Source organism: Cetorhinus maximus, chromosome 17, assembly GCF_964194155.1.
Source record: "Cetorhinus maximus chromosome 17, sCetMax3.hap1.1, whole genome shotgun sequence".
Taxonomy (NCBI): domain Eukaryota; kingdom Metazoa; phylum Chordata; class Chondrichthyes; order Lamniformes; family Cetorhinidae; genus Cetorhinus; species Cetorhinus maximus.
This window is the reverse complement of record NC_135895.1, coordinates 105504049-105648227: the sequence shown is the minus strand read 5'-3', so window position 1 is coordinate 105648227 and position 144179 is coordinate 105504049. Positions and strand designations below refer to the sequence as shown.

The 144179-nt window shown below is 43.3% G+C and overlaps 2 protein-coding genes across 2 annotated transcripts; one reads left to right on the top strand and one right to left on the bottom strand.

Annotated features, from left to right (window-relative positions):
* Window positions 1–51412: 51412 nt before the first annotated feature.
* LOC144692673 (regulator of G-protein signaling 5-like) lies at window positions 51413–104217 on the top strand. The gene is made up of 5 exons (XM_078561768.1): window positions 51413–51891; window positions 68762–68872; window positions 94450–94511; window positions 99129–99295; window positions 100379–104217. Exons 1-5 carry the CDS (start codon window positions 51848–51850, stop codon window positions 100538–100540), a joined length of 546 nt encoding a protein of 181 aa, XP_078417894.1. The 5' UTR covers window positions 51413–51847; the 3' UTR covers window positions 100541–104217.
* Window positions 104218–130553: 26336 nt separating this feature from the next.
* LOC144692672 (regulator of G-protein signaling 4-like) lies at window positions 130554–140984 on the bottom strand. The gene is made up of 5 exons (XM_078561767.1): window positions 140862–140984; window positions 139795–139902; window positions 137873–137934; window positions 133695–133861; window positions 130554–132294 (listed from the first exon to the last, which is right to left on the bottom strand). Exons 1-5 carry the CDS (start codon window positions 140903–140905, stop codon window positions 132115–132117), a joined length of 561 nt encoding a protein of 186 aa, XP_078417893.1. The 5' UTR covers window positions 140906–140984; the 3' UTR covers window positions 130554–132114.
* Window positions 140985–144179: the final 3195 nt, after the last annotated feature.

Sequence of the window (144179 nt, the reverse complement as noted above, 5' to 3'; positions counted from 1 at the left end):
TGTTTCACATTTTGTCATCACTAGATTGCGCCAAGCATCTAAGGGATGGAATTATGGAAATGATTTGGATAATCAGCTCAGGGATCAAGTTGTACAAAGTTGCCAGTCAAACAACTTGAGGCATAAGCTGCTTGAAAAAGAAGAAACATTGGCAGAAACATTGTTTGAAAACTTTTTTTGAAGCTGTGGAAGTTCAATTCCAGTCAATGAAATTGGATGTAGACAGTTCAGCTTCAGGGTATGCGAGATCAAACTCAAGCCAAGTGATCAAGCTTAGATCCTCCAGGGGGCAAGGTAAGAGTCGTCCAAGTAAGACTGAGAAAGAGTGCTTCAAATCTGGGGTATTTTGGGAAGAATTCTTGCTGTCCTGCTAAAGGAAAGACCTGAAGAAAATGTGTGGGAAAGGATCACATTACTAGGAAGTGCAGAAGCAAAACTGAGAAGAAAGGAAAGTCTAGCGAGAAAAACAGTGGACAGAGGAATGAACAGCAAGGAATGTATGCCGAGTAGAAGATGATGCAGAAGATGGTGAATACGATAAGGGATACATGTTTGCAGTAAACGATGAGTAACATGGAAACGTTCTAGCGCTGATTGGTGGAATATCATTGTGCATTCTGGAAGAGATAGCAATGTGACTGATTGAGCATTTGGGAAGAATTTCAGAAGAGAGTCAAGTGCACGTCAAAGAAATGTGTGAAGAAGCTGTTCCCTTACACATTCAAAGTACCACTTAAAACTGGAATGTTTCAAAGCCATAGTGCAAGTAGATGACAAAAAGGTAAATGAAGAGTTTATGGTCAGTGAAGATAAAAGGGAAACACTCAGGATTAGAGGGACAGCACAAGCCTTTGGGGTGGATTGTTGGATTGAAGGTGAACTCGGTGAAGTCATATGTTGAACAGAAGGAAGAGTTCAGAAAGCTTTGTGATCTTCAGGTGAAGCTGACCATTGATGACAACAGTAAGCCAGAAACTTAGCCTGGATGAAGGACACCCTTTGGATTGAGGAGCAAGGTTAAAGCCAAGATCCAGGAGCTCAACAATCAAGAAATCGTTGAACTAGTAGAATGACCTACACTTTGGTTGAGTTCAGTAGTGGTAATGTCCAAGCCAAATGTGTTCATAAGACTGTGCAAATGAGAAAGGTGAATGAAGCAGTAGCTAGAAAACACCATTCTATATCAGGTACTCCAGGAGCTGTCAACAAGCAAGCTGCTTTCCAAAACAAAAACAAAAATACCTGGAAAAACTCAGCAGGTCTGACAACATCTGCGGAGAGGAACACAGTTAATGTTAACTGTGTTCCTCTCTGCAGATGCTGTCAGACCTGCTGAGTTTTTCCAGGTATTTTTGTTTTTGTTTTGGTTTTCCAGCATCCGCAGTTTTTTGCTTTTATCAAGCTGTTTTCTAAGGTGGACTTTAGTGGGGGTACCATTGACTAGAGTTGCACTCAGGCTTTAGGAAGGTGACAACTTTTATCACACACTGTGGATTGTACTAATACAAGACGACGGGTGGAATAGTCCCCAGATTTGCACTAAGTGCGGTAGCGGACAGGAAAAACGACAGCAGGTTTTTGCACCATATCATCCCAATCCCACCTCATTAATCATGCATTCCCAGGAAACATGCTGTTTCGCTGGCGGGTGACCTCCAATTCACCCACCACACTGACACCTCGCCACTTCCTCACACTGGGCGCCGTATTTAAAGTGCAGCCACACGCACACCTCTCATTTCTTCCAGCACAGGACTGCTGCACAGAAGAAATGGTCTCGAAAGGCAAGAAGATTGCAGCCCCCTGATTCAGTGACGCATCCCTGGAACGCCTTCTGAACACCGTTGGAGCCTGCTGCGATCTCCTCCACCCCAACTCTGGCCACAGAAGGCCCAGGAGTGTCACCACTCCGGCTTGGGAGGTGGTGCCAGTGATGGTCAGAAGAGGCTCACCATCCAGTGCAGAAAGAGGATGAATGATCTCATCTGTGCTGCCAGGGTAAGGCAACCATCTCATCACTCTAAACTCACACACAAGCCCGTCACACATTCACTGGCATCTCACTCACTGCCAGCTCAAGGGACATCACCACCCATTCTCACACACACCCTCACACCTGGCCTTATCTCCTCTGGAGACTGCCTCCTCAGCCCTCATCATCTTGAGGGCACTTTCGCAGATCAACGTGTGCCCCCACACAACCCTGAGGTACCTTTCCCAATAATGCCCTAGCTCTGCAGCATCTTTCCTTGCTTGAAGCTACTCTCCCCCTTCCCAAGCAAGCCATATCCTTGAAAAGCCACCCTCGCCTTTCGGCTGGTCTTGTAAGTACAGACCTGCCGTGAGCCCCCCTAAAAGTGATGTGGTGCTGTTTGTGAAGCCTGGCGCTGATGACTGGGAGTGCTGACTGAAGCAAGGTAGGCAAACAAACCTCAAAGTCCTAAGCAAAGTGCAGCACGGGATTTTGTGGCTTGTTGCCTACCTTGCTTTTGCAGCACTCGCAGTCATCAGTGCCAGACTTCACAGGCAGCACCACATCACTTTTAGGGGGGCCTAGTTTCCTAAGCCCAACCATCTTCAGCTGCTTCATCAGTGACCTTCCTTCCAATATAAGGTCAGAAGTGGGGATGTTCGGTGATGATTGCACAATGTTCAGCCCCATTCACAACTCCTCAGATACTGAAGCAGCCCATGTCCAAATGCAGCAAGACTTGGACAATATCCAGGTTTGGGCTCACAAGTGCCAAGTAACATTTGCGCCACACAAATGTCAGGCAATGACCATCTTCAACAAGAGAGGATCCAACCATCGCCCCTTGATGTTCAATGGCATTACTATCACTGGATCCCCCACTATCAACATCCTGGGGGTTACCATTGACCAGAAACTGATCTGGACTAGGCATATAAATACTGTGGCTACAAGAGCAGGTCAGAGGCTAGGAATCCTGTGATGAGTAGTTCACCTTACTCCTGAAAGCCTGTCCACCATCTACAAAGTACAAGTCAGGAGTGTGATGGAATATTCCCCACTTGCCTGGATGAGTGCAGCTCCCACAACACTCAAGAAGCTGGACACTGTCCAGGACAAAGCAGTCCACTTGGTTGTAACCACATCCACAAACATTCACTCCCTCCACCACCGACGCACAGTAGCAGCAGTGTGTACCATCTACAAGATGCGCTGCAGGAATTCAAATTCACCAAGGCTCATTAGACAGCACCTTCCAAGCCCATGACCACTACCACCTAGAAGGACAAGGGCAGCAGATAGATGGGAACACCACCACCTGGAAGTTCCCCTCCAAGTCACTCACCATTCTGACTTGGAAATATATCGCCGTTCCTTCACTGTCACTGGGTCAAAATCCTGGAACTCCCTCCCTAACAGCACTGTGGGTGTCCTACACCACATGGACTGCAGTGGTTCAAGAAGGCAGCTCAACACCACCTTCTCAAGGGCAACTAGGGATGGGCAATAAATGCTGGCCCAAGCAGTGAAGCCTGCATCTCGTGAATGAATAAAATAAAAAGCTCACCAGGTGAACATCGCTTATATTCAGTTGCGAAACACATCGGCGTGATCCCGGATGATCCAGCGTGGGGGTTTTCAGATGACATTATCTTTCATGGTGCCTTTCATGAGAACCATGATGAGAGTGTGAAACTGGTCCTGGCATGGTTGCAAGTAGCAGATCTAACCGTGAATGCAGTCAAATGCCTATTCGGAGTTCAGAGCTGGTATTTATGAGTCACAATTGACAAGCCAAGGCAATAATCCAACCAGACAAACTTTAGGCAGTGGCAGAGGCAATAGAACAACAAGATGTCAGTGAGCTGAGGAGTTTTCTGGGGTTTAGTAAACTATTGTGTGCAAAGTTCATATCAAACGTTGCTGCAATGGCTGATCCATTGAGGAGGCTGACGAGCAAGAATGAACCATTTGTGTTTGATCAAAAGCAGAAGAATACACTCAGAGCACCGAAGGAAAGCTTGATGAGTGCTCAAACTCTTGAATACTATGATCCACAACCACCAACGCAGGTCAGTGCAGATTCCAGTCCTGTGGGACTAGGAGCAGCCCTCGTGCAGACACATGCTGGAGGGTCAAGAGTCATTGCTTATGCAAGTTGGTCTTTGGTGCATGTGGAGAGTCAATATTCTTAGACAGGGCCTTGGGAGTGAAATATTTCATACATACCTGTTTGGCATTGAATTTGAGTTGCTGACAGACCATAAACCACTGGAGATGATAAATTCTCTGAGGTCAAAACCATGTATTGGGATGGAGAGATGGGTACTTAGATTTCAGCATTATAAGTGTGAGGGACTAAGACTCCATACTGTATATTTTTATAAAATATATACAGATATGCTCATTGGTATTTCTGAAATTTTAAAGCTGAACAAAGCCCTTTAAAATGGCTGAGCCTATGTCTGTCTGTTACCTCCAAACAAAAGAAGCCATCCGGCAGTTTTGGAAAGAGTGCAAGAGGAGGACCCTGGGACAGGCAGTCAGCAGCATCTAGAGGAGAGTGTGAGAGGAGGACCCTGGGACAGGCAGTCAGCAGCACCTAGAGGAGAGTGCGAGAGGAGGACCCTGGGACAGGCAGTCTAGATAAAGGGGGAAAAAACGTGCCCAACATCGCCCTCATACTGATGGCCACCTTTGTGTGTGGCTGCATCAAGCGGTGCGTAGACCCTCAGTACGCAAACACCAAGTGTCACTACGTGCTGAGGTTCTACCTGTCCCCGGTGTTGCGAAGGATGGGTCTGCCACGCTGCCGCGGAACGCTCCAAGTAGTTGGACCGTGCCGTACCACCTGTCCCTGGTGGAAAAATTTATGCAGAAAAACACCTTTGACCACAAGTCCATCAGGCAGTGGTCAGCACGTAACGTCCTAGAGGCCCTGAGGGAAAAGGAGAGGGTGGACCCTGTGGGATGGTTCCCCGAGCAGACTGTCAAAGTCATTTGGCAGAATGCCTCATCGCCAGAACTTTCCAACAAGCACCAAGACGTAGCTTGGCTGGTGGTGAGAAAGGCCCTCCCCGTCAGATCCTTCCTACACGCCAGGAGGCTCACTCCCTCTGCACGTTGCCCTCGAGGTGGCTGTGGTGGGGAAGAGACCGTTGTTCACCTCCTTGTGGATTGTGCCTTTGCAAAGAAAGTCTGGAGAGAGATGCAGTGGTTGCTGTCGAGGTTCATCCCGAGCAGTTCTGTGACACAGGACTCTGTGCTCTACGGGCTGTTCCCAGGGACACACACCGAGACAAACATCGACTGCAGCTGGAGGATCATCAACTCGGTGAAAGACGCGCTTTGGTCTGCCCGAAACTTGTTGGTCTTCCAGCACAAAGAGTTGTCCCCGACCGATTGTTGCGGACTGGCACAATCCAAAGTCCAGGACTACGTGCTGAGGGACGCACTAAAGCTTGGGGCAGCTGCCGCAAAGGCGCAATGGGGAAGGGTCGCTGTCTAAGACCTTTCTACCACAGCGCACCGAGAGACTGGGAACTGTTTAGAGCCCCTCGGGCTGTACAGATCAAAATGAAAGGCTGTAAATGATTGTAATATTGTTTGTACTGATGCACCTGGTGATACATTTTGTAAAAGTTTAACCTGGATTGTACCCTTGTAATGTTGTTTTTGAAATGGTTTGGAATGTGATTGAAGATATTTTATGAATAAAGTATATTTTTACAAAAAAAAAGTCAGCAGCACCTAGAGGAGAGTGCGAGAGGAGGACCCTGGGACAGGCAGTCAGCAACACCAAGTGGAGAGTGCGGGAGGAGGACCCTGGGACAGGCAGTCAGCAGCACCTAGAGGAGAGTGCGAGAGGAGGACCCTGGGACAGGGACAGGCAGTCAGCAACACCTAGAGGAGAGAGAGAGAGGAGGACCCTGGGACAGACAGTCAGCAGCATCTAGAGGAGAGTGCGAGAGGAGGACCCTGGGACAGGCAGTCAGCAACACCTAGAGGAGAGAGTGAGAGGAGGACCCTGGGACAGGCAGTCAGCAACACCTAGAGGAGAGAGTGAGAGGAGGACCCTGGGACAGGCAGTCAGCAGCATCTAGAGGAGAGTGCGAGAGGAGGACCCTGGGACAGACAGTCAGCAAAACCTAGAGGACAGTGCGAGAGGAGGACCCTGGGACAGGCAGTCAGCAGCATCTAGAGGAGAGTGTGAGAGGAGGACCCTGGGACAGGCAGTCAGCAACACCTAGAGGAGAGTGCGAGTGGAAGACCCTGGGACAGGCAGTCAGCAGCACCTAGAGGAGAGTGTGAGAGGAGGACCCTGGGACTGACAGTCAGCAGCACCTAGAGGAGAGTGTGAGAGGAGGACCCTGGGACTGACAGTCAGCAGCACCTAGAGGAGAGTGTGAGAGGAGGACCCTGGGACAGACAGTCAGCAACACCTAGAGGAGAGTGCGAGAGGAGGACCCTGGGACAGACAGTCAGCAACACCTAGAGGAGAGAGCGAGAGGAGGACCCTGGGACAGGCAGTCAGCAGCATCTAGAGGAGAGTGCGAGAGGAGGACCCTGGGACAGACAGTCAGCAAAACCTAGAGGACAGTGTGAGAGGAGGACCCTGGGACAGGCAGTCAGCAGCATCTAGAGGAGAGTGTGAGAGGAGGACCCTGGGACAGACAGTCAGCAAAACCTAGAGGAGAGTGTGAGAGGAGGACCCTGGGACAGGCAGTCAGCAAAACCTAGAGGACAGTGCGAGAGGAGGACCCTGGGACAGGCAGTCAGCAGCATCTAGAGGAGAGTGTGAGAGGAGGATCCTGAGACAGGCAGTCAGCAGCACCTAGAGGAGAGTGCGAGAGGAGGACCCTGGGACAGACAGTCAGCAACACCTAGAGGAGAGTGCGAGAGGAGGACCCTGGGACAGGCAGTCAGCAACACCTAGAGGAGAGTGCAAGAGGACGACGCTGGGATAGGCTGTCAGCAGCACCTAGAGGGTCCGGTCTATCTAGAGGATCTAGCATCTAGCCTATACTTGAGTAGGAATAAGGGTAAAATGAAAGATAGGGCCCAGATTCTATTTAATTAAGATATATCTGGGGAGCTCAGTCCCGTGATTTGCACATCCTGCACTATGTGGGAAATCCTAGACACTCCTGGTGATCTGGATGGCCACATGTGCAGGAGGTGCCTCCAACTCGAACAACCTGAGCTCCGGGTTTTGGTGGGGGGAGGCGATGTCATAGTGATATTGCCGCTGGACTAGTAATCCCAGGATAATGCTCTGGGGACCTATGTTCGAGTCCCGCCACAGCAGATGGTGGAATTTGAATTCAATAAAAATTTGGGATTAAAAGTCTAAAGATGACCATGAAAAACCATTGTTGATTGTGATAAAAACCCATCTGGTTCACTAATGTCATTTAGGGAAGGAAATCTACCATGGCATACATGTGACTCCAGACCCCAGACCTGCAGCAATGTTGTTGACTCTTAAATGCCCTCTGAACAAGGGCAATTAGGGATGGGCAATAAATGCTGGCCTAGTCAGCGATGCCCACATCCAATGAATAAAAGAAAACTTCACAAGGCTGAGAGGTTTGTGGATAGCACATTTCAGGATGTGGCCCACTCGCAGCTTAAGTACAAGCAGAGAGAGAATGGGTGACCGCCAGATGGGGCCCAGGCAGGTAGTGAGGGAATCCCCCGAGTGCATCTTCCTCGCTAACCATTTTTTGGCCTTGGAAAACAGTGAGAGTGACGGTTCCTCTGTGGAGGCCAACCAGAGCCAAGGCCATGGCACTGTGGATGGTACAGCTGCTCAGGGTGGGAGGAAGAAGTCTGGAAGGGCAATAGTGATAGGGAATTGTTTGTGAGGGGACTAGACAGGCGCTTCTGCAGCCATAGATGTGACTCCAGGATGGTGTGTTGTCTTCTGGGTGCCAGTGTCAAGCATGTCAAGGAACAGCTGCAGGACATTCTGAAGAGGGAGGGTGAACAGCCAGAGGTCGTTGTCCATGTTGGGACCAATGACATAGGAAGAGAGAGAAATGAGGTCCTGCAAGCAGACTTTAGGGAGTTAGGTAGGAAATTGAAAAGCAGGATTTCAAAGGTAGTAATCTCCGAATTACTCCCAGTGCCACACAGTAGTGAGTAGAGGAACAGAAGGATAGAGCAGATGAATGTGTCTGGAGAGATGGTTCAGGAGGGAGGGCTTTAGATTCCTGGAGCATTGGGACTGTTTCTGGGGGAGGTGGGATGGGTTACATCTGAACAGGAATGGGAACATCCTTGTGGGGAGGTTTGCCAATGCTGTTGGGGTGGATGTAAACTAAATTGGCAGAGGGATGGGATCCTGAAAAGTAGTTCAGAGGGGAGAGAAGCTGAGAGGGAATTAGAAGTTAAAACGCTAGTAAGTGATTCTGGAAGGCAAAGGAAACATAGGCTAGATAAGAAAGAAGTGAGTTTAGCCAGGCTAAATGGAATATATTTTAATGCAAAGGAGCCTGAGGAATAAGACAGACGAGCTGAGGGCACAGATAGGCATGTGGGAGTATGATGTCATAGCGATCACCGAGACTTGGCTAAAAGAAGGGCAGGATTGGCAGCTCAGCATTCCTGGTTATAGGGTATTCAGACGAGATAGAGAGGGGGATAGAAGAGGGTGGGGGGGGTTCAGAATATTGATCAAGGGATCAATTACAGCAGTGAGGAGGGGTGATATCTTGGAAGGATTATCAAATAAGGCCATATGGGCAGAAGTGAAAAACACAAAGGGGGCAAACACGGGTGTGTACTATCAGCCCCCAAACAGTCAGGGAGTGATAGAGGATCAAATATCAAATCAAATTTCAGAGAAGTGTAAGAATAATAAGGCAGTAATAACAGTGGATTTTAACTACCCAAATATTTTTGGGGAGATGGTGGCGTAGTAGTAATGTCACGGGACTAGTAATTCAGAGGCCCAGGCATAAAGCTCTGTGGACACAGTGTTCAAATCCCAACATAGTAGCTGATGGAATTTGAATTCAATTAATAATATCTGGATTTGAAAGCTAATCTCAGTAATGGTGACCATGAAACTATCATCGATTGTTGTAAAAACCCATCTGATTCACTAATGTCCTTTATGGAAGGAAGTCTGCTGTCCTTACCTGGTCTGGCCTACATGTGACACCAGGCCCACAACAATGTGACTCTAAACTGCCCTCTGAAATGGCCTAGCAAGCCACTCAGTTTGAGGGCAATTAGGGATGGGCAACAAATGCTGGACTTGCCAGCAACACCCACATCCCATAAAAGAGTAGAATAAAAAGGCAAGAAACAAGTGATCAGAAGTTGAAAATCACCCTGATCGAATTTTACAGCACAGGAGAAAAGCATTGAACTTATCATGCCTATCCTGGCTGCCTGAGAGCTGGATACTTAATTCCATTCCCCTGCCCTTTTCCTTTACCATAGAATATGCTTAATTCTGCTCATTTTCTGTACATCGCTCTAGGGCATTTCTCGATACTCCTTGTTACAGTTCTCTCTAGCATTCCCATTCCTCCTGATCTTCCCTTTTCCTTTGCCTGCTCTCAATGCTTCAAAAACTCCACTTTTATCAGGCTTGAAAACTAAAAGGACTGTAATTTCTCAATCAGTTCTTAATGTGAGCATTATTTTGCCAAATTAGGGAATGAAGAGCAACATTTTAGCGGAAATGTTGCTGTGTCAGCATATCACCAAGTAATTAACAAATCTGAACATTGCATGTAACATTAAAAATATTGGTTGTAAAGTTCTGAAAGGACAACAACATAGCTGTGAAGAGTATAGGAAGAGGGACAGGTTAATCAAGAAGTGGTATGTGACACCAAGAAAAAAATGTGAGTTTTAACATCCTGAAGCTTTTGGTTGTAACTACCAGTGATAATGGCAATAATTGGGTTGTACTATACATTTTACCTATAATGTTAATGTTTATTGTCCTACAGCATTCACTCTAAATTAGACATGTAAATATTGTAAATGAGTACAGGGTGAGCAATATGGACCAATTTTAACTCATTTCTATGTACTTTTCAATTTCCACCATTAATAATATGCACGTTATTTACATAGAAGTATCCTTTTCAGAAAATGTCACTATAGCCAGGATGATACAGGATTAGGCCTGATGTCAGGCCCAAAACAAGCATCAGACTCAGAAATGTATGTCAGAAGTTGGAGGCCTGAGGCTCATTTGAAATTGGGCCTCGGGCTTCATCAGTATATTTCTGGCAAGTTGTAGATGGGGCTGATCTTGGTGATGGCAGCGGTGTGGGTGGCAGTGGTGTGGGTGGCAGTGAGTGTGGGCCAGCAGCAGCCTACAGTACCTAGTGCTATAGGGTCAGGACAAGCACATCAAGGGATATTAAAAAGTTAAATCAGTCTGTGGGCAGCCTCCAGCAGTACCTTTAATGACCCAACTGAAATCGCCAAAAACCTGAGCAGAACTAAGTACAACAAGGCCCTATTTCTCCCCTGTTTAAGTTCACTGATGATTTAAAGATATGTAGGTCAAAATTCATAGAGCAATAGAACTAAGTGACTGGGCAGATCAATACAGCTGGGAAAGGAAAGTAATACATGTAAGTCCTGTCACAAGGCCATACCCCTTAATTTTTTTAAATATGACTTTTTAAAATTCAACTGACTTGAAATTTTGTAATTTGAAATGAGACAAAACAAACTACTTAAAAATGCAAGGCCACATTCTAAGGTGAAGATGAAAAAGAAACAACCCACCCTCTGGGGAGTGTGAAGAGAGAGACATTTTCTATCATTCAAAAACCCATCGAAACTCATCACTGTCTAAGGAAGAGACATTAAAGTGCAAAGTACTGGATAGTGAAAAAATGGCTGCCACAGACAGATCCACCCAAAACCCCTTGGAAATACACAAGGGGTGAAGTATAACATGCCAGGCTACTGCCATTGCAGCGAGATTGCACAGGATACAGGCTGAAAGCTGGGCTCTCTCCCTTTCTCTATCTTGGAATAAGTGTATTACCCGGTTCAGAAGCCAACGTTACTAGAAATCTACCAGCAAACTGAGATCCACGAAACCAGCTAATCCAAATCAGTTGCAACACTTAAAAATCTACACTTCAGGTACAATCAAAGGACATTTAACTGTATATTTTTAGTGCAGTAATTTTGGTTTTATTAGTTGGTAATGTACCTTTAAGAATAATACTTGTTAAGAAAGATCACACAATCTGTATGAACCAATAGGAGAGTAGCATAGGCACCTCAGCAGTCAGTGTAGAGATAGGATTGGAGTTGAAAACACACGTGTAGTTGCTGCTGAGTATATTGTAAATAATCTTAAAGTTGCCATCCAGGAAGTGTCTGCAGATCAACTCTATCACTAATAGTACAACTCGGCCACCCTACAACAGTGATGTTGATTGAGGAATAGATATTGGCCAGGACGTCAGGGAGAACTCCCTGTTCTTCCTTGATACAGTGTCCGATCTTCTACGTGCACCTGAGAGAGCAGACAGGCCTTCAGTTTAACATCTGATGTGAAAAATGGCTCTTCTGACAGTGCAGCACTCGGTGTGTCAGCTTTGATTAGGCACTCAAGCCTCTGGAGTGGAACTTGAACCCATGAACTTTTGCAAGAGCGCTGCCCACTGTTCCATGACTGATTAACTTTAAGAACTGAGTATTTTACTCGATGGGCTGAGTGTAACTGATCTTATATGTTCTGGTTACCACTTTACAGGGACAATGTGATCACACCAGAGGAGGTACAAAGTAGATCTATGAGGATGTTGCTGGTTTGTGGTTTGAACAATACTTGAATGTCTCTCCGGGTAACTTGTGGCCTAATTTGTATTGGGAAGGTTTGTCTCTTATGAGTGTCTTAGGTCTAATTCCATCACTATCTCATTACCATAACTATTAACCCATTATTCTACAGTTGCCAGGAATTAAGAATTTTAACTATAAAGAAAAATTGGATATGCTGGGGCTGTTTTCTTTGGAACAGAGGAGGCTGAAGGGAGATTTAAATGAGTTGTATAAAATTATGAGGGGCCTTGATAAGGCAGAGAGGTCAATAACTAAGGGGTACAGATAAGTAATTCGTAGAAATAAGTTGAGGAGAATTTTTGTCACCCAGAGGATGGTGAGGTTCAGGAGTTCACTACTTCAAAGGGTGGTATAGGCAGACACCTTCATCACATTTAAAAAAATACTTAGGTATGCACTTGAATTGTCATAACTTACAGGCTATGGACCAAAAACTGAAAAGTGGGACTAGGCTGGATGGCTCATTTTCAGCCAGCACAGACATGTTGGGCCTTTGGGCTGTAAATTTTCCCTGCTTCTGTTTCTCCGTAACATTTGTCAAATAAGTTGGAATTTTCAGAGCTGCAACTTGCAGGTTGGAGAACCAGCAAAATGGTTCTTTCAGCTGGTGTGACCAGGGATTCAGATATCACAGATATCTGCTTACAAATGTAGCTTGGTAGACCACTATTAGCAATTTTTTCAGTTATTTAAGAGTGTATTGAGCAGCCTGTGCAGTTTGGATAGCTGTAGAGGAGCCATCAACACACATCTGAGTTTCAGCTGAACTGCCTGATTCCACTGAATACCCCATGGAGAATGAAACCACTCAGAGTCCTCAACAGTTGACATCTCCTTCACCAAAATCCTAAGCTCAGACATAGCTTCCAAAACAAATGCTCTGATTGAATCTGCGATAGTCTATCTTTTCTGGATTCACCATGTTTGGGAATAATACTGAGACAGCCAAAATACAAGGCTTCAGTAAGCTAATCGCTGCCAGAAGCCTGCTCCAACATAATTGTATCAGATTCATCAATCATTTTTCAACTTGCCATTTTCTGGAACAAATTACCAAAGCATGTGGTAAGTATCAACTCTATGCAGCCCTTCAAAAGAGAGGTAAACAATATTGTGAGAGAGGATGACATCTCAAACTTTACAAAGTATGTGCAGGGTGGTGATTTGTAATGCTAATCCTGGAGTTTGCTTTTTGGGGGATTGGAGAAGAGCTTCCTAGATATTTCCCTAATTTGGCCTCAGATTTATTCTCTTTTTTTTTTGAATGATTCCTAGACGATTACATGATTGGGGGGATGGATTGATGATGCATGTATGTTTGTATAGATCTCTGGTTATTTTGAGGGACCAACAGCAAAAAATTGGCAAAAGCTGCTGTGGATAATGGAAATGTTTCTCAGGGTGTAGCTGCATTACATCTATATCATGCAGCTATATCATTGGAAAGAATCCACAGTGGTTCAGTGGAGTCAGCTAGTGCAGAAGAAGAGCAGGCCAAGGTAGCCACAAAGCACCTACAGCTCTAAGCTTATCTATTAGAAGAAAAAGATTTCCATTTATATTGCTCTTTTCATAACTCTGGATGACTAGATGGTAGAGGAGTCATCAACCCAGATTTGTGAATTTCAGCAGAACTACCCGATTCTACTGAAGACCCCATGACAAGTGAAGCCGCTCCTTAACAGCTGAGCGAGCCCTCCTTGATTGAAGCCCCAAGCCCAGACATAGCTTCCAGAACAAATAGTCTAACTGAAGCTTCAATCCATAATAGTCTATCTTTTCTGGATTCACCACGTTTGGGAATATTACTGAGACAGCCAAAATACAAGGCTTCAGTAAGCTAATCGCTGCCAGAAGTTCACGGTTTCATACGCCTCAATTAAATCCAAAGCACTTTACAGCCAATTAATTACTTTTTAGTGTTGTTACTATTGTAAAGTAGGAAACACAACAGCCAATTGTCACACAGAATCTCCCACAAGCAGCAATGTGATAATGACCAGATAATCTGTTTTAATAATGTTGATTGAAGGGTAAGTGTAGTAGGATTCAATGGTTCAATTGTTCTGTTTTCGATTATAAGCCTGGTAACCCATCAATGTTCATTGCTTGATTGGTTAAGCCTGGGTGTGAACTAAGTGCTCGAGTAATCAGTGAAGCTGCTAGAAGTTAGAGCTAGGATAAGTATGAGTACAGACATTTAGTGATTGCAAAGCTACATTAAAGCACTGAAAATAAGTCTGTTGCATGCTTAGAAATTAATGTCATCTGTGCATTGTTCCGAGGCAAATCAAGTATATAACAAACTGGCAAAGATGCAACAGTAAGCACTGGCTAGGTCACTGGGGATAACTGCCCTGTTCAAAATAGGTCACAAGGTCTTTTACATGTGCCTGAGAGAGCAGACAGGGCTTCAGTTTAACAACTCATCTGAAAGGAGGGAACACGTGATTAGGAATGTGACATGAATACTGTCAAAGAAGAAGCACTAGTGAAAATCTTGAATATATCTGAACCGCACACTGAAATATTTACAAAAATTGGCCTTGCTGATACTCTGTTCTGACAGCTAATTTGAGTTGAGTCACAATATGCCATTGAATTGTTGGGTCCACATTCAACTGGATTATCCTTGAAGAAAGGATATCTGAATAAGCCTACCATGCAGCAATCTGTTATACATATGCTGAGTGTTTGAATTGTTGTGAATACATTATGGGGCTGTCAAGTCATTGCAGTTTTACAGAGTTGTTGCGCAAATCTCTACCAGATTATGTCATGCTGGGCGCATGGGACCTTGGCACCCAACGATACAGGTTACCAGCATCTGATAGATGGAATTGACCTTGAATTCACTTCCAGGACCGAGACAGCTGTAACAGTGAAACTAACACAGGCAAACCAGAAAGCACACAAAATGGGGCCACCCAATTAACCTGCACTCATTCCCCACTCCTTCTGTTGCAGGCAGCACACAAATTAAATGATCCCCGCTGATTAAAATGATAGTAGCATACAGTCCAGTTATAAACTTGCTGTTTACTGGCTGGATGCCTTAGTCCAAGTTTGTGTGACACTTGCACCATTTAAAGCTAGACAGCACTACCTAAAGCCACCCTGCACCACATAAAGAGGAGATGCTGGAAGTGGCTGGCAAGAGCAAGAAGAACACTGCTTAATAGTGTAATAGGGCAGAGTGTGTGCTACAAGCTTCTCTGATGCAGCACTGGCAGATTGAAACCAGGAGGTGGACAGGGGAAAAGCTGTTCTTTATTCACAGGGGGCCAGGAAGTCCTCTATATAGAAGGTAATGAGAGCAACTTGATGTCATGATCAATCCCAACAATGTAGCCCTGAGGACTTGGATGCAGTGCAGCAAGAAATTCAATGACCTCGCACAAGTGATCAAGGTAATTGAATTAATTTCAAAATGCCACATCCTTCCAACTGAACCATGATCATCAGACACTGCTCCATTTACCATCAGCCTTTTCACTCACCTACCGACAATCTCTATCAGTCAAAACTCAGACTTCCCACTCATAGCTTCATCTCACCCTCACACACATAGCACTGCTGCAAGCCTCACAACTAGTACATACTGCCGGCTATTCAAGCACGAAAGCCTAATGACAATGACAGACAAATTTATGAGAGTTTTTTGAGAATGTAACTAGCAGGGTAAATGAAAGAAAACCAGTGAATGCAGTATATTTGGAATTTCAAAAGGCACTCAATAAGGTGCCATATGGCAGGTTGTTTATATAAGTTATGGGCTTATGGTGTTGTGGATCATATATTAGAATGGATAGAAGATTGGTTAAAGGACAGAAAGCAAAGTATAGTAATAAGTGGGTCACTTTCAGGTTGGCTGGCTGTTCCTAGGGAGTGTTGCAAGGATCCGTGCTGGGGCCTCGGCTATTTACAATCGACATTAATGAGAAGGACCTTTCACCCCTGCTGATGTCAGCAGGCCTGCAGCCATTTAACCCTCATTTGCGGGGTTGGGGAGGGGGGGTGGTGGGTTTGGAAGCACTCCTGGTCCACAAGTAGTGCTATAAAGGCACTTACCTGTTCCCTGAATCTGACCACGTTTCCCTTGAGTTGTCAGATTTCCTGAGGCCTGGGAAATCCAGCAAGCCAGGATTAAACCTGCAAAGGTAAACTTGCCTACATCATGATAATATTTAAATAACCAACCCACCTATTTATATTAATTCTTTCATGAGATGTGAGTATCATTGGCAAGGCCAACATTTGTTTCCTATCCCTAACTGACCTTGAACAGAGGGCAATTGAATAGAGTCAACCACACTGTTGTGGGTCTGGAATCACAGGTAGGCCAGACCAGGTAAGGGTGGCAGATTTCCTTCCCTAAAGGACGTTAGTGAACCAGATTGGTTTTTATGACAATTGACAATAGTTTCATGATCACTATTACTGAGACTAGCTTTGAACTCCAGGTTTTATTAATTGAACTTAAATTCCACCAGCTGCTATGGAGGAATCTGAACCCGTGTCCTCATATCTTTAGCCTGGGCCTTTGGTTTATTGGTCCAGTGACTTTACCATTATGTTACCATCTCCCCAGCCTGGGAGTGGGCTGGCTGACTGCTCCTTTTACCCAGAAGTGAATGGCTGGGAGTTAGTTTTGAGATTTGTAAAGTTATAACACCCACCTTAGCAATAACCCACCCATTTGTCTATCTTGTGTTCTTGTTTAATAATTCATTGGATATTCCCAAGACCTCGGCTTTGTTCCACTGTTGATCTTATTTGTTGTTGTTTAGCCCAAGGTAAAGTGGAATGTCTGGATTTATCCTGTTGCGAGGTCCATTTTGTTTATATCTCTTGTAATTATGTGTACTGTTCAGTATTTGACTATTTGGAACTACATCCTCCCAAAGTTTTTGTGCATTTTTTCTCTTAAATTTTCTAAATATTTATTTTCATCATTGTTAATGTTTGAATTCACATTTCCCCTTCTCTCTATTTCAATTATTCAGGTATTTCTTTGGAGATGAGTGAAGGCAGTCTGCCAATATGTAAAAAATCCTCTGTGCTCTGTTCAGACCCCAATCATAAAGTCATTTATAAAAAACAAGGAGGACCTAGAGAAATAATACGCCACAGTCACAGTGAAGGTTATTGTAACTTTGGATATGGCCAGTTTGGTGCAATGGCAGGGGGAACCTCTTTGGACAGGGAGCTGTATGAAAGATGGGCACTGATTTGGAAAGCAACACCATGTTCAAGAATTTTGGATAAGAAAGGGAGGTGGGCAACGAGGCTCTAATTTGCAAGGCCAGAGGAGCCGAGAGTGGGTATTTGAGGGAGGGGGTTTATGATAGTGGTTTTCAAAGGGAGGTGGGGGGCAGTAGCTGAGAAGGGAGAATTATTATGATTGGCAATTTCTGTAATTTATTCCTCAAATTTTCTGTAACATTGTCAGTTTAATTTTCTTTAATTCTTTCTCTCTCAGTTCATAACTATTCAGTAATTTATTGGGTGCTCTGAAATTTTCAGCATAACCGAATATGTATGAGCATTGAGCACAGCTCACACAAAGAAAACCATTAGCTATTGTATGTGTTTAACAGATTTCATCTCACTGTGCAAGTGAGGTAATGCTATTCAATGTGCCTCTCTTTATCTGGATGGGTACAACATTATACATATACATCAGAGTTTTATCTTCCATGACCACCACTCCTTAGAGTAAAATTTCACAAATATTGACTTTGAACACTTTTACTCAGAACGGTTGATTTTGGATCTCCAGACATTTGGAATCCTGGAGGCTATGGGAAGACTCAGCTATATCATGTGGGACTAGCACGATATACTTTTAATGACAGCTGTTAACTCTCAAAATGTCTGGGCCCCTACCGGAAACACAAAGGGATTGAGTTACATGCTGAGTACAGGATTAGAGATGAGAACAAATGTATTTCCCACAAAATAGTCAAACAGGCTCCCTGTTAATCCAGGGAGAATTGACCCTTAAAAAAGTGAGTTGAACAATGTTGGAGAGGGAGATTGAGGGTTAAAGAGATATTTTCAGCATTGCCTGATTTGTTTTTGCTTGGAGAGGTAGAGAAAGAGCTTAGTGTTCACTGAAAGAGATAACATGGGAAAGAAGCTCATGGTGGAATATATTATACATGGGTTAGAGAGAGAGCAAGCCTGATGGTTGAGTGACATTCTTTCACCCTAATTTTCTTGTCTATGTTTTTATTTATGTTGGGTTACATTATTGTCAATCCCCAAGAACCTGGTTAGAATCAGCACATAACAACGTATAAAATGTTCCCTAACTAGATTGCTAGTTAAGTCAAAAGCACTGACACATTTAACTTTTATGTGAATAACGAGAAAGGATTCACAGTCTGGGTCTCTTTTCTCTTGTAAAAAGAGAGCTGTGAGGGGGTGACCTAATATTGGTCTTTAAAATTATTAAAGATTTTGATAGAGTGGATAGAGAGAGAATCTTTCTTCTTGTGGGGAAGAATATAATCAGAGGTTATCAATATAAGATGGTCACCAAGAAATCCAATAGGGAATTCAGAAGAAACACCTTCATCCAAAAAGTGTTAAGAATGTGGAACTCACTACCACAGGGAGTGGTTGAAACAAATAGCATCGATGCATTTAAGGAGAAATGAGACGAGCATTTCAGGGAGAAGGGAATAGATGGTTACTATGATAGATTTAGATAAAAAAAAGATGAGAAGAGCCTTGAGTGGAGCATAAACACCAGCGAGAAATGGTTCGGCTGAATGACCTGTTTTTGTGCCACATATCTAATGGAATCCTATGTATACGCAACACGTCCACTTGTCCAATTGCTGTATTAGAGTCAGCTCATTAAAACACAAACTCTCACAAAGGCATTTCCTTTTCACTAGACAAAATCCTTTGCTTTAAGACAGATGTTTCTTTATGTACCTTGTTGTATTTTCTGTCTCTTCCATAATTTGGAAAAATGATAGAACATATTACAACAACTTCTAAAAAAACTGTTGGCAGCAGGTCCAAGGAAATAGCAGAATGATAAGAGCATCCAGGAATTTTTTACATAAATTTATCAGCTCTTAGGTGCTGAAACAAAAACTAATGTTACAGCAATGATGTTATTTGAACATTCATTCATGGGATGTGGGAGTTGCTGCCAAGTCCAGCATTTATTGCCCATCCCTAATTGCTTTGAGAAGGTGGTGGTGAGTTATCTACTTGAACTGCTGCAGTCTATGTGGTGTAGATATACCCACAGGATTGTTAGGATGGGAGTTCCAGCATTTTGATCCAGAAAACGGCAATACTGGGCTGTGTGTCCTGTATACAAAATGCAGGACAAATCCAACCCGGCCAGTTAATGCCCCATCAGCATACTCTCGATCATCAGTAAAGGAATGTTCATAAACAATGCTATCAAGTGGCACTTGCTTAGCATTAACCTGCTCACTGATGCCCAGTTTGGGTTCCACCAGGGCCACGCAGCTCCTGACCTCATTACAACCTTGGTGCAAACATGGACAAAAGAGCTGAACTCCCGAGGTGAGGTGAGAGTGACTGCCCTTGACATCAAGGCTGCGTTTGACCAAATATAGCATAAAGGAGCCCTAGAAAAACTGGAGTCAATGGGAGTCAGGGGGAAAACTCTCCACTGGTTGGATTCATACCTAGCACAAAGGAAGATGGTGTGGTTGTTGGAGGTCAGTCATCTCAGCTCAAGGACATCATTGCAGGAGTACATCAGGGTAGTGTCCTCGGCCCAACCATCTTCAGCTGCTTCATCAATGACTTCCCTTCCATCATAAGGTCAGAAGTGGGGATATTCACTGATGATTGCATAATGTTCAGCATCATTCACGACTCCTCAGATACTGAAGCAGTCCATGTCCAAATGCAGCAAGACCTGGATAATATCCAGGCTTGGGCTTACAAGTGGCAAGTAACATTCATGCCACACAAGTGCCAGGCAATGACCATCTCCAACAAGAGAGAATATAACCATCACCCCTTGACGTTCAATGGCATTACCATCACTGAATCCCCCACTACCAACATCCTGGGGGTTACCATTGACCAGAAACTGAACTGGACGAGCCATATAAATACTGTGGCTGCAAGAGAAGGTCAGAGGCTAGGAATCGTGTGATGAGTAACTCACCTCCTGACTCCCAAAGCCTGTCCACCATCTATAAGGCACAAGTCAGGAGTGTGATGGAATACTCCCCAGTTGCCTGGATGAGTGCAGCTCCCACAACACTCAAGAAGCTTGACTTAGCAATAACCTGCTCAATGGTAACAAAGGATATCCAGGACAAAGCAACCCGCTTGATTGGCACCACATCAACAAACATTCACTCCCTCCATCACCGACATATAGTAGCAGCAGTGTGTACCATCTACAAGATGCACTGCAGGAATTCACCAACACTCCTTAGACAGCACCTTCCAAACCCACAACCACTACCATCTAGAAGGACAAGGGCAGCAGATAGATCGGAACACCACCACCTGGAAGTTCTGCTCCAAGTCACTCACCATCCTGACTTGGAAATATATCACCATTCCTTCACTGTCACTGGGTCAAAATCCTGGAACTCCTTCCCTAACAGCACTGTGGGTGTACCTACACCACATGGACTGCAGCGGTTCAAGAAGGCAGCTCACCACCACCTCCTCGAGGGCAGTTAGGGACGGGCAATAAATGCTGACCCAGGCAGCGAAACACACATCCTGTGAATGAATAAAAAAAAGTGCTTTTTTCATATCTGGTGTCCAGGTCAATGTCAGCTTGCCCATCCATTTTTATTCTCATTAGACTTTGTTGTAGTGGTTTTGCTACAACTGAGTGACTTGTGTAGTATAAAGTGTTCATGTTAAGTAAGTAAATATATGGCCTACATCATCAGTGATGTAAGATCACATGACAACAGAGCATGTAGAGAGAGAGTTCTATGTAGAGCCTTGTACTAACTCTGCATTGTATATACTTAGCCTAATTTTCAATAAAAGATAAAGTTTACCAACAGCCTTGTCTCCAGCATTAACTCTAAGTCCAGATCATGAACAATCCCCTAAAGACTCCTAACAATGATAACCATTTCAGAAGGCAGTTAAAAATCAAGCAAATTCCTGTGGGCTGGAATAATAGGCTAGACCAGGTAATTTTGGCAGGCTACCTGGTCTTAAGAACATGAGTGGATTTTTATGACAATGCAGTCGTTTAATGAGCACTTTTCTGACACCAGCTTAGTAATTGCACATATTTTTAATTAACTGAATTTAAATGCCCCAGGTGTGTTTTGAACTAAAGGGTAGAATTTTAGGCCGGCAGGATTTTACGGTCCCACTGAAGTCAATGGATTTTGAATGGCTCGCTGTATGTTATGGCCCTGCCCCCACCACCCACTGCGATGGGGCTGTAAAATTCTGCCCATTGTGTCTGGATCAGAAATCCAGCCCAGTGTGATACCTGCTATGCTGCTGTACAGGACTATATCACTATAGTAAATGCTAACCTATAAAAATAAACACCGTGTACACAATTTCAACAAAGAAACATTTTCAACCGTTCACTTTTGCACATTTTGTTTCCCTTTCCCATTGACGTTTTCTTGTATTTATCAATTTAATTTTAATTTTACTTTTTTTCATCTGCTGACCCTAACATAATTTATCCATTGTATTTTTGTTTTTGCAAATGAAATTTTTCTTGTTTTCTTCTTCATTCTGTCTCCCACTTTCTATTTCGGAGGCAGAAACACCTTCCAAAATATTTTGGTCTTTCAAAAAATGCTGTTAAGGCAATGTTTTCCTCAATTGAAAGCCCTGTTGTAGTGCATATATAAGCAGGTCAGTCTTTGGCATGTAAAAATGCATGATTCCCAGAAGGGGCTCTTGCCCACAGTACAAAAAAGGCTGATGGCATGCTCAGTATTCTGATAAAAGGCATACTTGTAAGCAGCAAATTGCATCAGACCAAAGATTAAGGAATTGTAGACTTTATGCAGACCATCACAATTGGCATTTCAGCTAGAACTTCAAGTCATTTTCATTTGTTCAAAACAAGATCCTATTGTGGTGCTCAATCCTTGTGGTCTATTGAATATTTATGTTTGATTAATTGGCAGCTTTTAATTCAGAGGTCACATGGTTTGAGATATATACTGCAGACTTTCCTTAAATCTTTACTTCCATTTTTGGAAATGGCATTTAGAAACCATGCAGTTGGTAGGGATATCCTTCATCGACATACAGCCATCATACTGAGAAGTCAAGGAAAGGCTCCTCTCTTGGCTATTATTACAAGGGGATTGGAGTACAGGAATAAAGAAGTCTTGCTACAATTGTACGGGGCTTTCGTGAGACTACACCTAGGGTACTATGTGTAGTTTTGCTCTCCATATTTAAGGAAGGATATACTTACATTGGAGGCAATATAGCAAAGGTTTACTGGGCTGATCCCTGGGATGAGAAAGGCACAGTAAATTGGGCCTATACTATCTGGAGTTTAGAAAAATGAACAATGATCTCATTCAAACAAAAGATTCTGAAGAGGCTTGACCGGGTAGACACTGAGAGGTTGTTTCTGCTGGTCAGGGACTCTAGAACATAGGGGCATAGTCTCACAAGAGGTCAATCATTTCAGACTGGGATGAAGAGAAATTTTTTCACTCAAAAGATTAGGAATCTTTGGAATTCTTGACCCCAGAATTTGTGGATTGTCCATCATTGACTATATTTAAGGCTGGGAAAGACAGATTTTTGGTCTCTCAGGGAATCAAAGGACTTGGGGGAATGGACAAGAAAGTGGAGTTGAAGCTCAAGATCAGCAATCATTGTGTTGAATGGCAGAGCAGCCTCAATGGACCATATAGTCTCCTCCTGCTCCTATCTCTTGTGTTCTCCAATAATGTCACAGATTACTGCACTGTACAATAAATATATTTTGAAGAGAATATTTTAATCCTCTGTGGACTGGTTTTATCTTTAATGTTTATTAAACAAGAGAAATATGAGTATATTGTTGTGCTAGTCTACTTCCATATAATTATCTTATAAATAAACCTGACTAAGAGTTTTGGCTCGAGCCTAACTTTGAATATTATAGTATTTATTAACTTCCCCAGTAGCTAGAAAATATGGTGGGCATTCCATGTAGGCTGTTGCAAACTGTAGATAAGGGGGCTATTGTGACTCCTGTGGCACACTATCCTATTCAAAGCACAAAAAGGATGCTGTTCTTAGCCTGCTTTTATTACTCCCTTTCTGTTTTTAGCATGAAGTGAAGTGTTGGGGGAAATGTTAAGAACATAAGAAATAAGAGCAAGAGTAGACCATTTGACCCTTTGAGTCTGATTGTCCATTCAATATGATTTTATGATCTCAGTAAAGACAGGTAACTTTTTTGATAGAAAAAATATGAAAAAACAGCAAACACTAAATACTATCTATTCTATACTCTGCCATCCAGAATTAATATGAGTTAAACATGAATTAACAGGCAAATTATGGTTGAATATAAACTATAAATTGCACGTCAAATGAAGATACAGCAAATACAGACCTTGTGAATTGGCTCAGCAGTCCAATTCCGATTTTAGCGATCACACTCACTCACAAGATCCTTCAAACTCTTGTCTTCCTCACGAGGAAGTTCAGCTCCTCTCCTTCTGGGACTAGTCTGACCCTCAGTTGACAGCAGCACACAACCAAATACTACGGGTACAGACTTCACCACAAATGGCACCAGTCTGCAGAACTTGCTCAACTTGGCCTGGATGGGGTAGAACCACCAAAGCTATCTTCCAGTAACAGAAGCAGCAATATATCTTTGTTAATTCTCAGCATCTGGATCTAGTATTCATCTTCTTCAGTTTTCTTCAACTTGTTTGTACAGCACCAGTGGACTGGACTCATCAACTACTACTGTTCAACTTGGACTGATCTGTGTCCTATATCTTTCAATCAGGGTTAGTTTCCCCAGAAGGTTTTGTTTCCCAACCTCATTTGTTTTTTTTTTGTTTCCTTAGGAGCTGGGAGGGACAGTTTCCTTTCTTTGCCTGTTCTATTTCCCTTTTCAGTTCAGTTTCTGTTTTAGTTAGGGTCTGTCCAAAAAATATAAATTAAATTTAAAGACCTAGATTCCCTCAAATGATCATGGTTGATCTGCCTCAATTCCACTTTCCCTCCAGCTCCCCATGTCCTTTGATTCTCTGACAGGTCAAATATCTGTCTAGCTCAGCCTTCAATATATTCAATGATGGAACATTCATAATCCTCTGGGGTAAAAACTTCCAAAGAATCATAACCTGCTGGGTGAATAGATTTAGCCTCATCTCAGTTCTAAATTATCAACTCTTTATCCTGAGGCTGTGCCCTAATGTTCTAGATTCTCTAGCCAGCGGAAACAATCTCTCACTGTCTATCCTGTCAAGTCCCCTCAGAATCTTCAATGAGGTCAGCCCTCATTCTCCTAAACTCCAGAGAGTATAGGTCCAATTTACTCACCTCTAATCCCAGGAACTAATCTAGTGAACCTTCACTGTACCACCTCCATGGCAGTATATTCTTCCTTAGATATATGGACCAAAACTACACACAATACTCCAGGCAATCTCACCAACGCCCTATACAACTGCAACAAGACTTCCTTGCTCTTGTACTCCAGTCTCCTTAAAGTCAACATGCCATTTGCCTTCCTAATTCCTTGTTGTACCTGCATAACTTTTTATGTTTTGTGTATGAGTACATCTAAGTCTCTTTAAACATCAACTTTTACAAGTTTCACACCTTTTAAAAAAAAATCTGCTGTTCTATCCTTACTACCAAAGTGAATAACCTCACACTTCCACACACCATACTCCATCTGCTATTTTATTGCTTACTCACTTAACCTATCTATATCTCTTTGCAACCTCTTTGTCTCCTCCTCACAGCTTACATTCCCACCTAGCTTGTACAGTCAGCAAACTTGCAAACATTACTCTCAGTCTTTTTGTTGAAGTCATTAATATATTGCAAATAACTGAGGCCCCAACACCGATCCTTGCGGCATTCCATTTGTTATGGCCTACTAGCATGAAAATGCTCCATTTAGCCCTATTCCGCTTCCTGTCTGTTAACCAACCTTCCAACCATACTAATAGATAACCCCTAACTGCATGAACCCTTAACTTGCATATTAATCTTTTATGTGGCACCTTATTGAATGCCTTTTGTAAACCCAGATGTTTTAGAAACCCAGGTATACTACATCTACTGGTTCCCCTTTATCAGCCCTATTAGTTATATCCTCAAAAATTATGATAAATTTGTCAAATTTGATTTCCCTCTCATAAAGCCATATTACACTGTCTGATTAAACTATGATTTTCGAAGTGCATCGCTGAGATTTCCTCAATAAGAGACTCAAGCATTTTTCTGACAACTGATGTTAGGCTAACTGGCCTGTAGTTCCCTGTTTTCACTCTGCCTCCTTTCTTGAATACCAGTGTTACATTTGCTACCTTTGCTAAAACCATGATCTTGCACATGATAGCTAGTGATAATTATAGAAATGGAACAAATTAAACTAATGATTTAAGGAAAGTTTGCAGTGACAAGGCATCAGAATGAATAGCTACTAATCAATCACTTAACTGACCACTTAATAAATTCTCTGGTTGTACTTGATCAGAATGAATCTGTTTCCAATCTACAGGCGTACTTAAATTCTGTATAAGCAAGGATATTACCAACATGTTGTGGGATTGTTCTTTATGTCATCCCCTGTTCCAAAGGTATATATGTATTACTATAGTTCCTGGCTTTGTTTTAAGCTCTATTAAAATGTTTTTATGTTTTAGTTCTGGGAATAAACATTAGTGTATCAAATTTGTCTTCTGGAATGAGTACCATGCTCCATAATGATTGCATTGTAAATAACACGCTGGGTTATCTTCATCTGCGATTTACATAACTTTAAATACATGTTTACAGAAGAACCTTTTTGTATAGCTTCAGTTTCTTGTCTGGCTGACAATTTTCATGCGTTCCACATTATTAGAAGCTAGAAAAGATGGGAACTATATGGCACAATTTGCACAGCAAATAGCCCGGATTTTGCAGTAGCAATGTCAGTGCAACTGTCAGATTTTTGACATCACTGCTCTTCTAAAATTTGCAGTAATTTCTGGAGTCCATGCAATGTACAACTATTGCAGAAATCCAGAAGTTACTGCCAGTGATTCTATGCTTTTCCGTGGGGAGTACTGTTGAAGTACTCCCAGACTGCAGTCAAGTAGAAATCACTGAACTGATGAAAATGTTCCATTTACTTTATTAGCCTCACTGAAAAAACCCTTAAAAAGGTTACACCTTGTTGAATGAGGTATAACCGGGTTTTAACAATGTACTAAGTTTATAATTATTGCTGAACAGCCTCAGTGTCCCTTAAAAACTCATTTAATTTTTGTGAAATGTCAAATTTATCCATTATGATAATACATTGCACATTTTTAAAATGATATTTTGAAAAGAAAGATGATATTTCAGCTCCTACCTTAATTTCATGTGTATGTCCCAAACAATTATTTCACTCTCTGTATAATTTTAATTCAATGGGAAATGTTCAGTGCATTTTACTTCCTGGTTTGCTGTCTGTGAGAATACTTCAATGCAATTGGCTGCTACCCTGCTCGATGACATTTTTGTTGTTGCGGGTTTGGAGATCCCCATGGCTTGTCGCCTGATTCAAACTAATGTTGGAAAATCCAAGCAAGAGAGATCCCTAGATTTTATTGGGCAGCCTTTTTTTCCAAGGTCAGCGGCAAGCACTATAATGTTTACTGCTATGCAATCATGCAAGACAAATTGTCATTTCATACTACCTGCAAATGTGCCTGATATGAGGTTCCCTTTTGTTTTGACTCAGACCAAAACAGAGGAATGTCTAACTAGATACTGTAACTCCTGCCTTGGTCAATGGAAAGGCTGTCTGAATTAATTATTGCTTCATAAAAGCAGCATAGAAGTAGCCCAAATGCCTTTGCAAAACACATGCATAATGCACAATGCCAAGATAAGGAAAAATTCCATGGTCATAATTAGGTCATAAACTATTCTGAAACAGGAAACATTAAGGAACAGGGTAACGCACACCAATCAGTCAGCCTAAGTTTCTAACTTATACTGATGGAAATAAACTGATGTTTTAATTTAAACGCTTATTATTTTACTTTTTTTATAATTTGTTTCGTTGCTGCCCATTGTTTTATACAATGAGCTAGAACTTATTCTGTAAGATAAATGGGAGCAGGAAACTTCCAGGGAAGGATGGAAAAATGACAGGAGCATGTTAAACTCCTTGGCTTGGATTTGCAATCAACTTCTAACTTACTGCCTGATTTTATCTCATACGTAGTAACCTAGAAAATCAGCAACAACTGGCCTGCTACAGAAAAGCTGATGGCACAAAGTATGCTAGTGATTCAAAAACAGCCCTGAATGAGAAAACAAGAAAGTACACTGAAAGTGCAGCGGGAAATGGGCTTAGAACTAAAGCTGGAAATGGGAGCTGCCAGAAGTATCCTGTGTGACTATAAGAAAAATGCATGCCATGCAAGTCCGAGGGAAGCAAGGGATAACCGGCAGAGCTTAATGTCACTCAGACGCAGCAACAGGACTCATGTGCTTCCTAGACAAAGGCACATGGAAAACCATTGAATACCTGGATATCTCATGCTTCAGGATGAGCCCTGAAACTTGCATCACCAGCTTCGTGATGCCTCACTGCGACAACATGAGGTGCCAAATATCTGTGCAGATGCTACTGCAGCCTGCCTCCCAAACAACACAAAGGCATTGGCTACCACCGGAAACAAATGCAGAATGAAGTAGTTGATTAAGCTTTCTCTGCAAAATGCACCTCCACAGACCGCCTTTTTGACTGTCTTGACCGCTGAAGAGCTGGACAAGTCACTGACACCCACCAACTCTGCCAAGGCCACAAAAGCGATGGCATCTACTAGAATTTCTCAAGGACAAGAGCCTAAATGGATGGAGGTGGCTTGGCAAACTTGGCTCCAACTGGAAGTCTGGCACCATTCCAAAATTATTGCCATCCTAGAGCCAGGAAAACCAGCCCACAATCCCAAAAGCTATCATCCCATTACCCTTCCATCCATTGTCTACAGGGTGGTCAAATGGCTCAAGTGCCAGGCAATACTATCTACAACAAAAGTGAAGCTAAATCTTCCCTTGACATTTAACAAAATTACCATCGCTGAAATCCCCCACCATCAATGTCCTGAAGGTTACCATGAACCAGAAACTTCACTGGACCAGCCATATAAATACTGTGACCACAAGAGCTGGTCAGAAGCTGGGAATTCTGTGGCGAGTAACTTACCTCCTGACTCCCCAAAACCTGCCCACCATGTACAAGGCACAAGTTATGAGTGTGGTGGAATACCCTCCATTTGCCTGGATGAGTGCAGCTCCAGCAAAGCTCAAAAAACTCAACACCATCCATGACAAAGCAGCTTGCTTGATTGGTACCCCATCCACCACCTTAAACATTTGTTTGAACTACCACTGGTGCACAGTGGCAGCATTGTGTACTATCTACAAGATGAGCTGCAGCAACTCAACAAGAATCCTTTAACAGCATCTTTCAAACCCACCACCTCGACCATTTAGAAGGGTAAGGGCTGGAGATGCAAGCGAACACCACCAACTGCGACTTCTCCATGTAGGCACACGGCATCCTGACTTGGAATTATATGGCATTTCCTCACTGTTGTTAAGTCAAAGTCCTGGAAGTACCTTCCTAACAGCATTATGAGCACCCAGCATAGATGAGCTGCAGCTATTCAAGAAGCTCATAATCACCTTCTCAAAGGCATTTAGTGCATTTAGGCAACAAATGCTGATCTAGCCAGAAATGCTCACATCCCAAGAATGAATGAAAAAAAACCTCGCCAACAATCTGAGACCTACTGGAATGCTACTTCCAGACCTAATGCCTCTGCTCTTCCACCAGTCTCAAGTGTTATAGGCATCAGGTATGCCATGTTTATCTTGTTCTAGGTTGCCCCTGGTGCATTGTGAGCAATACGTTCTATGGGAATCGAGTCAGTGGATTGTAAGTAGGCCAGCATAAGCAACGCAAACTGGAATGTGCCAGTTTTGGGGCAGAAATAACTCCCACTCCATATTAGAAGCTTGGCAATTCCACTGCCAAGATAATGCCAAGCACGGCAAGTAAATTCAGGGCCTGAATGCTTACATTCATTAGTGTTGGAGGAGTATCTGAAGCTAACAGTACAAAAGGGTTGGAATCCCATGAGGAGCTAAAAAATGAAGCAAGTTTTATTTCAGTTTTCTCACACCAGGGTGCCTGCCCATCAGGATTGTCCTGGAGTCTCAAGGAGTTAAAGATTAATGCCCTCAACATTATAAAGGCATTTAAAAAGTCCTGTGCTTTTCATTGTTTTTTTACATTTAATTTTTTAGGGTGGAATCATCCTAGATTTGCAGTGGGTGGGGAATAAACATTTTAGCTGCCAGCCATAATGGCAGCTTTTCACGCCGTATGGTCCAAATCCCACCTCATTAATTGTGCATTCCCATGAAACACGCCATTTCACTGGTGGGCAGCCTCTGATTCACCCGCCATGCCATCACCTCACTGCTTCCTCATGCCAGGCGCCATATGTAAAGTGAAGTTGCGCACACCCCTCTCAGAGCTTCCAACCCAGGACTGCTGCACAGAAGACATGGCCCCGAAAGGCAAGGAGATTGCAGCCCCCTGAATCAGTGATGCATCCCTGGAACGCCTTCTGGACACCGTTGGAGCCCGCTGTGATGTCCTCTACCTCCTCTCTGGCCACAGGAGGCCCATCAATGTCACCACTCCGGCTTGGGAGGCGGTGGCAGGAGTTGTCGGTGGCAATGCTACACAGAACAGGTTGGCCATCCTGTGCAGAAAACAAATGAATGGATCTCATCCGTGCCTCCAGAGTAAGACAACCACTTCAACACTCTAAACTCACACACTCACAAGGCCATCACACATTCACTGGCATCTCACTCACTGCCAGCTCAAGGGACATCACCACTCTTTCTCACTCACACCCTCACATCGGGCCTCATCTCCTCTGGAGTCTGCTTCCTCAGTCCTCACCCTCTTGAGGCCACTTGCACAGATCAACAAGTGCCCCCCACACACACCCTGGGATAGCCCCCTTCCCCAGTACAGCCCTCGCCTTGCAGCTTCTTCCCTTGCCTGAGGCCACTTCTCCCCCTTCCCCAACTAGCCATAGCCCTGCAGCCATTAAAAAGCCACCTCCGCCTTGTGACTGGTCTGGTAGGTAGAGACCTGCACGTGAGCCCCCATAAAAGTAGTGTGCTTCTGCCTGTGAAGCCTGGCGCTGATGATTGCGAGTGATGCCTGAAGCAAGGGAGGCAAACAAACCTCAAAGTCCCGAGTGAAGTGCAGGTCGTTTATGTTCAGTTGTGAAATAGGTCGGGCAGTGAGCTGGGCTTTTAATGATACGCAGACGTATTACAATGAAGTTCCCGATGTGCAGCGGAGGGAAACACAGCCCGCCATTGACAGGCAGAGCAGACGATTGCAGTCTGGTATCACAATTGTGTGAAACCAATTTTTGGCCTTCCTGCCTATTGTCTGCGCACGCCCGCCATGACACCTAACGTCAGCAGGGGGGAAAATTCCACCTTTAGTCACAAAATTAGTTGCAGATGGAAAAAAAGGCTGTTTGACTGGGCGATGCAGTTGGAGGTGGAAGTCTGGGAAGTCATGTGATGAAACCTCCAGGAATATATCCACCCAGAGTACAGAGCTCTGTAACTCCTTCAAGCCAATTGCTCCTATGTGGGGAAGAATTCCTCTTCGTCCATGTGTAGAGTTGTAAACATGCTCAGCATTTATGGTTTTGTCATGGGGCAGAATTTTAGGTTCTAAGATCAGACGAGTGGCCGACCAGAATGAATGCAAAATCGCGGGAGATTACACCGGGCGTGTGTCATGGCATCTTGAGGACACAATCCGATATTACGGTCGGTAGGTGCACGTAGAAGTTGGAAGCACAGCTGCTGACAATTAATCTGGCAATTAAGCCACTTCAATACCTAATTGTTCGCAATTTTACATTGCCTGTGTGATTTAGCGGTTGATGCGGGGCAACACAGATAGGCAACCAACCCATTTTTATTGGTTTCTCTATCCAGGGCGTGAGAAAAGTCACCCAGAGCCTTAGCAATATGAATAGTTAGGAGTTTAGGTGAGAGTTTGCTGTTGGTTGATCCCTGATAGTTCATAGCATTTTCAGTGTTTTTTGGAGGACTCTTTGCCTTTCTAGCTTTTTTTCAAGAGTGTTTGTCTTACAAACTTTCTTGGAGGCTTTCTGTCAAGTGCACCCTTCAGTGCACGAGACAATGCCATCTGCACTTTTGTGAATTGGGATTGTATACTCCACTGGTGGGACCTCCTCTGAAGATGAGAGGGCCAGAAGTGAGAGGAGGCCAAGTGTCCACTGGTAGTATCCCAGGGAATGATCTGTGGGAAGAGATACACAGCCACAGTGGGTGCAGGGCCAACAAGAAGTGCAAGGTGCAAGGGTCCATAGAAGACAACATTATCCTGCATCTACAGTCTTCAGGCAGCACTCCAGCCACCTCAACATGTCTGAGGTACAGTGCCAAAGGAGGCTCCAATTCCCGAGGGAAACTCTAAGCTCCATATGCCAGATGATTGGATGGGAGATTGCCTCCAACTGTGTAGGTGGCCATCCAATGCCAGTGGCTCTAAACGTTACAGTAGCCCTCAACTTTTTTGCCTCCATTTCTTTCCAGGGGTCACTGGGAGATCTGTGTGGTGTGTCCCAATCTGCTGCATCAAGCTGGCCACTGACGCTCCCTTCAGGCGAGTCTAGACTTGGGTATAGACATTCATTCATTTCCAGACCAACAAAGCTAGGCAAGCTGAGGTAGCCAGAGGCTTCACAGCAATTGCTGGGTTCTCCCTCATCCAGGGTGCCATAAACTATACTCATGTGGAGGATGAATACAGAGGCAGCTCCACGGGCTGCTGAGGATGACTCAGCTGATGGTTCTGATGAGGAGACAGGGAGGCACAGGGTGAGGATGTAGAGGCAGACGTGATGAACCTTCATGGAGGCAGGGGCACCAGGGAGGCATTGATTCTCTGCACTTTCAGCTAGGCACCTAAGGCATGGCTTGAAATTTAGGCCAAGGCCACGCATCCTTACAAAACATTCCTGATGTGGCCATCCTTTGACCCCAGTGTCAATTCATAACCTCTGAAATAAAGTTTGCAACTCCTCCTGTCTATCACAAGCCACTGTTGTGCCCTACACCGGTGAAAAACATGAAGCACACTCAGGGCATGAAAAGAAAAGAAATATTTATGTCTTGATGATGTTGACACAAAATGAACATCTAACACTGCTCAAATGAAATCATTTCACCCGTGAAAACCTCCTCTTATGCTCACAGTGCCTTAAGCTTACATTTGCGCGTGCTGCGTCTTGGTGCCAACCCCTCCCCGGCCCCCCCACCAACTTCGTCCCTTACTGCCAGTGGCATTGGAGGCAGCCTGCTGACTGTGCTGTCCTGTCAGCCTTGGTGACCTTGGCGGTCGTCCTCTGAGCAGGGACTATCTGGAAGAGTACGCCTAGCACCATGGCTGAGCACTCCTCAGTCATCATGGCCTCAGCAGATGTGACGGTCACTAGCAGAGGGGTGGAGGAAATGCTGCCATTGTCCCAAGCGCCCTGAGAGGAGTCCGCAGATAAGAAAAGCAGCTCATCCACCACCGTGAGGGCAGTTTGAACCTCCCTGCTCACCATTGATGGATGGGCACCTAGCAGGGATACTAGGTGCCTCATCCACCTCTCACACTGGCAGTGACCTCCTGAGGTCACTGCAAGTGTGTGGGCTTGCAGGTCCGAGCACAACCCCAGAAACCCCTGATTCTATTCCTGGAGCATGCTGTCCATGAGAGTCACTACTCTCTCAATGGAGGAGGCTGTGTACTCGTAGATCAGGGTCAATGCAGTGTTCAAGCTCTGCATGGACTCCTCTGTGACAGAGACCATGGCACACAGACCCTCATGGACCTCTTCCAGATCTCTCCATGCATCCCACTGGACATCCAGCATCTGCCGCCTGATGGACTACTCCAGAGTCTCATCATCTGCCTTGGACTCAGCATGTTCCTGGTCTCCAGAAGTCCTCCGACGGCCAGTGCCAGGGGCACTCTCGGCCTCTGCCAGCTCCTCATGCAAGTGTGCAGAGCCTTCCCACTGTGCACTACCATCTGAGCAATTGAACTAATGCCCGTTGACATGCTTGTAAATGCGCTGGTGCCTGGTTCCGAGAGAGGATCAGAAGCTGGTGAATCTGACTGGGGGTCTTCCTCAGGTGTTAAAGGAGAGCCTTCAGTGTCTCAGCAGCCTCTTGATGATGGCTTATCTGAGGGAGGAAGGCAAGAGAGGAGAGTGTGAGAGAAGGACCCTGGGATAGGCAGTCAGAAGCACCTAGAGGAGAGTATGAGAGAAGGACCCTGGGACAGGCAGTCAGCAGCACCTAGAGGAGAGTGTGGGAGGAGGACCCTGGGATAGGCAGTCAGCGGCACCTAGAGGAGAGTATGAGAGGAGGACCCTGGGACAGGCAGTCAGTGGCACCTAGAGGAGAGTATGAGAGGAGGACCCAGGGACAGGCAGTCAGCGGCACCTAGAGGAGAGTGCGAGAGGAGGACCCTGGGACAGGTAGTCAGCAGCACCTAGAGGAGAGTGCGAGAGGAGGACCCTGGGACAGGCAGTCAGTGGCACCTAGAGGAGAAATTGGCAGAGATTTAAAAAGAGCAAGAGCAAAGAGTCAGAGCGGAAATTTAAAAAGAGCGGGAGCTGAGAGTCAGAGCAGAGATTTAAAAAGAGCTGGAGCTGAGAGTCAGAGCAGAGATTTAAAAAGAGCGGGAGCTGAGAGCCAGAGCGGAGATTTAAAAAGGGCGGGAGCTTAGAGTCAGAGCAGAGATTTAAAAAGAGTGGGAGCTGAGAGTCAGAGCGGAGATTTAAAAAGAGCGGGAGCTGAGAGTCAGAGCGGAGATTTAAAAAGAGCGGGAGCTGAGAGTCAGAGCGGAGATTTAAAAAGAGCGGGAGCTGAGAGTCAGAGCGGAGATTTAAAAAGAGCGGGAGCTGAGAGTCAGAGCGGAGATTTAAAAAGAGCGGGAGCTGAGAGTCAGAGTGGACATTTTAAAAGAGCGGGAGCTGAGAGTCAGAGCAGAGATTTAAAAAGAGCGGGAGCTGAGAGTCAGAGCGGAGATTTAAAAAGAGCGGGAGCTGAGAGTCAGAGCGGAGATTTAAAAAGAGCGGGAGCTGAGAGTCAGAGTGGACATTTTAAAAGAGCGGGAGCTGAGAGTCAGAGCAGAGATTTAAAAAGAGCGGGAGCTGAGAGTCAGAGCGGAGATTTAAAAAGAGTGGGAGCTGGACTCATGCTGAAAGCGGTGCGAGGATGTTATGATTCAAAATGTGACGACGCAGGAAAGGCAGCTGGTTGGTAAGAAGGGTCAGGTGAGTAATTCTACATCTATTTTTTCTAATTAAACTGCTGCAGTCCATTAGCTTAAACAAAATAAGGTGAGGACTTTGGACTGTAGTGGGAGTGTTTGGAGTGGAATAAGGCCCCTAGCATAATTAGCATTATCTAAAGGGAGTAACTAATGAGCTTAATCTAAAGGGAAGTCATGGCAACAGAGCTCACACCCATGATATGCTCCTCCTGCGCTATGAGGGAAGTCACGGACACGTCCAGTGTTCCCGGCAACCATGTGTGTAGGAAGTGTGTTCAGCTGCTAACCACATTTCGGAGCTGGAGCTGTGGGTGGATTCACTGTGGAGTATCCGCAATGCTGAGATTATTGTGGACAGCACATTCAGTGAGGTTGTCACATCGCAGGTAAAGACTAAACAGGCAGAAAGGGGATGGGTGACCAACAGGCAGAGCAGAGGAAGGCAGCTGGTACAGAGTCCGCTGTGGCTGTCCCCCTCTCTAACAGATACACCGTTTTGGATACTGTTGGGGGAGACGGCTTCTCAGGGGAAAGCAGCAGGAGCCAAGTCCATGGCGCCACGGGTGGCTCTGCTGCACAAGAGGGGAGGAAGAAGAATGGCAGGGCTATCGTGATAGGGGATTTAATAGTGAGGGGAACAGACAGGCGTTTCTGGTGGCTGCAAAAGAGACTCCAGGATGGTATGTTGCCTCCCTGGTGCCAGGGTGAAGGATGTCTCAGAGAGCCTGCAGGGCATTCTGAAGGGGGAGGGTGAAGACCCTGTGGTCATGGTACATATTGGTACCAACGACATAGATTTAAAAAAGGGATGAGGTCCTACAAGCAGAATATAGGGAGTTAGGACATAAATTAAAAAGTAGGACCTCAAAGGTAGTAATCTCAGTATTACTACCAGTGCCATGTGCTAGCGAGTGTAGAAATAACAGGATATATCAGATGAATACGTGGCTGAAGAAATGGTTGCAGAGGGAAGGGATTCAGATTCCTGCGGCATTGGGACCGATTCTGGGGAAGGTGGGACCAGTACAAACAGGACGGGTTGTATCTGGGCAGGATTGGGACTAATGTCCTCGGTGGTGGGGTGGGGAGTATTTGCTAGTGTGGTCGGGGAAGGTTTAAACTAGAATGGCAGGGGATGGAAACCTGAGCAGGGAGACAGAGGAGGGGGAAACACGGATAGAAACAAAAGACAGAAAAGTAAGAAGCAAAAGTGGAAGGCAGAAAAAATAAGGGCGAGAAACAAATGGGGTCATAGTGCAAAATAAAGCTAAGATGACTAACAAGGTTAAAAAGACAAGCCTATAGGCATTGTATTTTAATGCATGGAGCATTCGCAATAACATAAATGAATTAACAGCACAAATAGATAAAAACAGTCATGGGATAGTTGCAATTACGGAGACGTGGCTACAGGGTGACCAAGGATGGGAGCTGAGGGGTATTCAATATTTAGGAAGGACAGACAAATAGGGAGAAGAGGTGAGGTAGCATTGATAGTAAAGGAGGAAATCAATGCAATAGTGAGGAAGGAGATTGACTCAGAAAATCATAATGTGGAATCTGGAAAAACTCAGCAGGTCTGACAGCATCTGTGGAGAGAAAGACAGAATTAACATTTCGAGTCCGTATGACTCTTCATCAGAACTCACTCGAAACGTTAACTAACTCTGTCTTTCTCTCCACAGATGCTGTCAACCTGCTGAGTTTTTCCAGCAGTTTTTGTTTTTGTTTCGTATTTCCAGCATCTGCAGTATTTTGCTTTTATTATTATGATGTGGAATCTGTTTAGGTGGAGATAAGAAACACCAAGGGATAGAAAACATTGGTGGGGGTTGACTATAGATCCCCAAACAGTAATGGAGATGTAAGGGAAGGCATTAAGCAGGAAATTAGAGATGCATGCAATAAGGGTACAACTGTAATCATGGGTGACTTTAATCTACATATAGATTGGACAAACAAATAAAACTGTGGAGGTGGATTTCCTGGAGCATGTACGTGATGGTTTTTTTAGAGCAATACGCTGAGGAACCAACTAGAGAGTATGCTATCCTAGACTGGGCATTGTGCAATGAGAAAAAATTAATTAACAATCTTGTTGTGTGGGGTCCCTTGGGGAAGAGCGACCATAAAATGATAGAATTGTTCATTAGGATGGAGAGTGAAAAAATTGAATCCGAAACTAGGGTCCTGAATCTAAATAAAGGGAACTATCAGGGTATGAGGCGTGAGTTGACAATGATGGATTGGGGAACCTTACTAAAAGGATTGACAGTGGATAGGCAATGGCTAATATTTAAGAAACATATGTATGAAATACAACAATTATTCATTCCTGTCTGGCGCAAAAGTAAAACATGGCTTACAAAAGAAATTAGGGATAGTTTTGGATCCAAAGGGGAGACATATAAAATTGCCAGGAAAAGCAGCAAGCCTGAGGTTTGGGAGCCATTTGGAATTCAGCAAAAGTGGGCAAAAAGATTGACCAAGAAGGGGAAAATGGAATATGAAAGTAAACTTGCGAGGAACATAAAAACTGTTTGTAAAAGCTTCTAAGAATATGTGAAGAGAAAAAGATTAGTGAAGACAAACATAGGTCCTTTACAGTCAAAAACAGGGGAAATTATAATGGGGAACAAAGAAATAGCAGAAGAATTGAACACATTCTATAATAAGATATCATCTTGACTACTCATTTCATGTCTTCAGTTGAAAAATCACTTCAATTCATCAGGGACTGGTTCCTGGGACTATCCATTTAACACGTGGTCCCTCATTCGAAATGGGACTGGGTCACAATTTGTCCAGTTTCTTGTCTGCCTGGCACAGACTGGTGAGGAATCCAGGAAATTCCTCACTAATACGATCTCTTGGGGAATTGGGAAATGTTCATTGTTCACTATGCAAAGGAAGGTGACTTAGTACATCGGCATTGGCTACATGAATCCCTGGTCTGTGCACAAAAGTGTATTCATATGCTGCTAAAATTAGGGCCCATCTTTGAATTTGTGCAGAAGTTATTGGGGCGGAGGGGGGAATAGCCTTTTCCTCGCTGAACAGACCCAAGTGTGGTTTGTGGTCTGATATTATCGTGAAATGTCGCCCATGCATGTATTGGTAGAATTTTTTTACACCAAGAATAATCAGCAAACCTTCCTTTTCGATCTTAGAATATCTTTTTTCGGCTGTGATAAGTGTCCTGGATACATAGCCTGTTGGCCTCTCTGTACTGTCGTCCGTCTTGGAAGACAGTACCACTCCAACTCCATAGGGGGACACATCGCAGGTTAGCACCAATTCCTCAGTTGGGTTATAGTGCACTAACAAACTTGAAGTGTGCAAGAGCTGTTTGACTTTCATGAAGGCTTCTTCCTGGGGTGACTTCCAAACCCAACACTGGTTTTCCTTCAGCAGTGAATGTAGAGGGGCCAGGACCATTGATAAATTTGGTAGAAATTGGCCATAATAATTTACCATTCTTAAAAATGATTTAAGTTCAGAGATGTTCTTAGGTGCAGGTGCCTCTCTAATTGCTTTAACCTTCTATTTAACAGGGTGTAACTCTTGGACATCTACCCGGTGGCCCAATTAAATGACGTCATTCACCTGAAAAGTACATTTTTCCTTTTTTGGGCACAATCCTGCTTCTAAAATTTGTTTCAGGACTTCCTTTAGATTAGCCAAGTGTTCTGTTTCTGTGAGTCCAGTTATTAGTACATCATCCAGGTTGACCACAATTTGAGGTAGTCCTTGTAACAAGCTCTCCATCATCCTCTGGAAAATGGCACAGGCTGAAGAAACACCAAAGGGCAAGTGTGTGGTTTGATATAACCCTTTGTGGGTGTTTATGGTCACAAATTCTCTGGAGGCATCATCCAGTTCCAGTTGCTGATATGCATGACTCATTTCAAGCTTTGTATACGTTGTCCCTCCTGCTAGTTTGGCATAGAGGCTTTCAGTCTTGGGAATAGGGTACCTGTCCAGTTTGGCTGCTTTGTTGACTTTAGCTTATAGTCCCCACAGATCTGGACGGTCTGATCCGGTTTTAGGACAGGAACTATAGGTGCTGCCTATTGTGAGAACTGAACGGCTTTCATGATATCTAGACTCTCTAGCTGGTTCAATTCAGTGCCAACCTTCTCTCTCAGAGTATTTGGCACCAGTCTTGCTTTCAAGAAGCGAGGAGTTGCTTCTGAGTCCACATCAATCTTGGCCTGTAGACTTTTATTTTCCCCAGTTCATCCCGGAAGGCGGCGTCATTTTTTTAGCAGCTCCGGCAGTCCTCCTACTCGCAACTGGAAGAATTGAGACTAGTTAAATTTAATCTTTTTCAACCAGTCATGACCTAGAAGGCTTGGTCCTTCATCTTCTACCATCATCACTGGTAGTTGTGCTGTTTGGTGTCAATAATAAACAGGTACACTGGTAATACCCTTTACTTGGATTTCTTCGCCTGTATACATTTTCAAATTGGCAGAAGTCTGTTTTAAATTTAATTGTTGAGTGCCTTTATTTAAATATCTGAAAGTGTGCTCTCCTACTACATTGGAAGAAGCACCAGTGTATACTTCCATTTTTAAAGTAACTGTAAAGTAACAGTGATTGGCTTTGTCTTCCCAGCTTTCATTTTGAATAAGGAATAAACATCAGGATTGGTTGTTTTTGGTCCTTCTACATTATATACTTCATTTGACTTCGGTTGTTGCCTGGGAACCTGTTTTAATCTCACTTTGCAATGTTTTAATATGTGCCCTCTTTTGTGACAAAAATAGCACTCCACCTCTTTAAGTTGCCAATTGTTAGGAGTATCATTGTTTCCACGTTGATAAAAATTAGTTTTCAAACTTGCTGCTGAGCTGCTTCCTCTAAATTTTTGCATAGTGGGGGCTGTTTCCCGCTTCGCAGTCGAGTCCTGGCTTTTTGTGCCACTTTTGGCTGACCGTTCCTGCCCAACTAGGAAAACGGCGCCATTTTGTGCACCTTGAATCACTTGTGAATCCCTTACAGTGCATTCCATTGTAAGCGCTATTTCAAACGCTTCCTTAAAATCAAGATCCACTTCAGCCAGCAATCTTCACTGAATAGCATCATCTTGCATGCACAGTCCAAACGATCCTTGAGCATATCAGGGTTTCACCAAAATCACAATATTCTGTTAGTTGTTTTAATTTTGCCCCGAAGGTAGCAATAGTCTCCCCCGGGTCTCTATTCTGTGAATTGAACCTGAACTCTGCATTATGACTGGAGGGTTTGGGTTGAAAATGTCCATTAATGAGGTCTACTAATTTACTGAAGGCCTTCAAGTCAGGGGCTCTGCGGGCCATCAAACTTCGAATTAAACTGTAGGTCTTGCTCCCACAAATACTTAGGAGAATCGCTCTCCTCTTTTCCTCCCCTGTGATTTCATTGGCTTGAAAGTAGAATTCAAAACGTTTTATATCTTGAGACCAGTCATCTGTGGCTAGATCAAAGGGATCGATTCTGCCAAACTATGGCATCTCGGATGAGTATATCTTCCTTTCTTTTTAATTATCTTAGATACTCACAATTGCTGGGCGAGGGACAGCACCAGATCAGATTTATCCTTGTTGCCAGTTTGTTATGTAATTGATTTTCCAGGCAATTTTTCTTGGTGGAAACATTCAACATTATTTACAAGACTGCAGCAGCAGCTAACTCTATAACTAAAGAAAAACTCCCTCCTAGAGGTTCCCGGCGCTGCTAAATGGATTGGTTTACACAGATTGTGTGATCTTACAACACAAGATTATCCTTAAAGCTACAGTCCTATGTTTATCAAAACTATAATTACTACATAGACTTTTACACCCCTCAGCACAACGATGAACGGCCACCCCTTAGCACATCTAAGCACATGTCCATGCCAACTCAGTACTCACCCTTATGGAGTGATGAAGATCATTAAATGTTTTGCAGCGCTGTATCCAAGCATGCCGCACCATGCCACGCCTGCTTATCTGGGCTTCCACCTTCATCCATGCCTTTTTGGTGAGGTGCAGTGGCCTCTTCTTGCCATCCCGTGGCATTAGGACTTCACGCCAGGCACTTACTTCCTCGACCAGAATGTGTAGGCACTCATCAGAGAACCGGTGGGTAGAGTGACCATCCTCATTGTCCTTCCACCTGGTGTGCCCAGCTGGTGCAGATGCCATTACATTATCCCAAGCTTTAATTTTTTAGCAGGTCATCTCCCTATGTGTCCCCTGGAGGCCTTCAGGGAGTTGCCTCTGCTGTTTTTAAACCTCCCGAGGGACCCCATCGGACTTGGCGCCAGACATGCTTCCACCCCTCCAGGAGCGCTTCTCCAAACAAATGCCATGTTCACGCTGGGCATCCCTTAATTGGCCATCCGGTGTGAAATCATGTTTCTTCCCTAATGTCGGCCAGGAACAGATTTCATATCTGCTTCCGTGCCCGCCGATCATGCGTGACTGACAGGTGCAAAATTCAACCCATAGAGACACTCTTTCCTGCCTTGATATCACCGATACAGTTAAAAATAAAAACTGGCAGAAGCAGTTAGTTTATCTACAAAAGAACCTAAAAACTTCACATTCTCTGAACCAAGTCCCACTGGAATTAAAGATGTTGTGACACACAGCACAGTAAATACTTCCCACAAGTGAGATAGGGGGACTATTCGGACATTCTGAAAATAACAAACAGAAATATATCATGTAGCATATGCAAACTTTCCAAATCATTTTCTTTACTTTGAGTCTTTCTAAAGTTCACTAAATGAACACTGTTGCTCTAAATGTTAAGTTTTCCAGAAGTCTACTCAAATCAGTTGAAATTTCCTTATCTTCCACGCTCATTCTCCTTTGAGTTGGAAAGATTGGCTCCATGATTCTTTTGTCCATCGTTTTAGAGAAGGCACTGACGTATTATTTTGAACAAGTAAGAATGTTCCTGAAAATGGTACAAAGAGGAGCTTTATATGACCAAATTAAGATAAATATTACCAATATCAAACGACAACAACTTTCATTTAGCTAGCAGCTTTAATTTGTAAAACATCCGAGGTGCTTCACCAGAACATGATCAAACAAAATTTGGCACCGAGCCACATGAGGAAATATTAGGACAGGTGACCAAAACTTTGGCTAAACAGGTAATTTTAAGGAGAATCTTAAAAAGGGAGAATGTTGAAGAGAAGTGAGAAGGGGGCGTGGGAGGCTTCAGAAAGGAAGTTCCAGAGTTTAGGGCCAAGGCAGTTGAAGCAATGGTGGAGGGAAGAAAATCACATTTGTCAATATAGAACTCAAGATTCTTGCAAAGGTTTCCGAGATTTTCTAAATAAATCTTTTCCCCCTCAACATATTTTACATTTTCTAATTAGTTTTGTCTGTGATTGAAATAATTAGAAGGGAAAACAAATGAACAAGCAAAATAAAGATAATGCATTTTGTTCCATCAATTAATTATTATCAAATAATTAGTCTCACTTGGGGCCGGAGTTTAATGACTGCCATCAAGGTGAGTTTGGTGGTGGGAAGGGCATTTAGTGTATTGAGAGGGTGGCAGGTGGGGCACCCCGCCCCAACCAAAATTAAGTCCAGGGCTTGTGGACGGTCTTCCTTCTCAACCCGCTGCCAATCAGATCCTTAAATGAGCTATTAATGCCCACTTGAAGGCCTCATCCCACCACCACTGATATTAACCCAGTAGCAGATAGGCCTGTCACAACGTGGGATGCCTGGATAGAAAACAGAAAACTCTGGTGGGTTGCTTTTGGGGTCCAAGTGGAAGTTGGGGGGGGGGTCCTTCAGTGTCAGGCCCTCCTCCCATTCCTCCATGACCCCCATCCCATGACCTCCCTTTCTTCCATCGCCCACCTGTTGTCCTGGGATCCAGCGCTGATTCTCGGCCTCTGGTGCAATGCTGTCAGCTGCCACTGCACCTCTTTGGCGCTAATGAGTACTGAGAGTTGCCGGCTTCTGATTGGCTGGCAGCTCTCGGCAGGCAGGATGTCCTGGGAATGGCCCACCGCTGTCCACTTAAATGCCTGAGATGCACTTATTTCGGCAAGCCTTCCCTAAAAGAGGCAATGCGGGTCTCTCATTGGCACTCCAGCTGATGGGTGAGACTCCTGTTGCCTCCATTAAATGCTGCCCTGGAAGTCATAAGAAATCGAAGCAGGGGTAGACCATATGGCCCATCGGGCCTGCTCCGCCATTCAATACGGCCATGGCTGATCTTGTGGTTCAACTCCATTTTCCTGTCTGCTCCCCATATCCCATTCCCTGAGAGACCAAAAATCCATTTATCCCAGCCCTATATGTATTCAGTGATGGAGCATACATAACCCTCTGGGGTAGAGAATTCCAACGATTCACAAAACTTTGAGTGAAGTAATTTCTCCTCATCTCAGTCCTAAATGATTGGCCCCTTATCCTGAGACTGTGTCCCCGTGTTTTAGATTTCCTGACCAATGGAAACAATCTCTCAGCATCCACCCAATCAAGCCCCTTCAGATTTGTGTAGGTTTTATATCATTGTTCTAAACTCCAGAGAATATAAACCCAGTCTACTCAGCCTCTCATCATAGGACAACCCCCTCATCCCAGGAACCAATTTAGTGAACCTTCGCTGTACCACCTCCAATGCAAGTATAGCCTTTCTTAAATGTGGAGACCAAAACTACACACAGTACTCCAGATGGTGTCTCACTAAAACCTTGTACAGCTGTAGCAAATTTTCTTTGCTCTTGTACTCCAATCCCCTTGCAATAAAGGCCAACATGCCATGTGCCTTCCCAATTGTTTGCTGCATCTGTATGCTAACTTTCTGTGTTCCTTGAACAAGAACGCCCATGTCTCTGAACATCAATACTTACAAGTTTCACGCCTTTTAAAAATATTATGCTTTTCTATTCTTATGACCAGAGTGAATAACTTCACACTTCCGTACATTATACTCCACCTGTCATCTTGTTGTCCACTCACCTAACCTGTCTAGATGTCTTTGCAGCCGCTCTGTGCCCTCCCCACAGCTTACCTTTCCACCTAGCTTGGTATCATCAGCAAACTTAGATACATTACTCTCTGTCTCTTCATCTAAGTCATCAACATAGATTGTAAATAGCTGAGACCCCAGAACTGATCTTTGTGGCACTTCACTATTCACTGCCTGCCAACTTGAAAAAGCCCCATTCATGCCCATTCTCTGTTTTCTATCCGTTAACCAACCCTCTATCTGTGCTAATATATTATTCCCAACTCCAAAACCCCTTATTTTGCCTATTAGCCTTTTGTGTAGCACCTTATCGAATACCTTTTGGAAATCCAGGTATACTACATCTACCCTATCTACCCTACTGGTTACATTCTCAAAAAACTGCAATACAGTTGTCAAACAGGACATCCCCATGTTGACTTGTTCTAATCATACTATGCTTTTCCTAAGTGTATTGTTAAGACTTCCTTACTAATAGATTCCAGCATTTTGCCAACAACTGATGTTAGACTAACTGGCCTATAGTTCACTGTTTGCTCTCTCCCTCCTTTCTTAAAAAGTGATGTAACATTTATTAACTTCCAAGCTAGTGGGACTGTTCCTATACCTGAGGAATTTTAATAAATCATAGCCAGCACATCCATTATCCCTGCAGCTAACTCTTTTAGAGCTCTAGGGTATAGGCCATCAGGTCCCAGGACTTTGTCAAATTTTAGTCCCTTGAGTTTCTCCAATACTTTATCTCTGCTGAGTTAATTTTCCTAATTTCTTCACTATTTTTAGCCCCTAGGTTATTGCCTATTTCTGCTAAGGAAGTTGTGTCTTCTACTGTGAAGTCTCCTGTTATGTAATCAGTATTACCTCAATCCTCTCCGAGCCCAGTAAAACCTACATTTATCCAACACTTTGCCAACTGAAATAATTGCTTAAGTGAGGCAGCTATTGGATAGATGGTGGGAAGCATGTTACCTTGGAGCTTACTAATATGATCTTGTTTATGATGAAATGCCAACAGGCTTGCCACTTACAAACTATGTAAGTGCAGTGTTGACTAACAATAGCAATCAATCTCCATCAATTAGTCTACAACAAACCCAGACATGAAGGAACATCCCAGTGGTGGAAAGCTTAGGAACCAAAGGTCCAAATCATCTGTTCCTCCCAAGCCATGTTACATTTACCATGTCATGTCTCAAATGACCCCTACGCTATATCCCAAAATAGTATTTCCTGAAAGAACTACATCTAATTTGCATTTGAATGAATCAACACTAGCAGCATCCATCATTCCCTCTGGGACCCTGTTACATAGATTGACCACTCGTGCACTGAAATAATGGGCTTGATTTTGTTAGAAAAATAATGTCAATTTAAAGTTGCATGTTATGATCAGTAGCTAAAACATTCAGCAACTTGTTGTCAGGAAGCAATATACATGAGTCACCACAAATTACTGGGCGATTTGTTCTGCTTTGCTGTTAGTCTCATCAAATAGCAGTTTACCATCAATTGTTGTATTTGTGCCATAAATATTAATTAAATTCATCACAGAAAGCTAGGACTAGTCCTCAATGATTCAGTGATCCTTTTAATGGTGAGATTTATATTCCTGCAATGTTCCTTTCTCTTAGGCTAAGGTGGAAAGGTAAGCTGTAAGTGCTCTTGTTCCTGAAGGCAGTCAAGTGTTTCAAAAGTTATATATTTATCTTACTTTTCTTTCTTCTCTCTCCTTTTTTCTCTCACTCCTAATCCAATCTTTCTTTTCCTCTTCATTTCTAATTCTGTACCTAATTTGATTCCAATCCGCCCTTCCTCCTTATCGCTTATTTGCTCTCTTTCTTTCTCTGTCATTACATTTAATTGGTTAAGATAGGCCATTGGCCCTGTTGCTCGCCAAGGTCCCAGATGCCCTGCATCAACCCAGTTATTAATTCACACATTCAGCAATTTGTGGTTCTTTGTTCAAGCTGTAAAGGGAGGTCAAAAATGTGATGCCCACTCCAAAAATTCTGAGCCAATGTTTCCACAGATTAGTTTGAAAGATACTGCTCTTCAAGCACAGGAGCGCAGGCCTGCCCACATTCCCTAGTATGCTTAGAATCTTGAAGGAACAGTTTTATCACCTGTCAACCTTATCATTTTAGTGAGAAAATGACCAATTTACATAATCAAACTACATAATCCAGTCCTCCTGCCACTAAATCATTCTGAATGCTCTCTTCTGTATTCTTTTAATAACTGCAATATCCTTCTTGCGTTGCAGTGACCAGGCTGTATCCAGTATTCTAACTTCAGTCACACCAACAATTTATAAGGTGGCAGGATTACCTCACTATTGACCTTTAAATACATTCCAACATCTGATTTGTCTTACACATTATCACCAAACATTGTTGTGAAAGATAAAAGCAAAATACTGCAGATGCTGGAGACCTGAAATGAAAACAGAAATTGCTGGAAAAGCTCAGCAGATCTGGCAGCATCTGCAGAGAGAGAAACAGAGTTAATGTTTCGAGTCCAATATGACTCTTCTTTGGAACCTGAATTGTTGTGATAGCTTCAATTTATTGTCAGTCAGAACCCCCAGATCTTTTTCAGTTTTAATGCACATTATTTTCTTTCCATTTAAATAATAGTCCCTTTTTGGATTTTCCCCAAGTGAGTCACTTTGCATTTCTCAACACTGAATTTAATCTGCCTAATTCCCAAGTATGTTCAAATCCTCCTAAAATTTATCCTACTCAGCTTTGGAATCTACCACCTTGATTAGCAAATCTAGCCATTATTTTGTGACTCCTTGTTCCACTGAAGTGTCAGCCGAGCTTCTATGATGAAGACCCTGGAGCGTCACTCAGAAGTGAACATTCTGCTGCTCGGCAAAGATGAAACTTGGAGTACTGAGCCCAAACCCCCATGTGTAAAATGAATATCCCCCACATAGACTGCCAGGAATCATAGATATAATGATCGGATTATTTATGGGGGGCAGGAAAGGAGCAGGATCTCTTGCTTGTTGGGGGTGGGGGTGGGGGGGTGAAACCCTGGAATGCTGGGAACACAGAGTTCCTGCCAAATTAATTGTCATTGTCATTTTCATTCTCCATTTCTCACCCTATCGGGCTTGAGAGCCAGTGGTAGTATTCCGCTACTGGAAAGAGTCCAGGGCAAACAGAAAACATCGCAGGTTGTGGGGGCACCAGAGTCAGACTGACAACTTGGAGGGAGCAAGGATCATAGGGTAGATGTAGGGGCAGTTGGCGGATTGCGGCAAAGATTTGCTTGAGGTGCGTGGGAGAAGCACTCATGCTTTCCCTGGGTCACATGCAGTGCTATAGAAAGCCTTTTCCTGTTTTTATTTCAGCAGGCAATGCTTGGCAGGTCTGGCAGAAACTATGGAGAGAGAAGCAGAGTTGACATTTCAGGCCAATGACCTTTCATCAGAATTATGACAATTCTAGGCCAAGGTTTGATACTCTTATTCCTGTGCCTGTTAGAAGAAGCTGTCTTTGTAATGAATGCAGAATGTATTTTTTGAGAGCTACTTATTCACCTAAGTTCTTCCCTTTATTTTGGTGATGACACATCTATTTTACATACTTTGTCTAACAAAACTGGTTATACTGTGCAGGCAGCATGGTGACTTATGAGAAGGTACTTTAGCACTATTGAAATTCAATCTCCCCAGTTTCCAATGAAAAATGGGCAGCGTGATCCCAACACGAAGAGTTTAATCAAAATCGGGCCTTGGTGCATTTCTATTGAATAGTGAGCTGTGTTTAGATGGTTAATTAATGCAATGTTACTTTTAAAGTATACACAGTCATTTTAGAAGAGCTTCCTGTTTCTAGGACTGTTTTCTTCTTGGAAAAAACAGGATGTTCTTGCATCAGGGCGTCACGGCATTTAAACTTTAAAATCTCATCTCCAGCACAATTACATTTTTAGTACAGATCATAACTGTGGGGTGGCCTGGTAATTGCTGTGGTAGACAGATGGACGCCCAAACACAAGGTCATGAGCTTCTAGACCAAGTCTTGCCTCACATTGTCTGCTCTTAATCACTTGGAGGGTTCAGGCTCTTTACAACTTATATCATGAACTTCCTAGTTACAAAGGAGTGTTACAGAGAAAAAGACTGAAGCTATATTGTGGCTTTTTTACAACTCACATTCACAATTGTTGCTACCAGCCAACCAACCTGAATGGGAATTAAATTCTCTTCATACCTTTTCTTAGGTATTAAAATATAACCGCATCATATAACTACAACATTAAAATAAGACTCATTTCATAATCATTCCACAGTTTTAGTGCACACAGTTTAAAAGGTAACATTAAGTTTTGTTATAATGGATTGCTGTTTAAAACAACTTATATTTAAATTGTGCGTTTAACTTAATAAAATGTCTCAAGGTGCTTCACAGGAGCATTATAAAACAAAATATGACACAAAGTCATGTAAGGAGCTGTTAGGTCAGATGATCAAAAGCTTGGTCAAAAAGGTAGGTTTTAAGGAGTGCCTTTAAGGAGGAAACTCAGGTAGAGAGACAGAGAGCTGTAAGGAGGAAATTCCAGAGCTTAGGGCCTAGGCAACTGAAGGCATAGCAGCCCACGGTGAAAACGTTAACATTGGGGATGCTCAAGAGCTGTGGCAGATTTACTGTTAGTGGGGCCCTGTGTTCAGCTTCACTTTTGGTCCCCCCTCCACCAGAACACAACCCAAAACCATGGGGTATTGGTTATTCCACTGGCTTTTTCGCAGTCAAGTAACTACTTCTGCACACTATCATATAGCCACAGTTCTCGTCGCTCAATCAAAAAAACAGAGCAGCACTTTCCCATCAGCGAGCGGGCGGTGGGCGGCGGGCCACTCACCGACGGGTAAAATGACACGCGGTGACATTGGGTGGGCATCCCAATGTCACCGCGTGTCATTTAGATTGTCAGTTCTGTCAAAGGTCTATTAAGGCCTGTTCAAAACTAATCAACTCAATTTAATGAGCTGCCCATCCAACCTTAAGGTTGGCGGCAGGCGAAGAGCCCAGGCGGCCTTCACATTTATCATGAAACCTCATCCACGGGCAGGATGAGATTTCATGAACTGTTTTAATACCTAATAAAAATGTATATTCTTTGACATATCCCAGCTCATGTGATAGTGTCACATGAGGAGACATGTTTTAAATGTTTAAAAATCCTTTCCTTTAAAGTTTAAGACTGAAACAAGTCTCCCTGAGGCACCTCCTTACCTCAGGGAGATCTCTGTACTCTTTCTCACACATGCGCAAAAGAGTGCAGGGAACCACTCAGGGAAAACCCCCCCCGCCCACACAGGGAGCGCACAGCGCTTCCGGGCACGCGTCACAATGGGCGGGCCTTAATTGGCCCACCCACGTAAAATGGCAGCACGGCCCCGATTGGGGGCGCCGATTGGGTTTGTGCCCATCCCTGCATAACCCCCACCCCCGACAGGGGGAAATTTCTGGCCTTAGTGCCTCTAACGAGATGATACAACTGAAAACCTGTATGTAAATAAGCGCTGCTTTACTCTTGTGCCTCAATCGGTTAGCAAGTGGTACATTAATGGCAGGATTGAGGCCTGTGCAATGCGAGGTTGTGAGTTCGAGCCAAACCTAGAAGAACTTCTGTTGTGCAGCTCATGTTGTGAAACACATGGGTTTTCAACTGGCTGTGGACTGGGACATGATGCAATCTCCAGCAATAAAATCATTTCATTGGAAGGGACCAATTTCTATAGATTGAGAACGGATCTGTCCCAGTTAAATATCTCATGTATCTACATAAATGCTGCAAGTACTCAGCAGATGAAGCAGCTCCTGTGGAGAGAGAAGCAAAGGCGATGATCCTTCTGATACCTCTGATCCTGCACTGTGTTTTTCATCTCTGTATTGACTCGTTAGCTCGTTTCATGTTCAATTTGTTGCCAATTTCTTGGATTGATAAAAGTTTCAGCGACAATTACTAAAATCGAAACCATCCGATGTTTATAGAAGATGTTATGAATTGGTTAACCATTCAGGATAGAGATTTAAAGTCTGTGGTTAAGCTCAATCTTATAAAACTGTTCATTTATACCTGAGATCACCTCACAACTTACTTATTGCCCTTTAAAATGTATCAAAATATGAAGCAGGCAATAGAATTCTCGAAGTACATTAGGCGGTGTGGGCGGGAGGGGGTCATCATGTAGTTTCCCAGCTAGTGGTCTCCAGGTTAATTTAGTCTGTGACTCTCTTTGATTTCTCTCCCTGCCTTTACACTGGAGTTTTTAAAAGAAAGTCTGAAATGTAATAATGCTTTGAGACACCCGGTGGTTGTGAGCAATGACAATACAGCCAATAAAGTGCTGTTGAGTTGCAGTCACCATTGCACTCAGGAAGCTCCTACAAACAACACATGACCTTTACCAGGTAACCTGTTTTTGTGACACTGGTTGATGAACATTCCCCTGCTCTTCCAGAAAACAGCGTCAGTCCGAACTCTCATTAACACACACAACATAAAGGGCGGGAGCTTCAAGAAAGCAAAAAAAAAAAAACCTTTCCCACCTGGTTCCCTTTGAATGAATAGCACCGCAATGAAATGGCATCCCCATTGCCTGTCGCTCAATCAATGGCCAGCCAGTGTGAAACACGCAATGAGAACCTCAGCGCTGCCAGGGTGGGAGCGGGAGGAGTGTGAGCACTGAAGCCTGGGCATGTGCGAGGGAGTGCACACTAAACCCCCCTGAAGGCAGGGAGCTGCCTCACTGAGCTGAAGATTTGTAGAAAAAGAAATAAAAATTTTTAAAATGAGAGAAACATGTCCCCACATATGACTCAGTCACATGAACAGGGGCATATTAAAAATTACGTCTAAAAATTTTTACTCTTCTTTTAAATTACTGTTGGAAAACTCATCCTGCCCGTGGATGAAGTTTCATAAGAAATTAAAAGGCCGAGTGGCTGATTCACCCACCCACCGTAAGGTTGCTCGGGCAGCGAAAAATTGCTTTTATTTAGTTGATTAAGGGCCTCTTAATTGTCGGCGGGTGCACTGCCAACTCTCGTGTACACCCACTGACTGAAGTATCGCTCAAGTGTGCGATGACATCGGGACGCTTGCCTGACATCATCGCGCACTATTTTATGCCCGACCGGGTCAGGCGTGCACCCACCCACAGGATGTAAAATCCTGCCCCTAATTCTGTAAATGAAAGGCAACATTTCTGAATGGAAAATAATTAAAAATCTCAAAGTTATCACTTGTTAAGAGACTGATTTGTGTGAATGGCAAGTTAGTCCATATTGCTCCCATATTTCACTTAATCATAATTTGGTCCTACTAAGTTGGAGAAAGCCAAATTGGAGCACATTCCTTGTGCTTTTTAAATGGTGAAACGCTTGTAGGAATATTCAAAAGCAAAAAGAATTACAACAAAATATACAATATCATTTAATGTAAAATTCCAAAAATAATTTTGCCTGGAAAATAATGTTTTGAAACAAAGGATGTAAAGTAGCCATTCCACTTCACAGCCTACACCACTGCAACACAGAGACTGGAATCTGAGTCCACAATCCCTAACTCTACTCTTCCCAAAAAAAAATGAAAAGGACCACAAATATTCTATCACTAATATGACTGAAGCACTGGAAAAACTGGAAAACAAAATCCCCCTTCAGTTTTTTTTTTGCTCTACTCTTCTGAACTCCAGATGTTATTGGGTAGCCCTTGTACCATTCTGATGCACTGAAAACATTGCTTCTTCCTTCTATGTTTAATGCTTTTCCAATCAGCCCTGTTTCCATTCTGCATCTTATCATGTTACTTATCTATACTGGCCCAACCTTTAGCTAACAATGCTCTGAGAATAGCATTGTCCAGGAAAATTCATGAAAAATTTTAAAGTTATAACTTCCTTTGCCATCAGCAAGTTGTGTCTACCACTCACAAGTTGCCTGCTTTTAGCATGCCTGCTATGTGTTTAGAAATTCCTTTGGCAGCTTGCTTTAGCTGGCACATAAGAGCTCATTGTTTAATACTGTTATAAATTCACAGTATGCAGATCGTTAAATGCTTTGGGTTTCTGCTGAAGATCTGTTTGGATGAATTGAAATGTATATTTTAGAAGAATGAAACTCAGTTTAAGATTATGCAATCTTACAGACATCTGTGAATGTTTTTAAAAGGGAAGAGTTGAATTTTTTTTGGAGCACTGATTGACCTTTTCATTTGTACTGCTGGAGGCTGTAGTCTGCAGATCCCTCTTTAGAGTGAGCTCCCTGGACTATAACAACTTTTGAAAGATTTAATTGGCTGATCAGCGAGCGTCACCCAAGGGAGGAAAGCCTGTATATAATCTACATGGTTCGGCAGTGAGCAGCAGGAGAAGCTCAAGTGTAGAGAGACTTTACTTTGCTGAAAAGGAACAAAGCAAAAGAGCTGCCAAAATGTGCAAAGGGCTAGCTGCCTTACCAGCAACATGCCTCGAAAGGTGAGCAAATGAACACTGGCTTAAGCTAATGACCAAGTATTAAGTTTGTTCATGTGCTTCAAATTTTTAATTAATGTGAATGATAGGCTATCGTTTTTGAGGTGTCTTTATTAACATTTAAAGCTGGCTTCCATCAACTAGAATCTGGAATTATTATTCAGACCAATATTCAAAACATAACTTTTATTGTAAGCCTGTTATCACCTGATTTAAGTACCTGTAACTAAGACAAGTAATAGATTGTAACTGGTGACCTGTTATCTTTCAGATTCTAGCACTTTTACTGCCTCAGCATTTTTATACAAAATTCCAGGACTCAGGAAATAGTTCATTGTTAAGTGTACAAATTCAGTGGATTTGTGGCAAGATGTTGCATTTGATCCAATCACTTACCCTATCTGGAACACAGTACAAGCGAATCGATCGATTGGGGAATAGCTTGTTTTAAGTTTATGTGATAGAAAGTACTGATCAATGAACTGTGGATCCAACTAAGTGGTGTTTAATTAGTCATTATTGATAAAATGCAACTCATATCTTCAATAAGTATAAACTTGTTTCTTTTATCAAGAGTATAATTAAATGGTTGTTTACATCAGGTAAATGTTAGCAAAGCGAAGAGGATCCATTGACAACTAAGTATTAATTTAGCAGAGCTGGATCTGAAAAAGAGTGTTGCGCTTTTCAGTCCAGAAGCAAGTAAACAAATCTGATGAATGCAATACTCCGTATGTTATGCATGACATTTTCTATTTATAGTGTACCATTGCTCACATAATCCATCTTATATGTAAAAAAAATCAACTACTTTTTCTTCAGAAAACGTTGATTAGATTACAGTCAAACACTTTCTCTCTTTCACTCCGAATTCCAATTGAATGTAGCAATACATACCACACTGTAACTGTCGTGTCACTACTTTAATTTTTACTGTAGATTTTTAACAAAAATATAATGATATTAAGTTCCACACAGGGACTTTCAAAGAAAAAAATCAAACAATAGCTTGCAAGCTGAGGCAGCAGAAGATATAGTTCATACTGATAAAAAGGATTTGGAGGAAAATAGTATCTCATGTTTTCTGTCTCACTCTGTATAATGTTTTATTACTGAACTGTAATTCAGGGTAGCAGACCAATCAATCAGACATGTGTTCAGCTAACAAGAGGGATAATTAACTTTTAATGATAATGTAACATGTATGATATCAGATTGTCAATGACATGAAAAACCAGGTGACATGTATAACTGATGTCTGAACTGAAACCTTTCATTTTATACTATCTCCCAAAGTTAAAACTACTCCCTCCACCTTTTGTTAATTGAGTTGGGTGTCAATTGTGTTGAAGGGGTGGATATTAAATATTGTAAAGAATGAGAAGTGATGCTACTGAAAAGTCTAAGATTTCAAGGGGGCCTGGCAGGTTAGATGCTGAGAGGTTGTTTCTCCTGGTTAGAGAGTCTAAAACTAGGGGGCATATTTTCAGGATAAGAGATCGATAATTTAAAACTGAAATCGGGAGGAATTTCTTCACTCAAAGGTCTGTGAATCTTTGATTCCTCTCCATTCCTGAGGGTTTTGGATGCTTAATTATTGAATATATTCAAGGCTGACATGATAGATTTTTGGATTCTAGGGGAAATCAATGGACTTGGGGGTTGGGTGGGAAATTGGAATTGAGTTCAAAGATCAGCCATGATCCTATTGAATGGGGCAGCAGTCATGAGGAGCTATATATCCTAATCCTGCTGCAATGTCTTATGCTATTCTACTGGATGAGATAAAAGTAGAAAAAAGAAGAGGTACTGGAAGGGTTAGCAGTACTTAACGTGGATAAGTCACCCAACCTGTATAGGATGCAATCTAGGTTGCATCCTAGATTGGGAAGTAAGGGTAGAAATTGCAGAGGTGATAGCCATAATTTTCCAATCCTCCTTAAAGGCAGGAGTAGTACCAGGGAACTGGAGGATTGCTAATGTTACACCCTTATTCAAAAAAGGAAAAAAGCAGATAAATCCAGCAATTACAGATGAGTCAGTTTAATATTGGTGATGGAATAGCTTTTACAAACAATAGTTGGTGACAAAATTAACAAATATGGGTTAATCAAGGGAACTATCACGGATTTGTTAAGGGCAAATCATATTTGACTAATTTGAGTTTTTTTGATGAGGTAACAGAGGGTGGGGGATGAGGGCAGTACAATTGATGTTGTGTATATGGACTTTCAAAAGACATTTGATAAGGTCCACATATAACAGGTTTGCTAGCAAAGTTGAAGACCAGGGAATAAAAGACGTAGAAGCAGCATTGGTACAAAATTGCTACTGGATGGCAAACAATATTGTGATGAATGACTGTTTGTTGGACTGTTGCGAAGTATACAGTGGTGTTCCCCAGGATTCAGCACTAAGATCACTGATGTCTTTAATATGCAATAATGGCTTGGACTTGAGCAACAGGGCACAACTTCAAAATTTGCAGATGACATGAAACTTGGAAGTAAATAGAAAGGAATATAGTGATAGGCTTCAAGAAAGCATAGACAAGCTGCAGGAATGGGTGGACTCATGGCAGATGAAATTCAATGCAGAGAAGTGTGAGATGATACATTTTAGTAAAAAGCATGAGGAGAGGCAATACAAAATAACTGGTCCAATTTTTAAGGGGTTGTAAGAACAGAGACCTGGGGGTTCTTGTGCACAAATCAGATTATTAAAACAGTTAATAAAGCATATCGGATTCTGGGCTTTATAAATAGAAGCAGAGTACAAGAGCTGGGAAATTATACTAAACTTATATAAAACACGAGTCGAGTCCCAGCCTGAGTATTGTGCCCAATACTGGCCACCATACTTTCATAAGGGCATGAGGACATTGGAGAGTGTACAAAAGAGATTGACTATAATGGTCAAGGGTAAGGGTTTACAGTTACATGGATGACTAGAGAAGCTGGAATTGTTCTCCTTACAGCAGAGAAGGCCAATAGGAGATTCAATCAAAATTATGATAAGTTAAAATAGTGTTAATAAATCAAAACTGTTTCCAATAACTGAAGGGCCCTTAATTTAAGGGCACATTTAAGGCAATTGGCAGAAAAACTAGAGACAACAGGAGGACAAGTTTTCTTTATGCAACAAGTTAAGGTTAAAATTTGGAATGCGCTGCCTGACAGGTGGATACAGACTCAGTGGTAGCAAGGAATTATATGAATACTTGAAGAAAAATTGCAGGAGTATTGAGAAAGAGCTAGGAACATGACAAACTGAATTGCTCCTCGATTGAGCTGGTGCAAATTTGATGAGCCAACTGGCCTCCTTCTGTGCTGTACAATTCTATTCTATGATTCTAAAAACTAATATTCAATATTCTATCCTTCACCACTTGGTTATCCAAGTTTTGGCACTTCTGGTGGCTTTTCACAAATACATTAAATCCTAATATTTCCCCAATTTTTTTACCATGACCTGTATACTGACAACATCCCTCTATTTAATTATCGCAGAGAGCAACTTAACTAGCTTTCGAAGTATACCATTGGCATGAGCCTAACTAATAATAATTGGCATTGGCTCTACAATGACTATATAGGATACAGTTGAAACATTAATGCGCTTTTCAGTTTGGAGAATTTAATCTTGTGTAGTTATATTTCCTGGATATCACTTAGCAACTTTTTTCAGCACACCTTATGAAATAAAATTAAAGATATTATTGATTTTAATCAAGGTATTAATTACTCGAGCAAAATTCAGCATCAAATAAAAAATCAGTACAGTTGCATTTCTCCAGTGTTCAAAGTGACTTAAGAGTCAAATGCGACTGAGTTGAGCAGATACTTAATTAAAACATTTTCTTTGGCTTTGATAGAAAATAGCATTTTTTTTTTTTAAAATAACATTTTAAATCATTTTTTCTAAATACTTTGTAATGTAACTCAAAGAACAACAGAAAACACCAGCAATTTAACTCAATTCCCTAGACATAGGTGTAATCCAATGAGCCACTATTTTTCCGAAAGATACTGAGATAAGAAGGATTGTCCTGAAATCCCCTGGCATTCCTGATAGCAGATGTATAATCACCCTGGAAAGTTGAGCACGCAATGGGAAAACAAAATAATAACTATTAAAAACAATGAGTGATTTGATCATATTGCAGATGGCTCCAGCATTTAAACGCCAAATGGTTATACCTCTCATTGTAACAGGCTTCAGTTTATTTTCCAATTAGATAATTTGTGCATTGACATTCCAGACTAAATTGGCCTATTTACTTCTGCAGGTTTATTCTAATTATGCTGTGCTTATGTTCAGTGAGGAAAGGTCAATGTTAAAACTTTCTACAAATTACTATATATTGCACTTATAGTACACTACCTGATATTGTCATGGTAAGATCACTTTAAAAAATGTCAGCTGTTTTGCTTGTTTAAAAAGCTTTAGTTTGATGCAACACAGCACTGCTCATCCTTTGTAATGTGCTGGGATGTAAAAATTGATCACTTACTGTTTAGCTGTCAACTATATTTTCAATGCTTTAACATTCTTCTAATATATTCATTCTAAAGCAAAAATGTTAACCATCATCTTCCGATTCTTCTAAACAAATTCCAGTTTTGTTCCTGATTCGGCAAATAACGCTGTATGATCATCTTGATTATGCTGCCATTTGCCATACAGGAGTGTGAGTCCCTGAAATTGTCATTGTTGCAACAGAGCATACAATTGCCCTAATGAGACCCTCCCGGATTCATGTTAGATGTACGATACTCCGTACGTGTGGCAGCACTGTTAGAAAATGTAATTGTCTGACATAAAGGAGATATGAAACAGCCAGATGACCAAGTCTCCCTTTTACCAGAGTTTAACACCAAAAAAGCCCAATTGGAATTGAGCATTTCTTGATCATTCATTCGTGACACCTCAATCTAACCTGACTGCACTGCAGGGTTAGGATCAGTGGTCCTTTCAGAAAATAAAGAGTGCTAAAATTTGATATATATCTTTCATTCCCTGCTATGTCTAACATGCACAGGTAATGCCATTTTCCTAAATCCATCAATTGGGATTACAGCAATTGGTGGCAAAGTATCTGTGGCAATACCCAGATTTCCTTTCTACCCCATTGATGTTTCGGTGTTCACAGAGATATAAGGACAATTGGATCCAAACCCTCAGTGATTGATGGTCAATGCATTCATGGACCACTATTATCCATGACACCCCATTTTTATTTCCACTGTTGGGGTTGTGAAGAAGTGGTTGATCCATTACTGCCCTAGGTCCTTTCCCTTGATTCCTTTAGTGCCCAAAAATATATCACTGTCAGCATTGAATATATTCAATGATTGAACATCCACATATTTTCAAATTTGCTATCCTTCTTAGGTAGAGATATCCAAATATTCACAACCTTCTGAGTGAAGAAATATCTTCTAATTTAAATCGCCAATTCCTTATCGTGAGTCAATGACCTCTAGCTCTGGACTCTCCAGATTGCATCCTCCTAGCAACTGTCAAGCCCCTTAACAATTTTGCATGTTTCAAAGAGATCACCTGTTTCTTCTAAACTCCAAGGGATATAGGCTCCTTCTACTCAGTCTCTCCTCATTGGACAGCCCTCTCAACCCAGGAATCAATTAAGTGAACGTTTGTTGCAGTCCCTTTAGGCAAATATATCCTTCCTTCCATTATGACCCTACATAACGGTAGTAAGGCTTCTTTAATCTTATAACCTAATCCCTCTGCAATAAAGGCAAAAGTAACATCTGCTTTCCTACTTGCTTGCTGTACCTGCATGTTAACCTACTGTTGCTATACAGCATGCAGTTGCCCTAATGAGACCCTCGCAGGTTCACGTTAGATGTACAATACTCATAACACATGACAGCACTGTTAGAAAATGTAACTATCTGACATAAAGGAGATATGAAGCAGCCAGGTGACCAAGTCTCTCTTTTACCAGAGTTCAACACTAAAGAAGTCTAACTGGAATCGAGCATTTCTTGATCATTCATGACACCTCAATCTAACCTGACCCCACTGTACAAAGACAGTCAGATCTCTCTGAATACCTACATTTTCCATTCTTCCTTGTTTTTAAAATATATATAACCTGCTTTTCCATTTAACCTATCAAGAAATGGATGACTTCACATTTTCTCATGTTATACACCATCTGCCACACTCTTGCCCACTCACTCAATCTGTCCCTATCCCTTTGCACCCTCTGTACATTCCACCTTCTCAGCAAATTTAGATACATTACACTTGGTCCGTTCATCGAAGCCATCAATATTGATTATAAATAGCTGAGGCCCAAGCACTGATGCTTGCTCACTACAGCCTTCCAATTTGAAAATGAGCTGCTTTTCCTTACCCACCAAACAGGACTGGAAAACCTTAGCCTCTGCTTCTGTCAGTTAACCAGTTCCCAACCCTTGCAATTATATTACCCTAATTCCATGAGCTCTAATTTTGCGTAATAACCTCTTGTGTGAACCTTATCAAATACTATTTGAAAATCCAAATACACTATTTTCACTGGTTTCCTCTAGTTACCCAGCTAGTTATAACCTCAAAAAGCTCTCATAGATTTGTCAACACAATTTCCTGTTCACGTTGATTCTGCCCAATCATGTTATGGTTTTCTAAATAGTCTCTTACCACACTCATAACAATATGTTAAAGCATTTTTCCTACTGATGATGGCAGGCCAACTGACCCCTCCTTCCCTTCATTCTCTTTCCTTTCTTTCATGAAGAGCAGAGTTATGTTTCCTATCCTCCAATCGATGGGGATGGTCCTGGAATCTAGGAAATCCTGGAAGATCAAAGTCAATGCATCCACTATCTCTGTAGGCACCTCTTTCAAAATCCTAGGATGTAGGTCATCAGATTGAAGAGATCAGTTGGATTTCTTCCTTTTGTTAATCTCCCTAGTACTTTTTCTTTACTAATATTAATTTAATTTCCTGCTTCTCCCTAGATAATTGGCTCCCCACTATTTATGAAATGCTTTTTGTGTCTTTAACAGTGGACAGACACAAAGGCCCAGATTTTTGTGCAGTCGGCTGGGCTGGGAGGCCTTTAAAAGTGGTGGGCAAGACCCAATTCCAGGATTCCTATCTTCAATTCCATTTCTCGCAATTTCGTCACAGGATAAGGATGTGGGTAGTAAGCCCATGTGCAGCACTCCCAATCTTGCTGGTTTCTTTGCAGGGGTGGACATTTCAAACACCTCCCCCCCACCACCCCCCCCACCCCCCCCCCCCCACCCCAGCAACAAGTTTGATGGGGCCAGGTCCATTTTGTTAATAGGCATAGATCACAGCACCTCTGCGGAGTCATGAACCGTGGAGGAGCATTGGTCTCAAGCTGGGAACCAAAACAAAAGCCATTCAACATTCCCTTTGAAAAACATTGCCCCTCTTTCATTGTAATAAAGCTGTCAATCACATGCAGAGCCATTTATAGTATGAATGACAAAAATCTACTTCACACTTCTTAATCTTATGTAAATAAACACACAGGCAATGAAAAAACTCTTCAAAGAAAGATCAGGTTATTCTTCTTCTTCAGTTCCCTGCCCAAAGGCAGGTCCAATGGACAGCCTCACAATCTCTGCCACAGGTAGGGCAAGGAGGCAGATCCCAAGTCTACCCCAGCAGGAATGAGGATTGAACCCTGTGGTATTTGCACCAATCTGGCACACTGGCTGACCAGCCAACTAAGCCAATCAGCCCCCAAGAAGCCTGAGCTGCTGTGGCAACACACTTGTTTATATGCATATTGTGGCCGGGAACTATTGATAGTGATGGTAGAGGCTCCAATTTCTTTCCATCATATGGCTGACCAGGAATCTCTCCCACTCTTACCACCTGTCATTGGCATATGTTGGGATGATTTACAAGTTGATATTCAACCTGTTTGGCCATATTATAAATGTACTTTCCTTGACCATCAAGTCCTGGAGTGGGACTTAAACTTGGAGCTTCTGGTTCAGAGACAGGGATGTTACCCACTGTGCCACAAGACCTCAATCAGGTTATTACAAAGTGATAATATGAACATACAAACATAAAGATGTCAATCAAACAAAGTTAGCATTCCACTGCAGGTTCAGGCAACATTGGCTACAGGGCTGAGCCCATTAGCCGTTCTTGGAACTCAGCTAAGCATTCATAATGAGGTCATCTGGGAAAATAGATGTCTGGTCATCTGTTCAAACTGCTTCTGTTCATACAGTTTTCGGATGGCCTTATTATGAATGCTTAAATGAGCTCCAAGAATGAATAATGGGCTCAGCTCTATGGGCAATGTTGACATAGTATGTTGGAGTACTATCTCTGTTGATTGACATTTTTATTAACTTTGAATAGCCTATTCTATGAAGAGTTTTTTAAGTGCCCATGTGTTTATTTACACAAGGTTAAGAGGTGCAAAGTGGATTAAAGCTTTTTGTCATAGGTACTGTGAGTGGCTGCATGCGATTAATACTTTAAAAGATGAGCAGTTTTTTTCAAAGGAAATTTTCAAAGCCTATTTGCTTTGTCAGTTTCAGGAGCATTTCATACACTTGCAAGTGGCTATTTGGTTCTGTACATAGTGGATTCTGGATAAGTGGGTATGGAGGATGCATGGGGGACCTGGAGGATATGATGGTGAATGGAGGGGCATGGGGGATATGAGGGGGCCTGGAGTGGGCTAGGGAGATATGAGGGAGCATATAGGTGCATGGAGGGTTGAGGGGGTGTGAGGAATGAAGGCTAGATAGCATAATAATCATGATTACAACTGAACCAGTGTCCCAGTAAACAGAGGAGGACCTTCTAGCCTGATGGCCTCACCATCCACCTGCCTCTGCTGTTGCCTTGGACCTGCCTCTAAAGATTATAAGCCTGACTCCTGTCCATGTCTGTCTCCCCACCATGAAAATAGGGAAGACAGGCTCCTCCAGGATGGTGACAGGATCACAGAGTCAGGAAATTCCCTGACTCCTGGTATATGTCTCCATGATGAAAATCCTGTGCAAAGCATTTGTTTAATTTACCTGCCATTTCCTTATCCCCCATTATAATGTCTCCTGTCTCTGCTGGCCATTCTGCAACCATGGGCAGAATTTTGCCCTTGGCGTGCGGGATCACTGGGGGTGGGCAGGGGCGGTCGGGAAGCCGACCACCACCCGCGATCGACAACGCACTGCAATTTCACGCTGGTGGGCCAATTAATGCCGGCCCAGCATGATATACGAGCAGCAGCGCTGAGCACTGCCTGTGCGGGCAGGGGGAGGAGGGCAAACAGCCTGAGCACGCACTTCATGCGTTTGCACAAGAGAGTGCTGAATAATCTCCCTGAGGCACAGAGCTGCCTCAGGGGGATGAAGAATATGTTGAAAAAATTATTAAAGAACAGAGAAATTTAACAAAACATGTCTCCACATGAGCAGGGTCATGTTTTTAATTAAAAATTCGAGTTTTTATTTCATCTGTCTTTGATTTTGGAAACCCCATGCAGCCTGTGGACGAGGTTTCCAAAAAAAATGCAAAGGTTGCTTGGCCTTTTCCGTTAGGTTGAACGGGCAGTGAAAAATTAAGCACAATTGATAACTTAATAGCCTTAATAGGCCTTTTAATTGTCAGCAGGCGTGCTGCCGGCTCCAGCGCTCACCTGCCAACCGAACTATTGCACAACTGCGCATTGACATCGGCACGCTCGGCCGACATCATCGCGCGCCATTTCACGCTCGGTTGGGTTGGGCAACCGCACGCGCCCACCAGCTGAGCTAAAAATCCTGCCCCATGTCTCCATAAATGGCTATTATATCAAACCAATTTATTTCTATCTGTGCAATCATCTATTTTCATGCAAATGACTTGTGCATTTAGATATAGAGTGCCGTTACTTTGAATTTTGTTTTGTTTTCCATGACATTACCTCAGTCACTAATGCCCTATACATTTATTAAGTTCTCTTTCCCTTCCTGACCCATTTGCTTTGATCCAAATAGTTACTCTGCTCTACATAACTGCAACATTTGTCTCACTGATTTTGAATTTACATTTTCCTCAATCCTTCCATAAATATTTAAACAGTTGATATTCTTTTAAATAAATCATATTATTAAACAAATACTTGTGACTAAATCAGAATGAAACATTTTTTAAAATTTCCATTGCTACTGCCATTGTTTTTCCTGTTTACTAAACCTAAAAACTGATCTCTCCTCTACTGAGAGACATTTATTCCCTGGAAAAATGTTTCCTTCGACAGAAAGTTGTTTATTTTTCTAGTTAGGTTTGGGTATATTGGCTATCCCTGGAATAAAGATAATCAGAAACAATAAATAAATATTTATCCATCTAGCTCACACCATCCATGTCCTGAACCTAAATGGATCATATAATTTCTCTCTTGCCTCATTGCTAGACCTGTGACCCTCTAATCCCCAATGTTTAATGAATCAATCCATTACCTTTTTGAATGCGTCACTGCACTCACTAGCAGTTTATTCTATAGAATTGAGTAAAACCATTTTGTCAGGGATTTTCCGGCCCCGTCGTGGTGGGATCCACCACGGGAGATTCGGCAGCCCACCAAAAATCGCACCCTTTGGTTGAGATGGTGGCATCGTCAATTGAAAGGAAAATCTGGTCGGTGCAAAAGGATTGCTAATCTTTCACTGCCCAGTTTTCACTATTGTGTTACGTCAATTTCACTCCCGGACCATTTGCAGAGTTTGGGGGTTCTGAAAGGATAGAACAGAGATATAAGACTTAATGGCTGGAATTTCCTGCTCTCATTGGCGCCGGATGTCATGGCAGGCGTGAGCGGACAATACGGCGAGAAGGCCAAAAATTGGTTTTATACCGTCATGAAACCAGTTTGTGATCATCCGCTCCACCCGTCAATACTTTGGCATCTCACTATAAGCCCTACTTGCCGGAATCATCCTTCCATGCTGGATCATCCAGATAAGTCGATGTGATTACAAGCCAACGTGGTTCACAATTGTACATAAGCAACGTGTACCTGGAGAGCTGTACTTCACTCAGGACTTCAAGGTTTGTTTGCCTACCTTGCTTCGGACAGCACGTGCAGTCATCAGGAAGGGGGAGAAGTGGCCTCAGACAAGGGAAGAAGCTGCAGGGTGAGGGCTGTACTGGATAGGTGGGTATATCAGGGTGTGTGGGGCCACATGTTGATCAGTGCAAGTGGCCTCAAGATGGTGAGACCTGAGGAGGCAGTCTCAAGAGGAGATAAGGCCAGATAGAGATGTGAGGGTGTGAGTGAGAGCGAGTGGTGATGTCCCTTGAGCTGGCAGTGAGTGAGATGCCAGTCAATGTGTGATGGGCTTGAGTGTGTGAGTTTAAAGTGATGAGATGGTGGCCTTACCCTGGCAGCATGGATGAGATCATTCATCCTCTATCTGCCCTGGATGGCCGACCTCTTGTGTGCAGCATTGGCACTGACCACCTCCACCACCACCTCTAAAGCTGGGGTGGTGAGGCTCATGGGCCTCCTGCAGCAAGAAGGGGGGTGGAGAACATCATGGCAGGCCTCCACAGTTTCCAGACAGCACCCCAGGGGCGCGTCACTGAATTGGCAGGCTGCACTCTTCTTGGCTTTTGGAGCCATGTCATCACCGGTGCCCTCCTGGGCCACAAGCATTGAGAAGTTTGCACACAGCTGCAGCTTAAATACGGCACCCTGTGTGAGGAAGCAGTGAGGTAATGGTATGGCGGACAAATCGGAGGCCACCTGCCAGTGAGACGGCATGGTTCCTGTGGCTGTATAATTAATGAGGCGGAATGGGATGATACAGTGCGAAAAGCCACCATTGTGGCTGGCGGGTAAAAAGTCATTTACCCGCCCGCTACAGCATTTAGTGTAAACCTGTAAAAGGCATTTTAGACAGAGAGCAGAAGAAACAGTTTTTTACATCGAGTTAGTGATTGAAGCAGAGACCAGGGAATGGATTTAATGGTCAGCGCGGTCAGGAGTGGGTACGAACGCGATTTGAAAATCATGGTTCTGTAGGTCATCTCTGGATCCTGACATTGCCAGATCGGTCTGAAATTTTCAAAGTGGGAGGGAGCAAGTGGGAACTAACTCGCCCCCAATTAACAAGCCATTACGTTCCTTTTGGAGCTTGTTAACAAGATGGGGAGGTCAGCGATTCCATTTTCAACGAGAGTTTTGGTGAACTAGAAAAGTTGAATACGTGTTCATGCACAGCTGCGAGGTTCTCTATGGGCAAAAGGAAAGTTTATTTTCTGATGTTTAAAATTATTGGGTCCTTGGGTGTCCCACGCTGGATTGTGCACACCACTTCACCTCTGCCAGTTTACACTCCATCTCATACCTTAATGCTGCTGGCCTGCTGAAGATCTGCCTGCTCTTTTCAGCTAGGTAGTGGAAGGCCCCATCGTGGCTGCTGTCTACCTTTGCTACTGGCACGAGGCAGTGAGCTCCTGTTGGAGATGCTTGGCACCACTAATTGGGCGCTGAGCTTGCTTCCTACCCAATTAGGGTACTGGCATTTAAAAATAGCGTCGCGTGAGCAACGCAGTTGAGACACTGCGTCGGGACTCAGAATTCATCTGGGTGTGGGGTTCCCGGCCCCACTTTGAAAATCCAGCCCCATGTCAACATTGAAGAGCAGATTAGAGAGGCGCTTGATGGAAGCAGCATGTGGATATAGAAACAGTGAAGATTCATGAGACTAAGACTATTGCTTGAGTACAGGATAATCTCCAGCACAAACTGGAAGGGTCAGAGACCCTGTTCCCCAGTTGTAATTTCTATGCAATTAACTTCATGTAGAGCTATTTGAAGATAATTTTTTTACAACCAGTGAACAGGAACCGTGAGGTTGAGCATAAAACATCTTGGCAAGCTAGTTATGCACTTAGAAGGATCCAGCTACGCACGCATATTGCTGCTTCCCCGTTACATTTTTCATGCTTTATACTCCAGAGAATCCCTCATGCATTCAGTACATCAAATTTGTACATTATACTTGATAGTCAGGAAGTGTGCTTTCACAGCCGAGAGGTCATTTTGATTATTCAGCCTGTTAAAATGGGCACCTTGAGCAGTTGTACCTTTCTGTTCTTGCTGTAGGGGAGATGGCACAGCAGCAGGTGTACAGGCTGGCAACTGTGACATTTAAAATAAAACTAAACAAGTATAAAGTTTTGCAAACAGAGCTCTTTCTGTAAATATTACTTACTCACTGTAACATTTACCCAGCACTCTTTGTTGATCACAGGTAAATAAAAATAAGCAACAAGTTAAAATCTATTTGGAACACAGGTAAACCACAAGCGCAAACAGAGTCCATTTTGCAGTCTGGCTTGCTTGTGGATTATTATCCTCATTCCCATGAATTAGCAGTCTGCGATCTACTCCTGGTCTGGAATATAAGATTTGATTATCGACTGAGATTTGCCACATTCCTCTTGCACCCAAACCCATGTGATGGGAATTAACTAGTCCTTACAGGTATACATGTGAGCAGTACCATTGTTGTTCCCATCAAGAACAATATGGAATTGTTTATCATGAAGAACAGCAATGCTAGGTGATAAATCATGGGCAGAATCTTCCCGCTCGCCAATGCGTAAAATGACGTGTGGTGACGTCGGGCGTGCGTCCTGATGTCACTGCGCGTCATGCTGATCCTCAGTTCGGTGGGTACGCAGCGGAGTCGGCTGCGTGGCCGCCAAACTGTCAAAGGCCAATTAAGGCCATTTAAAAACTAACATAATTAACTGAGCTGCCCATACAACCTTAAGGTTGGTGGCAGGCGAAGAGCCCAGGCGGCCTTCGCATTTATCATCAAACCTCATCCACGGGTGGGATGAAGTTTCATGAAGGGTTTATAAATTAAATAAATGTTTTAATTAAAGTTCATTGACATTTCCCAGCTCATTGACATGACCACATGGGGGGACATGCCTTAAAATTTTTTTTTTCTTTATTAAAATTTTAGAAAATCAAACTAAACTCCCTGAGGCAGCTTGGTGCCTCAGAGAGATTTCTGCGCTCTTTCCCTCGCATGCGTGAAAGAGCATAGGCCCCAACTCTCCCTCCTCCCCTCGCCCGCACAGGGAGTACTCAGCGCTTCCGGGTGCACGTCACGCTGGGCGGGCCTTAATCGGCCCACCCACGTAAAATGGCGGCACCCAACCAATCGTGGGTGACGATTGGCTGCTCACCCACCTGCGTCTGCTCCTGCCCAACCCCCCGTGACGGGGAGAAGATTCTCCCCTATGTTTTTGTTTCTTTGTTCCTTTCTATTCTGGGGTTCAATCGCCAAATGCTTAATATTTTTCTAAATGCATAAAAAGAAATTAATCCATGATCATCACTTAACCCTAGTATTAATAAGCATTGCAACCTTGGTAATAGTAAATCCGACATTTAGTGGACCTGAAAATAGATGTTCAGTTTTAAATGTGTGATTTTATAAAATCCAAAAACGTGTACATCAGAGCATTTAAAGTTATCATTGTACACACTGACCCATTGCAAGATTAGACTACCTCTGTATTCAGGTGTTACAGGCTCAACTTACATTATGATCCTGCCTGCATAAATATCGCAATGTTGACTTGAATCTGAGAAGCAGAGGGTATTTTTCTTTAATGCCTCAATTCTATTAGTTAGAGACAAACTTTTGTTCTGCAACAGTGTCAAACTGATTATTAGAAAGAAGAAATTTAAAACACAAAATGCTGGAAATCATTCTACAAATCAGGCATCATCTGAGGAGAGAGGAATAGAGTTCTGAGGAAAGATCGTCAACCTGAAACATTAACTCTGTTTCCCTCACAGCAGCTGCTGCCTGACCTGCTGATTTTATTTTAGATTTCCGGAACCTTCAGTAATTTGCTTTTCTTTTGGTATTGGGAGCTGTTGATCACACATTGTTTGACAGTGAGTGATGAACAGCAAGGATGTAAATGGGTTGTGTAACCACAGCTTTGCATTAGCACAGTTCTTAAAAGGCTGTAGTACTGTGTAGTGCCGTATAATTGGAGCATGAACTGTTTGCTGATCACCAAACAAAAACACATTAGACAGACTGCTGCTCCTCCAGGTCTTTGTAATATGCATTTCATTTTGTTGCCCTACTCTGGAATCATTTATCTTTGGTTCATTTGTATCTCACATAGTATTTACAGCGCAGAACCAGGTCATTTAGCCTAATAAATTCATGCTCGTGTTTATGGTCTGTACAAACCTCCTCCCCCCATTCCTCATGTAAGCCCATTAACATATCCCTCTATTCTTTTCTCCCTCACATGTTTACCTAGCTGCCCTTTAAAGACATTGGGTTACATATGTTACATCTAGAGCTTCTGGTACATTTCTCATTAGTTCATTTGCCTTCACATTGTTTATTTGCCAAGAACAGTCATCAGTAACTGTGATGCTAAATGAATTGCAGAATCATTACACAAAATGGCCCTCACATGTGTGTAAGTATTATGATTCTCCGTGCCAAGGAAAATATTACCCTCAGTCAGAAAAATGTAGCTCCAAGTAGATAAAACGTGCAAACAATGTTATTGCCACTAATCATTACAGTGCCATCAATAGTTTGGATTCTTTTTTTCCCTTCTTGCCTGTGATAATGAACATTAATATAATTGTTTAATATCAGGTTTCAACAAAATGCATCATCTTGGGCGGCAGTGTGATATGATGAAAATCTTTCTTCTTGGTCACAATCCCCTTCTTCATCAAGACGTTTACAGTATTTTGCTCCAACCAACTACAAACCCCTTATTCACAGTGTCCATATTCATCCTAAATACAGACGAATGCTAAGCTGATTCCGACGAATAGCTGCAGTTTCATATCTCGTTTTCCTTGTGAGATTAATACCCTAATACTTGATAGAAAATCACTTTTGTAAACGTTATCTACATTGTTTTGTAGGAAAAAAGGCAGCTCAATATCAAAGGCCTGAGTTTGGTTTTAGCTTTTGACATGCACACCACCAGACTAATTTTAAATAAAACTTAAAGAGAAGCAGGCCATTAGGCCCATTCAGACTGTGCTGGTGTTTATGCTCGACGTAAGCCTCCTCCTGCCCCACTTCCTCTACCACTATAGATTCTTATTATTGAAGGAGTATGTGGACTTCTTGTTCCTCCGACCAAAGTGGACTATGGGTGGGATTTTCCGGTCCCGCCCACTGCTGGGATCGTCCAGTCACACCGAAAGTCAATGGACTTTTGGCTGGGCCACCACATCCCCTGTGGTAGGTCCCACCATGGCTGGGCCCAAAAACCCAGCCTATGTCACAATTCTCTGTACTGAAATGTATTTGCTATTTACATGCCCATTCTAATTCTCTTTGCTTCTTGTATTTATTCCTCAGTATTATCTATATCCTCCTAACTTGGTGCCATCTGCAAACTTTGAAATTGTACTTTTGATTCCTGAGTCCAAATAATTTATTGCAAATTGTTAAGAACAGTAATCCATGACCTGCTGCTTAAGGAACCACCACTTCCTATCTTCTGCCAGTCTGTGTAGTGACTTTCAACTCACTCTCAGTTTCCTGTTCTGAAGCCAGATTTTAAGTTTGTGTTTGTAAACAAGGTTTGATTGTAAACAGAAGTAGATATCTAAATTAATTTGAGATGATTCAATTTGCTCATTGTACAAAAGACAAAATTTCCTGGGGACTTAAAGAGTCAGATATAGATCAGAATAGTCTCGGTTTAGACATGCCAGGAGACAGCTGCCCAAACTTCAATCTGTCAACTGTTTAATTTGTTACAGCTGGAAATGTAATACTTTATGTACTAAACAACTAACAACATTTATTTTTGCACATTGTCTTCCAGGGCAAAAGGAATAAAAACCAAATTGGGCATTCTGTTGCAGAAGCCGGAGTTGATCACAGATTACATCATCCCGTACTACGACAAGGCTGAGAAACTGGCCAAGCCCCATAGGTAATACGTGATCATCGAGAAGATTTGCTCTGATTAGAGAAAAGATACTCTAGTATCCATTAAACATGGGAGTACAATTGTTTGATTAATCTATCCTTGTCATCTTGTATTAAACCTCTTTGCATGTTATGGATCCCACCCCCAAGTGATTACTCATTATATTAGTTTCTTGGCGGGCATAGAACCACTTTTAAAAACTACCTTAGTTAAACTCTCCACTAGAGATTTAAAGGCATGACCCCCCTCCCCCATCCCAAGCCCAAGTTTCATACTTGATATTAAACCAACTATTCTACAGTGAACTGGCCTAATAAGACCTTTGCTTTTGATAGACAGCTCATACGTGTTAACAGCGTTATTCACAAGATCAAATAATGTGTTGCTTTGAGTCAAAATCTCAAAGTCTAAATCATCAGATTATCTACATTGCTTTGTGACATGGAGACATTTGGGATGTTCCCACAACACTACTGATGGTATCAAATTTTATCACAGTGTACTATTTGAAGAAGCTTAATTATATAATCAGTCATTTTTCCACAAGATAACCTGGAAGAGTTGGTCTTGGACTGTTGATTATGCTTTAATCATGGTGTAAAAATTATAATGTAAAAGCTACTTTCTAAAAGTTAGATTTAAACTCTGGAGGTCCTCTACACTAATGACATAGTGCAGATATTTGAGCAAAGCAAAGTGCAACCAAAAGAAAGATGGTTGAAAATGTCACGGATAGAATGTATTTGCTCTTTTCTTGCCCATAGTCAGCATGTTTTGTATGGAAAGGGGCCTGTCTTTTTTTGCCCTTGGAGTATGTAATCCGATTAAGCAATTCATTAGCAAGCTTTTGTGAGTTTAAAACAAAGAGAGTTATTTATTCCTACACACTTACCACGAATTAACGCAATGTCACACATTCCATCTCACACACACTCTCACACATACACACGCACACACACACATGCACACACACACACAAAGATTGGATACAGATAAAGATAGTGTACTTTTGTAGATTATAATTAATTCAGTCACAGCAGGTTCTCGAAGTCAAATATCTAGGAGGTTAGTTCTGAGGTGAATTTTGAAATGGGGACAGATTAAGTACTTTGGCTGTTTGATGACTTGCCGCTATTTTAGAGTATATCTCTCAGAGTGGCTGATGACTGATGATGGTTCTGATGTACCTGCAGGGTCCTGGGTTAATAAGGGTGCACTCCCTGAAACCAGTTTCAATCAATTGACTGCTGGATTAACAGACCCAGCCAGTCTAGTTTGGATGGGGGAGGCAATTGCGATACAATACGAAGTTTCATTGAGTTTCAATCTTCCCTTTTGTCCAGTAGGAAACAAGGCGACAGGCAATTTGGAAACCCCATAGTCTTTAGGTGTTGGCCCACCCTTAAGCAATGAGACATGTGAATTCCATAAATGGCCTTGCAGTACTCTATGTGCACATTTAATAAGGTATTCACCAGACATTTGATACTGTCTGTAGTCCAAATTCCAAAAGTCATGTGATTTGCAGCAGCCATCTTAACAGCTTGTGTCTAATTTTTAAAAGTATTGACTTAAAGTTCATAATATGACCATGCGTTTACAGGGCATGGAACAAAATCATGAACAATTTCATTAACAGTCATTGGCTGACTGTGAATACTAATATTAGAGTTTGTTAAGCATAAAACTTGGACTTTCCCAGTTTCACTATGACATAACTAAAGCAATGAAAACATGACTTCCCTCTCACACCACTGTGAAACTACAGTCAGTAGGCAGCATTAAGGTAACAGGAGCAATATTCTTTTACCACGCATCGGGAATAGACAGTATGTTTCACTTCAAAATGCCATTCACTTATAGCACTATTGTTCCAACTGAGGTTTTTTAAGGATTTGAACAAGACACTTAACTCTTTCCAAAAACTGCAGAAGTGTTTGAGTGCAACTTTTACAATTAGCTATTTGACGGCCACTGCACATTCAACAGTTCAGGACTAACTCCATCAGCCTACCTTGCACAACATATTGTTTATGATTTTGTGCCCATTTTGACCCTGACTCACACAACAGTGGTAAGTTTTGGGCATTTTTCATCTTGAGGATATATTGGATAGGTGGGAGGGTGAGGTGTCTCCCTGGTGCCTCCATTTTCTTGCTCGAGCATCACTTGCTTTGACCAAGTGAGTTGGCAGTGTTAAGCACACTGCTAATGGGCAGCAAACCATTTGGGTTGGTTGTTAAATCCATCAGGGCAATCAATCATCATGTGCCCACAGTGCCACCTTAAAGGGAACCAAACAACAGTTAGCAGAAGCAAGTTGATAAAATAGTAGAAGTCTTCAAGATGCACAATGTCTGACTCTCCTGATAGAGTGCAGGGGGGAAAAAAAGTGCCTGGATTGCTTCCAGGTTTCCCTATCAACCTCCTGACTTGTGTCTCGCTCATGCCCATGAGCAGGTTAAGAAAAAAGCAGCAACAAAATCAGTTGAGATGAAGGTGGTGTTGGGGGTCTGGGTGTTATTCAACTATTACTTGGAAACATTAACGAGGACTCTGCTTGTTTTTGGTGGAAGCATTGTCTACGTGAATCGAAACTCAACTGAAAATCAGAACCAGCTAGTCTCCCACAGCAAGCAGGGGAAGGACTTTCATTCCCACTCCAATTTTGAACTGAGTTTTTAGGCACACATAAGGTGGTACTGAGATTAAAATCAGCTGCATGTATTTACCCCTATCTGTGTCATCCCTGGTAGAAGGCTAATAGGGTGTTGACCCTGTGTGATTCTCCCAGCCTTTTCTCTGGTCACTACCTCATATTGTCAGAATATGTGAACAACAAATCGAAGCACATGATGTACCAAATGCATCAAACCTCCAACATGCTGCACCATGTCTCCCATGGGACTGACTTATTTTACAGTGGATAAAGATCACAGTGTAAGGAATATACTCGCATTTACAAAAAGGATAATGAATTTGAAATTTGAGGTTTTGGCTGCTTTGAACTGATTATATCTGTTTTTGGCAATAGACATAGGCTTGAAGTAAAAGATAATTTCTCTACCTTTCTATCTTAGAAGTCACCAGAAAGTCATTACAGTGGGAGTTGCTAAAAATTGGAAAAAGTATCTGCAGGCCTATCTCAATACATTCCAGGAGATGTTATTTTTCAAATATTTCAGCAATTTTGTGCAACCTATTTAAATTCTTAGTGGATTTGACCCCCAAATAGTCTTTTCAATTTAGGGAATTACTGACTGACCTTCATTAACAATAACAATTTGGATCATTCAGAGTTGCGGTAAGGCTTTATGGCATCCTTATTAATATCACTCTTCAGAACATTTGTGGATTTCCAAGAACTTTAATTTCTTCTTGCATAATATCCAGAATGTAACAATTTTTTGGATGATTGGATTAAGAGAAATCTGAAATGAGAAGTTTGGACTAGGCCCAGAATGTTGCAAATTCAAATTCAAGCCTTATCTTAACTAATATTTGAAAATAATCTGGCCTCTCTCCATGTGTTTTGTTAATTGGAAATCATTATGGCCAAATAAAGACTAAAATGGGCTTGGTAATAATGAGCTGCTTTTATTTCAAGGCCCTTTGGAACATTCCATCAACGAAATGGTCAAGAGAAGGACCTTGACATGTAGTTGCTATAATCTATTTACTCCATTAGGGAGTCATCTAGTATTCAGTGAATAATATCCAAGGACTATGTGCAGTGTTCAATGGTTTGATTGATCTTTGTTTAATTAGGTTATTCTGTTCTCCAATCTATGTAACTGTGCTTGATTGCTTAAGCTGTTGGTGAAGCTAGTGAGCTAATTATACAGAGAAGTTTCCAAAGAGAAGACCTGGGTTCTGGCTCAGACTATATGGGCAGAATTTTCTGGGTGGCGTGCGAGTGGCGGGCCCCTCACATCAGCACTTAAAACGACGCGCAGTGATGTCGGGCGAGCGTCCCGATGTCACCGCGCACCATCACGATATTTAGCTGGGCGGGCACGCAATGAAATGCGACGCGTCCCCACCATTAATTAAAGGGCTTGTTAAGGCCCTTAACTCGGCAATTGATGCTGATTTTGAGGCACTCGTGCGATCTTTGGCTCGGCGCACAGGCGCAATGGCCAGGCGGGTAAGCGACTTTTTAACAAAACTCACCCACGGACGGGATATGTGGGCTCAGTGGGGTTGTCAATGTTTTATGTGAAGTATTTATGCAGCAATTATTTTAAACTTGCCTGGGTGATCTGTAGTGGTTCAGAACGAATTCCAGCAGCTTTCTCTGTACTTTGAAGCTTTAGCTCAGCAATCTGCAGTCAGGAATCTTTATCGGGCCTGCAGCTTTCCGGAGGCCTCCATTTAGCCTGGGTATGGGTTCTGACATCTCCACTGGAGGCAGCTCCCCTGAGGAGGGAGGGAGGGATAGAATAAGGAGGAGGCCAGGAGTGGACAATCAGCCTCCAGGGGAGCCACCTTTGGGAGGCCAGGCGCAGGCACAAGGGGCGCAGGACCAAGAGGTTGTCCAAGGTGGAAGGGGCCACAGAAGACGCCACTATCCTGCTGCCAGGGTTTACAGACGGGGAAGCAGCTACCTCAATATGTCTGAGGTGCAGTGCTGAAGGAGGCTCCGACTGTCAAGGGAAACAGTCAACTCCATCTGTCAGATGATTGGCCCTGAGATCTCTCCTAACTGTGTGGGTGGACACCCCATGCCAGCGGCTCTGAAGGTCACAGTTGCCCTCCACTTCTAAGCCTCTGGCTCCTTCCAGGGCTCGGTGAGTGACCTTTGCGGTGTCTCCCAATCAGCTGTCCACACTTGTGTCAAGCAGGTTACAGATGCTCTGTTCAGATGTGCATTGACCTTCATCCACTTCTGCTGCGACCTTCATCCACATCCACAGTGGATGCGGCTGCACATGATGACTCCATCACTCAGAGGATGAGGAAGCACAGGGCAATGCTGAGGGGCAGCACGCCGACCCACTACTACACCAAGGAGGCAGGGACACCCGGGACAATTTAATCCAACGAACCTTCAGCTAGCTTCAGACAAATGGATCAGCAGGACCAGCATTGCCTGGCGCTTACACACATGGCACTTAAGTTCCACTTCATCAGCTGCAACTAAGGGCTTAGTACAGAAACATCAATGTCCACTCAAACACTCATGATATGTCTGTGAAACATACAAATGCAGCACAAAGGAAACACCCTCAGCCATAGTAACAAATGTGGACTTTATTCCCATCCATCCATCAGATGGTGCCACAAAAATCAAAACAAAACGTTGCTCCAACTTTGAAAATTATAAATTCCCTAATCTCGGGCCAACACAAAATCACCAGTGACATTCCCAGGGAGTGCCTAACGTGCCTTATGCTTACGTTTACAGGTGCTACGTCTTGGTGCCGCCCCATCGCTCGGAGTGGCTTGTGAGACAGGCTGCTGACTCTGCTGTCCTGTTGGTCTTGATGACCTTGGCGGGCGTCCTCTGGCCCGTGGAGCTTGTGATGGCTCCACCTGGGAGGGAGTGGCCAGTTCCAGAACTGGCATCTCCCCAGTTGTCGCAGCCTCAATGGATGCAACGTTGACTGGCAGAGGGGCGGAGGAGCTGCTGCCCTCATCTGGAGCGCCCTGAGAGGAGCTCGCAGCGACGACAGGCAGCTGCTGCGCCAACGTGAGGTCACATTGGACCTCCCTGCTTACGGCAGATGGATGGGCACCGAGCTGGGACACTTGGTGCCCAGAACATCTCCCACATTACCAATGACCACCGGTGGCCATTAGCGCTGTGAGGGCTTGCAGGTCCGAGTGTAACCCAATCAGACGCTGATCAATCTGCTGGAACCCCCTCTCCATGACAGTCGCCAATCTCTCATTGGAGGAAGCCTGAAGCTCTGTCCTGAGGTTCATGCCATTACTGACACTCTGCCTGGATTCCTCCACCACAGAGGCCAAGTGAAGCACACCCACATGCAACCCTGCCAGATGTTCCCGCCCAGCCTGCCGCTTGTCCTGCAGCTGCTGCATGGCTGACATCTCCAGAGGCACATCATCACTGCCCTACTCAGCATGTGCCTGGTCCCCTGCAGTCCTCAGGCTGCTGGGGCCATCGGCACTCTCTGTCTGTGCCATCTCCTCCAGCGATTGTGAAGTGCCCTCTCCACTGTGACCCGGGACACTAGCCGGTGTTATAATCCCCACCGATGTGGTAGTCGCTGCGCTGGTGCCTGGCTGGCTGAAATGGTGTGATGCTCATGACAATCGACACCCCTCAGGTGTGGAAGGGGGACTCTGGACATCCTCCTGGCGGCCATGCTGTGGTGATGCTGAAATTAACAACAAGGACAGTGGATCAGTTAGCGTTCAGTCAGTAACACAATTCATCCCTTTCCTCCCCAGCCTCATAGGTCGCTCACCCTTCAAGAACCTAAGGAGACGAACATTGGTGGGGTAGTAAATAGTCAAGAAGAGGCCCAAACATTACACGTGCATACAGACAGGCTGGTCAGATGGCCTAAGGAATGTCACATGGAATGTTATTTGGATAAGTGTGTGGTTAAGCACTTGGGTAAGACAAGCAAGGTACGGGAATACAGGAGTAATGGTGGGACTGTGGGAAGTCACAACGATTACAGGGACCTTGCTGGGCAGACCCATTAAGGTAGCAGAACAGGAACATAAGGCGTTTAACAAGGTAAAAGCCAGACTTGCCTTAATTAGCCGAGGAATAGAATGTAGGAAAAGGGAGGTCATGTTGCATGTGCAGAAACCGCTGTCACTGTCGCTGTCGAGGCCACAGCAACATGACCTCACTTTTCCTACACGGGAATACAGGAGAAATGGTAGGACTGTGGAAAGTAAGGATGATTACGGGGACCTTGCTGGGCAGACCTGTTAAGGTTGCATTCAGTTGTGACCTGTGCTTCATGGGAGGGATGGCATTGGAGTGGGGGGAGTGCAGAGGTTCCTGACCTGGATGCATTCTGACCTGGACAGTTGGAGTGATGAGGAAATATTGCAGACACTTGTGACATTTGCCGTGGAGTACAGGAGATTGACAGGTCACATTATTGACCTTCAAACCGTTAGGAGGGGCACAGACTGGGTGGACAGAAGGCAACATTTCCCCTTGGCGCAGGGATGACTAACGTGGTGGCATTTATTTAAGTTGAGTGCCATGAGGTTGACAGGTGAGGTGCTGAGGACCTTTTGGACAGAGTAATGTGGGACACACCGGCTGAAAGGGTGGTGGAGGTACAAACCCTCCTAAGATGCAATAAGTATTTGGATGTGCAGCAGTGATGCCATGGCATGTTAGGCCATGGGGATAGTGGTCACAAACGGGTTAGGGCGACTTTGGAAGGTGCTAGAGACGCACATCCTCAAGGGGCCGAGGGACCTTTGTGTATGACCCACACGTCTGACTCTATCAGTCTGTGAATGAGCAGTGTCGCTGCATTAACAATTGCAGCAACCATCAGTGCTTTGGATGGTGGGGAGACAGAGTGGATGGGACTGTGGCCCTCAAATACCTGCCCACTGCACCCCAGCCTCGCCAACACCTGCCGCCCTGGCCGCATGGCGCCTTTCCAACTCCATGGCCTGTTCTTCAAATCAGGTGGGTCTGTGAGGCATGGGCCGGCCACCACCCAGTGTGTGAACGTGTGCACATGTTGTGCGCGTTTTTCTCCTGCAGAACAGAGAACACCATTTATTGGGGCTGATCGCTTATGTACTCTGCACGCGCACGCAGCACCCCAACCACAGTGGCCCATCTGAGGCCTCCAGTGGCTCCTGTCCACACTACTGGTGACCAGTCCCCAGAAGATAGTACAGCTGCTCCCAACCCCCTCCCCCAACGGACACCTTGGACACATTCGACGTCCATCACTTTGAATAACACACGGGTCTTAGCGCCCATGGCAAGGAGGTGCAACTAGGTGCGGCACTGAGGCCAGCAGATGGCTCTTGGCCACGACACCTTGAGACTCCCCTTCCACCATCTCATCACCGTCAATAAGACATGTGTTGGAGTTCTGAGTATGTGTCTAGCTGCAGGTTGCCCCCAGACTACTCAAGTGCAACAAAGACCATCACATGGTGCGGGGAGAACCCATCTTCTCATCAACCACTAAGGCTGATGTAAGCATGGTCACCTTCTGTTTGACCACTCAGCGTGTGCCAAATGCCCAATGCAGTAACGGCAGTAAGACATGGGGAGGGGATGTCAAAGGCTAAGGCTACCTGCTGGGTTAAATGGCCAAGGCCAACATGGTACTCACCCTTCCAGAGTGCAACAAATCATTGAATCGCTTGCGACACTGGATCCATGTTCGCCGCACAGCATCTTGGGAGCTGACCAGCTCCACCACCTCCTGCCAGGCCTGCTTCATCACATGGGGGGGCCTCCTCCTCCCATCCTGGGGAAACAGGACCTCTCGCCGTGCTGCCACCTCCTCAACAAGGGCAGCAAGGCAGTCATCAGAGAAGCGAGGAGCACATGGCCCCCCCCGCTGGCCTACCCTGCCGCCTGCCCTCCTCCTCTGGCCTGCCCTCTACCAGAGCCTGCTGTGCAGATCCTCTGCAGTGCCACCTGGAGCTGGCCATGGTGATCAGCCTAAAGGAGGCTGCCTGGCCTTTTTTTATACAGACTGCCGGTTCCCCATTGGACCCGGCGGTCTGTACACACCCACCGCCATTTTAAAAGTCCCGCTCTCCACGGGTGTGTGAAATGTGCTGGGCGGGCCTTAATTGGCCCACCTGCGCAAAATGGCAGCGCGGCCCGCGATTGGTTCAGCTCCGCCCGCCCGCCGAACAGAAAATTCAGCCCTGTGTGTGGGAACAGCTGTAAGTTCTGAAATATTTTGAAGTGTTATAAATAAACCTGGAGCTTATAAATAAAGTCTGGAGTTAGAACTAGTGTCATCTCTGCATTACTCTGAGATAAATTTGGACATCAAAGAAATATAGCAAACTGGCAATACATAACACTATGCATGCCAGAAACCAAATTGCAGGTCTGCTTGTTAGTAAAATGTTCCAATACATGAGAGAGGCAAAATAAACCAGCGTTTGCCAATCAGACCAGAGCTAGCCACTCAGAGCTTCTCTGATTTTCTTCCCTTCCTTCAGAGAAGCATCTCAGAACAACTCTGAGTCACAGGTTTGTAGCTTTAACAAGATCAAGAAGTTAAATTGTGAAGAATGATGTGATGTGCATGCTCAGTTACGCTTCTGTAAACACTTACATAGGAACCCAAACCTAATAAGGAAACACTTAGAAAGAAACTGATGATTTTCAGCAATATAGCCTTCCCCATCCACAGCCAATAAATTAATTTTGAACTGTTGTTTGTGGAAGCCAATTGGTGCACAGCAATGCCTCATAAGCGGCAATACAGTCCAACTGTCCAACATATAAACAAAAATTGCTGGGAATGCTCAGCAGATCAGGCAGCGCCTGTGGAGAGAGAAACAAAGTTAACAGGCAGAATTTAATACCGCCCCCTCCATCACCCTGGAGGCAAGGTTGGGGTGGGGGATGGGGGTGGGCTGTGTGATTGGGTGGGAGGGTGCGGGGTGGAGATCCTTCCTGCCTCCCTCCAAATTAAGTCTGGGGCAGGAAGGCTTTTGGGAGGCTTTCCAACCCAAATGTCATTGAGGGCATCATCCTGCGACCATTGGCATTCAACTAGCACCAGGCAGGGGACTCACAATCTGGGAGGCCATACAGTGAGCAAGCATTGAGTTTGCCTGCAGCATTCTCGTATGGGGGAGAGGTCCTTCACTCAAAGCCATTCTGTGCCCAATGGAGGAAAATGGCATCAGGGAACTGGGAGGGGATCTGCCTGGTCCTTCCTGGGATCCCCATTCGCTCCACTTCCCAGTCTCTGGAGGATCCATCGTCGATCCTCTGTGTCGGCTGCAGTGCAATACTAGCAGTGGCCACTGCTGGCACTGCAGATCTGCCAGCCTCTTATTGGCTAGCACAGCGATTAAATGTCCCTGAGTGAGACGCGAGCCCCAGCAGCAGGGTTCCTACTGTCACTTAGGGACTTTCTTCTGTCGGGAGCTCCCAGAGATCCGGTGGGCAGGAGTGCCACCAGAGTTTCTTGTGGATGACATGGCCTCTGCCTCTGCATTCAATTCCACCCACATTTCAGACTGATGACCTTATGTCAGAACTGAAAAAACTTGGAGCTATAACAGATTTTGAGCAAGTAAAAGGATAGGAAAAGATGGGTGGGGAGGATAAGAAAGGTTTGTGACAGGGCAAAAGGCAAGAGAGATTAAATGGCGAAAGGAGTAAAGGGAGAATGCAAAAGGGATTTGGGAATGGGGCAAGTAAAGAAACAGAAGATGGTCTAGAGGAGATGTAAGTTCCAATAGTAGAATCATTAACAAGAGCTGCTGTCTGAAAATTGAGAGAAATGGTTATGACCTGAAATTATTGAACATGATATTGAGTCTGGGCTAGCTATTATCGTGTGCTTGGATGATATTGATTGAGGAATTAATGCTGGTGAAGAAATCAGGACAGTTCTGCTCTTCCTCAAATAGTATGGGATCCCTTACATGCACCTAAAAGGACAGACAGCACCTTATCTGAAAGATGTGATGAACCTATCCTTCCTCAATGCTACACTAAAGTGTCAGCCTGGATTACGTGCTCAAGTCCTGGAGTGGGACTTGAACCCCTGACTCTGAGGTGAGAGTGTAACCCAATGAGCAAAGCTGACCCTTGTAAATGGAAGGACTGAGATGCAGTGAAACAGATTCTAATGTTTTCCATTGTTTGGCACAAATGCTGTTGCCTGAAGGGAACACCTTGTGTTTTAAAAGATTACAGCAAATAAAACCACATTTATTTCACAACAATCCCCTGAAGCAACTTGCATAAATGAATTACTGCAGAGCTGCCTCGCCTGTTTTCCTAAGTGGTTATGCATCACTGTTATGGATTATTCCATATACAAAATAATGGAAGAACAAATTACAATGATTTAAAATTATCTGTCAATGGTAGTTGGAGATCACGTTGAGATAAAGGTGCACATGACAGAGAATATCACAGATGTCCCTCTTCGGTCATCACGTGCAGCTTACATAAGCTCATGTTCCTTCTAGTAAACTACAAGTGAGCATCATTGTAGTTGTCCTATTAAAACAGAGTTCCAATAATGCAATAAACTGAAAGAATAATAGTAGAATTGAGTAAGAATCCAACCATTGTTTTTGCCATCTGTTCCCTTGCATCTTATACAATTTATCAAGTAAACTAATTTACTTGCAGAGACTATCCTTGTGCCATTTAGCAATTATTGTAACTTCTTAAACAAAATACATCATTTTTCATTGAAAAGTTTGGAACATAGAAAAGTAATACCAGCAAATGCACTATTTATTGCATCGCTGACCTGATCTACCACCAATTTCCTGACAGGTTCTCAATTCCAAAGATATTGCCATCTACGCCTGTTATTCTTTTCCACCCTGATTGTGACTGAAGCCATTTTCTAATTATTTCCTGACAGATAGAAATTTGTCTTGGCTTCAAAGGAATGCTTTTATTTCCTTTTATTCCACTAACAAAACCCCCATTCTCCTCTTAGCTATACAACTAATAACTGGAACTAAATGAAGACAGAACAATTGGGTTTTGGAAATGAAACTCTAATTGTTGTGCACCAGTGGAAGATTGAAAGAAGAATTTAAAATTGCAGAAGATTTACAATCTCATACACCTTGAGTAATGGAGGTACCAGCAGCATTAGGCCCAATTTTTGAAATGGATTCTGCCTATTCAGCAACTGCTTCCTAAGGGCAGAGTATTGAGTGTGGTGGGCAGGCGCAGTCAGTGGGCCTGGGAGCGGCCGGGAAATGGGCCCCAGCCTGCGATCGTCTCCCGACCGAGATTTCACAATTAAGGCCGGCCCAGCATGAAACGCAGCTCCTCACTGGTCAGGAAGGGCCGAGCGGGGGCGGGGCCTGTCAACAGCTGGGTCCAATGGCAACCCAGCGGCCAGTTTAAAAACGGCCCAGGCTGCCATGGAAGAACGTCTGTTCTGCTTTAGCAAAGTGACGGAGTCGAGTGCGGCTGGAGACGCCAAGCGGGAGAGTAGGTTGAGTGGGCACTCGGCCCCCCCACCGCTTTTTGGACGAGTGCCTCACGATCTTCCTGGAGAAGGCAGCTGCCAGGAGGGACACCCTTGTTCCCAGACATGGGAGGAGGTGGCAGTGCTGGTTAGCAGCCATGATGTGCTGCGAAGCACATGGGTGCAGTGCCGGAAGCAGCTCATTGACCTGCTGCGCTCAGGGAGTACCGTGTTGGCATGGGTCAGTGTGCAGAAGTGTTGAGGTGTGGCCGTCTGCCCATGGATCTCAGGGGTGCTAGAGTCTGAGTGTCAACTGTCAATCATGCCGGAGCCGGCCAAGGGGGTGAGCCTGGCTGCTTGGACTGAGTGCCTTGCGCCTCAAGGGCCACGACTCAGACATGCCCTGCGAAGTGTCCTCAGCTGGGGTTGGCCAGGCTGCAATGGTGCTGCAGGTAGAGAGTGGACTAATCAATGCTTCTCTGTCCTTTCAGGAGAAGACAAGCTGTAACCAAGCAGAGAGATCATGGACAGGTGGAGGGTAACCCAACCTGCTGCTGCTCAGCAAGTTCGAGCAGGACATCCTAGAGCTCAAGAGCAGGCACGGTCCACATGAAACCAGGCACGGAGAGGCAGAGGGGCCAGACGAAGGTGAGGGTGCAGTACACAGAGGAGAGAGTTTCGGATTGTGCAACTATTCTGGTGCAGTTTCTTCACTGATGGGAGACTCGAACCTGGAGTCCCCATTGACCATTGAAAGAAGATGGCACCATGATGCAGATCTCCATTGTCTCACCAGGGTGCCTGGCATTCACAGTGACAGTGTGGTGACTTTAACTAATGACATGTCCTTGTTCTCCCTTTTAGATTCACCAGCACACATTCGCTCTCTGGACCCCGAAGGGCCACCCCTGATGCCGGGGGGCCACCGGGTTTCATTTGCACCTGTGTCACACCCACTCTCTGAACCAGGCACCAGCGCAGATACCAGCACCTCGGTGGGCATTAGATCAGCGGCTAGAATGTCAGTGCACATTGGTGAGAGCACTTCACACTCGCCTGAGGTGCAGGTGGAGACAGAGAGTGTCCAGGACATCGGCAGTCGGAGGATTGCTGGAGACCAGGATGATGCTGAGTTGAAGGCAGATGTTGATCTTCTGGAGTCATCCATTAGGTGGCAGATGCTGGATGTCCAGCAGGATGTGCGTGAGGATCTGGCGGAGATCCATGAGGGTCTGTGTTTCACGGTCTCCGTTGTGGAGGAGTCCATGCGGAGCGTGAGCACTGTGTTGACCCTCATGGCCGAGCGCTCTGCCTCTTTGAGAGTGGAGACTCTCATGGAGAGGCAGCTCCAAGGACAGAATCGGGTCCTGGGGATGCTCTCAGACCTACAAGCCCTCACACAGGTAATGACCTCAGGTGGTCAGTACCAGTGTCGGAGATGGATGAGGCACCCAGTATCCATCAATGGTGAGCAGGGAGGCCCAGAGCGACCTCACGTTGGGCACGAGCTGCTTGTCGTCTTTGCGGGCTCCTCTCAGGGTGCTCTGCATGACAGCAGCAGCTCCTCAGACCCTCCGCCAGTGTAAGTCACATCTGATGAAGCTGTGATGACTGGGGAGATGCCAGCCGTGGCACTGGCCACTCCCTCCCAGGCGGGGCCAGCACAGGCTCCACTGGCCAGAGGACGACCGCCAAGGTCACCAAGGCCAACAAGACACCGGGTTCAGCAGACTGCCTCCAATGCCAGTGCCAATGAGGGGCTGGGGGGGGTGGGGGGGTGGGGGGGGAGCAGGGGGGGTTGTCGGGGCACCAAAACGTAACACTCAGAAACGTAAGTTAAAGGCTCCATGAGCACAGGAGGGACAGTTCACGGGTAATTCTCTATTCATTTATGTTTGGTTTATATGTCTGCTGGTGTGGACATCAACATCAATAATGGTAATGTCATTACGCTTTCAATGTGACAATAAAATTAAATTTCCTTTGGTTCTGATGGCCTGAGTTTCTGGTACAGGGTAAGCCAGTATGTAATGCTGGACGTTAGCGGCTCGAAACTTTTTTGCACGGGCATTGAGTTAACTTTGGGTGCAAACGAAAAGGTCATTTCAAATATCCGGGCTGCAGGTGGCAGCCCTGGCATGAGGTAGAAGCAGATTTTTGGTAGCCTAGCTGAAGGAGCATTGGATCAAGGCATCCCTGGTGTCCCTGCCCCCCTGGAGGTTACTGAGTTCTGCCTCCATGCCCTCAGTGTTCTCCTCACCGTGCTCCTCTTCTGGTTCACTACTGGATTCACCCTCTGTGGTCTGTGCAGCTGTGTCAAGATTCTCTTCCTCCAGTGGGTCCCCCCTTGCCAGTGCCAGGTTGTGGAGAATGCAGCATGCAACCACTATCAGTGACACCCGCTCTGGAGGGTATTGTAGCGCACCCCTGTGAACAGTCCAGGCATTGGAAGCACATCTTGAGAAGACCCATGATCCTCTCTACCACCGCCCTTGTGGAGGTGTGACTCTTATTGTAACGCTGCTCTGCCTCTGTTCTTGGGTGGTGGAGAGGCATCATGAGCCACCTCTTCAATGGATAGCCCTTTACACCCAGCAGCCATCCAACCAGTCGGGCTGGAGCCATGAATAGCCTCAGCACCTGGGATTGCCTCAGGATGTAAGCGTCTTGGGAGCTGCCAGGGTACCTTGCACAGACTTGTAGAATCAGCATCCTGTGATCACACACTATCTGCATGTTCATGGAGTGGAAGCCCTTCCTGTTGACAAAGGCACCGGGCTCACCCACTGGTGCCTTGATGTTCACAAGCTTGCACCTTGGATGTAGGGGAACCCAGCAATTGCTGCAAAGCCTCTGGCTTGCTCAGCCTGGATGGCTTCGTCCATATGGTAAAGGATAAATGTCATTCCCCGCCTGAACAGAGCTTCTGTCACCAGCTCGACGCAACTGTGGACAGCTGATTGAGAGACTCCACACCGATCCCCCACTGACCCTCGGAAAGAGCCAGAGGCATAGAAGTTGAGGGCCACTGTGACCTTCAGAGCCACTGGCATGGGGGAATCCATCCACACAGCTGGAGCTGATCTCAGGCCCAACCATCTGACAGATGGAGGTCACGGTCTCCCTTGAGAGGTGGAGCCTCCTTCAGCACTGCACCTCGGACATATTGAGGTAGCTGCATCACCGCCTTTAAACCCTGGCAGCAGGATAGTGGCATTTTCTGCGGACCCTTCTGCCTTGTACTACCTGCTGGCCCTGCGCCCCTTGTGCCTGCGCCTCTCCTCCCACAGGTCCCTCCCCTGGAAGCTGCATAGGGAGACCCGGCCTCCTCTCCCTTCTGCCCCTCTCTTCCTCCTCAGAGGAGGTGCCACCAGCTGAGACCACAATTCTCGTTACCAGGGTAACAGAAGGCTGTCTGATACCTGGAGGGCCCCACATGGACTGAATCCTCTGGGAGCCTTGGAGACACCAATAAGTCCTGAAGTGAAGCCTGGAAATGCTAAGAATGAAGCCCGGAACAGAGATGAAGCTGCCAAGTGCCAATGAGCAACCAATCTCCAAAATTCCTCGCGACTCACATTGACAATGCTGCTGACCTTTTTCACCTCTCCCTTGGATGAGGCTTGGCAAATTGTCGGCTGCCCGCCTGCCCGATTTGCCTATGTGATGAACATGAAATCGCACGGGCAATGTAAAATCCAGCCTTATTGCCTTTTTAATGGCCTTAACTGGCCTCCTAACTGATGGCGGGCGCAGCTCCGACTCTCATGCATGTTGCCGGCTGAAATATTGCACGAGTGCACAATAACATCAGGACGCTCACCCGATGTCATCACGCGCTATTTTACATTCGAGTGGGTCGGGCATGTGCCCATCCGTTCAGCAAAAATTCTGTCCTAAATCTTTAAACGCAAGGCTGCAATTTTCCATATTTGTTGTTTCTACCTTTCCGTTGATTCTATCCAATTGGCATTCATATAAATAATATTTGTTTTCAATTTTATAAAAAGGTATTACAACCTTTCAATCTTTCAGCATTTATAATGTGAGAAAACATAGTTAAGAATCTTTCCAAAGAGCCCTATTTCAGCATCTACCCCTCTTACTGAAGCTGTTTCTCTGTTGTTTTAACAAGGACTCAGGCTGCAATGATGATGATTACAGCCTAATACGTGGTGCATCTTATTAAACCTGAGCAACAACAGTCCATATCATTGCAGTGAATGAAACAGCTAACATGGAACAATGAGTAGAAGACCAGAGTGATTAGAAAACAGAAATTGGAGACCAGCTGCAAAATGTGGAGAGTTAAAAAAAAACATAATTTTACTTTTAAGAAAAACAGGGTAAAATATTATAAATGTTAGATACAATTATTTGGTCAAATTTGGACTTAGTCTAGAACATTATTTCTTGTGAAGTCCTTGCTAAAATGCAATTATGTCACTCATGCTCTTCAGCGTTCCGTGTTTTTGCAAGATTTGCTTGCATACCTAGACTTTGTGAGTTATGTGGTGCAACTGGTTTTAGTCATTAGGGGTATTCTGTTTTCTATATCTACTGTCTTCCTTCCCAACAGTCACCTCCACCCCTCCCCTTTAAATGGTTTTGAAAACATTCAGATAGATAAAGGCAGTTTGCGGGAGCCAGCAACAAAGATGAATCAATACTCACTTATTTACGTGCTGGAAAAAGATTCCATATTTCTGCAGGGAAAACATATCATGACAATGTTGTAAAGAGTTTGCAATTTGGTTGCTGGCAACAGCTGTTTGCATTTTAGAAAGAAACAGGAGGCAGTAATGTTAAGTTTCTTTGAGTTAACAAGGACTTCATCAACATAGTTTGCTTTACTCATTTCCAGATTTTGCACAATCCTTACCCAGCTTGTTCTAATTACAAAATATTTGTTGCACCCCAGAAAGACAAATGGACTTGAACATTCACTCAGTTTAATTCTAAAATGGTAACTGTGACGTTGCTACATTGTAAATAAATGGACATCTGCTCAGCACTACCATCTAAGGCTTAAGCTGAGCATTTCTTCCATCTCTGGTCACCCATATTCCAAGGCAACCCTGAACTCAATGAATTTCCCACAGAAGTTCATGTCTGCAAGCATTTTAACTTCCAAATTTCCAAAGGAATGCCTCAGATTTCAGAGGGAAGTGACATTTTTGATATTGAGAAGTACCACAATAGCTACTGGCAGTGCATTAGTAATCATTTCAATGTAGTATCTCAGTGCCGCTGGATCTGGGCAAATGAGAAAGATAAGAAAACCTAAAAGAAAGAAACAAGGGTGAAAGACTGAGATGAGGAGGAATTTCTTCACTCAGAGGGTGATGAGTCTTTGGAATACTCTATCTCAGAGGACTGTAGAGGCTCAAGCATTAAGCATGTTCAAAACAGAAATCGATAGATTTCTGGATATTAATGACATCAAGGGATATGGGGATAGTGGGGAAAAATGGCGTAAGAGATAAATGATCAGGGCATGGTCGGCTTGAATGGCGGAGCAGGCTCTATGGGCTGAATGGCCTACTCCTGCTCCTATTTCCGATGTCCCTATGTTCCTAGATGAATGGATAGGCAGTGAGAGAGAAAAGAAAAGAGCATAAACAAAAAAAAGAAAAATACATAACTAACAATGCCAAGGAGAGACAAAGCAGCAAACTAACAAAAGGTACAAAAAGAAAGCAGAAGGAGGACCAAGGGAACAGGGAGAAAGAGAAAAATGTTCAAAAGATTGAATGAGATCCTGTCCTTTTGCCTTTTCTTACACAATAGTAACTTGTGGTAAACGTGGATTTCAGCTGTGCTCATATTCAACCTCTGATTATTCATGTACAGCTTTACAAAGGAGCCAGTTATAGAATAAAATTAAATCATCTTTGGGGTAGATTTTTAACTCAGGGCAGATTCAGAGGCAAAGACATTTAAGCACTTAATACATTTGATGCCAGAATGTTGGGAGAGGAAGAGTATTTTCTTTGCCTTATCTCATTTAGGGCACTCAGCAGCTGACAATGGTCGAGGAATTTCTCCTCATCCATCAAGAGCTATATTTGGAACTAATAGTTCCAGAGGAAGAAGCACATTATTCAAATCCATTATGATACTCCCTCTCCCATTGTGCAATGTTTACATCTTTTTCAAAGCAAGTTCCACATGGAATGGATCATCCAATTTTTTAATGAGGAATTCTAAACCTTCTGCTACATCCAGCAATATTTTCACCACTGAATGTTTCCAGCTTTCAAAATACCAATTTTCTGGTCTGCTTTTGATATGTAATAAATCATAATTATAGAGATTTCAGTGCATAAAATGAGGCAGCTTGGGTCAAATAAATCTTCCTATCTCAATCACAGTTGCAGTTTGCATCCTGGGCAAATGCACCGCTCATTATATCTGCACATATGACACATCACTGAATCTGACATCAACAGATTTTTTTTGGTGTTAAACACTCACATTATCTTCATATGATTGAGCCCTCATGTAACAGGTCAAAATAAGTTCAGCAAATGGATTATGATGATCGCTGGGCAGATAATGGGCCAGAAATTGCTGGCAAAATAATGGCAAGGTTGACAGTGCTTCACAGCAACTTCAGACAAGGGGCTGCTGTGTGAGTGAATGTGGAAATCCAATGGCTACTGCTGAAAAGAGTCATTCTACAATTTCCTTCATGATAATGACATTGTGCAACTTAACACACCATCAAAGTGCATTGAACAGTGCAAAGTTGCTGTATCTGCATAGTGGGTACAAACTAAACTCACCACAGAAAGTGGCTTGTCAAATTCAATAGAAGTAGCTTTTCACCTATGATGCATATTAATTGCTACAAGTCAATCTCGATTGGGCCTGTTATAAGTGTAAAGTCTTGTTCCTTTAGGTTTTAATTGTTGAAGATTTTAAAATGATTCACTTTTTCTTTGTTTTTCTCTCTTCTAATCTAGTCTTTCTTTCCTTCTCTTTATTCCTGTACTTTGATTTGACATTTGTTATAGAGTCGATTTTCCAGGCAACTTTTCTTGGTGGACACATTTAATTTTATTTACAAAACAGCAGCAGCAACTACATGTGTGCATCAAACTCTATAACTAAAGAAGATCTCTACTCTTGAGATTCCCCGTGCTGCTAACCCATTGGTTTACACGGATCATGTGATCTTACAATGCAGGATTATACTTAAAGCTACAGTCCTACATTTATCAAAACTATAATTACTACATTCCTTCCCCTTTAACTTTGCTGTACATATTGTATTTACAAGGATATTTATCGCATGACATTACAATATTTACATAGGTCATGAAATTACAAGTTCGGTCTTTCAGGTGGTTTCCTGATCCATGTGGAACTTCGTAGCTCCACAACTTCAGATTCCTTTGCAGGAAACACATTCTCTGGAACCGCATTAACATCATTACCTCATTAGGCACATGCAGTTCAGTGTCGTCCATTCTGACAGAGACATCAGGCATGTCTATTCTTGGTTGAACAACTTCAACAGGAACCACAGGTTGAGCCATGATTACAGGTGGAACATTATTTTGTTGGAGTACCTCCCTTTTTCTTAAATGATCCACATGCTTACAGGTGATGCAGCCTTCCACTTCCACCTGGTATGACAATGGTCCAGTCACAGAGCTTACTTTACCAGGTAACCACTTCGGTCCTCCATCAAAATTCTTTACATGTAGTGCTTCACCAACAGTAAATTGTCGCTCAAATTATGAGTTGCTTTTTGGTTCCCTTGACTCCTCTCCACCTTCCCCTCCAAACTGGGAAGTATTGGGCTTAGTCTTGTTCAAAGATGGTGCCTTGATAAAAAGATAGAGGGATTTGCTAAACTCTTGGGTAAGCAATTGGTGCAAATTAGTCCTTGTATTGCTGGATTGACTTGTGTTTGACCAGCATTCGTGTATAGTAATTCCCGATAGTTGCAAGGCAACAAATGGCACAGTCATGGGTGGTCTATGATCCAGAGTTCTAGAATGATTCACAAAAACGGGATGTTGAGCAAAAGGCACAAAAGTCTGTTCAGGCTAATTAATGGATGTATTAACCTTGAGTTCAGGTCCAGCACATTTATCATAATGGCTTATTTGAGGTACCAAGTGCTGCTCAGGTAAGTGCTTTGTTATATTAGAAACAGGAGACCATCCTTTTATCAACTGATACTCCTCTAATTGCTTCCTGATTTCTTCCACTGATTTTTTTAATGCAACCTAATTTTCAATAAAATTCTTCTCCAGGGCGTTGCACTGTTGTTGCATCGGCTCCTGCAGATGGCTTTACCTTTGTAACCTGTGTGTTGCAACAAGGTCCTCCCTCTGTCTACACAGCTGTTGTTGCAATTCTTTCAAATATTTTTGTTGAACCCGAATACCTACTGATGAAGCATGCAATCTCTCTCAATCCCTCAAAGCTTCAGTGTCTTTTGTCAAGATTGTGGAAAGCATTGTGTGTTTCAAAGCTCCACCTGAAATTTCCGATGTTCCCAGCTGTCCCCCTTGGGACTTTGATCCAGCAACATTTCCATGAATCTTACTTGTGTCAGCCCTTGCTCTGGTTCAACTATACCTGAATTCTGAATGCAAGGTTCTGATACTTTTGGACCATTCGCTTCAGGTACACTGGAGGGGATTACATGTCTTTTAGATTTTGGTGAATCATGTTGACTATTGCTTATATTGTATACAACAGACTGGTTTTGATTAAGATGGTCAGGGCCTCTAGAACAACTTAATCCATCCTCAGGTATTCTGACGATTTGTTGTTGTGTCATTGTATTCGCAGCAGTGGCAGCATGTTGCTGGGAAGTTTTGAGCAATGCTGAATCCAACATGAGCATGAGTTCTTAAAAGTCGGTGCCATTTCAGTAATTCTGTATCTTCTTTCCACGTGCCTTCATCTTTCTACCACAGAATTCAGTCTCGGCCTTCTCTTTGACTTCACTGTCGGCCAGACTCCTCTCAGATGCAATCTCAACTTGTCTTAGTTCAGTAGTTGAGCTACCCATGACTTCATTATCTACTCGCATCTTGGAAAGTTCTACAACTTTTGCTTTCAAAGCCTTTTTTGCTTTATTCAGCTGATTCTTTAGCTCTTCTGTCTCCTTCTTGTGTCTGTTCACTTCCTCCTGGAACATTGAACTTGCTGTACCTTCTCTACCAACTGCTTCTTCACTTTGTTCAGAGTGATGCTAAATTCTTCCTGTTTCTCTTTGTAATTTTCCAGAGGCACAAACTTTGACTTGAGGGATCCTTGTAGTGTGTGAAGGTCTTTCAAAAGGTTTTCCTTTCCTTTGAAAAGCTCACTCACTTCATGTTGAATTCTGTAATTCAGCAGAGACTCCTTAGGTTTCTTCTGCTGTTCTTCCATGTCGTTGTTTAAGATAGTCTTCATTTCTTCAGGTCGCTGAATGCTTACATACTGTTGCAGTCCTTGGACTCTCCAGGTTCTTTCTGAAATACCTTACCTTGTTCCTTTTACAACTCAGGAACTCTCCCTGCTTCCTTATGAAATCTCACTGGCCAATCAAGGTTAATTTCCCTCAATCAATTTCAACCTAGAGAGCTTGGTCCTCTACCTTCTAACACCATCACTGGTGCCGATTGGTCTATAATGAACAGTTACTCTGATGATACCTTTTACATGGATTTCTTCACCTGTGTGTATTTTCAACTTGGCAGATGCTTCTTCCAAATTTAATTGTTGAGCACCTTTATTTAAATATCTGAAAGTGTGTTCTCCTATTACAATGGTAGAAGCACTAGTGTCTATTTCCATTCTTAAAGGTTTACCATTCACCTGCACTGTGACAATAATTGGCTCTGTCTTCCCAACTTTCATGTTGAATAATGAATAAGTGTCTGAATTGATTGTTTCTGGCTCTTCAACACAATATACTTCATTGGACCAATTGTTGCCCCGAAGCCTGTTTAAACCTCACTGTTTCAATATGTGTCTACTTCTGTGACAAAAATAACATTCTACCTTTTTAAATTCCCAATCGTTGGGAGAATGATTGTTTCCATGTTGATAAAAATTAGTTTTTGACTTTGCTGCTAAACTGCTTCCTCGTAATTTTCAGTTAGCAGGGGCTGTTTCCTGCTTCCCGGGAAAGTTCCAGCTTTTCCCGCCACTTTTGGCTGACTGTTCCCACCCAACTAGGAGAAAGGTGCCATTTTGCACCCCTTGAATTGATTGTGAATCCCTTACAATGCTTTCCATTGCAAGGGCTATTTCTAATGCTTTCTTAAAATAAAGATCCACTTCAGCTAGCAATCTTTGCTGAATAGCATCCTCCTGCATGCCACATACCAAATGATCCCTGAGCATGTCATTCAGGGTTTCACTGAAATCACAATATTCTGTTAATTGTTTTAATTTTGCCATGTAGGTATCAATGGCCCCCCCAACTCCCCTCCCTAGGGCTCTATTCCGTGAATTGAACCTGAATCGCTGCATTGTGACTGAGGGCTTGGGTTGAAGATGTCCCTTAATGAGGCCTACTGAAGTTCTTCAAATCTGGAGCACTGGAGGCTGTCAAGCTTCAAATTAAACTATAGGTTTTGCTCCCACAAATACTCAGGAGAATTGCTCTCCTCTTTTCCTCCCCTGTGATTTTGTTGGCTTGAAAAAAGAATGCAAGACGTTCTATATATTGAGACCAGTCATCTTTGACTCATTCAAAAAAATTGATTCTGTGAAACTGTAGCATCTCAGATGATTGTATCTTCCTTTCTTTTTAATTATCTTCGATACTCACAATCACTGGACGAGGAATAACACCAGATCTGATTTATCCTCATTGCCAGTTTATTATAGAGTTGATTTTCCAGGCAACTTTTCTTATTGGACACATTTAATTTTATTTACAAAACAGCAGCAGCAGCAACTACATGTGTGCATCAAACTCTATAGCTAAAGAAGAACTCTACTCTGGAGGTTCCCCGCATTGCTAACTCATTGGTTTATACAGATCATGTGATCTTACAACACAGGATTATTCTTAAAGCTACATTCCTATGTTTATCAGGACTATAATTACTACAACATTGAATTTATTCATTCTAATTTACATTTCCTTCTCAGTCCTTGTGCTATCAATTTCATTGTTCTTCAATATGATCAGTTTCGGAGCTCTACAATTACTTGCCTTGATCATTCAGATCCCAGATTTCCTGTAGAGGGTGCAGCACTATTACCTCCCACTTCCAGTAACTTGTGGCATAAAACATTGTTGAGGTTAGTGACACTTCAGGGCTAAAATGTGGATTATAAGCCATTTTTTTTGGAAACCACTCAGAACTTGGTTGTTCTTTGTATTAATTAGGCCACAAAATCCTGGTAAATTAACCTGAATGTCATGTAATCTGGCTTGTAAGGAGAGTCAGTACTTTGTGCAAAATGGATACCAGGTAAAACACATTTTCAATCAAACAAAACTGCAGTCATGAAGAAAAGATTGTTTCAAACCACCTTGTATTTCCTTGTATTTAGTCATCCTGACCTGCTCTTGACAGTTGAAAATTCAATTCTGCTCCAAGAATAAAAAGCCACCCAATGATGCTGATTTACTGCTCAATGCTATCTGCTGACAGGCTTCATGTAAATAAACATATTTTATTTCTGTCTGTTAGATTCTTTTCCTTCTGGGAGTGTTAGCTGCATGAAAAAGAGCCAACGACAAAATGTTTTCTTTGAAACAACTTTCCATCTGCTTGTGAAGAATTGACAAATAACATTGTGATGCAAAATCTGAACGTTAAATTGTATTGTGACATTGTGCAATGCAAGATCCAACAGATCTCAAATAAATAACTCGTTAGTCTATTTTCAGTGATGCTGAGGGAAGTACATTGGCCAGGAACTCCCTGTTCCTCTTCAAATCACACATGGGACCTATTCATATTAACTATTGGCCAAGACACTGGTTCATGTCTGATCTAAACTACAGCACCTCCAACAATGCAGCAATTCCCTAGAACTTACAGCTGAAATTTCGTGCTCAGATTTTGGCATTGGATTTAAACCTACAACTTTCTCAGCCCAAGACAAAGAGTGCTACCACTGGGCCAAACTATTCGCTAGGATATGAATGCTTTTCCTTTAATCTCAGTGGTGGTAATATTAGTGACATGGTAAGATGAATGTCAAGGAAATAGGAGGTGCTGGGAATAAAGTACAAATAATATGGCTCTGATCACAGTGGTTCCTGATTCATAATTGAGAGAAACCTGTTTGTTTTCTGTGCGAATTCTGCTGGAGAATATATGGTTCTAATTGACAACATTCTTGTTTCCATGAAAGCACCAGGATGTGTGAGAAAGAGAAAATATCAAAATTCAGAGATAAGTGCTGGTGCAGACTGCCACTTGGCAGGTTTTAAATTAAGGATACATTCTCTATCACCTGCTATAGTCATGCGATAATAGAAACTACCTGGCTTCTACAACTGTATCCAAACAGGGAAAAGGATTATATTGAACCCATAAACTCATCTATACCCAATTACAAACCCCAGTGTCACAAAACATGCTTTAGAGGTCAAATGGCTTGTATGCAAGATATGGCTTTCTCTTTATTTGAGACTAAATTACCAACTCAATAATTAAACAAAATATAGTAAGGCTTAACAATAGCCTATTTTTAGCTGCTGTCTGTAGAATTCCAGATCCATAAACATCACATTTGCTATGAGATAGCATTGAGCAGTAAATCAGGATCATTGGGTGGCTTTTTATTCTTGGAGCAGAATTGAATTTTTAATTGTCAAGAGAAGGTCAGGATGACTATATGGAAATGTTGATATATATGAAAATAGGCTTATTCAAAGGAGCATATCATTTCATAAGATGTTGCCATGTTCAATGTTGCTATGTGGCAGGTTTACAAGCCAGAGATCTTTGATGTTTAAACTGATTCTAAAAATTTTACAATGAAAACAAACTAATTTGGAACATTGCATATGAAATCCTTGGATAAAAATTTCACTTTGTGAGCACCGTAGTTCAATTAAGACATATAAAATGTAGTGTGGTTCTCAGAGAAGCCAAGAAAGCAACTTCACCAACATCTGTTGCAATATGCAAAACCCAAAAGTTCCCTTTGAGTTCTTTGGCTCAGCAACAATTTGGTTCATTGTGCCTCTGTGAATCACTTTGGGATTATTTTCATTGTTGAAGGTGCTGTTTAGATGGAAGCTGCTGTTGTAAAGGAGATACTTCCCTACAATTCTAGAATGCGTAACATAAGAATTGAGAATAAAGTGCATCTCCTGTCAATCTTCCTAATACCCTATAAACCCCAACAGTTATTTCTCAAATGGTGTAATTGCCTAAATGTATTCAGTCAAAATGTTCATTCCAATGAATGTGATTTGGTTGTGGGTTGAACTTGGAAGTAGCTACTTTTTAAAAACCATCTGGTGTTTCTTTTTTGCAGGCCTTCCCAAATAGAGGCATTGCTGTGGCGTGAATCTCTGGAGAAGCTTCTGATGAACAACTGTAAGAGACTTAATCATCAATCTTATTCTAGTCTTAACAACCTCAAAGATTTCAGTCAATTTGATTTTATTTCAGAACATAGATAAGCTAGTATAGTGGCATAAGATAACAACAGCAATTTGCCTTCATGTAGCACTTTTCACATAGTAAAATGACTCAGCAGCAGAATTGTATTCCATCACAATCTGGCATGCCTCTCATGGTCTGGCATATCCCTCATTCTACCACTGCCATCAAGCCAGGCACCAACCCTGGCTGAACCCTTGTTAAACATGGAGTGTCGAAGAGTATGTCAGCAACAATGCCAGGCATATCTAAAAGTAAGATGCTAACCTGGTGAAGCTCCAGCCCTGGATTTTATGCATGTTAAAAGGGAAGTAGCAATCTATAGGCAGAGCTAAGCGATCACACACTAATGGATCAGATCAAAGCTTTGCAGTTCTGTCAAATCCATTTGTGAATGGTGGTGTATGGTTAAATAACTAACAGGAGGAGGAGGAGACTCCATGAATCACAGAATCACAGAATTGTTAGTGTAGAAGGAGGCAATTTGGCCCATCATGTCTGCATTGGCTTTCTGTGCATTTTAACTTATTGCCAATGTCTTGCCTTTTCCCCATAGCCCTGCACATTGTTTCTATTTAAATAATCATCTAATGCCCTCTTGAATGCCTCAATTGAACCTGCCTCCACCACACTTCCAGACAGTGCATTCCAGACCCTAACTACTCGCTGTGTGAAAAAGCTTTTACTCATCTCGCATTTGCTTCTTTTTGCAAAACACTTTAAAATTGTGCCCTCTGGTTCTTGATCTGTTTATGAGCAGGAACAGTTTCTCTATATCTACTCTGTCCAGACCCCTCAAGATTTTGAAAACTTCTATCAAGTCTCCTCTTAGCCTTCTCCCCTCCAAGGAAAAGAGTCCTAATTTCTCCAATCTTCCCTCATAACTGATGTGTCTCATCCCTGGAACCATTCTTGTAAACCTGTTCTGCACTCTCCAATGCTTTCACACCCTTCCTATAGTGTGACACCCAGAACTGTGCACAATACTCCAGCTGAGGACTAATCAATGTCTTATATAAGTTCATCATAACCTCCCTGCTCTTATGCTCTATGCCCCTATTAATGAAGCTTAGAATACTGTATTCTTTAGAAACAGCTCTCTCTACCTGTCCTGCCACCTTTATTGACTTATGTACATATACACCCAGGCTCTGCTCCTTCACACCCTTTAGAATAGTAGCCTTTATTTTATACTGTTTCTCCATGTTCTTTGTACCAAAGTGTATCACCTCACACTTCTCCGCATTGAACTTCATCTGCCACCTATCTGCCCACTCCACCAATGTGTCAATGTTCTTTTGAAGTTCTACACTGTCCTCCTCACAGTTTACAATTCTGCCCAAGTTTTGTGGCATCTGCAAACTTTGAAATTGTCCCCTGCACACCAAGATCTAGATATTTATATATATCAGGAAAAACAAGGATCCCTGGGAAACTCCACTACAAATCTTCTTCCAGCCCGAAAATTACCCATTAACCATTACGCTCAGTTTCCTGTCCCTCAACTAATTTTGTACCCACATTGCTACTGTCCCTTTTATTCCATGACCTATAAATTTCCTCCTGTGTGGCACTGTATAGAACGCCTTCTGGAAGTACATATACACCACATCAACGACCTTGCCCTCATCAACCATCTCTGTTTTCTCTTCAAAAAACTCCAGCAAGTTAGTTAGACACAATTTTCCTTTAACAAATCCATGCTGACTCTTCCAAACCAATCTACATTTTTCCATGTGACTATTAATTCTATCCCGAATAAGTGTTTCTAGACGTTTTCCCACCACCGAAGTTAAACTGACTGGTCTTTAATTGCAGGGCAGATCTTTGCAAACTTTTTTGAACAAGGGCGTAATGTTTGCAATTCTCCAGTCCTCCGGCACCTCCCTCAAATCCAGGGAACATTGAAAGATTTTTGACAATACCTTTGCAATTTCCGATCTCACTTCCTTCAATATTCTTGGATGCATCTCATCTGGTCCCGATGCCTTATCAACCTTAAGTACTGACAGCTTATCCAATACCTCCTCATTTTCAATTTTAAATCCTTCTAGTGACTGAGTTTCCTCCTCTGTCACCATGGCCTGGCCAGTAGCTGCCTCGTAGGAAAGACAAGTGCAAAGTACTCATTTAACACCTCAGCTATGCCTCTTGCCTCCATGTGTAAATCCCCTTTTTGGCCCCTCATCGGCCCTACTCCTCCTTTTACCACCCTTTTACTATTAATTTGCTTATAGAATTCTTTGGGATCTCCTTTTATGTTAGATGCCAGCCTTTTTCACAATCCCTCTTTGCTTCTTGTATTTGCTTTATCAGAACCCTTCTGAGCATCCTGTATTCAGCCTGGTTCTCAGTTGTATTTGCTCCCTGACGCCTGTCGTAAGCACACTTTTTCTTCTTTAACTTAATTTCTATCTCCTATATCATCTAGGGAGCTCTGGATTTGTTTGACCTACCCTTCCCTTTTAAGGGAACATACCTTGACTGTGCTCAAACCATCTTCTCTTTAAAGGTAACCCATTGTTCAGCTACTGTTTTTCCCACCAACCTTTGGTTCCAGTCTATCTGGCCCAGCTCCGTTCTTGCCTCATTGAAGTCCGCTCTCTGCCAGTTGATTATTCTTACTCTGGATTGACCAATGTCATTTCCATCATCATCCTAAACCTTATGATACAATGATCACCGTCCCTTAAATGTTCCCCCACTGTCACTTGATTTACTTGGCCCACCTCATTCCCAAGAACCAAGTCTAGCAGTGCCTCCTTTCTTGTTGGACTGGACACATACTGCTGTAGGAAATTCTCCTGACAACAAAGAAACGTTTCCTGGATGCTGAAAAGTTGAATGCTAGAGCTTTTTTTTAGCCTTTTTTAAGTATACAAATATACAAGAGTTGTCTTCGGGCAATGAGATGCAAATGCTTCAACACGGTTGACTAAAAATGCATTTCCACTGAGATGCAGTGTCATTTGTAATCCATTTCAAGGCTGTTGATTTATTTTGCCAAATGAAGTAAGTTTGAAGTTCTTAAATAATATTCAGTTTTCTCTTTTCTTGGTCCAAAGTGGATGGCCTCACACTTACCTGTGTTGAAATCCATCAGCCACTGTTAACGTCCCTTTATATGAGGGGCAAATATGTCTGATTTGAAGCCATCGCATTATCTGACTCCAATGTTGTTCAGTTACTTCACTTGTGTTCATTGCACCCATTGCTTTCTATTCAAACACTGGTAGGTACTCAGAACCTCAAATTAACTTCACTCGGCAAAATAAATCAACAGCCTTGAAATGGATTACAAATGGCACTGCATCTTAGTGGAAAATGCATTTTTAATCAACCATGCTGAAGCATTTGCATCTCATTGCCTGAAGAAAACTCTTGTATATTTTTATACTTAAAAGATGCTAAGAAAACTTCAACTTTTCATCATCCAGGGTTTGTTTCTCAGCTGTTGAGCTTGCCTCTTAGATTACCAATAACCATATACTGCTGGAAATGTGGCTGCGGTAAATTAGAATGTGATAAAAGCCGCATGTAGTTAATTCTGTTCGGCTTTGCACAAAGACAGATTTTGCCTTCAATTTCTTCCTTACTGAATATGCACAAATTTAAGTGTTGCGGATTACATTTTAATCTTTAAGCCTGTGCAGTTCTAAACAGCACTAACATTTTCAACCCTAAAAGACTCTACAATTCATTATCCTTGTATTCAATGTTACTAGTATCACGAATGACGGCTAGATAGGAATTGTGGAATAACCGGATCTGGACAGAAGATCCAGACACTGCTACAGACTTTATAAAGCTAAACATTCCTTAATGTATTTTCAGTTATACTATTTGGGAATTAAAATGATTTTGTTCACTCAACACTCTTATAGTAGCAATACAACATCAGTGCAATGGGAATTCACAACATCAGACAAAACTTTTAACAATCATGAGAAAAGGATTCTGTATTTTTTGTAGTTACCCCTGACCACGTTTTCTAAATGAACATTTTGGGACCACATGCTGTCAAAAGATCACTGAGGACAGGCATGTCCAAACATTGGCATTTGATGCAATGTCAACTATGCTGGAATTTTGTGATTCCCCTTGTTTAAGGGCTTTGGAAAGTAAAGGTCAGTTTGTCATCGTTTCTTTATCCTACTTATGCTGGTGCCTCTCTTAGACTGAAGTTCACACAGTGAATTACAGTGAGATCTGAACCAGCCATTCGGCTGTATTTGACCTGCAGAGTTGAACCCAAACATTTCTTGTTTCAGGAGATGTTTGGCTGGTGGTCTCTTGCGTTGTTTGCCTTCCTCTGACATCTGGACAGTTTTGCCTCAGTGGTCCATATCAAAACAGTTATCAAACTTTCTCATATATGGTATCAAACGCATGTGGCCAAGAATGTCAAGCACTGTAGCTAGATTTAATCGACAGCAGAATGAAAGTGTTTGTGATTAAATCATGAAATATGCTTGTTTAATCTATTCCAGCTGTTGGTTGTGGTGAAACATGATAAACTTAGAAAGCTTTTTTCCACTGGTTTGTTTCCAGATGGCCAGGCTGCCTTCAAAGCTTTCCTCCAGTCAGAGCACAGTGAGGAGAACATTGAGTTCTGGATTGCCTGTGAGGACTACAAAGCAACCACATCACCTATCAAGCTGGCCTCCAAGGCAAAGAAGATCTATGAAGATTTCATGGAGAAAGAAGCTCCAAAAGAGGTTGGACAATCATCAGAAGAGCAAGTGTAGATGTGGCTATGTTTAGACAGGGAAATATAACACCATTTCTAACTGAATAAATGGAATCTGTTGTCATATCCCTTGACTCAATCATTCATGGCTTTCATTCCTTCATGCTCACCAAGAAGATCATCTTAGTTGAAAAATCCAAGGCAATAACATTACTGCTGGGATTAAAATTTCATAATTTTGTGCTACAGATTTGAAATCAGAATGCTCAACCTTTTTTTCAAGTCTTGACATAATTGAGGCAGTTCATTATAAAACTATTAAATAAAACTAAATCAATATTAAAAGATTTTGAAATTGGATAACGTCAAAAGTATAGCACATGACTAAAGAGTATTAAAGCACTATCTGCATTTATAATACTCCAAGGCAGAAAAAAATCCAGCTGATGGAATCTAAGCTTTCTTGGTCTGGAAGACTATAGGCCCTCTCAGCAAGAGGCAAATGTGGAGTTATGTATTAACTTAGGATGAGATTTAACCAATGGTGATGTTAGATAACATGTGCATCTTAACATCTGGAATGTACTAGGTCTCTTCATTGACAGCCACTATGTTTCGTAACGCCATGCAAGGAACATTTGCTGTCACATCATATGGTTACATGGTCAAGTATAATGAGGTTGTCCAGTTTAAGCTCTGATCATAAAAACCATTACCTATTTGCAAAAAGATAAGAACACTTTTTCAAAGCATTACTAATTAATACTAAGAGGATAACAGGGGTTGATGCATATTCCATTTGTGAAGTAGTCCTTCCAAACATTTGCAAGACTTCTTTTCCGAAGAAGTAATCCTCATGAAAATTGTGCCTTTGCCTATAAAGTGCTTTCCTTTTCTAGACTTTTTTCTAGACCTATAAAGGCCTTCAGAAACATTCCAGATGCAAAGATTGCATCCAGTTTTCAGCCATTTTGAAAATCCAAATTTACTTGATTTTAAAACAAGAATATCTAACTTTAACCCATGTATTCTCAATGGTTCTGCTGTTCTAAAATTTATGCTTTACAAGGTAATGAGAGCACATATTGAGTATTTGCCTTCTCCTCTTTAGATCAATGTTGACCACCACACCAAAGAGATCACGGTGAAGAGCCTTGTTGAACCCTCAACATCAACCTTTGAACTGGCGCAGAAGCGAGTGCTCACTTTGATGGAGAAGGATTCGTTCAGCAGGTTTCTGAAATCTGAACTCTATCTGGAGCTGATAAAGTAACAATGTAGCTGGGCTGTGCAAAGGCTGGATAGAGCGAGACTATTGGTCTCCCCACACAGTCACTAACTGAATATTCTCTCACTGCTGTTAGCTAAAATAATTATTTCAAGTGTTTTCTCTTTAAAGCTTTGGGCACTATGCTATCATTTATCTAACACTTGTCTTTGCATAGCCCTGAAATAAACAGGCACCATCTATGGCAAAGTGTACCTTTAATGTTGTACTGGTCTTTTATGTGTGTTTTTTTCTTATTTTTCCGAAGAGATTATATCCAGTGATAAATAACCATGTGGCTTCAAACAAATTATTGGGCAAATCAAATCATTCTTTTAGGATTCTTATCACCAAGAATCTGGAAAAACCTTTTGAAAAAAATGAAAGTAAAAAAATACTACTTATTCTATTGAGCAAGCATCTTTCATCCTTCCTATATTGAGAAAACAAGAGCAGTTGTTATAGCAAATACTGTGGAAGGTATCTTAATGGAGTTATCCAAAGATTCCTATATTTACTAGTGAAGCTTACTATAAATATATCACACTATACTACAGTATAAGCATATGCTCTTAAACTGCAATAGATATTCTGATAGTTTGCTTCAACCTACAGAGGCACTGAAAATGTGCAGAGTAGGAATGCAAGTATCAGCAGATGCAGCACTCATGCTTGTAAAGCTTTACAGAGACCCAAGCCTTTGTAAACCATTACTCTGGCAGTTTACGTTGACCACCAGATCATCACCTTCGCTAAGGTGAGGTGTGGCTATTCCATCTCAATTGTAGACTGCATTGTACACTCTGACAAAGCCTGTACACAAGTTTATACACCCATTCATCCAGTCACACAAAAGTGTTTAGTTATAACAAATATATCTCCCTATTTCGTCTGAAAAGTAAATCCCAATAAACAGCACATTCTTCAGTCAGGATGTGCGGATTATATTTCTAAAATTCCTCCATAATCTACAATACTTCAGTGGCAAAAGAGCAATGTATCACAGATACTTCACTGGCAGAGGCAGGCTGGGTTTGCAGGCTTACCATATTGGATTTTTAACCATATCATTTCAATTAGATTTTGATGAAGGAAAAATGAAAGAGGAGATTGAAACTTAAAATGGACAATACACCTAAAGGTTGACCATTATAATCAATTAACTCGACATAAACACAAGCCTCTAATAAACGTTTTGCACTCAAAAAAAGTAACTAAATAAACCAAAAAATGTCAGGATTCATGGTTACTCCAATGCTGTATAGCCATATATAATCTATATTAACACATATCTATATACAATCTATACTAACATGTCCAAATAAACCTGTGCCAACAGGTCCACATACATTTTATGCCAGATGTGTATTTTGGTTATAAAAAGTTCCTAATTATCATTTAAATTCGTACAAGGAAATTATTTTTGTCACTTATGGATATCAGCAGACATTGAACATGAAATAGAATAATCTCAAAGATTTACAGCAATTATTCTGATCTGGCACATTGGGAATATTGTATTTCTCCTTCTATGATGGGCTATCTGATAGCGATGCTAAGATTAAACCAACTCTGTCACGGAATGGCTGGAAAGTGTTGGATGACTTGAAGGAAAACGAGAGGATGGAGGTGAAATGGTTGTAGAAAGTGGCCCTTGCCAACTTCACGGGTTCTGTATTGTGGCTGGAATAAGCGAAGCACTTTAAGAAAGGAAATGCCTGAAAGAAGTCAAATAATCAGATATTAATGTCATTCGACCCTTACAAACTCCTTTCACCTCATACTCAGTAACAACTTAACATGGCAGCACATATCGTGAACTGTCTGATGGAATGATTTCATTTTGTACATCAATCATCTGACTAAATAGATTGAATTTAAGAGGGACTGTACTGCCATGTTAAGGAGCAACACAGTCAGATTGATCTTAACACAGAACTGCATAATTTTCAAACAATGATTTACATTTGCTTTACTGGACCTTAACAAAGGCTAACATGCTGTATTAATGAGGTTCTATACTGCCCTGATAATGAAAACATATGGTATAATGTTGCATTAAAAATAAACTATGAACGCAAACACACAAAACATAAAGGAAAATCCTACAAAAGTTGTTTACTCAAGCAATGAATGGAATGATTTGTCTGCTTTGTATTCCTTGCCCACCTGGTAAACTATGTCTACAATATTAACCAAAACAAAACATGTAAGTGTTGATTCCTGTATCGTTATTAAATATACTCCATGTAATGCATGTGTGTTAGTATTCCAGTGTGCAGAGTCTTATCTTGAAGGACGCTTTACTATTAAGAGTTTCAGTAAATGCTTCATTAATTCTGTTGTTATGGTGAGAGATCAGTGAGAAACCTAGGGAGGGCTAAAGCCCATAGTGCAGGACACTACCAAGGTTGAACAGAGTAGGTCCAATGAAGAAACAATGGCTGGGTGATGCCAAGTTAGAGCTTTGTCACTAGTACAAAATACTGTAACTTCTACCCAAGAACAATTCATTTCTGCACAAAATGGGAGTGTTTTTGCTATTAAAACACACACACATGCCTGGTCAACAGTCCATGACAAGCTCTACCTAATGTTACACTACCACCCAGCTTTATTGCCTCCACTTTTTTTTGCCAGTGGTAAAGTAAGAAAACATTGACTGGATATGGATGCCACCTTGTCGAAATTTGCTTTGACCAATAATAGCTTTGATTGAACAGTTGCTGGCTGCTGAGCTTGACACTCAATGGTGAGAATCTATTTATGCTGGACTGCATCAGACAGAATTGAACCACACCACTTTGAAGGCAGAAACTAATGCCATCCAAAATGAGTGCTTTATGTTTTAATCATTTCTGAAGCCAAAATCATAAAACAATTGCATTGGGAGGCATGGTATTGAACCGTAAAATTAAAGTTCCATTTTCAATTCAATATCTAAATGAAGCAAATACTGAAATTCTAAGTACTATGCATTATTAAAAGTGAACTTTTTTATTATTATTCTGCTTTGTACGCAACATATATTCTTTCCAACGGTTTGAACTCCTCATGATCTGACAGCCTCTATCAATTATATAATGCCATGAATAGTTTGTTGAAGGGGAGCAGGTTAGAGTACTATCCTGATGCGATTGATGCCAAACTGATGTGTTGTTATACTCTCCATTTCACACCCTGTTAATGGTTTTCATCCAAAAAAATGGAAGAATCTTTAATATGGGCAACTGACTGAGCAAGAAATCATCTACGTCTTCATTTATAGAGACCCATTCATAAAACAATGGGAAACCCAGCCTCCTTTCACAAACATGATGTTCAAGGCATTATATCATCATAGCAATGAATTTAAATGTATTCATTAAATGGTGATTATATACCCATGGACTATAGTAATAAAAATAATGCTTCACTTTTATCTTAATACAACTCAGAAGCAAGCATTTAACCACAGCTTATCAACACCTTCATGTTAATTTTATGAAGTGTTCATTTGGGAGTTCAGTTCTATGACTGAAACATTTGAATTAATATGGGTGTTAAGTTTATCCCTCCCTTGTCATCTGAGCATTAATGTACTGTTAAAGCTGATAAACGGCTGCAGTATCCTTTTCGTGCATACTGTCATATTTTGAAAGAATTAGGAACATAATGAAGTAAACATGTATCTCTATACCAAAGTTTGCCATTTACTTCTGTGTAACCTAATGGATTTTCTCACAAACAGCTTCAGCTGGGTTCAAAGCGTCACTAAGCAAATCCATACTCTTCATGAATCTATGGTGAAAATCAGAATGTGTGGTTTTCTCAGTCTACCACAATGAAAATATTTACAATATTCACAACACAATGAAAAGCCAAGTTATTAATGCTCTGCTAACTGCTATTGACTGAAATGTGGGAGTGAAAGCTGATGAGGTTACAATAATCACTTGCTTTATTGCTAGATTATCTTTTCAACGATCTTTTAAATCACTCATTAAAATTAAATCCAATGAACAGACCAGGAAGATTCTTATTCAATGTCGAGTTAGATCATTGCTCAAATAATTCAGTGGAGGGGCTGCAGTTAGACTGGAAAGGTGGACGATGGTGGATGACAGAAGGAGAGAAGTCAACCATGATTCCCACTGCTGATCACAATCCATTGTCCTGTGCTAGAAAGTTCATGGGTGGATGAGCACGGGAAGGTTGTGGTGGTTACAATGGCTGGAGAGTTCACATATGAAGTAAAATTACTTGAGTAAGGCATGGAGGGCTCTAGCATCCTGAAGAAAGTTGTTGCTCTCTAAATGAAGAAGGGAGGGAAAATAATGAAGAGTGGTCACCAGGGAATTAAAAACCATAGGTCCAATTTTAAATCAGTGCCAGTTTAATGGCAGGTGGGCAAAGGTATGAGTTAGAAACTAACCTGCTGCTCTACAAATTAGATCTGATCTATTGTAAATTCTGGGCTTCACATAAATCTCACTGGCTGCCTTCACACCAGGTTGAGAAGGAGCTGAACACTCTGTGCAGCCTGCAGGTTGGCTGGAAACAGCAGTTGATTTGAATGCAGTGCAGATTGGCCACTGGGGCTGTCCCGCAGGTGTCTCATGAGTAGAAAGGAAGGGGAATGTATCTGCAGCCGGTCTTGGACTTGGCCCCACAAAGGAAGAAAAACAATTTAACCTTGTAGACCTCTTATAGCTGTGATGTCTCTCCTCCGTCATCTTTACTTGCCTGGAAAGACACAGTGCTTTCCCGTGCAGACTGCCGAGTTAAAATTGTGGTCAGGTCCTAATGGTGTCATCAGAATTCCAGCATGCATTTGGAAACAAGGACCCCCATCAAGGTCAGGTGGACATGCCTGCCATCTGCTCTGTAGAGCGGGTTATAATTGGTGACTATTCTCTCCTAGGAGCTCCAGAACAGATAGGTAAACCTGGGTGTTTTTAACTGCTCACATACCTGGTTTACAGGTGAGGGTAGGGTATAATTTCTCTGCACCCCCACCATATCCCAAAGATCACTTTGAAGCATGTTCTACACATTTCAAGGAGTTTGACATATTTCCAAAAATACATGATGATATAATGCAAAATCAGACACGTATGGCATTCTGTAACATTAACAATGGTGTCAGCAACTTCAACATTAGGGTATTATCATCAATCCCACACACTCGCTGAGGAGCTATGCCTGAAAGAAGATCATGGCCGGGATTTTCCAACCCCGTTGTGGTGGGATCCACCATGGGAGATTCGGTGGCCCAGCCAAAAGCCCATTGACATGTGTCCGCACAGGACGATCCCGTAGGCAGACAGGGCCGGAAAATCCCACCCTAATTTTGGTGAAATTACCCCATTAGCTCCATTGTGCCTGCCATACACATCAAATTACAGCTGAACAGATTTAAAAACTACCATTATTTTCAAAAATAAAACTTAGGCTTATGAAGTAATCGCTGAGGAAAAGATTTATTTTCCATTTGGTTAATGGTTGAATGCAAAATGAACAGTTGAAGTCATTGAGCAGGAAAAATTAAATACTGCATTAAATATAAAATAGAGCATAACCCTTTAAAGTGTTTCTTTTTTCTGGTCTTTATTCAGACCCGCCAGGCATTCTACCTCTTGGGATAAAGAGCAAGCACGGAAATGGAATCTGATGAGAATCAGTGGAATTCAGTAGAGTTAAAGGAACATTGCAAAATGGAAACGATTTATGCATTCATTTGGATTCCTGCTGCATTTTGCAAGTTTTGACATACAAATCTACATCTATTGGACTAAATCTAGGGAAAGCTTCTAGATTAAAAGATGAGGCTGAAGGGAAAAGCTGCCAATCATGTCACTTTACATGGAAGAAAATGATTGTACAAACATACCTTAAAGTTATTAAAGAGTAATAGAACCATAGAATATCTACACACAGAAGCAGGCCATTCGGCCTGTCAAGTCTGTGCCAACTCTACAAGAGCAACTCAGCTAGTCCCACTCCCCTGCCCTTTCCCTGTAGACCAGCAATTTTTTTCTCTTTAGAAAATTATTGAATACTGTTTTGAAAGCCAGAATTGAATCTTCCTCCACCACACGCTCAACAGTGCATTCCAGATCCTAACCACTTGGCTGCGTTTAAAATTTTTGCTCTGTGTCGTCTCTTGAAGTCTATCACTATCCTCCTCACAGTTCACAATATTTCCAAGTTTTGAGTCACCTGAAAATTTTCAAAATTGTGCCCTGAGCACCCAAGTCTAGTTCATTAAAATAGATCAAGATAAACAGTGTTCCTAAAACCAATCCTTGGGATACCCCACTATTTACCTTCCTCCAGTCCGAAAAATAACCATTCACCACTACTTTCTGTTTCCCGTCACTTGATAAACTTCATGGCGTTGAATTTTCCCGCCAACGCGGGGGTTGTGCAGAGGGAGGTGGGAGTGAGTGAGAACCCAATCGGCGCCCCCGATCGTGAGCGTGCCACCATTTTACATGGGCGGGCCAACTAAGGACATGACACACGCCCGGAAGCACTGGGCGCTCCCTGTGCGGGCTGGGCAGGGGGTTCCCTGAGTCAGGGCCTGCTCTCTTTCGCACATGAGCACCTCCATGCCTCAGGGAGATTAGTTTGAGTTCTGGAACATTTAATAAAGATGAAAAAAAAATTTAAGGACATGTCCCGTCGTGTGAAACTGTCACGTGAGCTGGGACATGTCCATTAACTTTTTCAAAAATTTTTCTTTAATTTATAAACCCTTCATGAAACATCATCCCGCCCGTGGATGAGGTTTTATGAAATATGCGAAGGCTGCCGGGGCTCTTCGCCTGCCGTCAACCTTAAGGTTGGATGAGCAGCATTCTTAACAACTTTAATTACTTTGTTAATGGCCTTTGACAGTTCGGTGGGCGACGCGGCTGCGCCCCTGCTGAACTGACAACGTAAATGACACGCGGGGTGACATCGCAACGCCTGCCTGATGTCACCGTGCATCATTTTACGCGAACTCGCCGACGGGAAAATTCTTCCCGTGTGCCTCTTTTATTGCATGAGCTTTAACTTACCTGACAGCTTATAATGTGGTATTTTATCAAACAATATTACCCTCATCGATCCCCTCTGTTACCTCATCAAAAAAAACCTCAATGATAAATGTATTATTGGAAAGCCCATCTCCACCTAGAGAAGGCAGGGAAAAAAATCAAGACAGGTATATCTGGCAGATAATTGGTGATTGAGATGGGCTGCCCAGTGTTTTTTCTTGCCCATTTGGTTAAAGGCCAATTACTCAACTATTAAACCGATCATCACTGAAGCGCTGCAATCTTCTGCAATGGATGTTCTGGCAGCACAACTTGAGCTAAATGTAGTTTCTTCTCTCCTCTGCACACCCAGAATTGCTCTTGGTGATTTGATCCAGCTGTTTGCTCAAGCTTGGCCACTATTTATCTCTCTCGAGCCATCCTCTAGACATTGTGCAGATGTTCAGATGAACATTCTGATGTATCTTACTGTGGGTACCACCAGCTATAAGTGCTGTTAAACTGTTAAGTTTGCTTGCTGCAGCCTAATATAGCAGTGGCTAACAGGTTTATTGGCCACTGCTGCACACATTATTCCATGCTCAGTTTACATCTTGCCTCTAGTTTATCTTCTTTGGCTGATTTACTGCAGCTGGAATTCTTTGTAAAATTCCATCCACAGATGCCTTTGCCTCTGCCTGGAAACTCCTGCCTTCACTTTTTATTTGATCTACTAGTGATATCAGTTTAAACCCCTGTGCAGCAGAAGTTCTAATGGTGCAGCTCTAAGCTCCCATACACATAATCCTTGCTGCAACTTTTATTCTCAGAAGACAGTGGCTCTTGGAATCACCCATGTACACCTAGAGTATTGTAAACAGGACCATGTAGAATTCTATTTTACTCTGGAGGATCCCCTGTCTTTTTATCTATGTTGGGGGAGGCGATGGCATAGTGTTACTGGTAGACGCAGGGTAATGCCATAGAGTCATAGAGTCATAGAGATCTACAGCACAGAAAAAGGCCCTTCGACCCATCAAATCTGCACTGGTCAAACAAGTACCTAACTATTCTAATCTCATTTTCCAGCACTAGGCCAATAGCCTTGTATGCCATGGCATCGCAAGTGCACATCCAAATGGTTCTTAAATGTTATGAGAGTATCTGCCTCCACCACCCTTTCAGGCAGTGAGTTCCAGATTCCCACCATCCTCTGGGTGAAAAAATTCTTCCTCACATTCCCTCTAAACCTCCTGCCCCTCACCTTAAATCTATGCCTCCTGGTTAATGATCCCTCCACCAAGGGGAAAAGTTCCTTCTTGTCTACCCTATCTATACCTCTCATAATTTTATACACATCAATCATGTACCCCCTCAATCTCCTCTGCTCCAGGGAAAATAACCCCAGTCTATCCAATCTCTCCTCATAACTAAAACTCTCCAGCCCAGGCAGCATCCTGGTAAATCTCCTCTGCACTCTCTCTAGTGCAATCACATCCTTCCTATAATGCGGGTTCCAGAACTGCACACAATACTCTAGCTGTGGCCTAACCAGCGTTTTATACACTTCCAGCATAACCTCCCTGCTCTTATATTCCAAGCCTCAGCTAATAAAGGCAAATATCCCATATGCCTTCTTAACCAACTTATCTACATGTCCCGCTACCTTAAGGGACTGGTGGACATGCACACCAAGGTCCCTCTGATCCTCGACACTTCCCAGGGTCCTACCATTCATCGTGTATTCCCGTGTCTTGTTTGTCCTGCCCAAGTGCATCACCTCACACTTATCCGGATTAAATTCCATTTGCCACTGATCATCCCATCTGACCAGCTCATCTATATCCTCCTGTAATCTAAGGCTATCCTCACTATTTACCACCCCACCAATTTTCGTGTCATCTGTGAACTTACTGATCAACCCTCCTACATTCAAGCCTAAATCATTTATATATACCACAAACAGCAAGGGACCCAATACCAATCCCTGTGGAACCCCACTGAACACAGGCATCCAGTCACAAAAACACCCCTTGACCATCACCCTTCCTGCCACTCAGCCAATTCTGGATCCAATTTGCCAAATTCTCTTGGATCCCATGGGCTCTTACCTTCGTTATCAGTCTCCCATGTGGGACCCTATGAAAAGCCTTGCTGAAGTCCAAGTAGACTACATCAAATGCATTACCCTCATCTACACACCTGGTCACCTCTTCGAAAAATTCAATCAAATTGTTCAGACATGACCTCCCCTTAACAAAACTATGCTGACTGTCCTTGATTAATCTCTGCCTCTCCAAGTGTAGATTAATTCTGTCCCTCAGAATTGCTTCCAATAGTTTCCCCACCACTGAGGTTAGACTGACTGGCCTGTAGTTCCCTGGTTTATCCTTTCCTCCCTTCTTGAATAACGGTACCACATTGGCTGTCCTCCAGTCCTCTGGCACCTCTCCTGTAGCCAGAGAGGTATTGAAAATTATTGCCAGCGCCCCTGCTATCTCCTCCCTTGCCGCACTCAACAGCCTGGGATACACTTCACCCGGGCCTGGAGATTTATCTACTTTTAAGCTTGCCAGACCACTTAGAGCCTCCTCCCTTTCTATGCTAATTTCTTCAGCCTGATTTCCATACCCATATCATCCATCTCACTTGTGAACATTGACACAAAGTATTCATTCAGAACCCAACCTACGTCTTCTGGCTCCACACACAAATTACCACTATGGTCTGTAATGGGCCCTACTCTTACCCTAGTTATCCTCTTACTCTGAATGTACTTGTAAAATAACTTTGGATTTTCCTTTATTTTACCTGCCAATGTTTTTTCATGCCCCCTTTTTGCTCTCCTAATTTCCTTTTTAAGATCCCCCTACACATTCTATACTCCTCTAAGTCTTCCGTTGTTTTGAGCCCTCGGTATCTGCCATAAGCCTCCCTTTTTCTCTTTATCCAATCCTGTATATCCCTCAACATCCAGGGTTCCCTGGATTTGTTGGTCCCGCCCTTTATCTTTACTGGAATATGTTGGCCCTGCACTCTCCCTATTTCCTTCTTGAATGAGTCCCACTGCTCTGACGCAGGTTTACCTAAAAGTAGCAGCTCCCAGTCCACTCTGGCCAAATCATATCTGATCTTATTAAAATCGGCCTTCCCCCAATTTAGAACTCTGATTTCTGGCCCCTCCTTGTCCTTTTCCGTAACAACCTTGAATCTAACGGAGTTATAATCACTATCTGCAAAATGCTCCCCCACTGATACCTCTACCACTTACCCAGCTTCATTCCCTAAAATTAATCCAGGACCAGGACTCTCTTGTAGGACCTTCTACATACTGGCTTAAAAAGCTCTCCTGGATGCATTTTAAGAATTCTGTTCCCTCTCAAGCTATCACACTATGACTAACCCAGTTAATCTTGGCCCTGGGACCCGGATTTGAATTCCACCATGGCAGATGGTGAAATTTGAATTCATTAAAAATCTGGAATTAAAAGTCTGGCAATGACCATGAAATGGTTGTCATAAAAACCCATCTGGTTCACTAAAGTCCTTTAGGGAAGAAAATCTACTGCCCTTACCTGGTCTGGCCTACATGTGACTCCAGACAAACAGCAATGTTGTTGACTCTTAAACACCCTCTGAACAAGGAAATTAGGGATGGGCAATAAATGCTGGCCTAGCCAGTGATGCCCACAATCCATGAGCAAAAAAAAGACTTGTGTTTGTTTTCAACTCTATTGGGTCTATGCTTTTTTTCATCCTGTCCAGGAATGTTTTTTTATTCTTCCTCAATCAACAACAACCTACATTTATAAAGCACCAAAGTGGAAAACGTTGCTGAGGCTTTACAGAGGCACAAGGCAAAAATGGGTGCAAGCCAAGGGAGATATTAGAAAGTGGGTGACCAATAGCTTGGTCAAAGGGGTTGGTTTTAAGGAAAGTCTTAAATGGGCAGGAAAAGAGAGCGGGGGGAGGAAGTTTATGAAGGAAATTCTACATCATGAAGCCGCGGTTACTAAAGAGACAGTGGCCAATGGTGAGGTAAGTTGAGGATGTTGGAGGGCTGAAGGAGAGTGCAGTAATGGGGAGAAGCAAAAACTTGGGGTCTTTAAACGCGAGGGTGAGAATTTTTCGCCTCAAGCATTGGGAGACTGAGAGGCAATGCTAATCAGCAAGGACTGGAGTGACGGGTGAGCGAGACTTGATGCAGAATGCCGGCAGCAGGCATGTGGATGAGTTGGTATTTAAGGAGGCCAGTGGATCAGAGGCAGGTAAGGAGGCTATTGGAATGGTCAAGTCTGGAGGCATTGGTTAAGGTTTTCAGCAGTTGAGCTGAACAAGTTCTGCTCCTGAAAATAGACAATGACATGATACAAATAACCGATTGGAAATTCAACCCAGGGTTGGTTCAGATGTTGAAGTTTTAAACCAGTGCTTCCCAAACTTTTCCCAGTGTAACCCCATGTTAATGCCCCAGACATTGCGTAACACCATAGTGAAGGTTTCGGGAGGGTGGGGGTGGGTATGAGAGTTGTTGAATGGGGTGGCAGGGTGGACTTCAGTTGCTGAGCATGGGAGGGGGGTTGGGGGTGAAGTGAGGTTGGGTTGGTAGGAAGTGTTTAAAATCCCTACCTTTTCACAGGCTCTTTTGCAGCAGCAGTCAGGCCTCAAAATTCTGCCTGTTAGGCCACACCACCATGGGAGAAAAACATGTGGGGATTTAAATGGGCCTCACAGCTTGTCAGCATTCAACCCAAGCTCCATGGCAGCCATTGCTGCCTCAGAACTTGTGACTCTAAAATCTATTCTCATGATCCCAGTGGGGGTCACGACCCACAGTTTGGAGAATCCTGTTTTAAACTTTCTGGTCTGGTCTAAGGCAATGACTGGGGAGGGGGTTGGAATCAGTGGCAAGGCTGCTGAGTTTGTATGGAGGCCAACCACAATGGCTTTGGTCTTACCATTGTTCTGGGGAATCATGGCTCACTCAAGACTGACATTGGTCAAGCAGCCTGCCAATAGAGAACCAATGAAGGGGCTGAGAGAACTGTTGGAGAAGCAAAGCTGGTTATCACAAGTGTAAATCTGGAAGTTGACCCATGTCCAAGGATGATTTTGCCAAGGGAAAGCACATAGGGGAGGAAGAGGGGTGGGCGGGGGGGGGGGGGGGGTGAAAAGTTGATCCTTGGGACACTCCAGGGATAATGGTATGAGGGCGGGAATAAAAACCTTCGCTGGAGATGCTCTGGCTATGATTGATCAGTAAGACCTGCCTAAATGAGGGAAATTCCACTGAGCTGAACAACAAAGGAGAGGCACTGGGGAGGAGTGGCAGGGGAGGGTGGATGGTGTGGCCAAAGGTTAGAGAGAGATTGACGAGGGTGAGAAGGGATAATGCACCCTGGTCATTTTCACTGTGTATATTATTTGTGACCTTGATTGGGGCTGTTTCAGAACTGTGGCAGAAACAGAGAGCCGATTGCAAAGACCCATATCAGCTTGTGGGAAAGATGAGCATGGATTTGGGAAAGGCTTTGGAGTGGAAAGGGAAAGGAGGGAAGTTTGCTATAGGACAAATGGGCCAAGGATGATTTTTTTTTAAGAAGGGCTGATCACAGCATTTTTAAAATGGAGGATGACAATACCTCAGGAGAGAGAGCTGCCTCTCCCAGGGTCTCATGGGTGAGTTAGCCTTGGAGAGAGGATGAGAGAAATGGGAGATAAACCAAAGAGGAATGTGGGGGGCAGAGCTTAGGGAAAGAAGGACCCCAGATGGAGATTTGGCTAGATTGGAAAGTGGAAGGCAAGGAAGCAACAGGGGCAGTTGTACAAATGGTCTCAGCTTTACTGACAAAGAAGCCTTTGAACCCTCCACATTTGTTATTGGAAGTGTGGGGGTTGCCGGGAGGGGCAGGGAAAATGATTGGTTGTGGAGAAAAGAGGCTGCAGTTTACTTTTGCTCACCACGATGACCCTGGAGTACTAAGTGGTTTTAGCAAAAGCAAGTGAGACCTGATAACGCGTGGAGTGATCCAGCCAATGTGGTGCTATATGGCTAAAGCAGCTGTGCACCGCATGAACGCAAAACTGTTCACCTTAGCTTTGAGGAAGGAAAGATGATGACCCTATCAGGGTGAACAAACAGAATAGGAAAGAATAACATTTAGCTGCAGAAAAAGCCATCAAAATTAGAGGTCTTGTTTGGCAAATAAGCAGTTGTAGAAGTATCATGGTGAATGGAAGAAAGGTCTAGAGAATTAGGAGTTTGAAGGTGCAGTTTTAAATGACTTGGGGGAGAATTGTATGAATATGGCTGAAGGAAGAGGTGTAGTAGTAATGTCACTGGACTAGTAATCCTGAGCCCAGGTTAATGCTCTGGGGACACAGGGTTCAAATCCCATCACAGTAGTTGGTGGGATTTGAATTCAATGAATGAATCTGGATTTGAAAGCTAGCCTCAGTGATGGTGACTATGAAACTATCACTGATTGTTGTAAAAACCCATCTGGTTCACTAATGTCTTTTAGGGAAGGAAATCTGCTGCCCTTATTCTGTCTGCTGTGAACCAGGCCCACAGCAATATAGTTGACCCTTAACTGCCCTCTGGAATGGCCTAGCAAGTCACTCAGTTCAAGGGCAATTAGGGGTAGACAACAATGTCAACAATGCCCACATCCCATGAAAGAATAAAGAAAAAAAAGTGGGTTTGAAATATTACCAACTACTCATTCTATCTGACTTACCACCAGGAAGTGCTCTTTCGTTGATGATGATAGGATTAGGCCTGGAATTCCCACTTGGCTGTGCTTTTTATTTCAACGCAATTTACTGAAAAACAGCCAAACTAGAAAAAAAATGGCAGAATTACAAAGCAAATTACTTCCAGCCCAGTCTGAGTTTCTGTCATCTTCTGCATTAGTTTAAAAATCATTTGCCCAAATTTTCCAGTATGTGGATTGTCAGAGAATGGACATAAGGTAGGAGGTGGGTGCCAGGACACGGGGGAAGCATGCGCTGAAATTGCCCAGGAAGTTTTCCGCTGCCTGGGACCCTCTGCGAAAGTCTCAGGCCAGATATGCGGGACATACCTGCATACTTACCCAGGAAATGTTGCAGTTTAAAACCTGGTCTAACTCTGTGATTAGTCAGCATAACTGGACACTGCAACCAACCCCCAAATCATCCCTCTGAGCTGATCTACCTAACCCTTCCCCAACCACCCAACTACCACCGAACCACTTGGCTACCCAACTAGCCCCCAACCACCCCCCAGTCATCCAACTACGCCACAACCACTTGACTGCTTTCCCTACCATCCTACTAGCACCCCTGTCTACCAAAATACCCCCATCCCACTACACTCCCAACAATCCAACTACTCCCCCGACGACCTGACTTAGCCCCTGACTTCATTATTCCCCCGACTACCCGAAAGCCCCCACCTGACTACTCCCCCAACCAACCGACTACCTTCTACCAAACTACTTCACTGATCACCCGACTACCCCCGCATGACTAGCCCCCTGACCACCCAAGTACCCTTCACCTGGTTACTTCCCCGACCGCCTGACTACCCCCCACCTGACTACCCCACTGACCAACTGACTACCCGCCACCCGACTATTCCCACGGCCACCCAACTACCCCCATCCCGCTACTAACCTGACCAACCAAGCACCCTCCACCTGACTACTTCCCAAACACCCGACTACCCCCCACCCGATCAGCCCCGGCGACCAACCAACTACACCTCCACCTGACTACCCCCAACCACCTTACTACTCCTGACCCAATTACCTACTCACCCACTTACCCACCTTACCCGCTGCCCCACTTTGCCACTCACCGATCTCACTCACTCACCTACCTCACCCACTCACCCGTTTACTAATTCACTTACCCATCCATTAACCCACTCTGAAAGACTTGGACCTTTAAGAACATATTTGATGTGAAGTCGTATAGGGGATGAAATTAAAGCAGCTGGATTGTTCTCTTAGAGAAGAGCATGTTGAGAGGACATTTGATAAAGATATTCAAAATCATGAGTGGTCTAGACAGAGCCACTAGAGAGAAACAGCTCTCTTTGGTAGAGGCGTTGAGAACCAGAAGATGTAGATTTAAGCAGTCTGGCAAAAGGACCAAAGGTGACATGAGAAAACAATTCTTAGACAGCAAGTGCTTAAGGTCTGGAATCAACTACCTGGGAATGTAGTGGAGGGAGATTCAATTGTGACTGTCAAAAAGGAACTTGGATAAACGCCTGAGGATCACTCTCACCAGGGTAATGGTGAGAGAATGGGATTAGCTGAATTGGTCTTGCTGAAAGCCAGCATGGACTCAATGGGCTAAGTGCCTTCATTTTTGCTGTAACTATTCTATCATTCAATAATCCCATTTACTTTTGCATTAAACAAACTGCACTAAATTACTGCTCTTAACTATAGCAAGGAATATTTTAAAGCAATTTTTAAAAGTATACATTCCAAAATGCTCCCTGATTGTTGGTATGAAGAGGGTTTTGGATGCCCTCGTACACAAGTCATAGCAAGTTGACATGCAGATGCAGCAAGCAATTAGGAAGGCAAATGCTATGTTAGACTTTACTGCAAGGGCTGGGAGTAGGGATGTTTGGCTGCCAGAGTGAGCCCAAAGGCTCACTAGACTGATTCCAAGTTTGAGAATGTTATCCTATGAGGGGAGAATGATGGACCTATATTCTCTCAAGCTTACAAGAATGAGCGGTGATCTCATTGAAACATACAACATCCTTCTTTGCAGGATAGATGCAATAAGGCTATTTCCCCTGTCTGAAGAGCCTTGGGATAAGGGGGCAGCCATTTAGGGCTGAGGTTATGAGAAATTTCTTCACTCAAATTTTGCAAATCTTAGGAATTTTCTACGTTGGAGAGCTATGGATGCTCAGTTGATGAACATATTCAAGACTGAGATCGATAGATGTTTGGGCATTATGGGAATCAAGGAATATGGGAATAGGGTGAATAGGTGGAGTTGATGTCGAAGGTTCAGCCTTGATTTTATTGAATAGTGGAGCAGGCTGCATAGTCTACTCCTGCTCCTCATTCTTTTGTTCTGAAGTTTCAATTTCTACCTTTACAATGACTAGGTATCCCCCATGCTGGACTTTATTTCCATTGCATAGTACGTAACCTTACATTATCTATCTCCTTTCGTCTTCACAGGCTGGTAGGTCACAGGTACAAGCTCCATTTTCTTTTCATTCACAATTAAAAGCAAGTCAGATCAAAATAGCCCCTTGAAGGTGGACTTAGTCAGCCTGTCCTGTGATGTTAAGGAGCCTCTAGCCTCTAGATGAGATGACTTACAATTTTCAGTTGCCTTCTTCGAGGTGAGTTCTGCAATCTGCTAGGAGCTAAGAAACCTAATTTTCCCCCGAAAGTTCCATATGCTCTCCCTCTATGGCCAGAAACATCCAATTCTGTTGGAGGAGGGCATCATGGTGGCCAAGAGTGGATACTATGGCAAACAGACCAAAAATCAGTTTTACGCCATCGGGAAACCAGTCTGTAATTGTCTGCTCCACCCAGAAATGGCGTCGCCGCATGTCAGGAACTTAATTTCAATACTTTAGCATCTTATTATAAGCCCTGCTCGCCAGAATCATCGCCCCATGCTGCATCATCTAGCATCACACCAACACATTCTACAACTGTACATAAGCTACATGCACCTGGTGAGCTGTTTGTTTGCCTACCTTACTTCAGGCAGCACTCGTGGCCATCAGCAGCAGACTTCACAGGCAGCACCACATCACTTTTAGAGGTTCTTATGGGGAGGTCTCTATCTACCAGACCAGCCATAAGGCAGGGATGGGTTTTCAATGGCTGCAGGGCTAAGGCCTGCTTGGGGAAGGGGAAGAAGTGGCCTCAGGCAAGGGAAGAGGCTGCAGGACGAGGGCTGTACTGGGGAAGGGGAGTATCCCAGGGTGTGTGTGGGGGCGCAGGTTGATCTGTGCAAGTTGCCTCAAGATGGTGAGGGCTGAGGAGGCAGTCTCCAGAGGAGAGAGGCCAGGTGGAGATGTGAGGGTGTGAGTGCGAGTGTGAGAGGTGAGATCGCTTGAGCTGGCAGTGAGTGAGATGCCAGTGACTGTGTGATGGCCCTGTGAGTGTGAGGGTTTAGAGTGACGAGGTGGTTGACTTAGACTGGTGGCATGGATGAGATCATTCATTTGTTTTCTGCACTGGATGGTCAACATCTTGTGCGGAGAATTGGCACTGACCACCTCTGCCACCACCTCCCAAACTGGAGTGCTGAGATTGATGGGCCTCCTGCGGCCAAAGTGGGGATAGAGGACATCGCCGCAGGCCACCACAGTGTCCAGAAGGTGTACCAGGGATGTGTCACTGATTTTGGGAACTGCATTCTTCTTGGCTTTTGGGGCCATGTCTTCACCAGAGAAGCCCTGGGCTGCAAGTATTGAGAAGTGTGCAGGCGGCTGCAGTTTAAATATGGTGCCCTGCGTGAGGAAGCAATGAGGTGATGGCGTGGCGGACAAATTGGAGGCCGCCCACTAGCGAGAGGGCATGTTTCTTGTGGCTGCATTATTAGTGAGGCAGGAAGGGGATGATACGGTGCGAAAACCCGCCATTGCAGCCAGCGGGTAAAAGGTCTTTTTCCGTGCCTGCTGCCGCACTTAATGCAAATCTGGGACAATCCCACCCTATGTTTATTCTTTTAAGCCTCACTCCAGCTGAAGAGTAGATGTTTGCTGACCTTAATTTTAAAATATTAATAAGCACGGGGAGAATTTTCTCCGTGCCGGGCAGGCCGGTTGGGAGCGAGCGGGGGCGGGGGCGGGGGCAGAGACGATTGCCCCCCGAGATCAGCTGCACGCCACCATTTTACATGGGCTACGGCCGGTAGCACCAAGCGCTACCTGTTCAGGTGGGGGAAGGAGGGAGAGTCGCGCATGTGCACAAAAGAGCGCAGATATCTCCCTGAGGCATGAAGCTGTCTCACGGAGATTAAGTACATATTGAAACGTTTTAACAAAGAAAGAGGAAAATTATTTATACATGTTCCCTCATGGGACATGTTTGTCAATTTAGCAAAATGTATTTATTGATTTTATTAAACCTTCAGGAAACCTCATCCCCCCCTCCCCCTGTGGATGAGGTTTTCTGAAAAATGTGAAGGCCGCTTGGGCTCTTGGCCTGCCCGCCAATCATAAGGTTGGACAATCAACCCAGTTAATTATCTAAATTAGTTTCCTAATGGCCTTAACAAGCCTCTGGCAGTTTGGCGGGCGCGCAGCTGACTCTGGTGCGTGCCTGCCGACCGAAAGGTCTAAATGACGCGCGATGACGCCGGGATGCACACCCGACATCATCACGCATCATTTTGCATGTCAGCGTCTCGGGCCCGCCCCTGCACGCCGACATCAAAATTCTGGCCCACAGCATAAATTGCTCTCTCAGCAAATCTGTCCAATGGCTATTGTCTATGGGAAAAGTATTGGGGGTGAAATTTGCCTTGAGTGCGGATGAAAAACAGACAGTATGGCATCTCCTGCCAGTTATATGCCCTGCCCGTTGGTCAGTTTTATTGAGGCCAATGGAAACTATGAGTGGGCAGGACATGTACTGATCGCTAGATTTGACGTTGCAGTTTTTGTCTCCTCTCTTATGAGCAATTTTACCCCCAATGTCACCAACTCAAGTTTTGCTTGACATTTCTTGATTTTTTTTGTCCTCTAACTCTGTGCTCACAGTTCATTTCTCTCAGCATCTCGTTGGATCCTCTGAACATTCCAATTCAGTCCCATCAATCTTTCTTAAAGCTTAAGCCTTGGATTTATCCCTGACGCCCTCTCTAAGCTCCCTCCAATGCATCAGTTCCTAATTTTCAAGTTCCTAATCGTTAATCCATCATTTTTGACTCAGGCTGCTAAACATTACAGTACAAAAGTAAACAAAAAATTGTATTTTCAACAGAGTGAAGTAACAGCAGGCTGGTTCCGGGGGGAAAAAACTAACAGAATGAAAGGCAAATTCTTTATTGATTTATTCCTTCCTTTGAAATTCAATGGCTTACTACCAGCTCAACATGAGCAGCTGTGTGATGTGTCTGCATGCAGAATGGAAGTGGGTATGACATTTAGGTTATTTATTGAAGAATTAAAGTAAACATATTTAATCATTATGAAAATATCACTGCAATTCGCCAATTCTCCAGCTGAAATGGGTTGTTGATGTAGAAAAACAGAGGGATAGGGAAATGTGCCAAAGTAATGAAAGAAAATTGCTGAAGCATATTGTTGAATTCCCGCAGTAAGGTTCTGCTTTGATTTTGCTTTGGGGTCAGGTATGGAGAAAGTGGGTATTTTATCATGACTCAGAAACCCAGAGGACAGGAAAGAACGAGATGGTAATAAGAGCTTGCTAAATAGCATTTTGAGGAGGAACTGTAGCATTAACTCATGGGCCTGAATTTTTCCCTCGTGGGGCATGTGCAATCGGCGGGCCCAAGAGCAGACGGCAAACAGGTCCCCGACAGTGATTGGCCCCCACCTGTGATTTCATGCTGGCTGGCCAATCAACAGCCAGCCAGCCTGAAACACACGCTGAGAAAGGCTGAACACTGCCGCTGGAGGTAGGAAGAGGGCGGCTGCTGACCTCACAGTGGGTGCTGGCGAGAGCTTCCACTGAGCTCCCCGAAGACAGACAGGTGCCTCAGGGAGCTGCAAACACCCATCGAATAAACGAGGCAACAAAAATGCTGCAAAATATGTGCATGCAGCACAATAAAGCACTTGAAAGCATACCTCATAAAAAAACAGTCCCCAGGTAGCTTTTTTTATTTTATTTCCCATGGAGATTTCATCCTGCCCTGGATCGAGGATTGAGGAAAAATTCAAAGGCTGCCTGGCCGATTGGCCGATAAAATTTTGTTTGGTTGACATCTCTATTACCTTGCAATAACCTGCTGTTTCTTTGGAGAGTTTTTTTCACTGCATGTGTGTTTACTTGCACAAGGTTAAGAGGTCTGGAGTGGATAAAATCTTCTGACATTGATAATGTGAATCACTCTGATTGACTGACAGTTTTATGGCATGGTAAGTGGGCCAGTGTAATTCAATGGGAATGTTGAATGCTTTTTTTTTGGCTGATGACATGGGATTAGGCTTTCTCCATGGTTCATGATTCCTCTGAGAGGCTGTAAACCACCTCTACTTAGAGAAGGTGCCTCACTCCACCAAAATCACATTGGGCGGGGGTTGAACTGCCCACACCCACAATGGGGCCAACAAGGGCAGGAGTGCTGTGTGCAACCATAAAAGTGGACGGGCCATGAAAAATCGCTTTCAATTGCCTCTTTAATAGGCTTAATTGTCGGTGGGCACGCTTCCGACTGCCACGCGTGCTTGCCAAGTGAGATATCACACGAGCGTGCGGTGACATTGAGATGCTCGCCCGACATCATCTCGCACTATTTCACAGTCGGACAGGCTGGGCGCACACCCACCCGTGTGATGTAAAATTCTGGGCATGAATCTGTAGCATTAAACATCGCCTGCATTTACCGTCACTTAAAGTGCAGTAATCAGCTCATCCACTGGTCTGCATATGCTGATAGACAACTTTCTTTCGCTTCCATCAGGTTGTGGAGCATTTATTATTACTTACATCCTACCCTTGGCTGGATGAGCTCTGGTAAAACCCCCGTGGGATTATACATTGATGAGAACTGCTTCAACAAGATAATCCCACAATTTATCTGCTATCAGCCCAAACTGGACATTTAGAGTGTGACCATTTGGAAAAGCATAAACAAAGCTGGGGATTATGAACTCTTTGAATATCAAGTTTCTCCTGTTTGATTTTCAAATCTCTTCTGCCCTGCACATTGAATTTCTCAACTTCCTACTCTGGATAAAAATAACAATACAATATCATAAGCGTAGTTGTGTGAGAAAATGTGCTTCAATATCCTACACTGGTGAATGAGTCATATTCTTTGAAATGAATTAGTATCAGGAAGCCTTCACAATTTCAAATGCAGATAAAGGCCCGGATTTTCGCCAAGTCGGGGGCCCTTTCAAAATGGTGAGCGGGACCCAATTCCTGGATTCCAGCCCCTATTCCCATTTCCGGTAATTTTTGCCAGCAGATGATAAGGGTTGCGGATAACTAACTTGCACGCAGTGCTCCTGCCCTTGTGGGGGTGGGCAGTCCAACCTCCCAGTGTAATTTTGGTGGAGTTAGGCACTTTATAGGTGGTTTACAGCCTCTCAGAGGAATCGTGAACCATGGGGAAAACCTAATCTCGTGTCATCAACCAAAAAAAAAGCACTCAACGTTCCCATTGAATTACATTGGCCCTCTTCCTGTGTCCTAAAACTGTCAATTAATCAGAGTGATTCACATTATCAATGGCAGAAGATTTTATCCACTTCAGACTTCTTAATCTCATGTAAATAAACACACATGCAGTGAAAAAAAACTCTTCAAAGAAACAGCAAGTAATTGCAAGGTAACAGAGGCATCAGCCAAACAAATCTTTACCTCCCTTCTGCAACTGTATAAATATTGCTTGCTAAGATGTAAGTGCATTAGATATTTTTGGAGCTCAGCCAAGTGTTCACAATGAGGCCATCTGTTCAGCCTGCTATTTTGATACAGTTGCTGACTCCATTCTACCCTATCTCCCAGGAGTAAAAACATGGTGGGCAGGAGCCTTTTTAAAGGAGACGGGTCTGCTGAGTCGGGACCTTCCCACCTCCTCCATGAAAATCCAACCTAAATTGTTTGGTTTATATCCTAAAATATGAATGATGCCTGGAAGAGAATAATTTTGTTCATTCTTTTGGAAAATATGAAAATTTGAATCATGAGGCACAATTCATTGTTACATAACCAAATGATTAAGGAATGGAAGCAACATTGATATGCGGTGAAGGGTGAAATGAAGTAAATCAAGTGGGGAGAGGCTCATGTGGAGCATAAGCACTGACATAGGGAGGGATTTTCCACTCAGCCCATTGCTGGGATCATCGGCTCCCACCAAAAGTCAATGGACTTATGGCTGGGCCACTAAATCTCCTGTGGCGGGTCCCACCATGCCAGGATCAGAAAATCCCAGCCATATGCCTGGTGAACTGAATGATTTGGTTCTGTGCTGTAAATTCTGTCATTCTATCTAATAAACCACTTGAGCCTTGCTCTCATTGGTGATATTTTTGAAATAGCAGATTAGATTAGGTGTACTCCTGTCTCACATAAATATCACAAAATAGATACAAATGTTGGAGCCTCTCCCACTTGGGATGTTGACCCGTGACAGCAAATGTACAATTTCATTGGTCAATTGGGAAATTCAAATGGAGATAGAGGAGAGAAGAAAAGGGAAAAAGGTGTCAGCCATGACTCAGCTGATAGTATTCTCATCTCAGAGATCGAGGCTTATGGGTTTGAAGAAGGTACTCCCTCCAATTCTGCAACTACCACACAGGCCAGTTGAAGAGGAGAAGTTACACTGTCCGATCCCACAGCGACCACAGAGACTCGGGTTTCCTTTTAACCAGTTTTATTCAAGCATATGCTAGGGAGCCGCAATCATTCCGAAGAATGAAGACCCAACTCCCAGATTAATTACATTTCATCACTTTTGTACTTTTTCTTATCATAATACATTTGAGTATATTTGAATACATCCAATCGGTAACCGATACACCGGCCCCATGCTAACTCTATCATATTGAGTACATAAACAGGTGATTTTGCCAGCCAGTTATTCTAAAGGATGTATACATAATTATATTATCCAATCAAAATTAAAACACGTAGACAAAGACCTTGGTTCCCACAACTCAAGGCGGTTTGTGTTTCATCAAAGCCCCCTCTTTGTCTATTGTATGTCTTCCCATGTCTAAGCTAAAACTATCTGCCCCTTCCCTATGTGAGAGGGCAGTACACCTAATCTACCTTACGTCCTTTCTTGTGTCTCCAGTCTGACTCTCAAGGCTGTGAAATGTTCATCTGGTAATTGTCAACTCTTAATATGTTTAGCAGCCATGTCTGCCTAGAGATTTTAAGGGTTTTTCAGTAAATTCTTACTGTATTCTCTTTTAGCATTTTTAATTTCCCCCTAACAGGTTCAAGTCCCACCCTGGGATTTGAGTGCAAAAATCAAGGCTAAACGCCAGTGCATCACTGAGGTACTGTGTCTCAGATGAGATGTTAAACAGAAGGCCCATATCTCCTGGCGTTATTATCCCATAATATTTCATGGCACTACTTTGAAAAAGAACTGGGGATTGATCCAGGTGCTCTGGCCAGTACTTATTTCTCAATCAACATCATAAAAACAGTTTATCTGACTAAGGTGCTAAGTGCAGCCATGATAACCACGTCTCTCTCACTTTCATGCTGCAGGAGGACCACATCAGGATCATGGGTCCTGGTGACATAGCTGTATGCCTGATGGCCTACAGAGAGCAGAGAAGATGGAGGAGAGAGCGGCTGAGGCTCCTGGCTGCACAAAGGCAGGAGCAGCAACCTGAGGAAGAAGGGGCAGCAGGAGCTCCCGCACATGCTGCCCAGGAGCGACAGTGAGCAGTGGCTGGTCGGCGCCTGGCGTCGCCCACAGTCTATAGACGCCACCTGCCAATCCTGTAGGTGACTGAGAACCAATGTCGCCAAAAACTGCGCATGTCTAGGGACTTCGTGGCTCATATCTGCCACTTACTGCAGGAGTTGGCGCCAAAGGGACATGGAGGGCATCCACTGCCAGTGGCTGTGAAAGTGCCCGCGGTGTTCAATTTCTATGCCAGTGGCTCCTTTCAGGGCTGCACAGGTGACAGCTGTGGGATTTCACAATCCGCCAACCACAAATGCATCTGTGAGGTCACGCATGCCATCTTCTCCATGGCACACAAACTTGTCGCCCGGAACTGGGACAGCCAGGATACAAGAGCCATTGGTTTCACCCAGATCTTGGGATTCCCACAGGTGCAGGGTGTGATTGACTGCACTCATGTGGCGCTCAGGTCTCCGTCGCTACACTCAGTGGACTTCATCAACCACAAGGGCTTCCACTCACTGAATTAGCAGCTGGTATACGACCACCAGAAATGCATCCTGCAGGTATGTGCACGGTTTCCAGGGAGTATCCACGACGCCTACATCCTGAGTCGCTCGCAGATCCCTGCAGTCTTCCAGGGTCTACAGAAGCTGCAAGGTTGGCTCTTTGGGGACAAGGGCTACCCGCAGAGGCCGTGGCTGATGACACCCATACGGCGGCCTCAGACTGCAGCTGAGCAATGGTATAATGATACTCATGCAGCAACTCGCAACTTGGTGGAGCAGACCATCGGGATGCTGAAGATGAGGTTCCGGTGCCTGGACCGGTCTGGTGAAGCCCTGCGATACAGTCCACAGAGGGTGTCACACATCATCATTGTCTGCTGCGCCCTTTACAACCTGGTGCTGCAACAGGGAGAGGAGCTGGCTCAGGAGGAGATGGAGGAGCTGCATGTCCCCTCTGATGAGGAGGACGCTGATGGAGATATGGGTGAAGGGGTCCTTGGTGGTGACAATGACGGGGATGAGATTCTCACACTGGCTAGACGAGGTAGGCATACTCGGGAGGTCCTCAAAGCTGCCAGGTTTGTGCAGGATGATGACGATGACGATGTGCAGTGAGGTGTCCCCGTAGATCCTCACATCACAGTTGTGAATGTTTGACTCCAGTCTGGCTTATCTCAGCGCCAACACCCTCCGTGAGAATGCTCCTGTCATGGAGATGCAGTGGAAGCCCTCACTGTTGCTCGATCGCAGGAGGATGATGTCAACATGCAGTGAGGACACTCCATAGATCTTCACATAGCATCTAAGAATGTCTGACTCCTTTCTCGCCAAGGGCAGCTCGCTTGTGCTCTGTGATCAGGGCCATCTCAGAGACGCAGCCTTGAAACTTTCGAAGCATCTGATGCTGTGCCTGCCTTCAGCACCTCAGCCCTTCAGGAGCTGGTGCACAGCATCACTGGTCACAGGTGCTGGTGTGATGGGGGCCAGCCCCACCTTAAAGGTGCTGAGTGCACACAGAGAGAATGAGAGAACTCTGTGGTGCCTGCCCACTACATTCTGGCAGCAATGACCAGCACCGCCGAGGTGCAGGTATCAGTAATATTTCCAGGGAGTGTGAGGCTGCACCATCACTGTGGTCTGAAGGCTGCACAGAGACAGGGAAGAGGCCCTGGACTGAGACACCTGCCTTTATCTTGTGCAGAAAGGTTTCACATCTGAGTGACATGAACACTGCTCATCAGAACAAGGAGCCATAGGCAGGGAGACATTCTTGGGAGTTTATTGACAACAGTGAACATTATGTGCAAGTGATTAATATGGGTTCCTAGGCTGTGCAACTAATTCTCCTTAACTTTCCTAACCCTGTTGCTACGTCTCAGTGCTCCCTGGACATCCACAGTAGAGGTGGAGGCAGCCTGCTGACTGTGATGCCCTGTCTGTGATGACTTTGGCAGGCTTCCACTGGAGGGCCCAGACTTGGGGTGCCCGGTCTGCTCTCGGGGTCCTGCTGTGTGGCAGTGGCACCCTCCTCGGCTTGTGAAGCTGGATCTGCGGAGGTCACAGGGAGAGGGAGTCAGATCGGCCAGTCACTCCCAGAGTCGCCTGGGTGGATGGCCCTGGAGTGGGCACTTGCTGATCCTCCTCCCAATGGGTGCCCGAGGGCCCCTGGCTGACTCTGTGAGCGGAAGGGGTAGCTGGAGTGAAATCGAGCTGCCCAGCAGCCCCCTCACGTACACACTGTTGGAGGCCAACTATGGCATCAGCAATGGAGTTAAGTCCACGCAGCAGTGCACGAGTGACATCCTGGACCAAGGTCTCCATGGCGACTGCCATCCTGCCAGTGTTGACCTTGGTGTGTTGACATGCTGGCGCTATCACCTCAGAGTGGAGGTGAACAGACTCCTCCATTGTGCCTTGCAATCTGAGGAGTGCAGCGGACATCCCTTCCTGATGTTCCTGAGCTTGCCTTTGTAGCTCCAGCAACTGTGACTTGACCGAGTCCAGAGGCTCATCATCTGACTCGGATTCAGCAATGTTCTGGCCTCCAGCAATCCTCGAGTGCCAGAACCTGGGGAGACCCTGCCTCCACCTGCTGTGCATCAGAAAGTGGATCAGAAATCACCAGATTGTGATCTCGAGGCTACTCTAAAGCTAGGTCCCACCGAGGTGTGTGTCTCTGCGCTGGTGGAGGGTGTGGGTGACGCTGTGATGGGACTTCAGGGAAGGTGCCTTCAGATTCCTCTCCAGAGGTTTCTTCAGAGCTTGATTGGAGGCCCTGGGTCATGGACTCTGTCGGCTGCTTCCCAGATGTGCCTGTGAAAGCAAGGGGAGATAATTAGTGCATGGCAGTGGCCTGTGAAACAGGACACATCACTCACAGCATGGTTATCTGATGGATGTTGCACTGTTGGATCCTCACTTGGTAGAGCAGCGCCGACCTCACCATCAGCACAGGACCGGTCCCGGTCATCGCCGGCCAGCTGGATGGCTCTGTTTCCGAATTCTGTCAGAACTTTAAATTCCAGCATCCCCCCACCTGTCTGCGGCCTTTCCCTCCTGTTGTGAGCCAGTTTGTCCTGCATGGATAGAGATGGGGAGAGTGTATCAGGACACCTGCCGGGCCAGATGATAAGTACCCCTGGCCTTGTGGGTGGTGAGTGGTCCCATGGACGGGATGAGGACAATGACTGTGTGTGTGAGAGAGTGAATGGCGATGTCTCTTGCACTGGCAGTGAGTGAGGGTCCTGTGGGTGTGTGATGAGTTTGTGAGTGTGTGAGTTGGGAGTGATTAAAAGAGTGACTTACCCTGTGGGAACTGAGGAGATCATTCATCCTTTTGCGGCACTGGGTGGCTGTCCTCCTCTGCAGGGTGTTTGCGCTGACCACCACCACTGCCGCCGCCTCCCAAGCCGGGTTAGTGACATTGCTGACCATCCTGCGGCCAGAGCGGGGGTAGAGCACATCCCATCGGGCCTCCTCAGCATCCAGCAGTCAAGGGACCTGTTGTTGAAGCAGGGGGCTGCAGTCTTTTTTCCTTTGCTGGTCATGTCTCCCAGGCAGCGGTGAAGAGCTGGTGGTGATGAACGCTTTGCTGGCGGCTGCCTTTTAAAGATGGCGGCCAGCGTGATGCAACAGCGGGGTGATGGTGAGCGGGTGAATAAGAGCCTGCCCGCCATGGAAACGGCATTTTTCACGGGAGTGAATATATAATGTGGTGGGCTCGAGAAGATACGGCGTAAAACCCGCCATTTCCATCGGATTCCATTTTACCCACTCACTACCGCACTTGGTGCAATTCTGGGAAAATTCAGCCCATTTTGTTTCTCTCAGAGGGTTGTGAGTGTTTGAAACTCTCTTCCTCAAAAGATAATGGAAGTGGCGCGTCTGAATATTTTTAAGGCAGAGGCAGATAAATTCTTGATAAGTAAAAGGGTGAAAGGTTATCAAGGGTAGGTGGGAATGTGGAGTTAAGGCCGATCAGCCATGATCTTATTGAATGGTGGAGTAGGCTCAAAGGGCCGAATGGCCTACTCCTGCTCTTGATTCGTATGTTCATATGTAAAAGCACTATATTACTGCAAGCTGCTTTTTTACAAAAAGCTGAAAGGTAAAGGAAAGCATACAAGACCAATAATGTTTCCCCACACATTATTTATCAATTGTCAGGATCTCTTGTGTTTTTTTTCTGAAGTGCTGGGTGAAGATGAAAGGAGGAAACAGCTCAGATCCACCCAGAGTGATTGAAATATGGGACAAAGGGAGTACATCCAGAACACCAAGCAGGCAAACCCATCTGCCTCGCTGCTATGGTAGAGGTTTCTGGAGGCCAATTGAACCTGATTCTATGACATACTCAGCCTGGGGCATTCTTGATTCTTTTGCAACATGACACATTCTGTTGAAAAATCACTCTCTACTACAAAAGGTCATTGGTGCCACTGCATTCCAGGGATAGGGTGCAAATGCACTGATGCCTGAGGAAAGGATCCATTCAATGTTATTAATTATATGGTTACATGAGGCTATGTACATTGATGTAGAAATGCACCTACCTAAGAGAGAGGGGAAGAAAGGGTCCTATTCATACCCAGTAGCAGCAGAAAGGATAAGACCAATCTTTTACTGATTCGAAAGACCGATATTTCTTAGCAGTGGTGAGGATGGGTGCTTGCGCTTTAGAAAGTCCATTAGACACATTTTCATTCATCATGGATGAAGAAAGAAAGTCCCTTTTATGATATAAGGACACAAGACAGTGCTTTAATACCTCTTGAAGTGTGATCACTGTTGTAATGTAGAAAACAGAGCAACCAATTTGCACATATAGCAAGATGTCACAAACAGTGATGCAGTAATAACCAGATAACTTGTTCTCATGATCTCAGTCAAGAGATAAATAATGGTCAGGAAACCCCCTCCTCTTCTTCAAATACTTCCATGGGATCATTACCTGAGGGGGAAAGCAAAGCCCCATTTTAAGTCTCATTTGAAATACAATGTCTTAGCTTGGGTTCTGTGCTCAAGACTCTGGAGTGTGACTTTAACCTACATCCTTCTAATTCAGCAGCAAGGTTTCTACCAATGAAACCACACCTGACACTTTAAATTAGATCAGAATATATAATACAGCATGCTGTATTCTCACCGTATCTTCAGCAAGCATCACAGTGCACGGAGACTGCCTGCCTCATTTCAGTTGGTCTCCATTTGTTCATACACAGGATTTAGAAATGGTTTCAATTAGTGCATGCTTCTCTGGCTGAGCAATTAATTCCTATCCACATTCTTATCTCATCATCTGCAGAGACTTGGACATTATTTTGCATGCAAGCCTGAGATCTAATGCTTGGACAAAGCCATATGGCATTGAACCCACTTCCATAATTTGTACACCAATTCTATTGTTCACAATCCATGCTAGCAAAGAAAGCAGTGTGCCCTCTTCTCCTATGGATTTCTACTCCTGTGGCCCTCATTTTAAGATGGTCCCTGTCCTTCTAGGTGTAGAGGTCAGGGTTTGGTAGGTACTGTCAAGTTACTGCAGTGCATCTTGCACTTGGCACACACAGCAGCCATTACCCACCAGTGGTGGGGGGAATGGATCCTTCAGATGGTGGATGAGGTGCTGATCAAGCGGCTGCTTAATTGTCTTGGATGGTGTTGAGCTTCTTGAGTTTTGTTGGAGCTGCACCCATCCAAGCAAGTGGAAAGTATTCCATCACACTCCTCATTTGTGCCTTGTAGATGTTAAAAAGGCTTTGGGGAGACAGGGTGGTGCATCATTTGCAAATTTCCCATATGTAGCAGTAGTGGTCCAGCTGGAACTGCTGAGCTCCCAAGTGAAAGCAGAGTTGCCAGGCAGTGTCTGCAACAAGCCTAGGGAGAGATTTGAGAGCACTCAGATACAGAGAAAGTTCAACAACCTTACGTCTTCAGCCAGGTGTGAATCACTTCTTGTTCTGTCTCTTTACGAAATGAGGCTGACCCCCAGAAACAGGTGGCTCTCTGGGATGTCCTGTTCAGTGCCCTACCCAAAATAGTGCCAGCCACATCACCAATATAAACAGGGCAGTAAATGTACCAATGCCATCTTGAAACTATTGTTGCTCAGTAACTGTCTTGTAATATTGTTGGCCAAGAAATCAAAGGATTGTCAAGAGATTTCTTCCTTCCTTTGGCTAAATTAAAATCAGCCATGTTCTTTCTGTCTCCCTCACTCGCTCTTTATCTGTCTCTCTATCTCCTTCCCTCTTTAAGGTTTTCATTCCCTTTTTCTTGCTATCATCTTTCTCTTTGTTTGTCTCCCATCTTTTCTCATTGAATCATACCAACAAAAGTCACCACTTTCAGGAAGAGAGGAGACAAGGCTGGAACAAATCCAGATTAAGACAAGTCATTGTCACACATGCCAGGGATTAGATTTGTAAAATAATAGTAATTTCAAGTAGGTTAATATGAAACATAATTTATTTGTGTATTCAAAACAAAAAGAAATCTACATGCACTATAATTTAGGCAATAAATATATAAGACCAATAGTGGCTCTTACAATAACTCTACATCTGAAACTAAACTTAGAATTCTGTCATTATTTAGTCCTCATAAGTACATCACACTGCAGCCAGCCATAGCAGCTTAGATATACTCAGGATTCAACAGTACTGAATATTATGCATATAAAAATAACTTTCACATTAATCCTGAAATACAATAAATTATTCTCAGATATATCAAACTCCACAGTTGAATTCAGTGTACACAAGTATATTCTTGACAAACATACAGGACAAGAAAGATTGTTGCTTCCATGGACCATTTTCACCCATCAGACACTCTGTTTTGTGCAGTAACACATTTGTGGCGAGTTGAGGAATCTTACACTGTGGTGTAAACATGTGTCAAAACTTCAAAACTGGTTTCAAGTAGGTTGCATGTAAAATAGAACAGGATGATTTCCAGACTGTATCATGTTGCATTTCTAAAAGAACTCTATCAATGCTTTTCAACTGGAAAAGACAACCAATGTGGTCAGTTGACATGCTATAATGTGTTTAATTCAATGTTTTAATGATGGATATATCTAGGAAACAATTATGTGCCTGCAATTTTTTTTTTACATTCTTGAGGAGTTGGTGGTGAGCCTTCTTGTTAAACTATTGCAATTCATGTATCAAAGGTGCTCATAGAGTGCTGTTAGGTAGGGAGTTCAAGCATTTTAACCCAGGCACCGTGAATGAATGATGACATGTGTCCAAGATGGGATATTGATGGAAGTGATGGTGTCCCCATGAACCTGCTCTCCTTGGTCTTTCAATGTGGTACTGCTAGGAATGCAACTTTGCTGTGCATTTCATTATTTATTCAATCTGTTCCACAGTAAATGTAAAGGATTGACTCAGATTCCTGAAGCTACAACGCAATCTATAGTTTAAAGACACTACATAGAAGATAAAAGAGAAAGTACTAAGAGAGTGGACATCTCAGTATTGGTATTATGTCAGTGTATACATATGGTAAATAAATAGTAAAAAAAAACTAATATTGAAACCTACTTGAAAATAAAACATGTGGCAAACATGTGTGTTGAATTTATTTCATAGTATTGACAAAGGAAACTTGTTCATATCTCCTGATATCAATGACAGCATTACTCTGCCTTATTCCAGTGTATAAAATTGTGATGAACACAAAACAAGGTGGCGCCACAAAATAGTTATTACTATTTATAAATACTACTGGGGAAAATTGAAATATTTTACACTTATCTTTTGCTGCAATGGTACAAAAATGATAACTTCATTCTTAGGGGATTAAAGTGTTGTTTTGGTCAAATTTATTTGCTATAACTATCAGTGACAAGGAGAGTTTGGACCTTTCCTTTAAACATGATCTAACAAGTATTTTGACATTATTTATCACATAATCAACAACTTTGTGTTGATAGTCCTGGTAAACCAAGCACGTGAGTGTTGTGGGTCAGACGTCAAAGGCTCTTGTGTTTGCCATTTTGTTAACTTCTTGCCTGAGTTTGGTTCAGTAATTCCAAGTAGATCTTTGACTTGAGGAACCTGGGGTAAGAGTCTTTCTGCATCAAGGTTTGGATCTTGCTCTGTGCCTCATCAAAGGAAGAAGAAGTTGGCTCAAGGATATTCTTTCTGGTCTTTTCTCTGACCTGGGACTCCAAGTTCACCTGAAAGTCCAAAAGGAAAAGTATGTCAATACCACAACACTAATTCTACTTTGTTACTCAAAACTGAGAAGCAAAAGGGGGTATTTTTACTGGCAAGTTCTGTTATTGTGCTTTATTATAATCCCAAAGTTATCATGATAAAAATAATTTCAATAAGTACATCTCTATTAAACAATAAATATAGTGGACAATAAAAGCTACAAACAGTAATGACCATGGTCATTTATTCATCTTCAGTATAGCTATAGCATTATTTTAATGGTAGTTTATTGGCTGGTGTTTTCGGGGGAAGAATAGTTCTCTGGCTGGCACCATGTGGTATCTCAGTGCCCTGTCACCTCCACAACCTGCATTTGAAACCAACCTAGACTGTTGGATAAAATGATCCACTTTGTGAATGTCTCTCCATATCACCTTGTGACTGGTCCTTATTGGACACAGGTACACAACACAAGACTGCACACAAATTGGCATTAAACTGCCACTCTTAGACATGCAGCTCATACAATTGTCTGTCATGAGAGATGGAAAGATATGATGCTAGCAAGTTGGGAATGCTCTTCTGAAGCTGGGCTAAGGCACATTGCTGAGGCAGATTAGAGGTGGTTTTCTTCTAAATATGCATGCAATATCAAACCTTGGGGTTAATTTTCACTGAGAACTGTATCAATGTGCCTCACCAAAATATTAAATGAAAAATAAATTTCTGCATCTTGTGTTAAAATGTTCAAGACCTACACAAGGTTTGAGTTTATAATCTAGGCTGACAATTCAGTGCAACATTGAGGGAGTGATGCATTGTTGAAAGTGATACTTTTGGATGCAAAGTTAAACTGAGGCTCCATCCATTCAGATAGATGTAAAAGATCCCATGGCACTATTTGATGAATTTCTCCCTGGTGTCTTTGCCAACATTCTTCCCTCAACCAACGACACCAAAACATTTCCTGTTTGTGGGGCCTTGCTGTGTGAACGGTTGCTGTATTTTCCTATATTACACCAGTGACTATGCTTCAACAGTAATTAATTGGATGCGAAATGCTTTGAGACTTCCAGAGGATGTAAGGTGCTGTATGACCAAGTTCTATTTTTAAAAATCCTTCTCCAATCTAAAACACACACTGGGGTGGGGGAATATTGGATCCCACCTCGCCTGTATAATGGAGAAGAGGCCCAAGGAATAATTTATCGGGAGAACTGGGCCTCCATCTTCGGCCACACGTTTTCTAGGAACAAGTAAATAGCACAACAAGAGTCGGCTATTCAACCCCATAGGTCAGCTCATAATAATCTGGGCATCAACTCCATTGACTACCCCACCTTTGATCCATCTCTTTTGAGATGCTTACCCAACTAAAATGTCTATCCCACCAAATTTTCCTCCATGACTGCAGACTTACTTCCCTGGGAGCCTCGACTGCGATGTATTCATTGAAAATCTTCTTTGCCTTGGAGGCCAGTTTTGCAGGGGACTTGCATTTTCTGTATTCCTCGCACGCCAGCCAGAACTTGATGTTTTCCTCACTGTACTCGGACTGAAGATATTCAGTGAATGCGACCAGGCCATCTGAGGGGGAGAAGGAAATGAGAAGCCTTGTGCTTTAACAGAAACGAATAGACAATTTACCAGCAGTTAGTGGACAATTAGAGGGTAGAAATTACAGAAGGCAGAATTTGGCACAAATGCCTAATGTGCTTGCATCAAATAACACCTTACTTTATTTTGACAGAGGTGTTAACTCAGTTATGTTAAATGGGGTAACACTTCAGTTGAGAGAGCAGAGAGAGGGGAATTTGATACATTGATATCAACTGCAGCAGTAATTTCTACCTTCAAGTGTCGGGTGAAGAAACACATTTGCAATTTGCCCTCTAACACTATCACACAAAGCCAAACTACCCCAACATGTCAGTTTTGTGCTTATTTGGTCCAGTCAATCAGTAAATGCAATTTGAGAAACAGGGATGCCAGATTTTCATTAACAGTCCATTGTACAATGCAACAACTAAAGCAGGACAAGGTCCTTTGTCACTTGCCTCTGAATGGATGGGATAACAAATCGTAGTAAAACGCTGCTTCCCATTCTTTGCACATACCCTATTGTTTTCCTTTCAAATAAAAATATCATTGATTTCACCTATTTACTGCCAATTAGGGCATGCAATCTGCTCAAGTGTACAAGGACAATTTAAAACAGAAGTAGAAAAAAATACAGTGATGTTAAATTATAATTCAGCTCTTTAAAAAACAAGCCTCTGGAACCTGGCTTTTTATTCACATTCACTCGCAACTTCAGTTGTTTTGGAAGACTAAGCACAAGACTGGGCTGCAGAGCTAATAGGAAAGCACATCGGGACTTGTTGCTCATTTGCACTCAAGCACACATCTTTAAACAACTCTTAATGCACTCTATATATGAATATAACATCAGTTCATAGATTCTGTCCAAGAAGGATTGAGCAGTAAGTGACCCTTATGGTGACCATGCCTCTGAATAGATTGTTGGGAATCAAAGCAAGGCTGTTCTGTGGCTGACAGTAAAATCCCAAGAGGCCAGTTACCCAGATGTGAAGTAGCATCTGCCACATGGCCCTTGATGATCAGGACAGCTGATAACACAAACAAGCGTCCTGCCTATAGGCCTCCAGAGCTGACTGCTTACACGTACATCAAGTCTGGAGCATGGGAAGGTCTCTCATTGGCACTGAGTTGTGTGGGGCTCCCTGGTGACTAAACTTGGGCTGCCAGATGAAACATTGCATCCCATTTCTTGCAGCCAGTGAGGGAAGGGAGGACCTAGGCTTCACTTTGAAGTGCCAGCTGCAGTTTGTCACCAGATGAACGAATGTTGGACTATGTGACTTCTAATCACGCTGTAAAAAACTACACATAACCCAGAGTTTACTCCTCTACTACAAGTAAAAATGGTCATCAGCTTGTTTCTCTTTTAAAGGACACCATCTTTTAAAGATAAAACATTTGATAAATCATATATTTTTTGGTCTGGGGAAGAGAGAAAAACCAGAAGAACACTCCCACTAGAAGACAGGGCCTCTTAAAAAACCCAACCCACCAGGGACTCAGTGGGTAGATGCAACGTGTGAGAGCAAGTTAAACAGCACGGGAAGGCTTCAGGTTAAATTATTGTGGGCTTACCAATTCTAGCTCAGACATCAGTGGGTTCACAAAACTTGATCCCAGGGTCTCCCAATTAGAAAGTGGGGGCCAATATTCCCACTATCCAGTGTCCACTGGGAAAATACACATGTATGGATTCAAGTTGATGACTAGCTTGAGGCAAAGGTGTGGCTCCCAAGAATAAGTAACTGCCAAAAAAGCCTGACTCTGCTTTTGTGTGGCTACCAGAGCCAGTAAGAGAAGATACCGTCAATAGTATTTACTGGACCGAATCTTCTGAAGGAGCTGGAAATCCTGCTGCCGGGTCCCAAAGTGGGAGTCGCACCCACTTCAGTGGACAGGATTTTGGGGCAACATTTTGTTGCTGGAGACCTCTTCAAAGGTCTCCATCCAACTGAGGACAGTGGCCTGGCCCCTAGAGCTGTCAACCCAATCAGGAGGTTGAGCCCAATCTCAGCAACCTCATCAGCTAGCGGTGGTCATTGCTGGCATTGCACCACCAGGCTGAGTGTGTGCCTCAAGGCCGAGGCACCCTCAAAAACATGTAATTTTCTTTGAGGAAGTCGGGGCCAGACTCTGCGGGCAGTCATCTTGTGGCACACCATTATCATGTTAGGCCCAGGGTAACCGATTCAGCCAGGGGCCCCTTCTGTGGGACAGGGAGCATCCATCAAGGAGGGCCAAACCCGCAAAGCAACAATGAGGCCACCAGGGTTTACCTGGCGGGATCCCCATATGGTGGTGGATGCTCCTGATGTGGGCAAAATGGCCAGGGCCAGGAAGTGGCCCTTAATTGGGCCATTAGGTAGCTCAGTTGGGCACTGCTGGCAACATACCCTGGCAGCAGGAAGATGTCGGGCACTCCTCCCAATGCCTTCCCTATCATTTTGCCAGCCCTCCCACCTCCCAGCCTGCCTCCAATGGGCAGGAACATTCAGCCCACTTCCCTCCAATCATGAAGGACTGGATAGAATCTTTTTTTAAAGACAGCACACTTTTAAGCATAAAAGCAAAATACTGCGGATGCTGGAAATCTGAAACAAAAACAGAAACAAAAATAGCTGGAAAAACTCAGCAGGTCTGACAGCATCTGCGGAGAGGAATACAGTTAATGTTTTGAGTCAAAATGTTAACTGTGTTCCTCTCCGTAGATGCTGTCAGACCTGCTGAGTTTTTCCAGTGATTTTTGTTCTTCCGGCCAGAGTTCTTTCCTTCCTGGAATTAAGTCCTTAACTTGAGGATAGAAACAGTGCCAGATTAACTGATAATAAAAAATAAATTTAAATTTATGCTTAAATGGGTGTAGATTCTCAGCATTTAGCAATTGATTCCTTTTTTCTCAAGGCTATTTTTGAACTCATTCTCTGTAGTGATATAAACTGATGCCAATTATTATAAGCATGTCCTGGTGAAATAACATTGTATCTTGTCTAAAAAAATGAGTTATGCTGGAAAATACAATTAGGTAAGTCGGCTGATTTTGTCATGTTTCTGAATGCAGGTTGGGTTTCTAAGCAACCATTTGGGTTCAAATCCTACAGAGCATTTTGATAACCTTAATAAGATCATTCTCTCTATCTCTCTCTCTCTAGCAATCCCTCAAAGTGAGGACGAAGCTTGCCAGAGATCTCGTGGCAAGAGTTTACACATGGGACTGAATTCTCCAGTTGGCGAGCGGGGGTGGGGTCCGCTAGCCTTTGGCGGGCACCCCGACATCACCGCACGTCATTCAGATTTCCAGTTCGGCGGGGGCGCAGCTGAGTCGGCTATGCACCCGCAGAACTGTCAAAGGCCTGTTAAAAACGAATTTAAGCAATGAAATGAGCTGCCTGACCAGTGGAATACCTCAATAACCCCAGTGAGTTACCACAATAACCTCAGTGGAATAAAACAACAGTCTCGTTGAGGTGCCTCAATAATGCCAGTGTTATACATCAATAACTCCAGTGGAAAGCATTAGAAGCTTTGTAGAAAGAGGGCAGTTAATTTTAAACTCTAATTTTGACAGCCACATGAGAAAACTGGATCATTTTATTACCACAAACAGTTTGAATATTTTTTATCAGGGCGAATATAAATCTTAAATGAAGGTATATGGTAATTAATTTTAATAACTGCATGCTATTGGGATTTTGGATAATTACTAGAGAGAAGCTTTTTAACAATAAATGATGACTTCTTACAAAGACTGTGATTTCTGAAAGGCTTTGTATACTGCAATATTAACCGCCTGAAATTAATGACTGGACAGGTTATTAGGGCTTTGCTGATAATAGTTCAGAACCTAATGGCTTATACATCAATTTATTGAGATGTATCTTCCAGGTGCTTCCATTTGCCAGGACTTTGCTTTGTTTTGAAGCAAATCCTGTAGCACTAAATATTGGCAAATAATATGTCAATATTAGCAAGTGTGATTTTTTTTAAAGATCTACTTACGTCTATGAGATATTAGTTGTAGCAAAGATTCACCCCATTTCTTAACTTCTTCATTATTGAGTCTAATCAGAGAAAGAGAAAGAGAATAATCAATTAGAGGCCAAATCTATTCACACTATAGACTATCCCAAAGGATTTCATCCAACTGATCAATACTGGTGAGGTGATTGTATAAAATAAACGTAAAACCATAGCTTAAAAATTATTTCCTTGGGAATGTAAATAACCACCTTCAACAGGAATTAATGTGCATTTATCTATCCCTTGAATCTGCAGAGAAAATTCTGCAAATGTGCCAATCCCACATTTAAAAGTATTTTTTCATTGGTCTTCATGACAACATTGTACATTGAAATTGGATTCAGATGCACAGAAATAGATACATTTCTCAGAATGTAGAAAATGGCAAAGACATAAATTATTCATCTGATGTTCTAACAATTCTTCAGTACGAAAATGATTCTTCAACATAGCTTGTTCGTTAACAGCCAGTCAGATCCCAGTAGTTAAAAAGTGGAATTTGAACTCACTCAAAACCTATTCACTTGCATAGAGTTAAGGTCAGGCTGTTCATCTCACTAGCCCATTGCTTTACCAATAGCTATCTGTGCTATTGTTGATATCTACAAAGAACAGCAAAGCAATGGGAATAATCAACAATTAGAAAGGTGCTGCCCTCTGTGGCTAGTTTCCCCACTCCCCCTCCTTCCACCCCAGTTGAAGAGACACTCGTTGCCTGGCCTCAGGTAATGAATGGCTGGTTAGGTGAGGTACCAGCGAGCTGCAGAGGCCAATATTGCAACCATACTCCAACAAGAGTAAATGCCTTCCAGAGAGAAGGAGAGAACATAGATGCAGAGGGTGGTTGGGGCCGGGCGGGTGGGGTGGGGTAAGGAAACACATTTTTGCTCTTTATGAGTTTGCAGTGGTATTTCTCAGCTCTCCTAACGTGCTCAGTTTAGCTCCATATTACTGGAAATTCCAGGGGGAAAATGAAACCTCTCCAGTCTGTCACAGTACTACATGAAGACTACATTCAGATTATTCTCATCCTTCTCACTGTAACTGCCTCAATCCATTGATATGGTCAAAATTCAACAGGAGTTCTTTGTAAAGACAGGGCGCAGTAATGCTCCTGGGCAATACTGAACCTTCACATTGTACCAGGATGACTGAAGATAGTAAGTAAGATTCTTTATATTTGTTGAATAATTGGTGATATAGACCCAAATAGTATCATTATCAATGAGCAGGTAGCCAGTAAGGATAGGTTCGGTGCAGCATTTTATTTGAGAACAACAGTGATATTGAAGAGGGTTCCACTTAAGTTATCTTCTTATGAATGGATTAAGGTGTGCTCTTCACACCTCTGTAGCAGGCTGACACATAAGAAAACCTGACTGTATATATAAGGGGCATTCTATCACCAGTGAACTAGGCAACCAGTGTTGGGAGGTGGGGGGTGAGAATAAAATGCGAACTCCACTCCACTCTGTCCATTCAGTTGTTTATTATCTGATCGGTCTCACTGGTTTTCAAGGAACACGAGTAAAATCAATCTACTTGACTTTTTAATATTGACTTTTTCAACTCGCTTGACTTTGAGAGTAATGAATCATGTGACTTTCTCCTGGGGTGAGGGTCATGGATTTGTGGCTGGATAAGAGCTGGCCAAGGGAGATCAAAGAGTGGCATGAAAAGGGGAATAATGCAGGACCCAAATGGCTTGCTTGTATTCATAGAAACTAGCATGGGGATTCACAGCATGTCTTTTTAAAAAAAAATGGAAGCAAGAAATAAAGAAAAACACAGATACAGATGAAGCTTCTTTTCTTCTCATTGCATCTGTACATCACATTTTAAAGAGCAGTGCAAAACTGGGCATTGCCTGGTGTCTGAAATGGTTTCAGGGAGACAATTACCTGTGAGTTGAACCTGTTTTGTCCTTCTTGACAGGTGCTGAGCTGTGATCACTCAATGTCTCTGCTTTTGGCAGCAAGAAGCCAAGACGATGCTTTATGTCCTTTGCGCTGTGTAGAATCAACATAAATGTGATTAAGAAAAGAAGCACATGCCTATTAAACAAATATCACCAACAACTCTGAAACCTGACAAACACTGAAGTCCATTGACTAATTCTGAGCATCTTGCACAATTAAATATATCAGTGGTAATGCATTTCAATGAACATACAGAATATATTATACTTAAAGCAATAGTACTTTACTACATTGTTCTGTAATATAAGACTCATTATTTCCGGCTTTCAGTATTAAAACAAAGTGGAGCAGAACTCTTTAAGGCTTTACCAGACTCTTACAGGGGCTGTTGTAGGTATGAGTAAACATATCAGACAGAAATAGCTTTAACTATAGGTGTAAGAAAATATTCCAAGGAAAAACACAGATTTTTCTTTCAATTGTCACATTCTTGGTGTTTATTGTTGCTAATGCCAAGCTATTATTAAGACACGACAAAAGGAACGTAGTCAGTGCAGTGATAATTCTTTAACATCAATTATTTTCATTCATTGAATTCAAGCCTTCAAAGAACTAATATTGCATTCATGGAAATAAACATGTCACAACAGGCAAGAGTCTAATAAAGGGCCTATCAAAAAATACACAGTTCGGAGGGATTTACAGCAGTAACATCTATCATTATACTCATGGTGAGGACTAAAGCCTTGTTGAACTGAATTCCCTGCTTTTTAAAATTGATATTTAAAAGAAGCTATTAAATAGGTGTCCTTGCAGGTCCTAACTTCATTCACCTCTCTGTGCCTTTCCCATATAAATGAGAGCTAGGCAATTCACTGAATAATTCAACCTAGATTGCCACAAACTTTCCCACCTTTCTTCTATTGAAACCTGCTCACCTGGTCATTTAAAGGCCATAAAATACACACATGTTTCACACTGCATTTGAGAACGTTGCTGGAAATATAAGCACAAAAAGAGACCTGAACTCCAAATAGTTAAAGACATACCTTCTTAGGCAAGTAGCAGGCAGTGCAGCTAGTCCTTTGCACATGTTGTTATTAATCAGTCTCTGTTGACCAGTGTCAGTTCTATGGCAATGCTTCACTTCAGCTTTTGGTTTCTGATGCAACTCTCTGCAGCGACAGGGTTTTTATACGGTGTGTTCAGTGGACACGGGCCAAACAGCTGGCCAATGACAGCCACTGCAGTAAACCGGCAGTGATGATGACGATTAACAGACAAAGTCAACAGTCAGACAATCATGATGCAGTGAGCAGCCACAATTCATTTCTCTTACCAGAAATTACAACCTTGAATTGTGTCCCAACACCTTTGAGAAGCTGTATGCTTATCACTGGAATTTCCCGAAAGAGAAATATGCATATCCTGGGCCTGGAAACTACAAGGAACTAAAAAAAAATAAATTGCTCTTTGGTATACGTTCTCTTAATTATTTCATAGTAGGCTTGTTTTTAACACTAACTCGCTTATGATACGCAACACACTACATATATATATACACATATATATATATGTGTATTTATATCAGTTGAATAAATATTTCTGTGGTGTTTGAAGCTCTTCAATCTCTTAGTTTCCAAACCAAACTAGCAAAACCCACCAAGCATTTTCTTTCACAGACCCTTGCTTGCAAATAAGACGTCCTTTAAACTAATCTTTTAGCTTTTCCTGGGTGGCAGGAAATCCATTACCAGTCAAAGCATTTTTAACTCCATGAGGGCCAACCTAATTTTATTCTGTTATCTCCAGATAGGTTGAAGCATATAGTAGCACCTTTTAGCATGTTAGAAATTAAATTCAGATGAAGCACATTTTATTGTTTGAGCTTTGTCCACTTTGAAGAGACCCACCTTTATTGTAGCTATCTTATAATTCAGGAAGGAAATATTTTTATTTACATAAAAATCTCAATATATTCTGGTATATCTCTTTAATTAAATACTGCACTCCTACATTATACTTATTCATTGACTATTATGTTACAAACCAGGAGACAGATTGAGTTAAAACTCAGATTTTCTATGATCGAATCAATGGCGGAACAGACTTGAGGAGCTGAATTGTCTACTTCTGTTCTCCTATGTTCCTATGACTATATAGCATAAAACAAAGTCTTGTGTGTGTGTCTGTGTGTGTATTTGTGTGATTCTGTGTCTGTGTGTGTATGCGCCCACACAACAAGCTAGAGGATGCTGTGTTTTATGCCATGCAATAGCCAGGGGCAGTAAATAAGTAGAATTGTGTTCTTGTTACAATGAATATTATGGGAGAGTGATTGTTCCTTTCAGATTCAAACTATATGATATTGTGCACAGTTTTCTTGCAATTGCAACTCAGTGGCTTTCATTATTATTATGTTCGCTTCACTATGTAATGGATTTTATGTCTTACCCCTGGTTAAAGATCAAGGGCAGAATTTTTGGACCCCACTGGGATTGGGAAAGGAGGCGGATGGCGCCTGAAAATATGGTGCCACCCAGCGATGCTGTTCCCAGCACTGGCCATTTTGGGAGAGGTGGGTTCAGGTCCCATCATGACATCCTGCCCCCACGAATTGGACAGTCCATTAGGCTCATTGAGAGCCTTGTTAACAATAGTTAAAAGAAGGTTGACTGGAACTTACACTTGACCACTTTAGGTGGTGGTATAGTGGTATTTTCACTGGACTAGTATTCCAGAGACCCACAGTTCAAATCCCACCACAGCAGATGGTGAAACTTGAATCCAATAAAAACCTGGAACTTACACTTGGCCCCCAGTTCCTCACATGACAGGGGTCAATTCAACTGCCTGGGGCAGACAGCCAGCGACAGGTCAAACGGCCAGTGCTCCAGGGAGACCTACGAGCTCTCTCCACCTGTCTGAATGCGGGTGCAAACAACGGTCATCCTGTCGATGGATAATACCCACCACCCCCCCACTTTGCCCCCAGCTCCCCTTCACCTCCACAATGGTGGCCTGATTGCTATTTCTATCTTTTAATTACATTTTTAAAAAGTGACTGAGAGGATATCTTGTTGAAGTGCCCTCTTAGTTACTTACCCAGTACAGCAGCTGCCTCCACCTCCAAAGCGGGAAGGCCTCTGAATGGCCCTCTAGCTCCTGATTGAGAGCCTACTTGCCACCCTTACTTGGACAGGGAACCTGCCTCAATGCCAATTAAGGGGGCAGCCCAGTCAAAATCCCCATGAGTGATTGTTGCTTCCTGAAGGTGGGTTTGGGACCTGGAAAAAGCCCCAACTCCAATTTCCCACCCCAAAAGTGAAAATTCAGCCTCAAGTTTGCACTGATAGTTTCTTTTTTATCAAATCATTCATGAGATGTGAGCATCACTGGTAAGGCCAGTATATTTTGCCTATTCCTAATAGCCCTTGAGAAGGTTTTGGTGAGCTGCCTTCTTGGACCTTTGGACCTGTGGTGAAGATACTCTCACAGTGTTATTAAGGAGGGAATTTCAGGATTTTGACTCAGTGATAATGAAGGAACGGCAATATAGGGCAGAATTTTACAGCCCTGTTTCGGCGGGGACGGGGCGGTGAAATGCGGCAAGCCGTTATAAATCCCATTAACTTCAGCGGGAACGTAAAATCCAGCTGTCGTAAAATTCTGCCCATAGTTCCAAGTTGGGATAGTGTGTGGCGGAGAGGGGATATCGGGGGAGATGGTGTGACCGTGCCTCTGCTGCCTTGTTCTTTTAGATAGTAGAAATCTCAGATTTGGAAGGTGCTGTTGAAAGAGCCTTGGTGAGTTATTGCAGTGCATCTTGTAGCTGGTACACACTGCAGTCAAGGTGAACCAATGTTGAGCTTCTTGAGTCTTGTTACAGCTTCATTCATCCAGGCAAGTGGAGAGTACTCCATCACACTCCTGACTTGTGCCTTGGAGATGGTGGACAGCTTCAATGAAGTTGGGAAGATGTTGCCGGTTGCAGGGAGGTATGGGACATACACAAGGAATGTACAAAGAAATAAATGAGGATGACTTATTCAAGTTGGAATGATAATCCACAGGTGTGGAAACAGTTGGAGGACTTGGTAGGATGTGGGAGGAGCAGAGGATCATTGGGATGAGGAAATGGTAGGAGCACTGGCGTGATGATGTTAGCACTTGGTTACGGTAAAGCTTTAGAGGGGAATAATGAGCAATAGTAGGCGTGGCTTGTAGGGCCTGGGAATAGTGGGAGTGGTGTGTCAATGATCTGGAACTGTTGGGAAGTAGAAGATTCAATTTGGAAATAGAGTGCTGAGCTCTGGGAGGGGTTTTCTGGGGTGTGGAATCAGGTTGCCAAAACTCCCGGGTTGCCC

Excerpts from the sequence above, each read along its gene's own strand:
- LOC144692672 (XM_078561767.1), bottom strand. The coding sequence starts at position 140,905 with ATGTGCAAAGGACTAGCTGCACTGCCTGCTACTTGCCTAAGAAG. Across the intron at positions 133,862-137,872 it reads ACAACTAATATCTCATAGAC|ATGGCCTGGTCGCATTCACT; the intron begins GTAAGTAGATCT and ends TCTCCCCCTCAG. Across the intron at positions 132,295-133,694 it reads CAGTCGAGGCTCCCAGGGAA|GTGAACTTGGAGTCCCAGGT; the intron begins GTAAGTCTGCAG and ends TTGGACTTTCAG.
- LOC144692673 (XM_078561768.1), top strand. The coding sequence starts at position 51,848 with ATGTGCAAAGGGCTAGCTGCCTTACCAGCAACATGCCTCGAAAG. Across the intron at positions 68,873-94,449 it reads AAACTGGCCAAGCCCCATAG|GCCTTCCCAAATAGAGGCAT; the intron begins GTAATACGTGAT and ends TCTTTTTTGCAG. Across the intron at positions 99,296-100,378 it reads AGAAAGAAGCTCCAAAAGAG|ATCAATGTTGACCACCACAC; the intron begins GTTGGACAATCA and ends TCTCCTCTTTAG.